A 144,179-nucleotide genomic window follows, 5' to 3' on the forward strand; every position below is an offset into this window, starting at 1 on the left:
AGCCAGTGTGGGTAACTTAGACCCTCACCAACTTAGAAAGACCTGTCTCTAATAATAATAATAATAATAATAATAATAATAATAATAATAATAAAAGAAAAAAGAAAGAGATTGGGGATGTAGCTCAGGGTTAAAGCACACCTGGGTTCAATCTCTAGTACCCCCCAAAACAAGCAAACAAACCCAAATATAATTCACAGAGAGTGGTATCAAAACCACCACAGAAACATTCCAGTCAAGAGGTCAGGAATACTCCCAGGAATGTCACTGAGCTGAATTTTGAAAGGCTAGAAAAAAGAATGTCAAATAAAGAAGAGCAACTTCTAAACGGGTTTGCCTAACACCCCCATTTCCACCCCTTCTTAGGGTTCCCACATCAACTCTAGTTAAACTCAACTGTAGCTTAGCACATTTTACACAATTACCTTTTTATCTGTCTTTTGCCTGTCACGCGTGCAAGCTCTCTGAGGACAGGGACCTCGCCTGGACATCTTTGTCTCCTGAGCAGCCAGGAGACCCTCAAGTTTATTGATAGGACCTGTGCAATTAACTTTTCCCCTGAAATTAGATGTTTTATTCCAATAAAATGACCACTTTTAATTTAAAATACCAGGTGCCCTGCAGAAATGCATGTTTATATGGGGCTAAGATATGTTGAACATGCAGCTTGTGATGTGAAACATACTTTTGTGGCTGAATCAGCAGGATCACTGGAGCCAAAGTAAACCCTTAAATGTATACACCGCAGAGGATGAATGCGTTCCAATTATCTGGAAAGTTAATATGGCATTTTAAATGAAAATGACAGTAAATCCTGCTCTTGTTCTCATTTGAATACTTCGTGCTTCTCTATTCCGCTCACACAGAGGCTGCTTAGCCTCCCTGGTCCAGTAGGAAATGCTCAGTGGTGGCTGTCAGGTGGATGCTGTTTGATGGGATAGACAATAGAGGGAAATCAAGTTGGCACAAGAGAGGCTGAACATATTTAAGAAATGCACAAAATCACCAATTTATGATAATTAATGTATTCTCGAAAATCTTCCCAGGAACATTCTTTTTTATCCTATCAAATTCTCTCCCCATTGTTATTGAAATGTTATTCTTTCTTGCCCTAAAGTTACTGTCTTCAGGATCTGAGCCAGCTGCTCCCTAAGGCCTGAACAGCTCTCTAGGAATGATTGAAGCTCCAGAGACCAGTTTAAGAAAAGAGGCATTCTTCCTGGAAGACATTAGGGTGCTTCCTGGAGATGTGGAGGGATATTGGATTATTTGCAAAAATTCATTTTCTGTAACTCCCAAATCTTCCCCCAGGGACGAGGCCATAGTCTCCTTTAACAGGAAATCTCTCTGGATTAACTCAGACTCCTTGACTTTCTGGAGCCTCTTCCCTCACAGGCAAGCTCTGGGCTCCTTTTGCATTGCTTGATCCATCTCTCAGGGCCTCTCCATGTCTACTCCAGCCGTGCAGTTTCCATATAGCTAGGCAGACTCCTTTCTTCAGGTGGTATCAAAATTCCCCACTCAAAGATGATAGTAAATGTTATTTTACTCACTGTCTGAAATAGACAGGATTCATTCAGTCATTGATCCAACTGACATTTGATGAATGCCCAGAATATGCCAAACACTATCTGCTAGGAACAGGTACTGCAGCAAGTCAAGGAGCAGACAGGCTTCTTATCTTCAAGGACTTTACAGTGTAATGAGAAAGAGGGGGGGGGGGAAGGAGGGAGAGAGAGCACAAATAGATAAAGATATAAGAACAAGCTGTGATTAGTGCTGTGTGGTAGTTTTGTGGCAGAAGTAAGAACAGGAAAGAAAGGGGCCAGGGACCCAAGGTCTTGAAGTCTAAGATATGAAGGATTGGAAGGAAGGCTTATGAAGATGATGGGGAGGGTGAGAGGACGAAAAATTTCAGGCATTGGGAAAGCAGTATGCAGATTTGGAGGAGGTAAATAGCCTGGCAGATTTTTAAGAAGAAAAGACTATTGTAGCGAGAGTGGTATGAGTTGCTGGGAACTGTGGCACACGACTGTCATCCCAGCAGCTTGGGAGGCTGAGGCAGGAGGATCTTGAGCTCAGAGCCAGCCTCAGCAGCTAAGCAAGACCCTGTCTTTAAATAAGATATAAAAAGGGCTGGGGATATAGCTCAGTGGCTAAGCACCCCTGGGTTCAATCCCTGGTACTGGGGGAGAGGGAGAGAGAGAGAGAGAGAGATATGAAATGACTTGGGGGGGTAGGCATGGAGTCCGTTTTAAATTCAGTGAGATGGCTGGGGGTGTGGCTCTGTGCTAGAGCTTATACTCAGTATACATGAGGCCCCAGGTTCAATTCCTGGGACACACAAATACAAAATCAAATGAAAAGCCATTGAAAGCTATTAAGCAGGAAGTGACATTGATTAAATTAATGTAATAGCAGGCTGCCCATGAGAATGGATAAAATTAAAAAGACAGACAAACATCATGGGTTGGGTAGGATTGAGACCAAATGTAGTGTTCATACTTCTTAGTGAGAGCAAAAACTGGTGCAACTACTTGAAAAACTGGCAACATCTACTACAGGATGCATACTAACTAGGCAGGACCCAGCAGTTCCACTCCCTAGTCTATTCTTAACAAAAATGCATTCATATGCTCACCAAAAGGAGAGTGTTCATGGCAGCATTATTTGTGATAGGTGTAAAGTGGAAACTACTCAAATATCCATCAACGATAGAATGGATAAATAAATTGGGATGAAATCATATAATGAAATGCTTCCCAGAAAGGAGAATAAACAGTCTCCTACTCTAAGCAGCAATGTGGATGAATTTCATTAACAAGTGTTGAGTGAAAGGAGCCAGATACAGAAGTGTAACCACAAGAGGAGTCTATTTATATAAGTTATAAAACAAAGCAAAACCAAACTTTCTGTGTTGGAAGTTAGGGGAGTGAGTACCTGCTGGGAGCCATTAGCCAAGTAGGTATGACAATTTCCTTGCCAGCGTACCCCATGTTGCTGACATGTTGCAGTGACATTGAATGTAAGTGACCTTGCTCAAGGACCAAGGCAGATTAGGGTGTTCCCGGTTTTAAGATAATCGTGTTTAGGGCGTTCCCAGTTTAGGTTCCAGGTTTAAGGTTTAAGATTATTCCTGCTGGGAATAGGGCGTATCCTGCTGCCTGAGTTCCCCTTGAGTTCTCATGGGATTCAGACAGTATATTTTGGAGATAGAAGCCCAGTGGAGGTGGATTTGGGCAGAGAACGTGGATTTGGGAAGAGAACGTGGATTTCCCCAGAACGTGATTGTAGATGGCTGGTGTGAGTTCGGGAATAAAGAGTTGCTGTTTGAATCTACAAGCTGTGTGGTGGCTCGTGATTGTGTGCCCAGCCAGACTGCGGCAAGTACCTTTGGAAGAGGGGATCATGTAGAAGTGAGGTGAGAAGCTTCTGGAATACTGGTTACCTTCCACATATGGAGCTGGGTGCTGGTCACTTGAGTGTGTCCTTTCATGTAAAATCATTTGAGTCATATACTACGGTTTGTGTTCTTTATATATGTGTATTATATTTTGATAACATAATTTGCATTAAAGAGCTTATATTTTAAAAAAGAGCGTCCCGACTGCTGTGTGCAGAGTGGGTTAACAGGCAGTGGTAGATACAAAAAAGTCATTGGAAGTAAGTAAGAGGAGTCTCTTGGGAACAGGTAGATGGTATGGAGTGGGAGGGAGGAGGGGACAGATTTGAAATACTCTTAGAAGGTAAAATTAATAAAAGTCGTTAAAGGCCTGAAGGGAGGAACAAGAACAAAGAAAACATTTAGCTTTAGGGTATTAGACAACTGAGTGAATGGTGGTATCCTTACTCCAGAGGTGAAGGACTTGTGGAGAATCAAGTTTGTATGACAATGAATTCCTTGTGACTCAAGGCTTCCCACCATGGGATTGGTGCTGGCTGGTTCCAGGGGAAATGGAGAAAATCAAAAGGACTCAGACAGAAAACCTGTAGCATTGTCAATCCTAACATGAATTCCCAGGATAAAAGGGGGAAATATTCATACTCAGATAGGGTATTTTTATCCCCCAGGATTCCAGAATCTCTCCTTCACTTCCCTGATTTCCTTAGCTCAGATCAAATAACACCACCAAAGCAGTAAGGAGATGCTTGTAGTCTTGTCTTGGTCACGAAGTGGAAAATTCCCATCTCTTATTATTCTGTTCATAGAGTGTTGCAATGGAAGAAAAAAATATTTCCTGGGAAAAAAAAGAAAAGGAAACAAAAATACCAACCAGAGAATATAAAAGGGAATAAAAAGCAAAAGAATGTGTTGAATAAAAATTATGGGAGGCCATTGTTTTGAACTAAATTCTTGAAAAGACCAGGTTAAATAGTTCTTGAAACACTGGCCAGAGCAATTAGACAGATGAGAGAAATTAAAGGGATACACATAGGAAAAGAAGAACTTAAATTAGCACTATTTGCTGATGAAATGATTCTATACCTAGAAGACCCAAAAAGCTCCACCAGAAAACTTCTAGAACTAGTAAATGAATCAGTAAAGTAGCAGGTTATAAAATCAACACCCATAAATCAAAGGCATTGCTGTATAGAAGCGACAAATCTTCTGAGAAGGAAATGAGGAAAACTATCCCAATTACAATAATCTCAAAACAAACAAACCAAAAACCAAAAAAAAAAAAAAAAAAAAAAACCAAACAAACAAACTTGGCAATCAACTTAACAAAAGAGGTAAAAGATGTATACAATGAAAACTATAGAACCCTAAAGAAAGAAATCAAAGAATTCCTTAGAAGATGGAAAGATCTATCTACCTTGCTCCTGGATAGGCAGAATTAATATTATCAAAATAACCATACTACCAAAAGCACTATACAGATTTAATGGAATTCCAATCAAAATTCAAATGGCATTCCTCATAGAAATAAAAAGAGCAATCATGAAATTCATCTGGAAAAATAAGAGACCCAGAATAGCTAAAGTAATCCTTAACAGGAAGAGTGAAGCAGGTAGCATCTCTATACCAGACCTTAAACTATACTACAGAGCAATAGTAACAAAAACAGCATGCTATTGGCACCAAAACAGACTGGTAGACCAATGGTACAGAATAGAGGACACAGAGACTAATCCACAAAATTACAATTATCTTATATTAGACAAAGGCACCAAGAACATGCCTTGGAGAAAAGATAGCCTCTTCAACAAATGGTGCTGGGAAAACTGGGAATCCATATGCAATAAAATGAAATTTAACCCCTGTCTCTCACCATAAAACAAAACTCAACTCAAAGTGGATCAAGGACCTAGGAATTAAACCAGAGACTTTGCATCTAATAGAAGAAAAAGTAGGCCCTAATCTTCATCATGTGAGATTAGGCCCCAACTTCCTTAATAAGACTCCTATAGCACAAGAGTTAAAACCAGGAATCAATAAATGGGATGGATTCAAACTAAAAAGTTTCTTCTCAGCAAAAGAAACAATCTGTGAGGTGAACAGAGAGCCTACATTTTGGGAACAAATTTTTAACCCCACATAGAGCACTAATCTCTAGGGTATATAAAGAACTCAAAGAGCTAAGCACCAAAAATAAATAAATAAATAAATAGCCAATCAATTAATGGGCCAAGGACCTGAACAGACACTTCTTTGAAGTGATATACAATCAATCAACAAATATATGAAAAAATGTTCATCATCTCTAGCTATTAGAGAAATGCAAATCAAAACCACTCTAAGATTTCATCTTATTCCAGTCAGAATGGCAGCTATTATGAAGACAAACAACAATAAGTGTTGGTGAGGATGTGGGGAAAAAGGCACATTCATACATTGCTGGTGGGACTGCAAATTGGTACAGCCAATATGGAAAGCAGTATGGAGATTCCTTGGAAAGCTGGGAATGTAACCACGATTTGACCCAGCTGCCCACTCCTCAGTCTATACTCAAAGGATTTAAACACAGCATACTTCAGGGACACAGCCACATCAATGTTTATAGCAGCACAATTCACAATAGCTAAACTGTGGAACCAACCTAGATGCCCTTCAGATGCATGGATTTAAAAAATGTGGCATTTATACACAATGGAATATTACTCAGCAATAAAAAAGAATAAAATCATGGCATTTGCAGGTAAATGGATGGAGTTGGAGAAGATAATGCTAAGTGAAGTTAGCCAATCCCCAAAAACAAAATGCTGAATATTTTCTTTGATATAAAGTGACTGATTCATAGTGGGCTAGAGGGGGAAGCATGGGAGGAAGAGATGAACTCTAGATAGGGCAGAGGGGTGGGAGAGGAAGGGAGGAGGCAGGGGATTAGCAATGATGGTAGAATGTGATGGACATCATTATTCAAAGTACATGTATCTAATGTATGAAATATGATATGTCAAGAGCTTTGTAATGTTTTGAACAACCAATAAAAAAAGTATTTTTCATGCATAGAAAAAAAAACAAAGTACATGTATAAAGACACAAATTGGTATGAACATACTTTATATACAACCAGAGATATGAAAATTTGTGCTCTATATGTGTAATAAGAATTGTAATGCCAAGAAAAAAAAAAAAAAAAAAGGACCCGGTTAAAAAATCCAAAATGGACTCATTCACATTCAAGTTCCAATTCACCAAGGTGAAACCCAGCTGTTTAGGTGATCTTCTGAGAAATCAAGATGAGAGAGATAACAGTTGAATTTCCCAAACAACTCAGTTTCAATTGGGATCCCTATAATCTTTACACAAAACAATTAACCTGAAATAATCTGAGGATAACTTATCAGTTTTTTCTGATAGTTCCCCCCACTACACACACACATCCCCCTTACAAGGACATCACCCTTAATTTGACATCACCAACCTGCTTTTTGTCTTTCTCTTTCTTCAAGCCCTTCTGTCTACAAAACCACTTCCTTTGCTTGGATCATCAGGACACTCAGCATTCTGACTCTGTTTTACAGAGTGAAGTGTCATTGCCTCATTCTGTCATCAAAAAATAAAGCCAGTTAAGATGGTTGAATTAAATTGCAGTGATTTCTTTTTTTTTTTTTGTCCACTGACAAGTGTTTTCTGAACTGTCTACATTCTGATTTAAAGAATAGGTTGTCAAGGTTTGGGTGTGGAGCCTCAGAGTGCAGGACAATCCTGGAGATGGTGTCCGGGACCCTCCATGGTAGCCTTTGTAGGCTGTGGCAAGGATCTTGGAACTCTAACAGTAGTCCACTTTGTGCTTTGAAAATAACCCTTATTGCCCAGCCACTGAAATTAATTTTAATCTCTCCTGTACTCTAATCTCAGGGGAAACTATCTTGCTTCCCCATTTTAGGCAGATTTATCTGTCCTTGAGTACACACCCACCATAGAAACAAAAGAAATCCATACTTTGGGGATGGAACTGAAGATCTCAGAAATGACTATCTCCCAAGTTAATAAGCAAATTACAACTCAAACAGAGAACCTGTGGAATGTAGCCTTTGAGTCACCCCTATAAAAGCCCCTTGTTCCTGCTGATGGGCAGAATCACAGCCTTTGGGACAGGAGTCCCATGTTTCTCCTTTGCTAGCAAAGCAATAGAACTTCTTTTTCCTGTTTCTCAAAACTATGTCTTCATTATTGGATTGGCATCAGGGACAAGGACTGAGCTTTTGGCACTAGAACTACCTGTGGGGTACATCTCTAGCCCTCAATACACCTTTGGAAGTGAGTGGCATTTATGCATTTGAAACACAATACTGGGGGGGGGGCGTGAATCATAGGAGTAAGAAAACTCAGCTTGCCCAGCCTAGGGGAGAAAAAGCACGTGTCAATTCTAAGCACTCTGATTAGCAACTCTGTCCCCATCAGCCAAGAACACCTTGCCGACTGTGGGGCAGCCATTGCCCCAGGCCAGAAAGGTCCTGTTCCTTCCCTACCTGAGTATGCACAGTAGCTTTGGCAAGTCAGAGACCTTTCCCACTATGTTGCTGCCCTGGCTGTCAGTGGCTGGGAGGAGCATCAGATAAACTAGCACCTTCAGAAATGCTTCAGAAGGAGCACAATGGTATCAGACCTGAGGGGTCATATAAAATGGAATAGAAACACTGAGCTAAAGGAGATGACTCAGTGCTACTGCACTCCCATTGGTCTGGATCAGAAAGTATGAGGACAATTAAAATATTTATTTTTCATACAACCTTCCAGCAAATATGTTGACCTGTTTGGCATTTAACCTCTGGATGGTGTGTGTGATGGTATGTGTGACCCAGGGAAAACTATGTGTCACCCAGCTATGGAACGAAGCTTGTACTGGTCGAGGAGAGAGCTGTGCATTTTATTTTATTTATTTATTTTTTTGAGGAGCTGGAGATCTAACCTAGTGCTGGGAGCCATTAGCCAAGTAGGTATGACAGACAGGGGGGCCCAATGCTCCGGGGCCCACAACCACAAATATACGGGGCAGTGGAAGATCCCAGCAACACCATCAGGGTAGTGCCCAGGACACATTGTCCATTAAATCCCTCATCAGACAAACCCGAGGGAGCGCAGGGTTGGACATCTGTGCCTCTGCCAGAGCAGTATTAACTCCAGAGATGGGAGTTCAAATCATTCCCACAGGAGTAAAAGGACCTCTTCCCCAAGGAACAGTAGGCTTATTACTGGGACGTAGTTCATCTACATTAAAAGGACTTATGATAAGTCCTGGGGTAATTGATCCCGATTATGTAGGTGAAATAAAAATTATAGCTAGTTCTCCAAGAGGTATATCAGTAATTTCACCTGGAGATAGAATAGCACAGTTGTTAATAATACCCAGCCTACATAATAAATTTCCTAGTCATAGTGTAGAAAGAGGTTCCAGGGGATTAGGCTCCACAGGTGTAGATTGGGCTATGTTGTCTTTAAATTTACATTCTCGCCCAATGCTAAAACTAAATATTCAAGGTCATGAGTTTAATGGGCTACTGGACACAGGAGCTGACCTTAGCATCATATCTCGTCAAGAATGGCCAAAACATTGGCCATTACAACAAGCCACTCAAACGCTTCGAGGCCTAGGAGTGGCGACTAATCCCCATAGAAGTTCTATGATATTAGATTGGAAGGATCCTGAAGGATGTGAAGGAACTATACAGCCATATGTATTGGATCATCTTCCTATAAATTTATGGGGACGAGATGTCCTAGATCAATTAGGTTTGACGTTAACAAATAATATCAATCCTAATGTGCCCACTACTAGAGCTAGACAAGGCTTTAGGAAAGAAAAAAGATTAGGAAAACAAGGGCAAGGTATAGCAGCACCAGTACAAATAGATCAAGGAACAGATAGACATGGGTTGGATTTTCAGAAAGGGCCACTGAGACAATCAAAATTACTTGGAAATCAGAAAGACCGGTGTGGGTTCCTCAGTGGCCCCTGACTAAAGAAAAGACACAAGTAGCCCATGATCTGGTCAAACAACAATTAGCGGAAGGACATATACAACCTTCCGTATCTCCCCATAATACTCCCATTTTTGTCATCAAAAAGAAATCTGGTAAATGGAGATTGTTGCAAGATTTAAGAGCCATTAATAATGAGATGGTTATTATGGGACCTGCTCAATCAGGGATTCCTCAATTGTCTGCTTTGCCAAAAACCTGGCATGTTTTAGCTATAGATATTAAAGATTGTTTTTTTTCAATTCCAATTCATCCCGAGGATAGTCCACGTTTTGCATTTACTATCCCTGCATTAAATCATGAAGGTCCTGATCAGAGATATGAATGGAAAGTACTCCCTCAAGGGATGGCTAACAGTCCAACTATGTGTCAAATATATGTTAACAAAGCAATCCAGCCACTTAGAAATCAAAATCCTGAACTACAAATATTTCACTATATGGATGATGTATTATTGGCACATAAAGATAAAAACATATTGCTGGAATGTTATGCCACACTTACAAACTTATTAAAAAATTATAATCTAGAGATAGCAATAGATAAAGTACAATTAAATTTTCCAATTAATTATTTAGGAGTTCTACTATCCTCAACCATGGTCCGTCCACCAAAAATTCAAATACGAGTAGATCAACTCAAATCACTTAACGACTTTCAAAAGTTATTGGGAGACATAAATTGGATAAGGCCTTATCTAGGTATACCAACAGGAGAGTTGGGACCTTTATTTGATATTCTAAAAGGTCCATCAGATCCAAATTCACCCCGCATGTTAACTCCTAAAGCAAGAAAGGCATTAAAAATTATTGAAACATATATGGAAAATATACATTTGGATAGAATTGATATAAGTTTGCCTTTATTATTTATTGTACTACCAACAAAAAATATTCCTACAGGAGTATTTTGGCAAGAAGGTCCATTATTGTGGATACATTTATCTTATTCTCCTAACACTATTCTTACTAGGTATCCTGAGGCTGTAGGACAATTAATACTCAAAGGAATAAAAGCAGCGAAGGGAGTGTTTGGAATTTCTCCCAATAAAATTATTACTCCATATACTATGGATCAAATTGATGAGTTAGCTAATGAGTTAAATACTTGGGCAATAATCATGTGTAAATCTAATGTTTCATTTGATAATCATTTACCATCTAATCCTTTGTTGTCTTTTTGGTCTAAGCATCCTGTAGTTTTTCCTAAAATGACAAGAAAAACACCTATCATGAATGCTCCAAATATATTCACTGATGGGTCAAATAATGGTACAGCAGCAGTAGTTACCCCTGATCAAACTTTTACATTTTTAGTACCCAAACAATCAGCTCAAAAGGTAGAGCTTAATGCAGTATTACAAGCTTTTTTGATGTTTAAAGATTCTGTATTTAATTTATTTTCTGATAGTCAGTATGTAGTTAATGCTATAGTATCTCTTGAAGATGCTGGTAGGATTTCCCCTTCTTCTACTGTTTTCTCTTTGTTTTCCACTATACAAAGTCTAATCTGGGACAGAAAAGATCCATTCTTTATAGGACATATTAGGGCACATACAGGATTGCCTGGAGCCCTTAGTTTAGGCAATGATTTAGCAGATAAAACTACACATGACATACATATTTTCTCTACATTTGAAGAAGCTACAAATTTTCATAAAAGGTTTCATGTTAATGCTAATACTTTACAAAAGCGTTTTAAAATAACTAAGGAACAAGCCAGACATATAATAAAACAATGTCAAAATTGTGTGACATTTTTACCACAAGTTAATCTTGGAGTCAATCCTAGAGGACTGATACCTAACCATATTTGGCAGATGGATGTCACACACTTGCCAGAATTTGGAAAATTAAAATATTTACACGTTACAGTTGATACTTCTTCTGGATTTTTGATGGGCTCCCTTCATGCCGGAGAAAAAACTAAAGATGTTATAGCTCATTGCTTACAAAATTTTGCCACTGTGGGTGTTCCTAAACAGTTAAAAACCGATAATGGTCCTGGCTATACCTCTACGTCTTTTAAACAATTTTGCTCATCATTTGGTATTACTCATATAACAGGAATCCCATACAATCCACAGGGACAAGGCATAGTTGAAAGAGCTCATCAAACTATTAAAACATACTTATTAAAGCAAAAAGAGGGAATTGGAAGGGGGTATATATCCCCCAAAGATAAACTTAAAATAACGCTTTTTACTCTAAACTTTTTAAATTTGGATTCATCAGGACTTAGTGCTGCGGAAAGGCATATGTATCCAAAAAATGTACATAAGCCTAAAGTACTTTGGAAAGATATTCTAACAGGACAATGGAAAGGTCCTGACCCAGTGATTGTCTGGAGTCGGGGGTCTGTTTGTGTTTTTCCACAGGGAGAACAGCAGCCGATTTGGATTCCAGAGAGATTAACTAAAACAGTTTCTACAGATCGAAAAGAAGATGATTTGACTCAAGTCCATAACAGCTGATATCCAGAACTCCAGCTTGGCCATTCTTACATCTGCGACAGTGATTAACCAGGATGCTTTTTTCAATAGCTATTTAATTATTGCATTTTTCCACATCATAAGGTTCTATTTTTATTTTTTGAGCTCATACAAACCTAGGTTAATGTTTTTCTGATCAGTTTTATTTTTTGACTGTGGAGTTTTTAAACATTGCAATGGAGATTTCACCCAGGTAAAGCTACAAGGCCTTTACTATTTTCTTATGTGTTGTACGTTTGTGTACACTCTTGTGTTTTGTGTTGTATGTCTGTATGTGCGTATGTCCATATTTCTTATATGAGGAGCGCTCATGAGAAAATGGATCCGAATTATTATTATTTTTTTTATTCACGTGATTTAAATGGTTTAATTTAAATTAGGTAAACAGCTGTTAAGGATTGTTTTTAAAGGTGGTTAACAGATCTGTTTGTTTACTAGTTTAAATTAGGTAAAAGGCTGTTAAGGATTGTTTTTAAAGTAGGTTAACAGATCTGTTTGTTTACTTTCACCTTTCCTTTTCATTATATTTAATAATTCTTTTCAGGATAATGTCTCTTTAGCATCATTGCCAGAATTCCTATCTCCATCCCAGTGCCAGTGAAGAACTCAACAAGTAATGCTCAAAGAGTCAACTTACTTTGGGAGGAAACGGATTTTGGGAGGAAATGGACATATTGATAGATTCCTCTGCTTTGAACTGCTTGCAGAACTTGCCTGGACTATGTAACTATCGCTTGGTGCAGCGAATTGTGGTAATGCTGGCATATCTTTGCTGATGGTGTCACCAGTGATGCAATTTTTCCCAAGGAGCCGTCAATTGGCTTGGTGTCGTGGCATTTCTGTATCCTCCTCCCTTCTGCTAGTGATGGTCTAAAATTTGGGGGCCAATGGCTTATGCTGGACCGGTAGTCAGTGACGGGTATGATCCAATTGCAGTGGTATCAACCTAAGACAGGAGGCTGACGCCTAAAGGTCAGTTTTCCGATGACGGGTAAGAACCATATGTTGAATTGGACAACCTACCAGGCACGGTCCATAAGCCACATTAACCTCACTCCCCCACTGGCACCAAGGCCAAATTTGGGGGCCAACAGAGGTGAGGCAAAGAACCTCACCCCCCCACTGGTGCATAGACCTATCCACAAGTATGGCTGTATGCTGGACCGGTAGTCAGTGACGGGTATGATTCAATTGCAGTGGTATCAACCTAAGACAGGAGGCTGACGCCTAAAGGTCAGTTTTTCCCATGACGGGTAAGAACCATATGTTGACTTGGACAACCTACCAGGCACGGTCCTTAAGCCGCATTGCTTGTTGTTTAATTAATCAGAAGGGGGGAGATGCTGGGAGCCATTAGCCAAGTAGGTATGACAATTTCCTTGCCAGCGTACCCCATGTTGCTGACATGTTGCAGTGACATTGAATGTAAGTGACCTTGCTCAAGGACCAAGGCAGATTAGGGTGTTCCTGGTTTTAAGATAATCGTGTTTAGGGCGTTCCCAGTTTAGGTTCCAGGTTTAAGGTTTAAGATTATTCCTGCTGGGAATAGGGCGTATCCTGCTGCCTGAGTTCCCCTTGAGTTCTCACGGGATTCAGACAATATATTTTTGGAGATAGAAGCCCAGTGGAGGTGGATTTGGGCAGAGAACGTGGATTTCCCCAGAACGTGATTGTAGACGGCTGGTGTGAGTTTGGGAATAAAGAGTTGCTGTTTGAATCTACAAGCTGTGTGGTGGCTCGTGATTGTGTGCCCAGCCAGACTGCGGCAACCTAGGACCTCAAGCATGCCAGGAGAGTACCCTAGCACTAGCCACAACCCCAGCCCCAGACATTTTAGCCAGAGTTCTCGGTGACACTCTGCAGGAAGACCCAGTACTAGGCAGAATCCATCAGACAAGCCCTTCCTTTGTCCTCCAGATGGGGTGGGGTGGGCAAATCTAGAGTCTCCAATTCCACTTTCTCATGTTTTATTGGTGGCTTTAAGGAAAGCAAAGGGGAGCCAAGCAGATAAGATAACCACTCTCTGAAGTGTGAGCCTGTAGTTTAAAATTGTCTTTTATTTGGAAATACATTCACTCTCATTTGAATGCTAGAGCAAAACTTAAGCACAAGCACGTAGCAACAGACCACTCATTTATTCCATAAGCAGAATAAAGATATGATGTCGAATTTCTATTGTCAATAGATTAATTTTGTATGCTAGGTATTAGGTTCAATGAAATAAATTTTTGATATTAAATTATTTTTTTCTCCCTTTCAGTACTGGGGATTGAATGCAAGGGCATGTACCCTCTGAGCTACATCCCCTAAGACGGGGTCTCCTCTAGTTGCAGAAGCTGGCCTCGAATTGGTGATCCTCCTGCGCGAGCCCCTCAAATCACTGGGATTACAGGTATGCATCACTGCGCCTCACTTCATTGTTGTTGTTTTTTTAATCTAGAGAAATAGAAGCTATGTCTCATAGAATCGTCAGATCTAATTTGAATTGTACCATTGAAAAAGTTAGGTGATCCATAGGAATCAAGGACAGTGTATTTCAGGTATTTCTTACTTTGCATGTGTGTGATAATCTGATGTGTTTCTATCTCAAGGAGTATTGAAGCATATCTTAAGTATACTTTCAGGCTTTTTTTTTGTTTCAAATGAAAATATGGCATTCCACATTTATTTAGGAGATGATGGGTTAGTGTTAGAGGATTAAATGCAAAGTTCAAAGTCATCACAGTTATGGCTAAATTTGACCAGTATAAAAATAGGCATTACATCTGAATTATCAGCATCTTTCTTTAATTTATATGTATGTGTCTGTCAGGCCCTACTGGCATTTGTAACAACATGAATTAACCAGAAAGACTATGTATCTTTTAGTTGGAAAAATCACTTAGGTTCAATCAATCTTTATGTTCCCAAGTGGACAAAAAGGGGCTAACCCACAATAATATTAATATCAGGTTTTTTCCATGGTTTCATAGAAAATTATATGATTAGAAATATTTCCTATAATCCTTGTCCATTTTGGAATGCTATTTCCATGGGAGAACTGCTGAAAGTTAAATCTTTTCACAATTGTGGGACAGTCTGACAATATTGTTTTAGTGGTAATAAAAGTAAAATTTACTATGCCATTTTTTTACCAGCAGCTCAGATTCCTCCCCCCCCCCCCCCCCCGCAGTGGTGCTGGGGATCAAACCCAGGGGCACTATACCATCAAGCTACATACCCAGCTTGAGATTTAATTAACTAATTTATTATTATTATTACCATTACTATTTTGATATTGGGGATTGAACCCAGGGATACTCTACCACTGAGCCACATCCACATCCCCCACCCCTTTTTTTTGAGACAGGGTCTGGTTAGGTTGCTCCAGGCTGGTCCTGAACTTGCTATCCTCCTGCCTCAACCTCTGAGTCGCTGGGATGCACCACCACACCAGAAGCTACTGAGCATTTTATTTTGAATTGAACTGAAGTTCAAGTTCAGGGATATATTTCTGCAGTTCCTGGGGGCCCGTTGGATTTCACATTGGCCAGTCCCAGCCAGGATGGAGTGAGTACACGTCTCTCTCCCCACTTCCACCTCCGTGCCTTTGTGTATACTGATCCCTCTTCAAGGAACATACCTCTGGCTTTCCATCCTTAGTTACTTATTTACTCTTCAAGGCTTGGCTCAGACAGACGCCACCCCCAGGAAGCCATAAAGCTCCCTGACTCCGTGCTTCCACAGCTCTGCATTTGTTCCTTTCCATTTGAAACCACCCGGGTACCTAGCACAGAGCAGGCAGCGGGAGGGATGGAAACCGGTCGTGGTCAGTTGGAATTGCATCACTCCCTCCCCCCTCCCCCAGCACTTATCTGCAAACCTTTGTGCCCTGAGGATGACTCCAAACAGGGTTGGACCATCAAGGGTAACCTCTGGCTTGTTGAAGGCTAGACTGCAACTCCGCCAGATTCCAGAGGTGACTGGGGAGGCTTGGGGTAGGCGAGGCCCTGATCTAGTTCCTCTCCACAATATTTGGGAACACTTGGCTGAATTTTCCCGCACCAACTGTGGACGCACCCAGGGTGGATTTCGATTCTGAGCTGGCCTCTTGCGCCCTCTAGTGGTGTAAAATTACAGCCCGGTAGCGCTAGAACTCGGGTCCTGTGTTTTCTTTCCGTCCCCGCCCCCACCCCCAAGGAGGACAGGCACTAACCTTTCAGACATCTAGTGAGCAGTGAAGTCAACGCATAAGTACATTTATGGAGCAATAAAATAACTAACAGGATACACACACAACAAGAATCTTAGACCATCTTGTTGGATCATTAAAGGGCCTTAGGTATCTTATTTTGTTGTGCAAACCCAGATAGCCTGTAAGTAATCAGTGGATAATTGAAAATACACCTTAATGAAAGACAATCACTTTGTCTTTGTGAGCCTGTGAAACATTAGCTCATGGAGCTGGACGACAGCACGAAGTCCTCTTATCTCCCCAAGATAACTCCACCCCCTGGATGACAGATTTGGAGATGTCATCAGTTTGGAGTCTTGGTTATGTTCAGATTTTGAGATAGCCAATCCTAGGGGAACAGGTTATCTCTCTGAACAAGGACAGTTCCTTAGTCAAATGCATTCAATTGTTGTGTGCTTCAATGTCACCATTACAATTCTTTCAGGACACTAAAAACAGTCCTTTCCAAGAGACAGAGACTGCTAACTTTGTACCCATCCAAACAAACACTTTTCTTTATATATATATATATATATATATATATATATATATATTTAAAGAGGGATTGAACTTAACCACTGAGCCACATTCTCAGCTCTTTTTATTTTTTATTTTGAGACAGTCTCACCAGTTGCTTAGGGCCTCACTAAGTTGCTGAGGCTGGCTTTGAACTTGCCATCCTCCTGCCTCAACCTCCTGAGTTGCTGGGATTACAGGTATGTGCCACCACCCAGCATACACTTCTTATACTTTTTGAATGATTTAAAAATAGTATCTGAATGTAACTTCTTTCCTTGGAATTGCAAGAAGCTTTAAACACCTCCTTCTTAGGGAAATTTTTTTCTGGGGGGACAGGACCAGCCTGGGCTTCTCATGATGGCCACAGTACCAGGTGTCCATGGAGTACTAGTCATGTCTGCCATTTAATCAGGACCTGGATTGTTTTCTGTCTGTCTCCCCCACCAGAAGCTAAGCCCCACGTAGGAGTTGTCTGTTTGTTCATGAGAGAATCCGAGTCTAGCACAATTCCTGGCACAGGAGGTATTGAATAAATATTTGTCAATTTCTACAGTTCAGTGGGGAAAAATACTGAGGAGAAAGGCCAGAGGGGAAAGGTGATTTCAGTTCTTGTTAGGTCTGTGAGGGAATCCACACTCAAATTAGGAGCAACAAAAATATACAAGTCAAGATCAGGGACAGCTGGATAGCAGGCCGAGATTGGCACCTAGAGGGTCAATTCACCGCCATAGCCACCTTAGCCCAGGGAGAGGAGAGAAACCCAGAGTTCTCCCATTCGAGCAGAAGCCATCATCTCCTGGCCTTGTGCAGGAGTGATGTTGGCTGAACCTCCAAAGGATGCTTTCCTGGCGGGATTGTTTTAGTACCTTACAACACGGGGCAAATTTCCCTTTCTGATAGTGTATTTTTAAAGCACTAACCATTGATGTTGCAAATACCTTGAGGCTCTGGAGGCTGCAAAGAGGGAAGGTCTGTGGGAATAGAATTAAAAGCCAGGGTAAGAATAGAATGAAGAATGAAACCATGAGACCAGGAGAAAAGAGGGGGCCGAGAAAACTGTGGGACATCTTATTCCCTTCAGCTTTCTTTTAGTGTCCCTGACTCTCCAAAGACAATTAAGTTGAACCAGCAGCATGTACAAGTTCAATGTTGTAAAAGACACACAGGGACTTCAAATCCCACAGGGAAATTGTAAATGAGCTCATCAGCAGGAAGACATCCAGCTTTGGTTGGCTTAACCGGGATGTCACACAGCTGTGTGTGTCTTCAGCCTTTCCGCCCTGTTTCTGAGTGAGGGTGGTTGTATTTGTAGTTAGAATGAGTAAAACCCTTTTTGACTTGATCGCTTAGGCTAGTTTGGCTACAAGTAACGGAAAAAATTCAAAATAAGTGACTTAATAAGAGAGAATTTTAATTTCACTGCATTTTCAAGGAGAGAGAGGCAATTAGTGTTTGTTGGGGCCTCCAGGGTCAGAGACCTTCTACTTTGTTGCACCCTACTGCCTGGTTTACATTTTCCAGGTGGCCTCACAGTCTATGACAGCTGCTGAAGCTACATACATCTACTTTCTGCCCAGCAAAAACACCGGTCCAGGAAGAATATGTCGTTTACTTTCTTTCTTTTTTTTCCCTTCAGTACTAGGGATTGTGCCCAGGGTTCTACCACTAAACTATATCCCCAGCCCTTTTTATTTTTTATTTTGAGACAGGGTCTCAGTGAGATGCCAAGGCTGGCCTGGAACTTTGGATCATTGAGATTATAGGTGTGCATCACCCAGGTCCCACTGTGTCCTTTCCTCTTTGGGTACTTATTGGGCAGTTTCACCTACCACTACTAGTACTTCTTCTTTTCCTCCTCCTCCTCCTCCTTCTTCTTCCTCCCCTCCCTCCTCCTCCTCCTTCTTCCTCCCCTCCCCCCTCCTCTCCTCCTCCTCCTCCTTCTTTTTCTTTTGATACTAGGGATTGAACCCAGGGACCCTTAACCACTGAGCCACACCCCTCTTTTAAATATTTTATTTAGAGACAGGATCTCACTGAGTTGCTTAGGTCCTTGATAAGTTGCTGAGGCTGGCTTTGAACTTGCCATCCTCCTGTTTCAGCCTCCTGAGATGCTGGGATTACAGGCATGTTGCACCATGCTCAGTTTACTGGATGCACCACTTCTGCTTACTGGATATTGACCAGGACTCTTCTTCAAGACCACCTCTACCTGCAATAGAGATTGTTAAAGGAAGGTTTTGTCCCAAGAAAGTGGGGGGCGGAGGGGAGAAGTCAGTGACTCTATTACTGAGAAGGAAAGAATAATTTCTAGAGAAATATATACATCCTTTGTCTCTGGAATCATACATCTATTTTTTCCTTCCTGAGAGAGAGTCCTGCCTCAGTCTCTCCAGTGCTTGCTGGGGTTGAAAGTGGGAGAATAGAAAACTAGTATTGAATCTCATTAGGACAGAGTTCTGGCTTTAGTTCCACTTTGAGTCTTTGGGTGATCTAAAATCAAAATTGATATAAAGTGTATTTAAGCATCAAAATAAGGGGGAAGTCTAGTTTTGTCAGTCATATAATAACTAAAGTTCTTAGATTTTCATAGAATTTTTATTATCACTCATAAATACAAAACTATAACATAAGTCTGGCTACAATTATAATGTAAATTTTAGTTGATAAGTGCTCTTTATATTCAAATAACCCTCACTGTATATTCAGAGAAGTCCACTGATATTCAGGAGATAAAGATTTCTGGCTGATCTTTCTCAGTTATCTTCTGTGCCTACTGGAAAATGCTAGAGTTATCCAAAAGTCTGTCCTGATTTTTCTTCTCATTTTAATCCTTTTCCTGAAAATTTTCAGTGTATCGTGTGTAAGAGTAGCCTCATCATTTTCCTCTCTAAATCTGTTCCTGGTTGTCCACCAATTTAAGCAAAAGTCACCAGCTATGGCTTAAGCCAGGGACCATACTATTGCTCACAGCTCACATTCCATTCAACCAGTGACTGTTGTGCCTTCTACTCCCCTCTGTATGATCACTTTTCAGTCTCTCCAAAACCTGGCCACCACCCAGGAGCCCAGGAAACTTTTCCTTGGCTAGGTGGCAGCAGTAGCCTCCCTGCCTCCTGGGATCATCCAGATGCATCTTGCCTGAAATTCAACTTTGCTCCTGTCCTGAGCCTCCCTAAATCAATTCTGGTTCTTCCATAGAATTACACACAGACTCTTAGCATGGCCTGAAGACCTCCTCCATCTGGCCTTCTAGCTCATGCTCCTTCCCATCTAGGGCTATTAAGAACACCAGTCATTCTAAACCTCTTTTACTTTGGCTGACCTCATGTTCTCTCTCACCTCTAAGCCCATGCACATGAGATTCCTTCTCAACGGGATCCTTAGGTTCTCAGAGAGGATGTCTTTTTCTTCTAAGAAGCCCTCTCCTATCGCTCTAATGGGCTTCCTCTTCTCCTCTGTGCTCAGACACCACTCTCTATATTTAACACTGCTATGGTATTACAGTGCAACTCCATGTTTGATTGCTTGAATAACCCTAAGAAGGCAGAGCTGTATCCTTGGTCCAGAACCTTGGGTATCATAGGCTCAGTACATATCTATTGTATCGAATTATGGTATGTACGTTTGAATAAAAGCCACATTATTTATTTTGGATATTATTTAATTCCTAAGACAACCACATGGATTATGTATGATTATCCCCATTTAATGGAGAGTAAAGGAAGAGCCCAAGGTTCCATTGGTTTTCCACTTTACAATATCTCCTCATGGAAGGTGTTTTTCCTTCCTTCCTTCCTTCCTTCCTTCCTTCCTTCCTCTCCTCCTCCTCCTCCTCCTCCTCCTCCTCCTCCTCCTCCTCTTCCTTCTTCTTTAATTCACAGGGCTCTGTTGTACTACTGGGACTTGCAGAGGACAAGGCCTTTCTTCAGTCAGACTGGTCTAAACAGAGCCAGCCCTCCTTCCCCTCCTTCCCCTCCCAAGCCACAGCTGTGTGCTGGAAAGCTGGATGGCTGAGGCCCCTAATAAAGAGCAGACCTCCCAACCTCCTTACTCCCTCCCCCACCCCTCACACGGTTTTTCAAATTAAAAGTAACTAAAACGTAAGGCCTCGAGGGGAGAGGAAAGTTAGGAGGACAACAACATCCCTACATAACACAAAGCCAGGCTCTCTCTCAAGGTAAAAGGGTAACAAAAAGCCAGATCCACGGACGACCGGTCCTGCCACATCTGTCCCAGCTCTGAGGAAGGTATGGCCCACCTTGGCCGGGCTGGACCATTCAGCCAGCTCTGGTTCTCAGGATCATTAAACAGGCTGTGTGTTAGGAATCATCCGCAGGGAGCTGCTTTCTGCTACTCTCTGGAGAGTTCCAGAAAACACGGAGGTGACCATGCATCTTGGACTGAGCCAGCGACCACGGAAGAGGTGGGTCAGGGGTCCTAGAGAGAGGGTCATTGCCAACCAATTTACACAGGCCTGTTGGACCCTTCAGGAGAACTCTTTTTCCAAGTCTTGGACCGCTTTCAATCTTTGCGTGCAAAGAGGCTCCTGGGGCTAGCTTCCGAGCCTCCGCAGGGGGCAGACCCGAGGCAGGCGCTGAGTCCTCTTCCCTTTCAGGGACCCCACATCTGTGCGCTGCATCCACGACCTCAGCCGAGCCTTCCCGGCGAAGGACCCTTAGCTGGCCCCAGGGAGGCAGCGCTTCCACACGCAGATCAGAGTTAAAGGGGGTGGGAGATAAGGGCAGTCAGTGTCGTTTTCTTTTGCAAACCACCAAAGGCCCTCATTTTCAATTCAAGAGGCCAGAAACACCCTGGCCCCAGCCCATCGACTGCATTTGAAAAGAAATTCGCAAGTTTTGTTTAAATGTGATTTTCACAACTAAAGGCTCTGGTTCCAATTACATCCTTAAGTCTTAAGCAAAAGAACCTTTTGCTTCAGGTCTGAGGAAAGTAGTGTTGGGGTGGGGGTGGAGCTGGGGAGCAGAGGAGAAGCCACAAGAAGCCAACTCGGAGGAAACGCCCACGAAAGGCAGAGGGGTGGCGCCGCGAGCTGCAGCCACTCTTAGCCTGGAACTGGGTCGAAGGAGCTGGGGACACAGGGCAGGGTAGGCAAGCCTGCCCCCCCCAAACAGTAACCATTTTGATCTGGTTGTAAAAGGTTTGAGGGACTCTCTTTTCGAAGGTTAGCTCATCACTGCACCTCTTTATACACTTGCACCCAATTTCTGGTTCCTAGAGGCGCAAAGACAGGGCCACAATCACCGCGCTTCGCATCCCTTTCCTCAAACTTCCCGGCCCAGATCAGTTCGAAAGTTGGGCCTCCTTCCCCTGCGGTCTCAGCCATCTGGACTCCCGATTTTCAGAGAAAACCTTCACTCTTAACCCCTGGGGTGGGAGTGGACACAAAAACCAAAACATAAGAGAAAATCACCATCCGGGTGCGCGTTGGGATCTTTGTACACAACCTACGCTGGCGAAGGCCAGGACTTTGGGATCCCAGAGCTAAATGGTCCCCGCAGGATCTCCCGGGCAGACACCCAGGAAGGAGAGAAAGGACTCCGCTGCCAGCCTTGGCCAGGCCAGTGCGTCTTGCCTACTGCGCCTCGGAGACCACCCAGGACCCCGGGCGTCGAGGGAGCAATCTGGAAGTATCTTAGAACAACACGGGAAGAACGCGGCTGGGCTCGCCCCACCTCCCCCCGACGCCCCGGCCTGACTGACGGGAGCAGACCCGACCTCTCCAGGAGCCCCGCGGACCGTGGAGGGCGGAAAACACGATTCAAACCCGCCTATGAGCAGTGGGAGGGGCGGGGGCTGCAGGGGCAGGACTGGGTTTAAGAAACCACCCGCCTCAGTTCGAGGGCCTCCTGCCCGGAGGTTGCTCCTGACCACTGGGTTTATTTTGCTTTGGCAGGGGAGGCAGATGTTGACCTCTCTTCATTTTGCTCTATCCAGCCTCGCCGAAATCTGGCCCCCCCCCCCCCCCCCCCCCCGCAACCATTTGCTTCCCTGCGCCACCCCCTACCGGGTCGCTGTCCCAGGAGTCAGCTCCCCAGGCCTTTAAACCTTTGAGAATGTCACACATGGAAACCTTTAGCAAATGTTTGTTAATGATCATAACAAAGGCATCATTCAAATTAGGCAGGTAATTACTACCAGAAGGACAACTGGGTCCTCGCTTGCTCATCCATTTCTCTCTGCTTTAAACTCCGGAGGAGTTTCTGCTCAGAACACCTCCGCCTAGCTCGCATTTTGGGCCCCTCTAAAGGGCTCTAAAATGAACTGTGAAGTGACCATTTGCGGGGAACGCTGGGCCCCTGCGTGCTAGATAGAGCCCGCGGTGGCCTGAACAAGCTGGCAGTAACTGCGTCGCAAAGGGGGCCCTCCTTGGCAGGCTCCCTACCTCGCCTCTTTCCCTTTTGGGTTCCAGGTATAAAAACTCAGACCTCAACTTATAGTTAATAATAGCACGAATGCCGGTACCGGCTTCCCCCTTTACCTTCGCACTCTGATTTTTTGGAGGGGTCCTTAGTCCCCGTTCGTTATCTACAAACATTACGGTATCCTGCTAGCATTCCGAACAAGGGGCTGTTCATACATTTGCCTTCAATGATTTCCTGAAGGAACATGTGGAAGTAATAGCGAGCAGTGCAGTCACTCGAGCTGAAGATGCACGAGAAGGGCGTGCAGAAGAGCCCGGGGGAATGAAGCCCCCAGCTCCGCCCTAGGAATTTTTTTCCCCAGAGTTTGACACCCCACGATCCAGTCCCAGTTGAGTACAGCTCCGCGCTATTAGGAGCTTCTCTCTATGACCCTCCTCTACCCGCTATCGTGGGTTCACCCTCCTGGTGAGGCAGAGGTGTTGGCTATTCGACGTGCCAGTCTCAACCAGGTCGCTCTGCCCATTGAAGGGTGTGTGTGGTGGATGGTGGGGTGGGAGAGGAGGATAAAGGATGACTCCCCCCATCTCTCCCATGCAAGATAATTCAAAATTCGAGCGCGGAAGGCTAATGGGCTCCCCTCCCCCGCCCTTTCTGGGCTGTCCCACTCCGCGCAAGTCTGGTTCTTGGAGCATCAGCGCCCCCTTTCCCTCGCAATCAGGATTGTGCTTTTCCAATACTGTCTCTTCTGGTCTGGGGCACCGGGTTTGAGGCTCAACCTTAGCGTACGACCCATTCGGTGGGAGGGAATTGAGGGAGAGTCAAAATGCACCCTTCTCCGGGATGCGGAGGTGGCAGGCTTGTTTTAGACGGTCCTCCAGACACCCAAGCCTGAGGTCTTTTGTATTGCGAGATAGAAGCTAGGGCAACCTCTCCCAGATAATCCCCATAACAAAGGCACAACAAGATAAGCGGCTCCTAGGGCATAAAGGTCGTTCTGTGCCAGAATGTTCCCAATTTACGCAGACTCTCGGTTATTTGTACTCTATCTCCGACTCCATTTAGTCTTTCAAAAACCAGTCATCATCTTATTGGACTCAAACGTTTGCCTAATCCCATTAAAGGATTAACAACTACATGGTTCCCGCCCCCCCCCCCCCCCCCCCCGCACCCCCAGTACCCCAAGGATCCTAGTTCAAAACGACGCAACCGCTTAGAGATTTCGCTCCAGGGCCCTATTTCTGGTTAGGCCAGGAGTTGCTACAGAGGGACATTTCTCAAGTCCAGATTATATTCTTTCTGGGCATTAACTGCAATTTTACGTGATCCTTTTCTTCTTCTCAAAAAGAATACACAGCTATAGCATCGTAGAAAAATATCCCCCAAATTGGGAGGCAAACTCTGGAAATGATGGTTTGTTTGTAGTTCCACGAAACCCCTTTCCCGGCAGAGCGTCAACACCTCCCCTTTCAACCACCCCCACCCCATCTGGTCTGCTCCCCGCCCGCCCCCCTCTCAGCCTCCCCCTAGCCAGTTGTTGTTGAAGTCTGGGGGTTGGGACCGGACCCCCTGATTGCGTAAGAGCAAAGGCCAAGGCGCAATCTGGAGACTGGGAGATTCAGAATGCAGGGAGTTCTAGGGTAACTTTTATTTTGAAGAGGCCAAGGAAGGGGGGGGGGTTCATTTCCTGACAGCTATTTACTTAGAGCAAATGATTAGTTTTAGAAGGATGGACTATAACATTGAATCAATTACAAAACGCGGTTTTTGAGCCCATTACAGTTGGAACTAGAAGGAGAGAAACAGAGGAGGGGACTGCAGGAGAGACTTGGAGGCCGTGGACATACTTTTTACTCCATGTATAGGATTTCCATTTCGGATTGACATAGGAGGAGAAGGTAAGAGAAAGGAAAAAATGATTTTTGTTTTTAAATGATCAGACTCTGGCTCTGGAAGAAGCGAAGTTAACTTCAAACTTGGGGCGAGGAGAAAAAAGAAGAAAAAATGTGGAGCTGAATTTCAGTTATGTATCCAGAGAGTAATTTATTCTGAATAAACTTCAGGGGGTTGGAGGGTGTAACCATAGAGTTAGGAAGTCTGAAATTAAACAACAACAACAACAACAACAACAACATTTTCCAGACCTATTTTTAAAAGCAGTGTTTTTCTAACAACCCTATGGCCTCCCAAAGAAACTGTTTAGGCTTACATTTTTGAGGTTTCTTTGGAGGTGGGGTGGTATTCGTGGATACTGGGACAAACACCAAGTAACGCTGGGGGTGGAGGTAGAGGTGTTTGCCCTTTTCTTGGCAGTGGGTCCTGGAAGGCGACAGGTTTTTAATGAGTATTTTCATTCCTCGTTCGCGGTTTGGCGGGATATTGCAGCAGCCGGTGGTGTGGAGCGCGGCTGGAGGACCCGGAGAGGTGGGGAGAGCAGGGCGCCGAGTGGGACGCGGGAAAGGGTTTTGAGGCGGGGGAGGTGTGAAGGGCTTGCCTGGAGGAGGCCGGACCTCGGGTGCCTGCCGGGTGCACATGGCGCCAGCCAACCGCGCGTAATTACTGGACGGCGCTGCGCCTGGTGCGAGCGGGGGCCAGACTCAACACTGCGGTGGAGGCAGGACCAGCAGAGAACCGGCCTGGGCGAGGGTTTGGGGAGCTCCAGAGCGATATGCTGGGTCAGTGAGGTGTGAGAAACAGCCGGCACCAGCCCCGCAGTGCGCTCGGATTGAGTACCTCTGGCGGGGGCGACAGCGGCGGCGCGGGCGAACGGTCTGGAGTAATGACAAACACATTTGGCCTCGAGTGAAAAAGTCGTCGTTGCCTCGCATTCCAGCAACTGGGATTTAAGGAATTTGGAGCTGCACTCCGAGGGGCCCTCATTGTGCACTGTGGTCCCCACCCCCCACTGGTCTCCACTCGCCTCCTTCTCAGTGGAATCGTTTCGGCAAAGCCCAGTGCTCATTTTCTGCTCAGTCCCGGCCGCAAGCAGAAAAGAGTGCAAGCTTCCCCCCAAGTGCTGACCTTCTTGTGAGGAAGTTAGAAACTACTCGAAACGGACAAAGTTGGCTGCTGGTAAGACAGGTGAGAGGCCAACCGTCCTCACCCATCCTGTGGGCACCCCAGCCTGGGATACTGTCTCCCCTTGGTGCTTCTCTCCGTGTTGGGATGCGTGGCACTGGCCGCCCGCGCTCGCCCGGCGCAGCTTCATCCCCACCAATCGCCCTTTCTCTATTTCTTTCCCAGAGGCGGCCTCCCTGCGGGCTTCCGAACGTTCTAAGCGCATCTTTCCTTCAGTTTTTACACCTGAGATTAACTCCTCTGGTCAGCGCCAGGGGAGCGGGCGGCGTCCACTTGGCTTTGAAATTATTGGGGTCAGCGGTCTGTTCGGAAAGGGTGTTGACCAGCCCACTGCTAAAGGGAGAGTGTGGCCCGACCCCAGCGTGCAGCCGGATGGTGTCTGCACGGCTCGGCCAGGTGTACGGAGTGCCAATGCCCTGGCGTCGCGCCTGAGTCAGAAAGGAAGTGCTGGGCACTCTGTCTACTGTAGGTCTCTTTCGAAGTCAGGGCGCCCGTCCCGCACTAGACTCCCCCAGCCCAGGCTACGACCTCGGAATGTGCGGAAACTGCCTGGAGGAACTTGCCATTGAGTCCATCTTCGAGGGTGGGAGGAACACTGGCTGGGAGGGAGCGTGGATGATCCCTATGAAGTCTGGGCCGCCCTGCGCGGGGCTGCACTGCCTGGAAAAGCCCCGGACTGGGCGGTGTGGGAAATAGCTTTTTGGCTCCATGGCTGTATTGCTCAATGTTTTGGACCCACTCGTCTCGCCTCGATCGCTCCCAATCAGAACTAGGAAGCTTTATGGAGTCTGAAGGCAAACGGGGCACGACATCCCTGCGAGGTCCTGGGCCGCAGGAGGAGAGGGAGGGGCGCCCCCGAGCTTGCGGACCTCACCCACAGCCGCGCTGGCTCTGGTTTTTACATAACCCTGCTCTCCCTCGCCGACCTGGACTCTGGCGTTGCACCTCCTCCCCGTCCTCGGCCTCTTCCTTTCTACAGTCCTCTTGAAGAGGAACATTCTCTTGACTCTCAAACAGCCGGGGACCTGTCCTGTCCTACTCTGACGCCCTGGTCAGTCCCTGCTTCGGAGCTCTTGCATAGTCTTGCTTTTGGATTCACCCAAGTACAGCTGGACCTTGCTCTAGAGAGTGAGTGGGCGCCAGAGGAGAGGGAGGCGTCAGGAGTGAGTCGTAGATGGTCCCTTGTGCCCAGCGATCTTGATCCAGTTCTTAAATCGCCAGAGACTTGAAACAGAGCCCAGGCGCCCAGCTCTCGGCCGGGGCTGCTTTCCTCCCGGGGCGCAGACAGGGGAGGGATGCAAGGGGAGGGGCAACGGGCTGGGCTTTGCAGCTGAAAACGCGTCTGGCGCCGAGGCGGGCCCGTTTTGTGCCTCCTGGGGACAGGCCGTGGGCGGCGCGCGTCCTGGGGACGTGGTGGCCAGCGTTTTCCTGTAGACCTCGATGGGTGGGACTCCTTCTGGCTTTCTGGGAGCTGGGACTAGATTACACACTGTTAGTGGAAAAGTGACAATTTTGGCGGAAAGAGCAAAAGAACTGAACAAGTGACCAAAAGGTGCGGCTTTTAGTGTCCCTCGCGTCCAGCACGCGGGGTCTCCCTGCAGCATCAGCCTTGGGGAAGAGGGGCGAAAGGAATGTTGCGGGATCGCGCCCAGCGCGGGATGCAGGGTCAGGGGCAGATTGCTTTTCCCGACTACACTGTAGTCCTGCCGATGCTTGCCTTTTGCTGAAATGGCTCTGCGGTATTTCCTTTTGTTTTAAACTGAACGGCGAACCGGGGATGGGCTGGGAGAGTGGATGGTGGGAGGAGATAAAAGGGAACCTCAGACTAGGGTCGCCTCCTTCCCTTCCTTCTGCTACAGTTCTCCCTCCCCGATGAAAGGGGAGCGAGAGGCGACAGTGGACTAGGGTGTGCTCGGGGGCGGCAGCGGCTAAGGCGAGCGTCGGGCCAGGTGGGTACCGGAGAAGGCCAATTTCTTAAAAGCTGAGGGGGCTCAGGCTTCCCTCGCCTAGGTCTTACCCTCTTACCGCCGCCCGCGGCCGTGTGGCTCTCTGGCCCACAGGAGGCGCTGGTGCACGCTTGTAACCCTAAACCCCTCGGCCCCTCTCCCTCCACCCCGCCCAGCCCCTCTCCCTCTACCCCGCCCGGCCCCCTCTCAGGTCTCAGTCGAAAACAATGCAAACGCCGAGCGTCGTGCCTGGGGTGTGGCGGCATCTTCTGCTCTGTGGCTGGGAGCGCGGCGACTAGGGGAGTGGGACCTCGGAGCGGACCGGCGTCACCACCAATACAGTGGCGACCGAGCCTCCCAGAGCGTGGAGGAGACGGAAGGTGGAGCGCTCCACGCCGCGAAGGTGTGGGTGTGGCGGTGACGGGAGCAAAACGTTGCTGGTGCGGAACCTCGAAGGGAAGATTTGCAAGTTGCGGTCCCGGCTGCGCTGCCTGGGACCTGGAGTCTGAGCTGCGGGCTTCGGAGCGAGCCAGCCGGGTAAGATACGCGGCGCTGCCGCGCCCTCTAGCGGGCTCCCGGGACGCGCCCCGCGTCCGCTAACCCAGGGTCTGCGCCGCAGTCGCGGAACCCAGCTGGAAGCCAGGGCCCCTAGAAATTAGGATCATCAGGGTCACCTTTACCTCTTCTGGGGGCCTTGGATAACTCCCGGCAGGCGCTCCTGGTACCTGGAGGCGCTGGGTGGGCGAAAGGGGGCTAAGGTCCCGGGTTTGGGTTGGATAATTGGAGTGTCAATTATAATTCAGTCTGCGGGGGACCAGAGTCCCGCGCTCTCTTGGGGGACAGTTGCCAGCTTCTGCGTTCCAGCCTGGCACAAGTTGCCCTTACGCGCCAGCGGCCTGTTGCTGTTTGTTTGTTTTACTACCCTGCGTTATTGTGCAACGGAAAGGTCGTTTCCAATCAGCCAGGCTGCGGTCTCTGCCGGGCGGGTTTATGAGGGGTGAAAATGGCAAGGAACAGATTGTGTAGCGCGGCTGGGGACCTGCATCGCCGCCCCCCTCGGCTCGGCCCAGGTGGTCTCCCTGCTCAGACGGGCTGAAACGCGAAGTGGTGAGAGCGTGGGCTCCACAATACCTGAGAGACGGGTCCTGCTGAACTTTTACTGTCTGGCAGAGCAGCGTCCTCCTGGGTGCCGAGGCCAGGTTGCCTGGCGCACCGCTCTTAGCGACTTGGTGGCAGTGCCTGCCTCTAGCCGAATCTCCTGGGGCCCTGAGGGGATTCAGGCATTTTCGACAGCAGTTTTGCTATGTTTGATTTCTATTCAAGGCTTTCAGCAGAGGTCACCACGAAACCTAAAAGTATAGCCTAAGAATGGAAGATTGTAAGTTAAGATTTGGGGAATTTTAGTTCAGAATTCTTTGCAGTGACGTCTGTGTATCAGGGAACCCAGGGATGCACGTCTTTGGACCAACACTGCCATCTACTGGCCATTCTAAAGAACTGCCATGACCCTCGGAGTAAGCTTCAAGGAGATTCCAAGCAAGGAGGAAGAAACGTTTTTTCTCCAGTTAGGAGAATTTAGCTGCAAGAAACGTTGACGGACATTTGTTTTGTGGACATTTATGTAGTTTTCTGCCCTTTTTTCCCCTTGTTCTGGGGATGGAACCCAGGGCCAAAGGCATGCTAGGAAAATGCTCTACCACGGAGCTACACCTCCAGCCCTGGGTCCAGATTGTTAATCATTTTTCATTTACTAATGAGCAAAGGCTTTACCTTCCACTTCTGATGATCAGGGTAGAACTGTGAGGAGGTAGGCGGGCATTTGAGTTCCTGTTACAAGCAAGGAGACCTAGTTTGGGGGATTTGGTGACCTCAAGTTAAATGCTCAATAAGGTTGTCCCATTAAGAGTCACATCAGTTCAGTGTTGATTAGAAGAAACTGTCATTTTGTTCTCCCATGGTTAAATATCTGGTTCATGGAAGCAGAAAGATTTGTGAATTCTGATTGTCCCATAAAATGCTCCCGTGTAAAAATCCTCCAGCTCCCACTCATCATTGGAATGCCTGATGGAGCTCCGGGAAGAGCAAAACAACACAGTTCTGGTGGGGCACAGATCCTGGGAAACATGTCTTCACTGGAAAACACAAGTGGCCACTGAGGTAGACCTGAATTTGGGTTGCCTGGGCTGAAGTTATGAGACTGAGTAGAACTTTGCCGAGAACAAGTAAGATGTGTAATTTTCACAGTTAGAATTAACTTAGGAGAGCCGAAATTAACCCGACCTCGGAAATCTGAATCTTGAGGTCATCAGTGGCTTTGGGGCCGTGAGAGTGTCTCTTGTGGTCTTTAATCATGCCAGGGTGGAGTGAAATTCAATATTCAATGGTCCTGCGGTGGGACGTGTTGTGCTGGTGGTGATGGAGAAGCTAGCTGTGATTTGATGAGAGGAATGACGTGGTGTTTTGGACACAGGGCTCTTGCATTGCTTTCTTCCTCTTCACTCTCTGAGCATGGTTGTCTTCCCTTGAAGTCCATCTTCAATGGCTCTTCACTACTGACTGCAGGGAACGCGGTGGCATACTGTTCAAGAGAAAGGGTGTAGCTGCAATCAGACTCGTTTCTCTCTTTATGGGACTGTTTATATTGATTCATCTCCTAATACTTTTCACAGCTACATCAGGCAGGAAGTGGCAAGCACGTGGGAGTGGACCGCTGGCCTGGGATGAATTCAGAGTTCAGATCCACTTCCCCAGTGATACAGGACAAGGCTGGAAATAGCCACCTCTGATGTTGTTTTCATATAATACATCTTAGGAGTCTGTAGAAAAAGAATCAATCTGAAAACTAACGCCGTTTGTATTCAGCTATTTAAGTGAGTCCTACATAATGTCGAAAGGCCAGCAAGTCAGATATTATTAGTCCCAATTTATAGAAGAAGAGACTGAGGTTTAGAGAGATGCATAAAGAGTCATATTTGGGAACAGAACCTAGTCCAATGTGATTTGCACTGTGTTTTCTAGGAGAAGGAGCAAAAAACCACGTCACCTGCTTGAGAGCAAACGTGGCACAGATCTCCTTCCCCAGCTTGTTTTTCTTCACTTGTAGAAAATGCTTTTTGAGCTGTGAACATGGAGGATTGAGATTGAATCCAACATATCATTGGGTGAGAGAAATAATTAATGATTAAAAAATAATCTGAGGGGCTGGGGTTGTAGCTCAGTGATAGAGCGCTTGCCTAGCATGTGCAAGGCCCTGGGTTTGATTCTCAGCACCGCATAGAAATAAATAAAAATAAAGTTCTGTCAACAACGAAAGAGAAAAATGGTTTGAATGACATCTGCTTTTTCTCCCTGGAAAGTGTCTTTCGCCACTGACTCTTCTGGCACCTCAGAATTTGTAACCTCAGTGACTTGTTTTTGCCCACCTGACTTGAGGATGATGTTCAGGATAGGAGGAACATTTCCTTCCAGAGTAGAAAAGCATCAGGAAGAGCAAGAGTCACTCCCACAGGGCCAATAGGTGAGGGGCACCTCTATCTTTCCTGTCACCTCCCTGTGGGGCGGACACTCTGCAATCATTCACCAGTACGTGGTCCGAGTTACCCATGAGTAATGACATGAAATTTCACAAACACGCCTGGGTTTCTAGTCAGGGAACTGGTGTTATCTGAGACGGGATTTTGAAATCTTAAGCAAACGCGTGTTGATGCTCAGCCTTGGCGTCACTATCGCTCTGCGGGAGGCCCTGTGCTCATTGCTCACTTTGTATGTCAGTCAGTAATCCTCCCTGCAGCAGGTCCCCCCTATCTGGACACACAGAAGGAAATCTGGTGGGGCCTGGCCAGGGTCAAATGCTCCTCGGAGCCTGCTCTGTAAAAGCAGGGAGTCCCTCTCCTAAACTTGCCAATGCTTGAAAGAGACATCGCCAGCAAGCCTGGCTGCAGAGATGCCGGATAGAAATGTGATAAAACCCAAGACATCAAGCTGGCGCTGGAAGCCACTTTGAAGTCTGCTAAGAGGGTTATCAGCGGGAGGCTGATATTTGTATGTACAAACACACAGGCCGTTACTGCTAATTGTGGTAAGTCAGGCGGCCAGCCTGGCTCTGGGGGCCCCTGTGCCTGCTACCGCAGCTGTGGGGAAACCCTGTGTCTCCCAGTACCGCCAAGATCCCCAGAAGCCGTCAGCCAGCTAGCATCCTGTGAACTGACTGCACTTGGGTTCACATCACGGCAATTATTTCTCCCACTGTGGTGAGCAGGGAAAGAAAGGGAGGGGGCCTCCCATTTGCATTAGGAAATAGTGGGCATGTAAGGGGACAGGACACTGACCTTCCCTTGTGAGAGACCTGGAGTGGAGTGGAGAGAGCGGAGCTTTTGCATCTCACAGACCCTGTTACAATCCTGGCGCTGCCACCAGCTGTGGGTCTTTGGGTCATTTGCTAAAAACCTCTCTGGGCCTCAACTGCCACTTCTTGGACTTAGCTGTCACAGAGTTATTCTAACCAAACAAGGAATACACATACAAATTTTGGCTTAGTAAATGAAGATTTCTCATTCTCCTATGTTTTCCTTTCCAACTCTCCCACCTCCAGCATTCCATCTTTCAGCAGTCCTTCTTCTTCTTCCATTTTTCTGATAGAATCCAGTGAAACAGAAATTAAATTTCTGCAACCAGGTCACTGTAAAGCCAAAACACATGACCAGGCACCACCAGGAACTCCATTTAGGCCATTATCGACTGGATCCTCCTCAACTAAAACAACCGAATAACAGCTAGGGCTAAGCAGGACATAGGTTGACCCCCAGCCCCCCAGGCTTGTAAAGACAGCTAACTCAGGAATCCTGTGCACACAGCTTAGTCTCAGAGGTGACAAACCGAATCCCCTTAGCTCGCTCCATTGCATGAGCTGGGGTGCAGCGGGACCCCCACTATGGTTATCTTAAAGCTTTCATTCCTGCTCAGGCCCTAGGAGTGCAAGTTGGGTGCCTAGAGGCCCCAGTACCTGCAGGCCCACTTGCAGCTCCTTTTCATTGACTTCAGCAAAAGGGCTTATCAGTGACTTGACCTGGGAGGTAGAGGAGGGCTAAAGTGAATGGAAGAATAGACGAGAAAGAAAAGACAAAAGAGTCCTCTCAGCGAGCCACAGAATAGACTGGTCAGTGGTTTTACTGCAGGGTGACACGGACTCCTCTGTTTATTTTTCATTTTTTCGGTGGTCCTGGGGATTGAACTCAGAGGTGCTTTACCTTTGAGCCACACCCCACCCCTTTTAATTAATTAATTTATTTAAAAAAAAATTTTTTTTTTTTTTTAGATATTTGACACAAGATATTTTGGACACAATATCTTCATTTTGTTTATTTATTTTCATGTGGTGATGAGTGTGGAACCCAGAGCCTCACATGTGTGAAGCAAGTGCTCTGCCACTGAGCTGCAGCCCCAGCCCAGCCCTTTTTATTTTGAGACAAGGTCTTGCTGAGTTGCTGAGGGTCTCAGACAGTTGCCGAGGCTGGTCCCAAACTTGCGATCCTCCTGCCCCAGCCTCCTGAGTTGCTGGGAATACAGGCATGTGCCATGGTGCCCAGTTTGATTTCTTTTTCTCCCTGAATTTTTGTTTCCCTCCCTTCTTTTCTTTTTGCCCACTGCTTGGCCCGTTTGTGTCTTGTGGATGTTCTGTTTCCATCTCTTTCTCCACTTCTCCACTCCCCAAATTTTGTTGTGGGAAATCAGGTCTCTGCAGTGCTGTTTCCTTAATGTGAAAGGGAATGATTGAACACAGTACTTCAGGCACCGTCCTCGCCCGTTTCCTCATTCAAGCTGTGCCCGGTGTCTCAGGCCTTGCTTGGCCCTCTTGTAAATACTCCTGGTCTTAACCCGAACCCCGGCTGGGCTTGGGATGCTGCTCTGTGCCCCAGCTTAGTCTCCGGCATGAGCTGGGGTGCAGCAGGACAGATGTCTTGTAAGTGACATCAGTGAGTGGGACTTTCTCAAACTGTACATCAGAAAGATACTTTCATATTAAAAGTTGTTCCAGCCCAAGCAACTTTTCTGAAAGTCGTAGAGGATGAGACTTTTGATGAATTGTGACATGGAAGGAGGGACAATCCAGTTGGAGAAAGAACTGCTCTAGTTGAGAAGCTGAGAAAAAAAATCCATTAACATTTATTTCTTTATTTTTGTATTCTTAATTTAAATGGTCTAAAGAACAATTCTCCTGTATTCTCCAAGACAGTAAATTGGGACTTGTTGGAATTCTGAAAGCTACAGGCGATCCAAAAGGTATTTCGGCTTCAGATCCTGTCGTGATCTTGGAGTCCCACCAGGCTATTTGATTCTTTCTTTTTAGACCTCTGACAGTGGATCTTAAATGAGAACTGTTTTTTTTTTTTTTTTTTTTTTACTAAAGTGTTGCAGTTGACATTTTTGATCGTGCAAAGTATAAAGAGAAGTAGGCTCAAGGGTTGTTTCCTGTTAGCTAACACTGTTTCTGTTTGGCTTTTGACTTTTGCAGTTTTCCAGAGCTATGGGGACTTCCCATCAGGCCTTCCTGGTCTTCGGCTGTCTCCTCACAGGTATGCATCCCTGTCCTGGGGAGCCCTGTTTTCTGTGTACTCTGAGCATGTAGTTCACAAGATTGCAAACCGAAATGGAAAATTGTCTAGAATGATCACGGATTATCAGTTTCCTTTGCTGCTTTGAGTTAATTCCATTTCAAAAAGATCTCTAGTGCTGGTTTGAGACTATATATACACACACACCTGGAATTGAAATGTTAGTTATAATAGTCCAATCTTGCCTGCTACCTTCTTCTGGGCTGCTGGGAGAGGGTATCAGAAAAATTCAAGCCTATTCAAAGGAAATAAAGAATAGAAAGTTCTTGCCCAGGCCATCATACCTGTCAAATCAACTTGCCCTAATGAAAAATGCTTAAGATGCTTGGAAGTCTCCAAGTCACCTCTATCCTCTCTAGGAATCTAATTGATAGGTAAGTGTTTAACTCTGGAGGAATACTACTATACTTTCTTTCTCATCGAGAGAATGCCATGTGCCATTTCTTGAAACATTTATCAGATTTCCCTAGTTTTCTCTCAGGTATTTATGCAATGCAGATGCTCCTCTGAATCCATTGCCTTTCCAGCCCAAGGAGTTAAGTTAGCCTTATGTCTTTATGTTTACCCACATGGGCACCATGGAATTGAGCAAGACCAGAGACTTAATAATTCTGAGCTCCACTAAGTGTGCCCCACCTATAGGGTGTTGGTTGGCCCAGTAGCCTGGACAACTGCTGTCCCAAGAAGCCCAGGAACCACAGTGGTGGCATGCTGAAGTTGGATGGGATTATTCCCACATTAGCCTCCAAGGTATATTAGAGGCTATTCATTAAGTTATAATCTCTTCTGTCTGTTTTATAGATGAGGGAAGCTAGACTGAAATTTGAGGTCCTAAGATGAACTTAAGAGTTTGTGCTCTTTGGCTTTATCTGTTGTTTGTGAATGAATCTGCATCATCCTGCTTTGGCTTCTTCAAGTCATTAGAGAGTGACAGCATTAGAGGGCTGGAAGAAGTGGCAGATGCGTCATTCTTGAGCACAGATCTGCTCTGTGCTTCGTTCAGACCATTTCCCTGCCCTTGTTCCCCCCCCCCCCTCCGTTTTATTGTGGTGCTGGGGATCCCGTGCATCCTAGGCAAGAGCTCTATTGCTGAGCTACATCCCCAGACCCCTCACCTTTTTTTTTTAACTAAGGGGAATTTCTTCAGGGAATGTACAAGATAAAGGACCCATATGTGCTTGAGCCCATGCCGTCTTGGGATATTTTATAGTTACACATAAGAGACTGAAATATGGAATTGGGATCAGATGTCCTCCATCCATCTGAGTGTTTGGAGGGGCGAAACTGGGGGCTTTGGTGGGGTTATTGAGGCCCTTGGAACACTTACTGCTCTCAGCAGATGCAGTGGCTGTTATAATGGGGGTCCTTTCATGAGCATCCAGGCTAACGGATTTTTGCGTAGAAATGGTCATTGTTCGTGTGGCTGCTACTGTGGCTCCTCTCAGTTCCCTGAGTGAGACCGTCCTTTCTGGCTGCACCCTATTCAGAGCGTGTTTCCTTTTACAGGGCCGGGCCTAATCCTCTGCCAGCTTTCATTACCCTCCATCCTTCCAAATGAGAATGAAAAGGTTGTGCAGCTGAATGCATCCTTTTCTCTGCGGTGCTTTGGGGAGAGTGAAGTGAGCTGGCAGTACCCCATGTCTGAAGAAGAGAACCCCAATGTGGAAATCATAGATGAAGAGAACAACAGTGGCCTTTTTGTGACAGTGCTGGAAGTGGCCAGTGCCTCGGCGGCCCACACTGGCTTGTACACTTGCTATTACAACCACACTCAGACAGAAGAAAGCGAGATTGAAGGCAGGCACATTTACATCTATGTGCCAGGTGAGTTGGAAGGCTCCCCTGGACGGGCTGCTTGGCCTGTCTCTCAGGATGACTGCTTCGTGTGTGTGTGTGTGTGTGTGGGGGGGGGGGTGGCAATCAAATGCAAGGTCTTTGTAACGGTGCTAAGATTTTTTAAAATGTAAAATTACTAAGTATTTATTAGGGAAAATTTTAAAAATAGAGAACACACAAAATTAAATAAAGATCATTTGTAAAACCATTATCAAGAAATATTCATTTTGAGCCAGGGACAGTGGTGCACGCCTGTAATCCCAGTGGCTCAGGAGGCTGAGGCAGCAGGATCGCAAGTTCAAAACCAGCCTCAGCAAAAGCAAGGCACTAAGCAACTCCGTGAGACCGTGTTGCTAAATAAAATACAAAATCGGGCTGGGGATGTGGCTCAGTGGTCGAGTGCCCCTGGGTTCAATCCCTGGTATCACTCTTCCACCTCCAAAATATTCATTTTTAGAAGGAGTCTTTGCTGTGTTGTTCAGGCTGGTCTTAAACTCCTGGGCTCTAGCGATCCTCCCACCTCAGCCTCCCAAATAGCTGGGACTCTAGGTGCGCGTCATTGTGCCCAGAGGAACATGCAAAATAAAATAAAGATCATCTGTAATGTCATTATCAAGCAATATTCCTTGTTGATACTTCAGAGCTGTACTAAGTTTTGAAAATCATCTTTCATATGGCGTGTCCTTCATTGGCATTGTGCAAAGTCTGAAATAGACTCATTTCTACTCACTTTAAGTGAATTTAGTGAGGGGAAACCCCATGCTAATGACGTTATCCTGTGTCGAGATGGGAGTAAAATGGGATTAAGCAGGTGAGGGTGTTTTGTGGGGAAGGCCTAGGAGAGGAAACAGGAGGGATCCTGCAGAGGCTGGGAGAGTCATCGTACTGCCTGGTCCCTGACTTTGTGGGGTGGTTGGGTTCCAGCCTGCTGTGCTGGCTGAGGAGGTTGTGGGAGACCCCAGCCTATGGACCCCGTTTCATTCATTCATTGGAAGAATTATCACTGGGGAGTGTGGCTGTAGGTTTCCATGGGCTTCTGGGCCAGGCCTTGGACCATGCTGTACCCTGTGGTCAGAGTGAGGGATGTGAGGTGCCTTGGCAGAGAAGCCCCACTACCCAGGCTTACCTGTGAGCCTGCAAACCTTCTGGTCTCCCTTCTGCCTGGCCCTCCCTGAGTGCTCCTTTGTGATTCTCTTGCTGTCCTCGGCCTCTGTGTATATTGCCTTCTGTGGAGGACAACTGTTCAAAGAAGGACCCTACTGCTGTTTAAACACGGTGCACCATGGTAGGGAAGATGAGCATTTTAGTGAAGTCCCGGCTGATGTGTTCTGTGTGAATGTGTGTGTGTGTGTGTGTTTTTTTTGTGTGTGTGTGTGATGCTGGGGATTGAACCCAGGGCCTTGTGCATGTGAGGCAAGTGCCGAGCCATATCCCCAGCCCTGTGTTCTGTGTATTTTAACCTAAAATTAATTGGCAGCTTAGTTTGCTGAAATCCTTGGTAACAAAGATCAAGCATTTGGAACTCTAAACACAAATGTGAGTGATAGGATTTTGGTATTTTGTTGGGCAAATTAAAGAGGGCTACTGTTAAACGTTAAACTGTTTATAATTCTTGCTGTTTTTGTTTTGGGATGGATCAGGTAAGGAAGTTCTTCTTACAAATTGTTTTTGCCTTTCTTTTCCTTTTTTTTTTTTTTGGTACCAGGGACTGAACTCAGGGGCACTCAACCACTGAGCCACATCCCCAGCCCTATTTTGTATTTTATTTAGAGACAGGGTCCAGAGTGGGGAATTGGGGGAGGGTGTTCTCCCTGCTGTAAAGAGGACAGTGGGAACTAGGAACATAGGTTTGTTAAAGGTGGGTGAGTTGCAAAGTGTTGATCCACCTAAAATTGTCCAAAAAGGTTTTTTGTTTTTTTTTCTTCCCACTACAAACCCCATCCAAGTAGTCCCTGCTTTGCTGACCCACAGGGGTCTTTTCCTTGGTGTTGGGGATGGCCAGGGCCCCTTTCTGCAGCTGGTGCTTGAGACTTTTCTTTCTTCTTGCCATGGTTGCTTAACTCATTGCTTCTTGGAAGAGAAGATTTTAGGCCCTGGAATTGTAATTTTTTTTCTTTTCTTAGGTGACGATGGGAATAGAACCCAGGGCCTTGTGGAAGCTAAGCACGTGCTCTGCCACTGGGCTGCATCCCCAGCTAGGAACTTGATTACTTCAGTCATTATTTTTTGATAGATTTCTGTACTGCTCTTCAGTAATACTGGCTGTAGGCATTATGGGTTTCTAAAAGCACTTCCTGATATAAAAATTATGACTATGTTCTCCTGTTTTGAACAGAGTTGAACTGTATTATTTTGTTTTGCATTTAAAAATTTTGACTTGAATTCCTGGCTAGTATTTCTATTTATAATCAACAATTTTTTTTTTAACTAGGATATGGGCAGTTTGATATTATTCAGAGTTTTAAAAAATTACCTTTGGCTGTCAATGACTCATATTGGTGGGGATGCTCTTCTGGATAATAAGAATAATGCCAGGCTGGGGATGTAACTCAGTGGTAGAATGTTTGCTGAGCATGTGTGTTCCTGGGTTCCAGATTTGAAAAAAAAAAAAAAAAGAAAACACCAATGGAATAATTTTTCTGTATATATATGTGAAAAAGTGAAATTAATGCTTAATAGATTCTTCTTTCCTTTCTGAACTACAGACCCGGATGTGGCCTTTGTGCCTCTAGGGATGACAGATTATTTAGTCATCGTGGAAGATGATGATTCTGCCATCATACCCTGCCGTACCACAGACCCAGAGACTCCTGTGGTCTTACGCAACAGCGAGGGACTGGTGCCTGCCTCCTATGACAGCAAACAGGGCTTCAATGGGACCTTCAGTGTGGGACCCTACATCTGTGAGGCCACTGTAAAAGGGAAGAAGTTCCAGACCATACCCTTTAACGTTTATGCTTTGAAAGGTACTTGTACCCTCGTCCTCCTTTAAATAAGAGCAACAGGCAAACTCATCAGATGCTTGTAGAATTTTTAATTTAATCATACTTCCTGGAAACGGAGAACTGGAATTCTGGTTTGGGGATTTAGAACCCCACCTTTACTATACAATGCTGCTGACTGCAGTGGTCATAGTTTTAATTTTAATAAGTTTTAAGCTTAGCATTAAGCTTAATATCACTAAAGGCTTAAGTTTGCTTACCCATAAAAGGTTTATGTTTTGTAGGCTGACTTTAAAATACTGTAAGGAATTCTTTTTGTGTATAAGCTTCTTACTATTTGATTCATGTTCTTGACGACAGAGACCCTAAAAACAAACACACACCCTGGGGGGCTTGGATGCCTGGATTAATTTTAGTAATTTAAGAATTAAGTGATTTTAGTTATGAGAAAAGGCTCTATTGTAGACTGTAGACTTCATAGTCCCTTTGATGTGAGTGGTTAGTGTGAATGGGAAGGTCTAAAGCAGATGGGGGTTGGGATGGGTAGATGTTTCTGGAGCATTCACCCTACATGTAGGCAAGGGTATGCCATCAGACTCTTGTTCCTTAACAAGAGTTTTGTGCCAGACACATACTGGGTTCTGGAAAGGAGCTAAAAACAACTGAGGAGCAGAGTGGAAGAGAAATTATGGGACAGAAGTAAAGTGCCTATACCCAAGTAATGGCACCAGCCCAGGGGTCTGTCAATAGATGCAGGGATAAAGAAAATGTGGTCTAGATATACTGTGGGGGTTCTATGCAGCCACAAAGAAGAACAAAGTCATGTCATTGAGAAAAATAAGTGGAAGTGGAGACCAGGATTTTGAATGACATAGTCAGACTCAGGAAAAAAAAAAAGCATACTTTTTCTCCCATATGTGGAATCTGGAAGGAAAAATGGGGGATGGGGGGAGAGACTGCATTAAACTAGAAGGGAAACTATCCAGGTAGAGAAAGGGGATTGAGGGGAGGGAGGCAAAAAGGGGTAGGGGAGATATTGGGGAGTGACAACAAATTATGTTTTTATGTATGCACAAATACGCCACAACGAAGTGTACCAGTGCTGATAATTAATATGCACCAATTGAAAAAAATTTTAAAGGTATATAGAACAGCGTTGGTCAGTAAGGATTGGTGGATTAAATGAATGAATATATCAGTAAGAGTGATTGAAAAAATGTTCAACTGTAACTAACCCAAATGTGGTGTTCTGTTCAATTGTAATTTATTTTTAATATTGTTATTATTTTGCATTTCTGTAGTATTATAACTATATGCCAAATGGTGTACACTGACTCAAAATGAAGGTTTCTGAGATTTTCCAATCTTTTCTTGATTAAACTTTTGCAAATTATTTTCAGGGTTTTCTTAAACAAACAAACCTAAATTTTGTAAGACCCTAACTGTATTATGAATGTTTAAGTCTTTGTATTTGTTGATTTTTATAGCAACATCAGAACTGGATCTAGAAATGGAGGCTCTGAAAACTGTGTATAAGTCAGGAGAAACGATCGTGGTTACCTGCGCTGTTTTTAACAATGAGGTGGTCGACCTGCAGTGGACTTACCCTGGAGAAGTGGTAGGTACCCTCAAGAGGCATGAAGATTCTGCACTGAGCCCTCTTCTTCATAAGTCAGAAAGAAATAGGAAAGTTCAATGGCTACAAGAAAACAGCCAAATAATTAGAAAAGCAAACAACCCCCCTGTTTTTTTTTGTATCAGGGATTGAACCCAAGGGTGCTTAACCACTGAGCCACATCCCAGCCCTTTTTTATATTTTATTAGAAACAGGGCCTTGCTATGTTAGTTGCTTAGGGTCTTGATAAGTTGCTGAGGCTGGCTTTGAACTCACCTTCCTCCTGCCTCAGCCTTCCTGAGCTGCTGGGATTATGGGTGTGCACCACTGTGCCTGGCCCTCTGTATTTTCACATTCATTAATTACTGAGAAAGCCATTCATTCTCATTGTCTTGGCTCTCATGCTTTGGATTTGAGGCATCTGATAGGATTGGTTACCTGCTCCCTTTCTTACTTCTTTTTTTCTTAAAAGACGTTTTAGTTATAATTTCCCAATTTTTTCTTTTTCTTTTTTTTATTGGTGCATTCTCCCTTTTCTGCTGGTTGGTACCCAGGACACTGGCCCTTCCTGTTCTGCCTCCTATCTGCCTGGCCCACCTTCAGTGAACTCTATAATCATTCAACAAAGATTTAGTGATGGTCATGAAATCCTAAGCACTGGGCTTATGATGACAGAAAGATGGTGGAAAGTGGAGGGACTAGCTTTTTGTTTTTGTTTTTAGACTTTATATATTAGAGTACCTGTAGGTTCACAGCATGATTGAGACATTCCTAATGTAACCCCTGTGCATTTTTATAGGCTCACTTGTTATCAATATCCCTCACAAAGTAGGCATCTGTTACAACTGATGAACTGATATTAAGAGCAAGCATTGGTTTTTTGGTTTTTTGGGTTTTTTTTGATACCAGGGATTGAACTCAGGGGCACTCAACCACTGAGCCACATCCCCAGCCCTATTTTGCATTTTATTTAGAGACAGGGTCTCACAGCACTTCACTATGGCTGAGGCTGGCTTTGAACTAGAGATCCTCCTGCCTCAGCCTCCCGAGCCACTGGGATTACAGGCATGCAACACCGCTTGGGCTAGGAGCAAGCATTTTAAAAGTCAGTTTTCTTCCCTTCTGTAGAAAGGCAAAGGAGTCACGATGCTGGAGGAAATCAAAGTCCCATCCATCAAATTGGTGTACACATTGACAGTCCCTGAGGCCACGGTGAAAGACAGTGGAGATTATGAATGTGCTGCCCGCCAGGCCACCAAGGAGGTCAAAGAAATGAAGAAAGTCACCATTTCTGTCCATGGTACATTCCGCTTTCTAAAATGTCAGTCGTCCATGCTGCTTGGGATCCATATGCGGTTATCATTATTTATCAGAAACTCTTCCCTGTACAGAGAAAGGGTTTGTTGAAATCAAACCCACCTTTGGCCAGTTGGAAGCTGTCAACCTGCATGAAGTCAGACATTTTGTGGTGGACGTGCAGGCCTACCCTCCTCCCAGGATATCTTGGCTGAAGGACAACCTGACTCTGATTGAAAATCTCACTGAGATCACCACTGATGTGGAAAAGATTCAGGAAATAAGGTACAGAACACCCTCCCCAACTGTGCTTTTATAACATGTGTATCCCTAGACAGACTGAGGCCATCGCGTGTCTCATGGCCCAAACCAAAAAGCCATCTGGTACAAATGGCAGTGGGAGTTAAGATACAAAATCACCTCCCTTTAATTATAACATTCCAATATGGTAACAGCATATTTTTGAATATTTAGTGATAAAACGAGAAGAAAGAACTAAAGTAACTTGTCTGCCCCAATGTCAGACAAATTACTGGATCCAGCTAGGGGTGGAGGAAAGATGTTGAAATTGGAAGCACTTGGAGTAAATGTTTTCCTTGATTTTTGTCATATCATAAGTAGCTGTGTGGGACGGTTCCACTTGTGAGGCAATTATCACATAAGTTACGAAACAAGCCTCAGGGGCTTGATCAGGGGGCACATTTGCCTCTCTCAAAGCCTCCACAGGAATTAAAAGTACAGCCTGGTTGAATCTGGTCAGGAGAGAGACATGTGGTACAACATGGAGATCTCTGCCTTTGAGGAGAGTGGTAGATTGCTCACCCGTTGGCCTCAGTTTCCCCATCTATAATATAGGATTAATCATGCTTTATGTTTTTTAATGCAAAGAATTGGATCAGATGCTATCTGGAGGTCTCTTGAAATTTTAAGTTATGATTTGAATCCACAAGTCAGAAGGTGCCTCTTGAAGGGCCAGCCAATTCAGCCAGATGTCCTTGTTGGAAATTCCCGTGAGACAAAAGTCCGTTCTTTGTTTGAAGCCTGCAGAAAAAGAGAAAACAGAACCTTTCTCATCAGTTTAGTTAACTCCAGGGTTTGCTTTTTACTTTGCAACCTGAGTTCCATATGTAATTGATAAGCCACATCTGAGAAAATGGAACGTTTCTCCTTACAGTTCTGTGGGATCAAACCCAGGGCCTTGTGCATGCTAAGCACATGGGCTGTATCCCTCACAGAAAATGGAATTTTATGACCTCTATAGAGCAGTGATGGAAGTAGAAGTGGAATAATGAATCTGGAAGGTTTTTTTTTTTGATGATATGAAAAGAAGGTGCACAATGAGGTGGGCAGCTTCCCACAAGGAACTTTCTAGGAGTCTGTTGAGGCCAAAGAGAAATAGGGTCCGATCTACAGGCTGTAATCATCAGCAGCGACAAGTGAGTCCTGCCAACTAAGTGGTTCTGGAAAGCTGCCTTATACAGTGATTCAAAAATCTTTCAGCATAAATTGTATTTTCCAGTTTATATTGTGGGCCAGGAAGCACAAGAATGAATATGGTGAATGGTATGTGTGGCTTCATGGAGCTTAAAACCACAGGACCCACTCCACTGGGTCAGCTTCCTTTGCTGAACATACGTAGGCAATGAAGGACAGAGAATCACTTGGCCATCAGCAGCTGGTGTGCCTAAGGGGGCTCTCAGGAAATCCAGTGCTGAAGCAAATCCAATAGGGTGCAGCCCAGGGAAACTCAGCCCAGGCTGCTCTTACACAGGTCCTGTTGCTCCAGCTTTTGCCCAGTGCTTCGGAGCCCAGGAAGTACTTTCCACATAGAATCTCGTTTAACAAGTCCTCAGAATGATTGCTGTGGGCACAATTACCAAATTTTGTACACAAGGAAATTGAGGCATGGAGAATTTCAATAATACCAAGGTCTTCTCACCTTTATAAAATAGCATAATATGCTAAAGTTACAGGAACCATGAAGAAGAGCTTCTAATTTTTGCATATTGTGATGTTTTATAAAGGACAGTTAAATGGGAAAATATTTTTACACACTCACACATAGAAACACACACACACACACACAGAGAGAGAGCCAAATATCATGTGTAATATGCATAGGAAATCTTTTGGGGAAATGTTCATTTATTAAAGTATGAAGAAGTATATTTTTCTAACTTGTTTTCTTTTGGTAATGGAATCCCACACTTTATAAACAAATCAAATGAAGAGGGTGCATTGTATAAAACTTCTTCTTATTTCTGTCTCTGTCTGCTCAGTTACCTCCTCCTCTCTACTGGGAAACACTATTTAAGTATTGGGGACTGAACCCAAGGATGCTCTACCACTGAGCTATATCCCGAGATTATTTTCTTCTTCTGTTTTTGTAAGACAGAGTCTTGCTAAATTGCTGAGGCTGGCCTTAAACTTGTCCTCCTGCCTCAGTTTCCTGATGTGCTGGGATTACAGGCAGAAGTCACCATACCCAACTAAGGAAACACTGTGATTGGTTTCCTTAGGTTCTTATGAAACTTTCCAGTTTCTTGAATCAATACAAGCAGTTAACTTGTATGTATTCCTCTTCATATCACACTTGGAGGGTATCTTCATTTTTTCCTCAAATGTGGTTGCTTTTTTGGCTGAACTGTCTAAATGAATGTATTTAGGGGAAGAAAACAGGTAAAAATCAAGGAGTTTTCTTTTCCTCTCTTTCCTTCCTCCCTCTCCTTTATTCTCCTCTCTTCCCTTCTCTCCTCCTCCTCCTCCTTTCCCCCCTCCCCTCTCTCTCTTGCTTTCTTTTTGAAAAGCAGGTAGTTTATTCTCATTCAAAAGGGAGACCTTACCAGAACTAGTAGCTCTTGGAGATGGCCTTTGCTTACCTCAAAATGTCTGGTTTTCTGTTGTTGAGAATTGTGTCTGTTATTCAAATCTTTGATGTTTGGAAACTGAGTTGAGAATTCCAGGAAAGAGATGATAACAGATAAGAAAAAAAATGTGTTTTACTTTTTGACAAAAATAAAATGAAACTTGGAAGACTGTCATTCTTTAAATAGTTGGAGTTTATTTATATTGCTTATTGTTTATATAGTTTATTTATATTGCTTATTGAAACAAAGTTTTTTTTTTTTTTTTTTTTCAGGTATCGAAGCAAATTAAAGCTGATCCGTGCTAAGGAAGAAGATAGTGGCCATTATACTATAATAGTTCAAAATGAAGATGATGTGAAGAGCTATACTTTTGAACTATTGACTCAAGGTATGTACAAGCAGTATAAAGGTAATGCTAGCTTGGTGAATGGCGCTCCCAAAGACAGCTTGGCAGAAGGAGAAGAAACCCTTTAGGGAAGAAGTAGGGCCCGGAGATGTCACATGTCAGGGATAGCTTTGTTGTACTTATGAATGTAGATACTAGTACTATAGAAATAATCTGTGGTCCGAATAAAGTCAGCATACTAATCCCAAAATTGGAAATGCTCCCAAATCTGAAAACTTTCTCAGTATTGACATGATGCCACAGTGGAAAATCCCACACCTGACCTCTTGTGACAGTCACAACAGGTCACAGTCAAAACACAAGCACACACAAATAGTGTATAAATTTACTTCAGGCTGTGTGAAGAAAGTTTTCATGAAACATAAATAAATTTCATCTTTAGACCTGGGTCCCATCCCCAAGATTTTTCATTATGTATATACAGCTATTCCAAAATCTGAAAAAAATCTGAAATCTGAAACACTTCTAGACCTAAGCATTTCCGACAGGATCACTTGACCTATAATTCTGAGGCATGCTGGGTTACTCTGGAGCACTCTGGGAATTCCTAGGCTCTGACAGCTTTCTTAGCATCTGTTTCTCTATATGATGCTTTAGTTCTGAGATGGGTACAGTGATGCTTTTTGGTCCAGATGACCTGCAGGTGCTCTGGAGGGGTCTGCGTAGCTCCCCTGTAGACATGGGACAGTGGTCCTGCTGGAGAGGAGTGGCCGAGTGTGTTACATTCAGGTTCAGTTCCTGTTTACTAAGTCCCTCCATGTGCCAGGTACCATTTGAGGTGGGCTCTTTTGATCCTTACAGTACAAGTCTTAGTCTAACTTGTTAGACCACAGATTCTTTTTTTTTTTTTTAAGAGAGAGAGAGAGAGAATTTTTTTTTAATATTTATTTTTTAGTTTTCGGCGGACACAACATCTTTGTTTGTATGTGGTGCTGAGGATCAAACCTGGGCCGCACGCATGCCAGGCGAGCGCGCTACCGCTTGAGCCACATCCCCAGCCCCCACAGATTCTTTTTTTGAGGGAATGGGTATTGGGCATTGAACTCAAGGGCACTCGACCACTGAGCCTCATTCTCATCCCTATTTTGTATTTTATTTAGAGACAGGGTCTCACTGAGCTGCTTAGCACCTCAATTTTGCTGAGGCTGGCTTTGAACTTGCCATCCTCCTACCTCAACTTCCTGAGCTGCTGGGATTATAGGCGTGTGCCACCGTGTCCGGCTGACCACAGATTTTTTTTTGAAATTTTTTTTTTATCTTTTAGTTATAGGTGGACACAATATCTTTATTTTATTTTTTATGTAGTACTGAGGATGGAACCCAGTGCCTCATTCATGCTGGGCAAGTGTTTTACCTCTGAGCCACAACCCCAGCCCCACAGATTCTTTTTATTTTTTTATAAAAGAACCTTTAATACCTAACAAAATCCTGCAGATGCAGTTGGTTAGATAACTGCTTTTGATTATATTTTCACTGAATCTATTAGTCAAACCCCAAACTCTCAGATAATTTGAAGAGCCCCTTGCCTTTCAAGCCAAATGACTACAGGCACTTTCTAGTCTTCACTCCAGATTTTACACACCACAGGCACAAACCCCAAGACAATAAAACTGAAACGCTTCACCCAGCGGGGCTGTCACACTGGAGTGTTACTCTTGCAAGTGGATTCAGCCCCTCTAGCGTGGTTCCAGTGCAAGGTGGTTGACTTCTGAAGTCACCTGCCGCTTTGGATTCCCCACGAGTTCTGGCTGTTTGCATCTGACTTCTTTCCGTTTCTTGCAGTTCCATCCTCTATCCTGGATTTGGTCGACGACCATCATGGCTCCAGCGGAGGACAGACTGTGAGGTGCACGGCTGAGGGCACACCTCTTCCCGACATTGAGTGGATGATTTGCAAGGATATTAAAAAGTATGGAAACTGGACGTTCCTTATTCCTTGGTGATCATATTATTTCTCTGGCTGGCGCTTTTTGCACTAGTGGTTCTTATTTGACATAAGGCTCATGTTAGGATTTTGAACATGGTTCCCAGATTCCTGGTGTGTGTGTGTGTGTGTGTCGTGTGCATGTTTCATGAAGAGCTGTAAGAAGAAGGTCCGTGGCTTTCATCAGATCCTCTCTGAGTCTCTAATGTGAAAAAATAGTGAATTTTAAGAACCACTCTCCTATGAGGATCTTTACTGCTCTGGCCCATATTTTTACTTCATATTTATTTTCTGGCAAACTTTTTTTTAAATTGGTGAATTATAATTATCTATAATAGCAGACATCACTATGATACATTCATATCTGCACATAGCATAATTTGGTCTTATTCATATCCCTGTATCTTCTTTTTCCCTTCCTTCCTCCCTACCCCTAATTCCCATCCTCTACTCTACTGGTCTCCCTTCTATTTTCATGAGATTCTTTCCCAATTTTATCTTTAGTTTTCATAAAGAGAGAAAACACAAGACCCTTGACTTTCTGGGGTATCTGGGTTATATCCCTTAGCATGATGTTTTCTAGTTCCCTCTATTTTCCTGCAAATGATATAATTTCATTCTTTCTTATTGCTGAATAAAACCTCATCATGTATCCACACAATATTTTCTTTATCCATTCACCTGCTGATGGCTACCCGGACTGGTTCCATAACTTGGCTATTATGAATTCTGCTTCTATAAACATGAATATGCATGTATTGCTATAAGGCTGACTTTAATCTTTTAGGATAAATACAGAAGAGTGGGATAGTTGGGTCATATGGTGATTCCATTCCTAGCCTTTTGAAGAAACTCCATACTGATTTCCATAAAGGTTCTAGTAATTCATAATCTCACCAACATGTATAAATGTCCCTTTCCCTCTACATCCTTGCCAGCATGTGTTATTATTTGTGTTCTTGATATTTGGCAAACTTTGGGTGGCTAGACTGGTGTGTGTGCATAATGAAAATGGCACCCATGTGATTGCTCACTCTCTCACTCACCTCCTGCTGTTGGGTGAGAGTTAACTCACCATTTCCTCATTCGTCTCTCATTTCTCTGCCTTCTTAGGTGGGCACGTGGACACTCCCTGGGCACTGGTTGTGTTCTGAGGCCTTGATTGCTTTTTTCTAAAGACTGAGACTCCTAGTCCTCCCTTTAGAACTTAAGGATGATTGCATGCTGACTGGGGCTGGAATCTGGGTCTTATAACTCAATTTGAAGGATGAGTTATAACCCTTGTGACACCTTCAGAGTTGTTTTCAGTGTGGATGTTGAGAAGGACAGATTCCAGGCCTTTTGGAAGGGGTGGGATATTGGCATCATTAAAGATGCTTGATGTTGAACTGCTCAGTTCATTCGTAGGGTCAAGTTTTGGGATCAGTAGTTACATTTTATAGAATTTGTTTGTCTCTGCCTCCTTCACAGTAAACTCTCAGTTATTCTCATGCAGGTTATTTCCTTTTGAGTATGAAAGTGAGTTTTACTGTTAAAATGCACAAAAAACAAGAAAGTTATCCCATAGGCACCTGCAAATGTAGACAAGGTCAGCAACATAACAAATTCACCAACCCACTCTTCTCCCTGACTGCCAATAACCAGCCCTATATTTATGTGCTTTTTCTCTGTAGATGTAATAATGAAACCTCATGGACAGTCTTAGCCAACAATGTCTCAAATATCATCACAGAGATCTACCCTCGAGGCAAGAGTACCGTGGAGGGCCGAGTGACATTTGCCAAAGTAGAAGAGACCATTGCAGTTCGATGCCTGGCTAAGAATCTCCTTGGTTCTGGGAACCGAGAGCTGAAGCTGGTGGCTCCCAGTGAGTTGCTCAACAGTCAGGGGAACTCCTGCTCATCAGCTGGGCCTCATCTTTCTCGGGCAGCATGTGCAATCCCACATAGGGTGGTATCAGAATTCAGGTCCCCAGGCAGAAATTCAGCTTTGAATGCAGCTGAATCCAGCCCTTTCTTTCTTCAAATTCATATACCAAGCTGCATCTTGCAAAGGACACTGGACATTTTGCTTGTCTAATAGTATAGCTACTCAGTCTCTGAGTAGCTGAACATCTGAACATTTGCATGTGAGATGGAGAATGAGGAAGAAGAATCTTCTATCTCATTGCTTCTTACGGTAGTTGAGACAGGTTGAATTCTTAAAACAAACAAAAAACCATGAAGTCACAAGCAATAGAAACAAATGCCACTTTTCAAAGTAAACTTTATTAAAAAAGCTTATGAAATACAGACTTTTGTACATGAAGTAGCACTCAATCTCATTTTTCAGTCTTTATTGTTCCCTTTTGGATTCTGTCTGAAAGGTTATGCTAAGAGCATCTTTGGAGAAAGTGCTGAGTTCCCCTGATTGAATTTTGGTGTAGTTTCATGGGTGAAAATGTTTGAGAGATGGTATTGCCCATCCCTAAAATGTGCCAGGCAGCATTCTTCCCTACTGGCAGTGAGATATTCCTGGCCAGGTATAACCAACACCTTCCTGCCCCCGGCCTATCTTCAAGGAAATTCTCCATCCTGTCTCTTTCTGATCCTCCAGCCCTGCGTTCTGAGCTTACGGTGGCAGCTGCAGTCCTGGTGCTGTTGGTGATTGTGATCATCTCACTTATTGTCCTGGTTGTCATTTGGAAACAGGTAGGTATTTTCCCAAAGCACTAAAATCTTTGAAGCCTGTGAGAACAACAGCTTAGTTCAATGCCTGGCACAGTGAAGGAGCTCAGTGATTACAGGTGGATGGATGTGGTTAGATCCTACTGCAGCTTGCTGCTGCTGCAGTGGGTGCTCTGGTGCCTTGGGATCTTGGTAATTCACCAGTTACCTGTCCTGGTCTTTTATAGAAACCAAGGTATGAAATTCGCTGGAGGGTCATTGAATCAATCAGCCCCGATGGACATGAATATATTTATGTGGACCCGATGCAGCTACCTTATGACTCGAGATGGGAATTTCCAAGAGATGGACTAGTGCTTGGTAAGTCCCTCTGACTGTGACCTCCCAAGACACTATTCTCACTTTTATGTAACATGACTGTTTAAATCCCTTTAAGGGACCTGAGCTTTGCTTAGTAAGAACTATGCAATATAAATTCACTTGCAGAAATATATTTCCATCTTGAAAATGAGTTAATTGAGGCTGGGGAGGTAGCTCAGTGGTAGAGCCCTGGCCTAGCATGCATGAAGACCTGGGTTCAATCCCTGGCACTGCCGGGGTAGGCATGGGGGAGAAGAAGAAACTGTATCATTGCAATGAATTTTAAAAATCTAATACCATAACAAATTATGGTTAAAGAAAATTTTACAAAGGGAGAAAGGAATATAAGGAGGCCTAGCAAAGATACCCACCAACATGGCTTTGCTTTGGAAATGATACCAATCGAAAATGAAGTGAATTTCTACAACTCAAAAACAGTAAATGAGAAATGAATGCGGACAGTCACAAAGTAGGTTTTTATCCAGTACATTCTGAGGGTGCATAAGAAGCTCATATATATATATATATATATATATATATATATATATATATATAATATTAAAATATGGGTACATCTTAAAGGAAAACATATAACAATACCCAAGCCAACTTGTCACATTTCAAATATTTCAATCTTGGGCTCAGATCAAATACATGAAGTCCAAGGGAGTTTTATTTTTTTATTTTTTAAAATCACATTCTGAATGAATGAAAACAGGACAAAGGCAAAGTTAGAGCTAGAGGTTGTGTCACAGTGAATAATATAACTAAATACAGGTTTTAATTATCTACCTGTCTCATTCCAAAATATGGCAGAGTTTAGGTCTTAGAGAGTTACTTAAACTGAAATCAAACGAGGTATCCTCCCGGCTCCCAATTTCAAATGCTTTTCCTTAAGCTTTCTTTATTATATTTTCACCACTGTTTCCCCAAAAAGGATGAGGAGCTTAGGGAAATTAAAAAGTAATAAAATTCGGGGGAAAGGGTAAAATCCCTGCTATGCCAAGGGGCACTGCTTTGTCTCCCTGTTCCTGGGCCCTGTCAAGTTAATGGTGAAGCAGTACCTTTCCAGTAATTGCCAGCCATGCAGCCCTGCGGATAGGGGCAGGGTGGGCTCTCCTGGTGTCTTTCATGAGCAGAATCTACCCTGGCTGGGCTGTCCACAGTCAGGCTGATTATCTGGAAGCCTCTCCCTGGACTGTGAGCTCTTCAAGGATGGGGACAATAGTCTCAGTTTCTCTTTGTCTCTCCTGACATGAGGCAATGACTGGGCTCAGGGCATGCTGAGCCTCTGTGGCCTTGCTGGCAATGGGCCGCAGTGGGCCCAGCTCAGTTTTTACTTGTCTACTCCTTGGAATCGGTGGTATTTTGAATACTCAAGTATTTCCAGTGGTTAAGGATTTATTGATGCAAAGGATGCCTCTGTTTGTGTGTGTAAAACAGAAGGGTGTTGAGCCAGGGGGTATGAGCAGGAGCCAGGAGGCAAAAGCAAAGGAGCCCAGGGCTTGGCCAGCACCCAGCTGCTAGCCAGAGAGTTCACACCAGGGAGGGCTGCATCCTCCTCTCTCCCGTCTGTGTTTTCCTTTCCGCTGCAAATGTTATTTGACAAAAGCAATTACTCTAATTTCCTCCCCTGTGGGCTCCATTCTTTTTTTGACAGGATGACTTGGAGGAGTAATTAGGCTTACTCAATATGGGAAAGCACCCACCCAGCTGTTCACCCCGCAGAGGAGCCCGGTGTGTTGATGGTTCTTCTTGTCCACAGGTCGCATCTTGGGATCTGGTGCATTTGGGAAAGTGGTTGAAGGAACAGCCTATGGATTAAGCCGGTCCCAGCCTGTTATGAAAGTAGCCGTGAAGATGCTCAAACGTAAGTGTTCGGAGGATTTGAATACGAAGATATTAAGTGAACTGATCAAAATCGGGTCGCAAATTGAAATACAGGCAGCGAGTAGCCAGTTTAGGACTAGATTCTGGTTCTTTGACTGTAGATTTTATGTGCGTTTAGAAGTTTGTCAGTTAATTCTATTTTGGTTGTTCTTGTCACTTGTATGTTGGAAAACGAGGAGTTGTTTCTAGTGACTTCTTTATATCCTAAAGACTAGGGACTGTCACCAGAGTCCAGACCCCATGGGCCCTCTGCTTCTCTTTTATACACTTGGTAAATGTAATAATGTTGAATCACAGGAGCAGCCACATTCTTGGGGTTTTCTGGAAATGAGAGCTAGGTAGTTGAGTTGAACTGACTCATGATTTATTTCTTCAACAGCCACTGCCAGGTCCAGTGAAAAACAAGCTCTCATGTCTGAGCTGAAGATAATGACTCACCTGGGGCCCCATTTAAACATTGTCAACTTGCTGGGAGCCTGTACTAAGTCAGGTAGGCTCACCGACCTTCCTGGGAGTGAGGGTGTGCTCTGAACACCTGTGGTTGTGAAAAGCCGTCAGACCAGACTCAAATCCCCCCTCACACCCCAGCCACACCAGTGAATATAAATCTTTTCTTTGGAGTCCTCTCGCTCCACTGAGCTGATGGGAGTCACTGTTTTTGAGCGATATCTCCTGGTGGTCCAAACATGGCAATTCATGGCTTCTCTGTCCTTGGGTTTTCATTCTGGTTTTGGTCCCCACAGGCCCCATCTACATCATCACTGAGTACTGTTTCTATGGGGATCTGGTCAACTATTTGCATAAGAATAGGGATAGCTTCCTGAGCCGCCACCCAGAGAAGCCAAAGAAAGAGCTGGACATCTTTGGATTGAACCCTGCTGATGAGAGCACACGCAGGTGAGTGTACAGAGACATGGCTGTGTCATTGTCCTATAAGCCTCACAAATGGAGAGAACCCATGTCCTGACAGAATCCATGTCTGCAGGGTCAGGGCCCAAAGTAGCAAGACTTGGAGACAAGCTAGCCTGCCCAGTGGTCCCCGACAGTGCCAATGGATACCCTATGTCTGTAGGCACTTTGGACTGGAATATCATGCAGGAAGGCCTTGCTGATAGGAGTTAAGGGGAGTGAGAGTTGGAATCCTTCTGGAAGCCATTCTCCTGTTTATGTGTGATCCACTCTGGATGTATGAAATGCAGCACAGGCCATGGACGCCTGAGTTTATATACCTTGTGAGAATCTGTCTGAGGATTTCCAAGCTCCAGCTGGTGGTCCTTGCTGAACCTGGGCCTATAGATCAAGCCAGTGATGGTGGTCCCCACTTCAGAAATCTGCCAAGTGACTGTAAAGATCTCAGAGGTTATGAAGATCTGTAAGATCAGAAAGTGCAATGAGTTGGCTTTGTACACAGAGCCACAAATCCCATGTTCATGGTTTATAGATTGAAAAACAGAGAAAGAGTAATGATGGCCTTAATGTCATGATTTTTTTTTTCAAATTTTAAGTATAATAGACTTACAACATTTTATAAGTCTTTGGGGGACATAGCCCCCTGTTGTAGATGTCATTTCAGGGTGTCTGTGTTTTCATTGAAGATGTGTAGAGGAGTGGCACTGAAAACAAATAAATAAGTGAAAAGATAGTAAGAACCCTGTCAGCCAGAGTTAGCAGAACCTGACTAATCCCCCAATCTTTCCCATTGCAAATGGTGGTCATTCTTCAGCTTATGAAAAGTGCCTCCTTCATGCCAGAAGGAGTCATTTTCCTTTCATGCCACTGGAACCTTCCTCCCATCCCCATGCCTGGGTCTGAGGTGCCCTGTGTGTTTGTGGGATTGTTGGAGTCATCTTCTCAGGCCCTTCTCCCTGCCTGGACCGCCCCATGTGAAGGGTACTCTTTGGTTTTGTTTTTGCTCTGCCTCCCTCAGTACCGGGCACATGGTAGGGACCCACATCGTCATCTGCTGAAGCATCTGAGTGACCACTCCAGAAGGGCACCGGGGTGAGATGTCTTTTCTGTTTTACAGTTATGTGATTCTATCTTTTGAGAACAATGGTGATTACATGGACATGAAGCAAGCCGACACCACACAGTACGTCCCCATGCTGGAAAGGAAAGAGGTCTCCAAGTATTCGGACATCCAGAGATCACTGTACGATCGCCCGGCCTCGTATAAGAAGAAATCTATGTTAGGTAAAAGCATCTTTATCACTCTGCTTTAATATGATACTTAAAATACTCAGAGGTGGGTGAACAGGAATGATAAGTAGACCTGTCAGGCCACGCGGTCCCTGAATGCGGGTCTGCTCAGCTGGGTCTGTGACAGGTTATTATAGGTTGTGGCCTGTGAATTAAAAAGGACAGACTTCTTGTAATGAATTTCCCAAACTTCAAATGCGATTGCTTTATAGAGTCATTTATTCTGACATGATAACCTTTCTTTTTTGTTCTTAACATGTCTTATTAATTGGAAAAAAGCTGTTTTCAATAGATTTATGTATTTTTGCAGTACTGGGGATCAAACCCAGAGCCTCATTTATGCTAGCCAGTTACTGTACTTCTGAGCTACAGCTCCAATCTCTCCCCCACCTTTTTTTTTTTTTTTTAATGAAAACAGTGAGAATTGATTGTTTTGTTTTGTTTTGGTGATGATTGAACCCAGGGCCTTGTGTATGCTCAACAGATGCTTCACCCTTGAATTATATTGCTACCTTTGATAATTGATTTTTTTTTCAGTGCCCTTACTTGACAAACTGCAAGTTAGGAAGCTTTTGTTCTTTCTTCCTAGTGGCTTTTTCTTAAGTTTTATAAGAGTTATATCTATGAGTTCAATAACCATTAATTTTAGCTTTCCTAACATCCAATTTGAGATAAAAACTGGAGAGTAGACAATTGGAGTTGTATTTTTCTGACAAGTGTTTCTATTGACTGTTGTCTGAAGGCAGATCTGTTTTCAAAACAGAGGTGTAAATGGAGGATTGGATGGATTTATTAACCCCAGGGTGCCCAGCTGATGCTATACCAGATGGACCACCTCCTATCTGCTCGGGGGTGGCCCCTCTGGGGCTCTGGTCTAAATCACAGATTTGAAGTAGGGTAGGTGTAGATAGGTCTGACCTTGGCTTTTCCTGTGATGTTGTTGTCTTTGAGGCCTGAGCCCTCCCATTGGTTGATGCAAAAGTGTTGAGCTGCCATGAAATTGTTTGGAAAATCACTAATGTGCTCGGAATATTTTCAGGGTTCTTAAGCAAAAGGTACAATCCATTAAAAATAGAATGTGCTTGTTTTGCAAAGTTCAGTACACAATGATATTTTCCATTTCTGCAGTTCTCGGTTCCATCCACTTCACGTTGCCAAATGGGTGAACTTCCAAGCACTTTACAAAGATTAGCCAATGAGGGTTATCGGAACCAGTGCTTCCTCTCCTCTCCCATATTTTTAAAAATAGTTTACATCGCTTCCCAGGCTGAGCTGGTAGACTTGGCACCACACATTGGGGGACCTGAGTCACGCTGAGGCCCAGGCCCTGTTGGCAAGCACATTACAATTTTCTGGCTTTCCTGTAGCTGGCTAGAAAAATGTGAATGGCTGAAGCTATTCTTCGCTTGCCTGAAAATCCTCAGAAGGACTGAGAACTACTTGCCTAGATGGCCTTCTTCCTCGAAAACTCTGGGATCCTTCCAGATGGGATGAACTGGGGAAAGTTACAAACAAAGGGAAGTCAATGCAAAGTCATTGGCACTGGTTTTTTCCCATATTTTTTTTTATTAGTGCATTATGGTTGTACATATTGATAGGATTATTTTATATATCCGTACATGCATACAATATAACAATATAATTTGGCCAATATTAGACTAAGAGAGAACATTCAGCCTTTGGTTTTGGGGGATTGGCTTTTTTCACTTAGCAATACCCTTTAGATCCATCCGTTTACTGCCAAATGTCAGAAAGTCATTCTTATTTATGGCCAAGTAATACACCATTGTGTGTGTATGTATATATATTGCATTTTCTTTATCTATTTATCTGTTGAAGGGCCCCTAGATTGGTTCCATAGCTTAGCTATTGTGAATTGAGCTGCAATAAACATTGATGTGACTGTGTCACTATAGTATGCTAATTTTAAATCCTTTGAATATATACCAAGGAGTGGGATAACTGGGTCAAATGGTGGTTCCATTCCACATTTTCTGAGGAATCTCCATACTGCTTTCCAGAGTGGTTACACCAATTTATAGTTCCACCAACAATGTTATGAGTGTACCTTTTTCCCAACATCCTCATCAACATTTATTGTTACTTGTATTTTTGATAATTGCCATTCTGGCTAGAGTGAGATGAAATCTCATTAGTTTTGCATTAAAACTAATGCAAATTAGTTTTAATTTGCATTTCTCTAATTGCTAGAGATATTGAACATTTTTTTCATATATTTGTTGACCATTCATATTTCTTCTTCTTTTGAGAAGTGTCTGTTTAGTTCCTTTGCCCATTTATTGATTGGATTATTAGGGTTTTTTTTGATGTTAAGTTTTTTGAGTTATTTGTATATCCTGGAGATTAATGTTCTATCTGAGGTAAAGGTGGCAAAGATTTTCTCTCATTCTGTGGGCTGTCTATTCACATTCTTGATTATTTCCTTTGCTCTCCAGAAACTTTTTAGTTTGATGCCATCCGATTTGTAGATTTTTGATTTTATTTCTTGCTCTTTAGGAGTCTTGTTAAGGAAGTCAGTTCCTGAGCTGACATGTTGGAGTGTTGGGCTTACATTTTCTTCTAGTAGGTGCAGGGTTTCTGATCTAATTCCTAGGTCTTTGGTCCACTTTAAGTTGATTATTGTGCAGGGTGAGAGATAGGTGTTAAATTTTATTCTACTACATATGGATTTCAGTTTTCCTGGTACCATTTGCTGAAGAGGCTATCTTTTCTCCAATGTATGTTTTTGGTGCCTTTATCTAGTATGAGATAACTGTATTTACATGGATTTGTCTCTGTGTCTTCTATTCCATTGGTCTTCTTGCCTTTTTGGTACCAATACCATGCTGTTTTTGTTACTAAAGCTCTGTAGGATAATTTAAAGTTTGGTATTGTGATGCCTCCTGCTTCACTTTTCTCACTAAGGATTGCTTTGGCCCTTCTGGGCCTCTTATTTTTCAAAATGAGTTTCACAACTGCTTTTTTCTATTCCTATGAAGAACGTCATTGGAATTTTAATGGGAATTGCATTGAACCTGTACTGTCAGCTCCACTCCCAGGGTGGAGTCACTGCAGGGTTCCTGTGAAAGGAGTTCCTGTAGGTGGAGTTCCTGAAGGTGGGGCTTAGGTCTAGGCAGGCCCCAGGGGCTTTGCTGAGTGACAACTGGTTGGGAGATATTAAAATTGGTGCACTTCTGGGGCCTGGTAGCTGCCCATCAACCTGGGAGACTGCACCTAGGAGACTCCCCAGGGTTCCACTCATGAGGGGGAGGAGCCAATCTTTTGCCCTTTTAGCTGCCTGTGGATCCTGCCTTTCCTGGCTTCCCGGGCTCACTCCCCAGCACAGTCACACCCACTGGTTCAAATTCCTGCCCTGCTCTGAGCTGCCAGACTGAAAAGTGGGGGGGGGGGGCAGCCAGGCTCTCCCCAGGCTCCCTGACCATACACTCTGTACCTGCTTTCCTCTTGATTTGTTAGGCACAGTTTAGGTGATGCGGCAGGTGTCTGCTGGACCAAGAACTAGACCCAGCTCAGATTTCCTGGATCCTGGTTCCCATAGTTGCTTCAGAATGGCTCCTGCCTCAGCTCTCCATGGACAATTGGGAAACATGATGCGTCTTTCATGAACCAGTGTACTGTGCAGGCAGCCTCTGGACCAGCCAGAGAATGTTTTTGATCTCAGATTTCTCTGCACTAAGCCATGCCTGAAATGTGGCTCCCTCAAGTTGCCCTTCCTGCTTTCCCCAGGGTCACCCCTGGCCATGGGCTTTCTCTTTATTTTATTGTATCCAACCTTCTGAGTCCCCAACCGTCTCTGAGTGTCCAGTATTCAATTCCAGTGAAATAACTCTTCCATCCACTTCACTGAGAAGCCATATATCCACTACCTTGGTCTCAGCCATGGAGTGGCTTAGAAAGTAGCCTCCTGTACTCCCCACCTTCCCTGGTCTCTATTGACCCTGGTCTTTAAGCTTTTTTTCTTGTCTGATTGGTAGTTGATTTAATTGATGAGTTATAAGCCAAAGACTAGGAAGGTAGTTTGAAAAATAATATTTATTTTTTTTAGTTTTCGGCGGACACAACATCTTTGTTTGTATGTGGTGCTGAGGATCGAACCCAGGCAGCATGCATGCCAGGCGAGCGCGCTACCGCTTGAGCCACATCCTCAGCCCCTAGTTTGAAAAATAAAATAAAGCAATTCTTAGAAACCATTTTTTTTCTTGTTGTCCTCATGTATATTTGTCACAGAAAATTTCAGTGTGTATGTGTGAGTTTAAAGATGGCTGGTGTGATTACTAACTAAGGTTGGAAAAAAGAAATCTGGGAGGTAAACAAAATCGATATGTGCTGGGCATGGTGATACAGGCCGTCATTCCAAATACTCCCGAGGTTGAGGCTGGGGAATTGCAAGTTTGAGGCCAGCCTCAGGAACTTGGTCCTATCTCAAAATAAAAAATGAAAAGGGGTGGGGAATGTAGCTCAGTGGTAGACTACTTGCCTACCATGTGTGAGTCCCTCGGTTTGCTTTCCAGTACTACATAAAAACAAAAAACAAAAACCAACAACAATACAAAACTACATGTGAGAACCCATTAGGGAGAAGAGTTTTGATTGGTCCTCATGGCCCTGTGTTCTTACATACTCATATATAAATCACGTATGTCTTTCTGCGTGCGTTTAGGTCGACTCTCTCTTTAACTGAAAAGCTTGGGACCAAAGGTGTTTTGAATTTTGGATTTTTTTTTCAGGTTTTGGAACTTTGCATATATGTAATGAAAGATCTTGGGGATGGGACTCTAGTCTAAACACAAACTCATTTATGTTTCATCTGTACCTCTACCCAGAGCTTGAGGGTAACTGTATACAATCTCTTCAGTGTACTTGCATTTCAACTGTGACCTATTACATGGGGTCAAGTGTGGAATTTTCTACTTGTGCCATGTCAGTACTTAATAACTTTTGGATTTTGGAGCATTTGGGATTTTAAATTTGGGGGATAGGAATGAATGCTCAGCTTGTACAAATTTATTTTTAAAGAAAGAACCTTTTCATTTTTTATTTATTTGCACTGCTGGGGATTGAATCCAGCATCTCATGCATGTGAGGCAAGTGTTTTTGCCCTGAGCTTTGCTCTCATCCTCCTTTGCACACTTAGATACCCACCTGGGAGGTCTAGAAACTGCATAAGAAAATAGCTTTGGATGTGTTCTTTGGACAAGCCTCTGCAGTCTGACAAGCAGCCCAGCCTCATGGTAGTCCTAGTGGTGGGTGAGCTCTCATGCTGTCCTGCTCTCCTTCCTGTTCTGCAGACTCAGAAGTCAAAAACCTCCTTTCAGATGACAACTCAGAAGGCCTTACTTTGTTGGATTTGTTGAGCTTCACCTATCAAGTTGCCCGAGGAATGGAGTTTTTGGCTTCCAAAAATGTAGGTTCAAGGAACGGTGATGTCTTTAGACCTGGCTGCAGATTTCAGAGGGAGGGGAGGGGGGAAGCAGACGGCAGGAAAGAGACCTGGGAGAGGCCGGTGACAGTAGCTGCTTCTCCTTTACCCCTCTCCTCCTCTCCCCCTAGGGAGGGCCTGGGTCCTAGCAATATTGGCTGTCTGTTTTTCTCCAGAGTTTTCTGTGTCTTAAAGGGGTTTGGTTAAGGGCAAGCCCACCATGCCAGGACAGACTTCCCTAGGTGCACGTCCTCAGCTTCAAGTGCCACCATGGAGCAGCCAGTCTGGCATGAGTGCTGCTGTTTAACCACCGATGGATTGACCCTGAATGTTTCTTCTCTTTCTACCCAGTGTGTCCACCGGGACCTGGCTGCTCGCAATGTCCTCCTAGCACAAGGGAAGATTGTGAAGATCTGTGACTTTGGCCTGGCCAGGGACATCATGCACGATTCGAACTACGTGTCGAAAGGCAGTGTATGTATCCCCTGTCCTCACTTGGCCTGCTCCCCTCCTTCCCTTTCTTCTCTGAAGTCAGCTGCTGCTTCTTGCCACTGGGAGCCTATATCTTTTAATAAGGAGATTCATGAATGGGCTCCGGGGGTTCAATAAAGCTCAGGCCTGAGCATGAGTACCTGCACCACCTTGTAGGAGGGCTGGGATTTGGGCAAGTTCCTTGCCCATTCTATGCCTTAGTTTCTGTCTGTGGAATGGAGGCAGTAGTAGTGCCTTCTCCTGAGCTGCTGTAGGGGGTTAAATTGGGAAATTCATGTAAAGAGCTTAAGGCAGTGCCTGGAATATGGACACAAACAGGAAGTGTTAGCCGTTGATCAGCAAACTGCGTGCATGCAGATACAGGCAAGGCTTTGCAGAGACACTGTTTCAGCTTTTATCAGATTTTCAAAAGGTGCACCTGTGACCCCCAAAATATTAAGATCATTTGAGTTAATATGTCTTAGAGGTACAGTTTCTTTAAAAGTCATTGAATCGTCTGCTCAAACTGTTCTCTCCATCCCTTTCACCTGAAAGCAGATGAAGCAGCTTAGAACACACCTGCTACCCACAGGTGTAACTCCACATCACCCCACTGCACTGGCTGTGAGACCGCTCACAGGGGTTGCCTCATCCACCTAGAGGACTCTGTCCTGTGTCTCTGCTCTGTGTGCCGCAGGTACTCATGTGACCATGACCTGTAGCTGTGGCTTTTCCTAGGCACCTTGAACACTCTTCTAAACTTTGGTATTGGTAGAGCCAAGCTCTCACCTGTTCATGTGAGGTTGTAAGTCTCTGGAAGGATGCTAATATGGTTACTTTATGTATCTACCTCAGTTTAATATTTTCCCTGATGTTTGAACCTAGATTCACAACAGAAGCTATAAAATACATCTCAGTGTGTGATTCTTTGAAAATGACTACACATTTCTTAATGTTCAAAAGCTATAATCAGCTCACAGATGGCTGGATCTTAGTTTTATTCCTAGGAATCCCTGCCAGGAGGGGGCAGGTCTGTTCAGGGCTCACATTTTATGGGCAACAATTCAGGATTAAATGTTTTGGGACATGATTCCTTGGGAAGAGGTGGGAAGCAACATTGACCATTAGTCACCAAATATGGATTAAGAACCCATGGGGTAGCAGGTCCTGTGAGTGCTGCAGTAAACAGCACACACAAGACCCTGCAAGGCGACATCATTAGTGCAAGTTATTTTCAGCCTGGGAGGACCCCTTTCCACCCCCACCCCTGTAGATCATCAGTGAAGAGACTAGGGGTTAATGTCCTCCCTTCTTCTCTGCAGACCTTCCTTCCTGTGAAGTGGATGGCTCCTGAGAGCATCTTTGACAACCTCTACACCACGCTGAGCGATGTCTGGTCTTATGGGATTCTGCTCTGGGAGATCTTTTCTCTTGGTATGGGCCTGACAGCTCTGCTTGTTTGGATTGTTCTAGAACTGCTCTGGAAGGGAGAGTGTTTGTCCCAGCTCTAGGACTTGATTGCTGCTGGGCTGCATGCTGTGTGAACCCACCATTGGTCCTTACTGGGTTGTGGGCCAGTGCAGACTGAGAGGGAGATCTGGGGGCTGCGCCTGGCCCCTGGATTCTATTCTAGGCTATGTCACAGTGATTTTCTCCTACCATAAGTGTTCCTGATGACACCCATTCCCTGGATGCTTCTTCATGTGGGACTTTGGGTTGAAAGGTTCACCAGGTGTAGGGGAGTGTTTCCTCCTTCTCACCTGATGGTGATGGGAGCTGGGGGAAGGTAGCCTGGGGAGGGAGAGGAGCATGACTCCCTTTCCTGGTCATTTTGGAGGGGAGAAACTTCTTAGGCATTTAGCCAGTCAGTCTCCAGGGACAGAACAACCCAGGTGTCCCGTGCTGCCTGGTGAGGGCCCTACAAGAAGGATAGGTCACTACCCCTGCCCTCCAGATGGTTCACACAAGAAGAGAAGATTCACACACTTAGAAAGCCTGTGGTGCTGACTGAACACTGTAATGAGAGCCCAGAGACAGGAGAAGAGAATCCTGGAATAGTTTTGGAAGGCTTTAGAGGAGGAACTGAACTTGACCTGGCTCTGGCTATAAAAACAGGAAGGGTTTCACGAATGAATGTGTGTGTTCTCCTGGGGGAAGTCAAGTTCTTCTTCTCTTCTGGGTCTCCTTTTTCTACCTTAGTTCTCCCTGTAGAAAGGGGCACTATGGATCTTGTGGCCCAACAGAGAGAGTCTCACACCCCCCCCCTGAAAAGCAGAGAATTATCTACACAAGCCAAACCCCAATTTTGACTTTTGCTTTAATTATTTGAGCTTTTCTAGTCAAAATAATTTTCTTGCCCCTGATGATTCAGAATTTCCCCTTGCTTTTCTGATTTGCTTATGTATGTAGCTCCAATCATCTGAAGCATGGAAAAACATTTTAATACTCTTTCTAAAAATGCAGAATTTTTGCCCAAGGTGCTTGGGCTAGACTGACCTAGAGTCCTTGTTAAGTTTTTTTCTTTTTTGTGTGGTACTCGGTCTGTGAATGCCAGGCAGGCACTCTACCACTGGGCTACATCCCCAGCATCCCTTTGCAGGTCAAAGAGATGATAATACTTAATTTCCTTGGGAGAACCAGGACATTGAGGCACCAGGATCACCGGTGTTCCTCAGTGTGCTCTGTCACCTCAAGCCTTCCAGCAACATTCGGTTCATTTGCCATCCTCTTATCTTCTCTGCCTCTTAGGTGGCACACCCTACCCTGGCATGATGGTGGATTCTACTTTCTACAATAAGATCAAGAGTGGGTACCGGATGGCCAAACCTGACCATGCCACCAGTGAAGTGTGAGCTCCTTCCCCCTCCATGGTCCCACGTTCCTGCCATGTAGTCTTTGGGGTTGGGGGTGCCCACCTACTCTACCCATGCCCACTCCGAGCCCTGTGTCTCTCCAGCTATGAGATCATGGTGCAGTGCTGGAACAGTGAGCCAGAGAAGAGACCCTCCTTCTACCACCTGAGCGAGATAGTGGAGAATCTTCTGCCTGGACAATATAAAAAGGTTTGTCTGGGCCTGTTAGGGTGGTGGAAGACCATGAGTCCTCAGGGAGAGAATGGCTGGCATTTAGGCCAACACCGTTAGCACTGATTGAAAGCAGCATTTTCAAAGGAGGACACAGATTGTGTGATCCTGTGTCTGGGGCTTCATGGAGTGCCTCACGAGCTCCTGGTAGCAATGATGAATGAAAACCTCCCCTTTCTGTGGGGCTCCCCTTTCATCTTATGTCCATGACACCTGTAAGCACTTTGTTCTCCAGATGTTTCAGTATCTGAAACTCCTGTGTAGTTAGAAGTGTCAGGACAACCACGTTCATTAAATTGCTGATTTGAATGCATTTAAATCCATGCACTTAAATCCATGGTAAATTGGCTTTTACCAGCTGACTGGAAGGAGTAACCTGTTATCTGTGGCTCCAGCTGGTTTTCTGTGGCAAAGGAAGCATTGTGCAAAAGAACAAATGTCATTCCGTGGATCCAAGCAGAAGGTGTAAATGAGTGAAACGACTTTCTGCAGAGGCCTTAAAAGGGCAACTCAGGCGAATTTGTAATAAATTCTGTTTCTTTGATTTGCATTAGTCACTGTGTAGACTTTCCATGCTTAATTCTCTTCCACCTCAAGGAGATACAGCATTAGGAGATTGCACTGGAAACTCCCATATGTTGAACTGTGAATTAAATACCTGAGTTGGATTACCTCAGTGCCCACTACAACTTATTCTTTTTTTTTAAAAAAAAGAGGAAATGCCTCTTTTATTTGTTTCTTGTTCTTTTTAGTTATATATGACAGTAGAGAATATTTTGACATATTTATATAAATATGGAGCCTATCTTATTCTAAATAGGATCTCAGTCTTGTAGTTCTACATGATGTGGAGATTCACTGTGATGTCTTCATGTATGAACATAGGAAAGTTATATCAGATTCTTTCCTCTGTCTTTCCACTTCTTATCCTCCCTCTTTCTCTTCATTCCCCTTTGTTTAATCTACTGAACTTCTTCCCATCTTCCCTTGTTGTGGGTTAGCACCTACATATCAGAGAGAACATTGGAACTTTGAGTTTTGGAGATTGGCTTATTTCGCTTAGCACGATAGTCTCCAGATCCAACTTCTCTATAAGAGAGACAGAGTGGATGCAGAAGGAAAATAACCTTAGGTTGGTTAAAGATGCTCTGATTGGGAAGAGATTGAAATTTTTGTTTAAAATAGAGTCTTGTTTTGTTTTATAATGAGGATTGAACCCAGGACCTTGTGCATGAGTGCTCTACCACTGAGCTATAGCCCTAGCCATTTTTATTTTATTTTGATACAGGGCCTTCCTAAGCTACTCAGGCTGGCCTCAAACTTGCAATCCTCCTGCCTCAACCTTCTCAGTAGCTGGAATTATGTCTGTGTGTCATAATGCCCATTGGAAAATAGCATTTTTGATATTGGAGGTTAGAATTCCCTGACATTTAGGGATCAGAAAGATGTTGGGTATTCTGCCCCCAGTAGAAGTCCCCACCCCTTTCTATCGGAACCTGGGAGAGACTGTGTGAGGAAAGCTATGGGAGTGCTGGGTGGGAGTCCTAGCTTCTGACTTTGGGAAGGGGCTCTGGATATCTGAAGATCTAACAGTAGAAGAGTTTCACCATGTCTTCATCTTTGGGGAGCAAGATGCACAATCTCTAGGGCCCTGTGTAGTTTTGAAAACACTTCCCACATAAGTCACATATGTCCCCTGACTCCTGGGGCTGTGTGTGGGCGAGTCATGCTTCCTTGGCAGAGAATCTTTGACCTGAGTCCTCAGGACATAAGATTGTCCTTTGATTATCTAAATCCCATGTATATGAGGTAGTTTGGAAACACATTTAAACTGTAATAAGTTCTGAATGTCTATATTCATTGAGTTTTATTAATGATACTTGACTAAATATGTGAAATTAATGCTCACAGAGTTATGAAAAAATTCACCTGGACTTCCTGAAGAGTGACCATCCCGCTGTGGCACGCATGCGTGTGGACTCGGACAATGCATACATTGGCGTCACCTACAAAAATGAGGAAGACAAGCTGAAGGACTGGGAAGGTGGCCTGGACGAGCAGAGACTGAGCGCAGACAGTGGCTACATAATCCCTCTGCCTGACATCGACCCTGTTCCTGAGGAGGAAGACCTGGGCAAGAGGAACAGACACAGGTAGCTGCCCGCCTTGCCTCCCCCAGCACTCCCAAAGGGGAGAACCCAGGCTACTGATAACAAGGCTCTTCTGGATATCAAACTGTACTGGGTGATCAAGGTACACGATCCCCAGGGTTCTTTTGCAGTTTTGAAAACACCTTCTAGACTATTCTAATCTGTCCCTGCACCTGGGACTGTATGTGACAGAGTCATACTTCCCTGGTGGAGAATCTTTGACTTCAGTCCTTGGGCCATTTGATAACACCAACACAGCAGCTGTGAGGATTAGTAATACATGCCTTTTCTCTATTATCTTAGAAAGTCACTGAGCTGAGGCTGGAGTAGAGAGAGACACGGGGCAAGGTTATTTGGTGCTTCATCAGTGGTTCTTAATCTTGGCTGCAAATTGGAATCACTTGGAGAGGATTTAAAAACTACCAATATTCAAGCCACATCCAGGCTGATTTGTTCTTTCCTTTAAAACTTGTATTATGGAGAATTTCTAACAAATGCACAATTTACATAGTATAGTAGTGTCAGGTGACCATCACTTAACTTTGATGTGTCCAAACTCAGGGCTAGTTTGATTGCATGCACAACCATACCTTCACCTCCTGGGTCCCCTCTGGATATTTGGAAGCAAACCTTGACATCATATCATTTCATCTGTAAACATTGTTGTAGGTTTCTCTAAGAGATAAGTGCTCTATTATTAAAAAAAATGCTACAGTTATTAAAAGTTATTAAAAATAACTACTGTGCCATCTTCTCACCCTAAGAAATGGGCAGTGGTTTAAGAGCAACAGATACCCAGAGTTGCAATTTCCCTGGTCATCTAACAAATGTTATTGTACGTTTGTTTTTTTTCTATTCAAGACCCAAATAAAAGTCACACATTGCATTTGGTGATGTGTCTCTGTCAGTTCTCCTGGCCTCCTTTGTGGCCCCTTGTATATCATTTGTGAGGAACCAGAGTGTTTGCAAGTAGGGCTCCATGTTCAGAATCCTGCCGATCCCATCCCTGTGGTGTCTTTATTTTCTCCTGTATTAGTTGTATTACTGAGTGTTCGTTTTGAGGCTTGACTGGGTCAGATGGATTTTCAGAAGACATGCTTCAGAGATGATGTGTGTCCTTCAGTCAGGAGGTACAACCGTCCTACTGTCTTTTGTGACATGAGCAGTGTTGGTGATCATTACTGAGATTCACCTTGGTGATGCTAATGCTCAGCCAGGTATGAGAACTGCTAGCTCAAGTGGACCAGATGGACAGGGCCACGACCTTGTTCCCAGCTCTCATCGCCTGGCCTTTGGTGGAGTGATAGTGGCTCCTGGTTCAGGGTCCACATTGCTCATGGGTCTTTGCTCCCTTTGTTCAGGACATTGCTTTACCTTCTTCCTTAGTCATTCAGTTAAATACATGCAGTTATTTAGGCAGAAGAGCATAGCAGTGTTTTGGAGGTTTCTGATTATACTTTCTCTAACCAATATAAGTAGAAGGTACAGTCAGCCCTTGTTTATCTGGAGGCTCTGGGTAATTTGGAAAGCACAGTTTTTGTTTTTGGAACTGGAGGTGGGGCCAAATGGCCTGTCTGACTTACCTTTCTAATTATGCTTTGTGTAGGTAGCTTTTATAGTGGACTTATATTCCTTTAGCAAGCAGTGTTCCTTCACTTTTGGGGGCTTGTGCTGGGCAGTGGGTCTAGGGGCCCTCTCTGCCTCAGATTTTTTCTCCATTTGCTTTCATTGTGTTGACGGTTCTGAGTAATATGTCACCTGTAAAAGGGTTCTGCTTCAAAAGAAAGTTAGAAATCACAGAGTAAATGATATCAGAAAGATGCCTAGAAGTTTTCTAGGAAAATACCAGGCTGGGCTGCAGAATTTACATTCTACAAAGAGAACAATTCTAGTTGCTAGGTACTTGTTAGACTTGCTAATTTGAACTTCTACAAGGGCAATGTATTTGGTCTTCTTAGAAACACTCATGATATATCCCAAATATCCTCACCTTGTCAGGAGAGACTCTGGCCCTAAGTGGTGAGATGGGCTGGGTAGGAGGGGACCCAGCTGGGAGGCTTTGGGCTCAGGCAGGCAGGAGTCAACAGAGAATTTATCAGCCTTCTCCTGAGGCTTATTTGTTGGCCTTGGGAGGGGAGTGGGCATGGAAAGACAGGCCTTGTTGTGGAGGGCTCAGAGTATCAGGTTAGAACTCACCGGAACCAGGCCTTGGGCTACAAGATAGGCACAATTGCTCGGGAACCAGTTGAGAGTCCAGTTGTCAGCTGTCACTGTGAAGCCTGAGCTTGGGTGCCAAAACATCTGGCAGGAATGGCTTGTCGCTCCCAGTGGCAGTTACCTGTTTTTGTCCCCACATTCCTGCCTCCGGCCTGTAAGATAGATAAACAGAGGGGTCTGACTTACCTATGAAACTCCCCCCTCCACCTGGCGGGGCGGGGGCAGCAGTTCCTACCATGGTATTTATGGTAGTGTCATCAATGCAAATCTTAGTTAGGTTGGGGTAGTATCCAAGGATTGATTGGGCCTCTAGCTGGGGCCAGGGACCTACAAGCAGCATCCAGCTTCCAGAGAGAGGGGCGTTAGGACTAGGTGATCATCAAGACCAGCCGAATAGACTGGGGTTCAAAATGAGGTGCCAGGACCAGGGTATAAATGGGGAGGCAAAGGCTCAGTTCCAGGGAAAGTCCCAGTCTGGGATCATGAAGGGACAGCACAGCTCAGGGTTCTGGGAGCTCTCCAATCACTGTGTCTAGGCTTCCAATTGGCCAGCCTTGGTTCCCCGCTTGGAAATGGATAGAGAGAGGAGGAACATGGACCAAGGAGTCAGAGTGGGCCAGATAGGACGTGGCTGGAGGGTGAGAGCACGTGTGAGGGTGTGTGAGTGTGGGTGCACACAATGTCCTTATGGATGGCCAAGCTCTCTTTATGGTCTATAAACCATGTGTACAGCAGCCTCCCAATTAGGAGAATAAACTTTGGTCCTGCCCATCAGCAGAGGATGATGAGTTTGGAGCAAAAAGATATACGGCAAAACACAGAGAGCAATGCAAGGCTGAGCAAGGATAAGACTGTAAGGTTCACAGAAGGGAGGACAGACAGGGAACCATGACAGGCTGGTGACTTTACGGAAAAGGATTTTCCCAAAAACTTTGGTGAAAAATGCTTAAATGTACAGAAATGTTGTAAGAATATATCTACCACTTAGAGTTAACAGTTGTTGACATTTTGTCACATTGGCTTTATCTAGCTCTATGTAAGTGATCGATGTTGTGCGTCACCTATTACATACGCATAGCATGTCACATACAGCCATATTCAAACTTTATGTTTCTTGATCCATCATTTGCAACTAGGTGGGAAACACCAAGATACTTCCCTCCCAGGTTACAACACACACACTTCCTAAGAATAAGAGTACTTTTCCACATGATCACAATATTGTGATCAGACATAAGAAAATTAAGAGCTCTTCCCTGATTATCATGTAATGCCCAGACTTTACTCAGATTCAGAATACAAGTTTGAATAATAATTGATAACGTTTATTGAACATTTGTATGCTTCATGATTATGACCTTATTTAATCATCCCAGCAGGTATATTGTTGGGCATTCTTGTCATGCCATTTTATAGGCAAGAAGACAAGTTCAAGTTCAGGATATTAAGTAAGGTGTGTGAAGTCCACCCCAGACCTAAGGCTTTTTTACTCTAGTTACCCTCCCTCTTAGCCCATGTTCTAGTAAGGAAGAGCCTTCACCTGGTCCTTTGAGACTTAGAGGGCACAGGATGCAATGGGAAGGGGGAACAGACATTTCAAGAGAGAGGGGTGAAATCCCCAGAACTCAGTCTGGAAGCTCAGGAAGTCTCGGGGAGAACAAGTGGCTGCTCTGGCTGTGCTTGCAGCTGGTTTCCTTTCCTCCCTCTTCCTTCCTGAGGACTTTTTATCAGCCGTTGCTTATCTTCTCTTCCATTAGCATTGCATAGGGAAAGTAGAAATTATTACAGCTTGTTAGCAACTCAGATGTAAGACCTGGGAGAAGGAAAGCTGAGTAAAGAAGGCCTGTGCACTTTGGTTTTCCATGTGACCCGTGCAGCGAGGGATGATGAGCAGCTGTCTGTCATGGTGGCAGAGTAGCCACACCTGGCAACCTGAGTGTGAGTGCCAAAGAATCTTGCGAGTGTTGCTCATTTGCCTTGGCAGCCACCCTGGAAATAGGGTCACGGCCTAGCTGATGAGTACCCATGCCTCACCTTTCCTTTTCTCCCCCTCTGCCAGCTCACAGACCTCTGAAGAGAGTGCCATTGAGACAGGTTCCAGCAGCTCCACCTTCATCAAGAGAGAGGACGAGACCATTGAGGACATCGACATGATGGACGACATTGGCATAGACTCCTCAGACCTGGTGGAGGACAGCTTCCTGTAACCAGCAGATTTGGGGTGTACCTTCTACTCCAGGAGCCACTTTCGGGTCCCTCTAAGAAAACCACTTTATCACAATGCAACGGTCCAGAGGAGGATTGGGTGATGTGTGAAGTTCCCAGCCAAGGGCCTCAGGGAGCCTTCTACATAGGAATGAATGGGATACTTTGAAATGAACTTTTTCAGCGTTGTCTCTTGCAATGCTTCAGGAGCATCTCAGCGGTGTGTGAAGTTTGGAAATAGGTGGACAAGGGAATAATAAGGCCACAGAAGTCGAGCTTTGTGTTTCAAGGGCATTGGTGAGATTCCCACAGACAGAATTTGTACTGCAACAAAACTCCAGCATTGTATTTATGTAAATAACTCTAACCAAGGATGTGTTTAGATTTGTATTAACTATCTTCTCTGGACTTCTGAAGAGACCACTCAATCCATCCATGTACTTCTCTCTTGAAACCTGGTTATCAGCTGCTGTTGAACTTTTTAATGAAGTGCATGCAAAACCACTCTTGAACCTTAAAAGGTACTGGTACTATCACATTTTACCTTTTTTTTCAATGTTAAAGAGATAAAAGATAACAATTAACCAACCTTGTTTGATAGATTTGGGTCCTTTAGAAGCCCAACAACTCATTTTCGTATTGTAATCAATGTTTATAATAATACTACTGTTATCAGTAATGCTAAATGTGTAATATGTAACATGATTTCCCTACAGAGAAAGCACAATTAAAAAAAAAAAACCCTTACTAGGTAGGTGACAAGTTTGACAGTTTCTGACATTTATATTAAATAACATGTTTCTCTATAAAATATGATAATAGTGTTAGTTGATAAAATTAGTAAGAATAGAGAGCAAAGTATAAGTAGTAATGTCCAGGAAGTCAAAGCTTTTAATTGTGTACTAAATAGGTTCCCTAATCCATGATACTAGAATCAGTTAATGACCCACAAAGTAATGGGATTAGAAATAAGCAAAACCCCTGAATCCTCAGTGTGCTCAATAGAAAGGCATGAGCCTGTGCCAGTGACTTCTTGTGTCATGATCCAGTGGAAATTACAACAGTCAGCAAGAAGAAAGGATTTGCAGAGACTTCTTTCATGGCCTGTGATAACTATGGTGGATCCCCAAATCTACAAACCTTAAGAACCAGAAGGATGCCCTAACATCAGCTTCTTTCATTCATCTCTTTCCCCCAAGAGAGAGTTTAAAACCCTGAGACGATAAAGGTGTTGTTTCATGAAGGCTGTGTGTGCATTAGCCTGACTCTAATTTCCACATATGACTGGCAGCTACAATCACTAGATTCTATGTCTCCATTCCAGAGATTCTGGATTATTTAAGTTTGAGGGAAGCAGGGACCTCTATGTTAATAAACTCCCTGGCTATTCTGATCAGTCACTTTTCAAAAACACTGGCTTAGGTTACAGGAGGTTGCCATGGGAAAAAAAAAATAATTGGAAATTTGGAACTGAGCTAAAAGTCAACCATGCCGGAAGCCTACTATTTAAGTCCTTTTGGCTTTAGGTCACTGACATTTAATGCCATATATCTAGCAATTGCTGCCCTTAATTTAACTTTCCAGTCTTAGTTGAGGCTTGGAAAGCTAAATCTTGGTTTTGGCACATCTTCTAAAAGTTTGAAGACAAAGTAAAGTCACAGCTTCCTATTACACAGTGGAACCGATTTGTCCCCCTCAAGGAAAAGGATGTAAAATACATGACACAATTCTGTTTGCAACATTTCCTGGTCTCTGGATAGATAACCAGGTCAATATTCTGGTGAAAAAGATTAAAAAGTTTTCCTAATATTTTGGGATTAGGTGGGAGGATGGACTGTCACATCCATCCAACTGTCAAATTGGTTAGTGAGGGTTCATCGGCATTCTCCGCAATGTTCTTAATTGCCGACACCAAATGAATGAAACATGGGCTGTGATTACTGCAATCACTGTATGTGCTTCCGGCAGGTGATGCTTTGGAAGATGTAGCAGCAATAACAAGGTACTTGACTACCCACTGGTGTCATCTCAATGCAAGCCCCAACTTTCTTACCCACCTTTTTCATAGGAAGTGTGAAGACTGAGCCAGATTGGCCAATTAAAAACGAAAACCTGACTAGGTTCCGTGGAGCCAATTAGACTTGAAATACATTTTGTGTGTTTCTAGAATCACAGCTCAAGCATTCTGTTTATCACCCACTCTCCCTTGCACAGCCTTATTTTGTTGGTGCTTTGCATTCTGATGTTACTTTGAGTCTTGCATGACATCACCGAGGCTGAACAAAGATTCTCAGACCAGCAGCTTTCAGTCCTTACAAATGCTCCCACCTAGGATGAAATGGGACTCTTTTTTTCCCCCTTGCAGTGTTTTCAGTGTATCTCAGATTTGCTTCCTTTTGAATCTCCTGCAAAGTCCCCCTCGAGAAAAATTGCCAATCCTTCCTTGCTTTCTATTTTTATGATGACAATCAAAGCTGGCCTGCGAAACACAATTTGTGACTTTTTTTTAAATGATCGGTGATATCCTTAAAATGTGGTCTGCCAATCTGTACAAAATGGTCCTATTTTTGTGAAGAGGGACATGAGATAAAATGATGTTATACATCGATATGTATATATGTATTTCTATATAGACTTGGAGAATACTGCCAAAACATTTATGACAAGCTGTATCACTGCCTTTGTTTATATTTTTTTAACTGTGATATTCCCCACAGGCACATTAACTGTTGCACTTTTGAATGTCCAAAATTTATATTTTAGAAATAATAAAGAGAAAAAATACTTACATGTTCCCAAAATGGTGGTGTGGTGAATGTGTGACAAGAACTTGCTAGGGAAGGGCCATCAATACAAAATGTATTTCAAATGCCCCTGTTCATTTTTTTCCTCTTAAAACCTGTAAATGGAGATCTTTATATTTCAATAAATGATATATATGTATATATAAATATAATTTAAAGTTTTGCTGAGGTTCCAGCATTTTTTTGTTTTGTTTTTAGTTTGATCATATATATTAAAGCCATCCTGTTCAGCTTTCTTAGCAACATTACAGTAGGACTCTATGTTTCTAATGGACCCATAGACATCTTAAGATTTAAGATGTTATTTGGGTTATTGAGTTTTCAGACACATCACTTGATGTAAAGACTATCAGCACTTGGCTCATTTTGATCCTGTCTTTTTGTTTGCTTACCTGTCATGTTGGGTGGTATTTTGCTCTCTTACGTAAGGAACAGAAGGCTACGTTTACTCTGTACAACATTCAAACAATGTAGAAGGGTAAGAACTGTAATGTTAAAGCCTCTTTTCCTCCATTGTATCTCTTCCCTGTCCCTCTCTTATTTTCCAGAAGCAAAACCACATCACTGTTTTGTATTCTTTCACTCCTTCGATTTCTTTTCTGTGCATCTGTGTCTATAACCTATCTCTATTTTCATTTCATATTTAGCCTAAATGTGATTGCATTTTATGTAACACTTTGCAATGTGCTTTTTTTCCCTTTTTCTTTTTAAATTGACTATTTATTAAAGCAGTTTGAGGTTCACAGCAGTGAAGTGAGTGAAGATGCAGAGATTCCCCACATGCCCCCCGCCCCCATATATATACAGCTCCCCCATTATCCACATTCCCCATCAGCATGGAACACTCATTATAACTGAGGAACTTGTATTGACACGTCATCAGCTCCACAGAGCTTTTGCCTTTTTATTCTTTATCTTGGAGATCTCTGTGGGAAGTATATATAGGTAGACCTCTCAATTTTTTATCAGCTTCATGGTATCCCATTATGTAAATGTACTTTATTTTATGCAATCACATTCCTGCAAAATAGAGTTCTTTGCTATTAAAATGACTTTATGAACATCCTTGCACACACATCATTGGACACCATAGTAGTGTTTTGTTCAAATAGATTGCTACAAATAAAATGGCTAGGCCCCAAGGTAGGCAGAAATAAATTGATATTGAGCCCACATCTCCCTGTACGATTGCCATGTAAATTCTTGAAGGTCTGCATGAGAATTACTGGCTTTGCAGATTCTCTGCAGTTTCCTAAACCCCCAATCCCCACACCACTGCCATTGCTCAGGAATTGTAGTCTTCAAAACTAGGTTGGAAGAGATGTGCTGGGGAAAGTGCAGGAGTACTTGGGCTTGTGTTCTGACATATGCCAAAGTAAATGACTAAGAATTTTTTTAAATGATACAATTCACCTTAGTTTCAACTCATGGATAATGGAAATTCTGTTGTTAATAATTGGACTATAGCATCCTCTTCCAATATAACTCCTGACTGCCCCAGTATGAATAGCCTTCAGATCTCCTTAGGAATTTGGCCATAGGTTGGGTATCAGCTCATCCTAAGTTCTGGGAAGGAGACAGATCTCTGGGAGCAATAATCTTGCTGATTAAACAAGAGCTCTCTAATGCCGCATCAACATGGAGTGCTCCAAGCTTGGCTAGAGAGATTATTTGATCATCTTTTTTTTTTTTTTTGATGTTTAATTTTACATCTTAATATAGTACTGACATCTCTACCTACTTTATCTAGTCATGATAAAATAAAAATGACTTTTATTATTGGAGGGTTTTATAACTTTTCAAAGATCTTTCACATTTATTTTTTTCTACTCTTACAATTGACTTTTCCTCTTATTCCTACAATGACAGGGAGACATTTTATAGGTGAGGAAACCAGGGTACCATAAGACAAATAAGTTCTCTAAAAATGATATAGCTGGGCAATGGTAGCCCTAGGATTAGAAATTCCAAACACACTAATTCCTCTGTCATTTACACTACAACACACCATGAGAAAAGCAAGCGACATGGGGAAATATCAGCGCTCAGAAGTAGTTTGTTGTACTTCAATATTTTCAAAGACAAATGATAGATGAGTTGCCTGTGAACCTATCCTACATGTCTGTGATCAGAACAATTTCTTTTCAGGCTATAACACAAGAGCTAATAATGGGTGTTATGACTCTAATAGGGTTGTGTTTCATGAAATGCAGCTCAGGAAAATGGCCTAGAATATCAGAATCCATCATAGACTAGACAATTTTGTCTGGGGTAAGTGTGATAGAAATGCTTCGTTATCTCTCTCTCCAAATACATGTAAGAATTAAATCCAATTGCATTGTTTTAGCAGAATTAATATACTGTGTTTCCAACAGACACAAATTTTCACCCCCACAATTAAGCTATATGGGAAAATACATATGTGGCCTTAATTAGTAGATTAACACATTCTGTTTCACCTGGCGACGTAAATAGCACCCGTGTCCTGAAGAATAATGAATGTAATCTTCAAAATGTATTCATACACTGGTAATGTTTCCATCACCCACATTTTAGTTTACATATAAAGCGATGGAGACATCAAGGACACATGGTCTCACATGGTAGGGGAACATATTTGCTCCCTGTTTCTGGTTTATAGGCTAATTGGAATTTTAAAAAGATTTGCCACATTATCCTGGCAGATGGTATTTTGCTTTATCATTATTCATGGGTATTAATGACTTCCCTCTGGAGCATGTGTATCCTGTCTATTTTGAATTTCATTACATTTCATGCTGACTGCTCCAAACAGAATCAGATCCAGTATTTTCTGTGCAGTACTTGAGCTGCAGACCCTTTGGTTGGTCAAAGCTTTAGACTTGACTGGGAATTAAGTCACTTTTTGAAATGAAGGAAACCTTTTTTTGTCTCTGTTCTGTGTATTCCTTCACACTTCTAATTTTGTTCAGCTTGCTCTCCCGCAGGGCTGCGGGTAGGATCAGGTGGATGCAAAGACATTTCCAGAGAGAATGCATCTTTCATTAGCCTGAGATGATTAGGCATCCTTTCTTTCTTCCTGGAAAGACTTGGGTTTGGTTTCCTATTCAGAAAATGCATGAGAACATGATGCAATGATCCAGAGGCAGAAAGTCATTTTTTAATTAATTCCTTCCACAAATATTTATTATAGAACAGATTTCTCTTTGTTGGGTTATTCTGTAAAATGCTTAAACCTGAATGAGGCAGCCGGCTGAGTTCACTCCATCCAATTCATTACCTGAGGAGACCATTCATCGCAGAGAAGGGCACTGCAGAGCAGAGCATTATGGGAGGTAGAGGCCGTGGTCCTTCCTCAGAGTCACAGAAGGCCAAGCGGGTAGATTCAGAGTGCAGCTTGCTGAAGCCTTGGAGATAAAACGGAAGCTTTACCGCAGTAGAGGACAAGAAACGGCCAGAGCATTTAAGTGTGAGGAGCCGCGGCGTCTTGCAATCCGCGTCCTTGCTGGATTTCAGGCACTTACATGGTTACTTCCACATACATCCTCCAAACTTTTATCCCTACAACTCTATAGAGCTAAGCACTGTTTTAGGTCCTCGAATTTGGCAATTATCGCAATGGGCAAGACTCCTGCATACATGGAAATAGTGCCTCTATAGAGCAGAGGCAGAGCTGTTTGAGGCTCAGAATAGTAAAGACAAAGTCCCCCTCTGGGGTAGAGCTTGGTCAGGTTTGCTAACAGCTCATTAGAGAAGACTGGAAATTTCTAGTACAGTTGTCCCTCGATATCATGAGGAATTAGCTCCAGCGCCCCCTGCAGATGCCCAAATCCACAGACGTAGATGTTCAATCCCTTATATAAAAAGGCATAGTTTTTGCAGATAACCTATGCACATCCTTCTGCATACTTTGTCATCCCCGAATTAGTTACAATACCTAATATGATGATGGCAAAGAGTTAAGTGTAAAGAGTTGTCATACTGCATTATTTAAGAAATAATAACAAGAAAAATAAAGCCTATGTATGTACAGTACAGATGCAGCTGTCGCAGGCCTATACAATAGATTTTGCCCAAATAGGACAGGGGCAAGACATGCTCCAACCACAAGCGGTGGAAGGGCTGAGGCTCTGTAACATCCCGCCGCTGCAGCAGGGCGCGCATGCGCACCACTTCTTTTGTGTAGATTGAGAGTTCTGGATTTATGGCAAATTCAAGTTTCACTTTTTGTATTTTTTTTTTTTTAATTTGCTTATTTTTTTTCCTAGTACTGGAGACTGAACTGAGGGGCACTTTACCACTGAGCCACTCCCATCCTCTTTATTTTGATACAAGGTCTTGCTAAATTGCCCTGCCTGGCCTGGAATTTGCGATCCTCCTGCTTCCACTTTCAAGTAGTTGGATTACAGTCCTGGGGGTACACGACTGGTTGAATCTGTGGATGCAGAGTCCACTGATTCAGATGGCCGGCTGTTTTGATGCTTTTACTGCAATTACATATCCTTTGATAATTTACTTAAAAGTGGTTCATGTTTTGATGCTACTTAAGTTGTGTTTTTTTCAATTTGTATTTGTTGGTCATTTATGGAAATCCAATTGACCTTATAGTTTGCCACCTTGAACATTCCTTAGGACATTTTTACATAGATAATAATGTTATCTGTAAGTAAAGAGTTTTACTTCTTCCTTCTCAATGTGGCTGCCTTTCATTTCTTCGACTTCCCTATTGCACTGGCTAGGAACTCCATCACAAAGCTGGATAGAAATAGCAGAAGCCACAGTCTTGCCGGGTTCCTGATATTATGGAGAAATTATTCAGTTTTTCACCATTAAAAATAACGTGGAGCTTGGCATGGTGGTGCCTGTCTGTAATCCTGGTTAGTTGGGAGGCTGAGGCAGGAGGATCACAGGTTCAAAGCCAGCCTCAGCAATTTAGCAAGGCCCTAAGCAACTCAGCAAGACCCTGTCTGTCTCTAAAAAAGAAAAAAGGAAAAAAAAAAAAAAAAAGAAGAAGAAGAAAAGAAAAAAAGTGTAGGTTTTTCATAGATATACTTTATCAGATTAAGGAATTTTCCTTCTTGGTTTGGTGAGAATTTTTATCTGAAGTAGGTGTATTTTGTGAAAAGACTTCTTCTTCTTCTTCTTTTAAAATCTACCTCGATATTGCCATATGGTTTTTCTTTTTTTTATTCATTAGTATGGTGAATTATATTGACTGATTTCCAAGTACCCAAATAATACTGCATTCTTGAGTTAAAATTTGTGGAGTTATGATTTATTATCCTTTTTATACATTGCTGGATGTGATTTGCTAATGTTTTGTAAAGTAGGAGTTTTAAATCTGTGTTCATGATTGATAATGCCTTATAGTTTTCCATTCTGGTCATGTCTTTGCCTTCGTTTGGCATCCATCTAACAGTGGCATCAGAGAATGGGTTGGATGTGTTGCCTCCTCTTCTCTTTTCTGGAAAGATTTGTGTAGAATTGATATGATTATGTTTTTTCTTAAATGTTTGATATAACTTGCTACTGAACCTATCCAGGCTTTCCAGTTTCTTTGATGGAAGATTATAAATTACTAACTCAGTTTTCTCAATAGATACAAGGCTATTCAGATATTTTTTCATTCTTGAATAAGATTGGGTGGTTTGTGGTTTTGAAGGAATTTGTGATATAAGTTATTGAATTTATGGCATGAAGTTGTTGACTTTGTTCTTCATTATTCTTTAATATTGGAGGATCGCAGTGTTGTCTTCCCATTCATTCACGGTATTGATCATTGTTGCCAACTCTCCTTTTTATTGATGATTTTGACTGGAGGTTTACCAATCTTATTACAGTTTTGAAGAGTCAGCTTTTGGTCTCATAGTGTGGGTACTTGTTATTTGTCCCATTTTTATTTTATTGATTTCTACTCTTTATTAGTTCTTTGCTTCTGCTTACTGTAGGCGTAGTTCTTATTTTTTTTCCCTAGGTTCTTAAGGTAGAGGCTTAGATAATTTATTTAAGACTGTAATTCTTTTGAAGACAAGAATTTAATGCTATAAATTTCTTTCTGGTCATTATCTTAGCTGCATCCTACAAATTTTGACTAAGTGCAGAGAAAAGAACCTTTCATTAGCAAGGGGAACTGAAGGGTGTATGTGAAATGAGTTTTAAAGGTTTTTTTTTTTTTTTTTCTGAAGAAGGTAGGAGTAGTCTAAGCCAAAAGAAAGACAGGCTGGAATGTTTTAGTTGATCTTCCCCTTATAAAATGTGCTCATGAATCTTTGATGATTGTACTCTACAGATAGAACATCTCTTTGAAATGCAGGGACAGAGCCTGCCAGGCCCATAAACCAAAATTGATGGAAAGGCTGAAAAGTTGTCTGGCTCTTTGAAGTTGACCTGTTAGCTGATGCCATTTCAGATGAGAATGATATTGGTCCAATGCAGAGTGAAAAGAAGGGCAGTCATATGTGAAATTTGGGGGTATTGATCAGAATGAAGACAAAATGAGGCTCATATGGAATGATAGGACATGGTCTGCTTAGATATGGGTACAGAGCCATTAGAAATCTTATCAGAGTGACATTACTGGGGATGCTCCAGCCTTTCTACAGCCATGAGATCCTTATCTCTGAATAATTTCTCATCCTCTGCAGCAGATATCATAATCTACGTGAGAGCAGATTGGCTCACTTTTCCTTTCGAAATATAATTTTATTGCTTTTTTTCTAATATAAATGTAGAAAATAAAATTTCCCTTCCAGCTAGAATTTGATTCCGGCCAATACTATGTAAGTATACTTTTGGAGAAGGACTTCCCTAGTGCATTAAAAAGGCCAAAACTTGAGAAGAAGTTTTTCTTTTTCAATTTGCCCTCCCCATATTTTCTTGCCTGGGACTTAGTAACACTGCCTGGAGTTGCAGCAGCCATCTTTTGAAATGTAGTTGAAAACCACACAGTGAAAATAGCAGTCCAGGAAACAGAGGACGGGCTCCTTGGTGACATTCTTGCACAGTTGCATTAGCTCCTGACCTAATTACCTCCAGATTCCTTTTTTTTTTTTGTATGAGAAAAGTACATATATAAGTGACTGTCTTGGTGTTGTCCATTATTTGGAACAAATACATTCATAAGCAATGCAACATACTAAAAAGTTAGTTGGGCATGCCTGTCATTGTAATCTTTAATATATTTTCCTCATGGGGCCTACAACATCTTTTGGTTTTCCTGTTGATTCACTGGTTACTTTTTCTCGGGCTTTTAGCTGAACCTTTGTTTTTAGAGTGCCCCTCCCCCCTTCATCTAATCATGGCTTCAAGTCCCTTATTGATGCTGGTAACTCCTAAATGTGTGTTTCCAACCTGGGCCTCTTCCTGAACTACGGATTCACATGTCCAGCTGTCTACTCAGCATCTTCATGGATATCACATAGTAGGCCTCTTTTCCCTCCCACATAGTCAGCCTCTTAATTTCAAAATTTAATTCTTCCTTCGCTTGGATTTGACCCGTCCTCTCTTTCCACCACGATGACCACGCTTACCTTCCCATCATCCATGACTCAAATTGGAGTCCTCCCTGACCTTCTCTTTCTTGTCCTGCATCTTAGCTGTCAAGACTCTGGTTCCACCTTACCCACGTATCTGAAATGTGATCAGAACCCGACTAGACCCCTCCACCTCCAATGCCACCACCAGTCCCTTTCCTGGGGTCACTGCCCCGGCCTCCTTCAGGGCCTGACTGCTTTGCTCTTTCCCCTTCCACAACAGAGTGATCTGAAGCCAGGGTCACTCCTCTGCCCAGTACCCTGCAGTGGTCTCCTTTTTGCTCAAAGTAAAACACAGTCTTGAAATTAGTGTCAAGGCCCTGCACGATCTGCCTTCTGTCACCTTCCTGATGTCCTCTCCTGCTCTCTCTTCTCTCTTCCTTCCAACCTCCCTGGCCTCATTGCCATTTCCATGAAGGACACACCCCTGCAGTGACCTTTAGCTGGCTATGCCTTTGCCTGTAATGCTGTTTTTCTAGTGATGTTTGGGTAACTCCCTGGCTGCCTTCTTGGTTCTGCTCAAATCCACCCTTTCCAAGAGGCCAACCATGACTGTCCTACTTAACACTGCCTGGGCACCATCCTGCCACCCACCCCATATGCCCCTTCCACTTCCTATCCCCACTCACCTTGATGCCTCTTTCCAGCCTTCTAACACATGGGGTTGTTTATCCAGGAGCTCTTGGTCTCCTCTGCTGGAAGGTGAGCTGCACAATGATACAATGTTTTGCTCACTGAAATATCCCTGTGCCTCCTTCCATGCCTGGCCCAGAGTAAGTGCTTAGGAAATATTTGTTGCTGGATTGAATGAATCACTCATCCACAGAGGAAGGAGTGACGGGGGAGGTTCAGGGCTGCACACTAACTGAGAAAGCAAGCCTCAAGTCTCTGGCAACTCACCAAGCCAACCGGTGTTGACCCAAAAGCTCCTGCCCACGTGGATCCACTCAAATGCCTAATGCCTGATGGCTGCACTCCTCTCAAGTGACAAAACACGACTATCATCATGACAGTGAATGGATGGGGCATTTTAGACAAGGTTGCATCTGAAAATCGCTCCTTATGTTGAAATAGAGCTTCTTTTGAGCCCAGAAACATCGAGCACTCTGTGGAATGCACTCATTTGCCATCAGACTTAGAAGGAGAATGCCATTGCTTGTTGCAAACAAAACTCAGAGGTTTTTCCTTTTTTAATAGTTTTGTTTTTCTTCTTAATTTGTTAGTTTTCTATGGCCATTTTTGACATTGATTTTTTCCTCAACATTTTTTAATGAAAAAATTTCAAACATCAGGAAAAATTGAAAACACTGTACAGAGAACCCCCATTTACCCACCAACCAGGTTCTATAATTGACAACAGAAACCCAGAGTTTTGTTGGCAACTCGTCCAGTGCAGAGGGATTGAGAAGAGGGAAGTCAGAGGTGGTGGAATTTCTGGTCCCAAGCACTACGGGAATGGAGTGCTTGGGTGGTCTTGGGTGGTGGCTGTTTTTGTAAGGCATGCACATTTGCAGAACTTGGGGTGATTTTTTTCAGAAAAAAAATGGACTTCTACCTCTCTGAGATTGAGAATTTGCTCCACTTCTGGTCTGAATAAGCAAACACTGTTTAGCCTCCGTTCCTCTTCAGATTCGGGAGTTTCGATGGGAGCTACTTGGCAAAGGACCCGGTGCCTCCATAGAGGCTCGCTTCAGTGTGGAGCCCACACTCAATGGTCTGTATTTAGATTGTGCAACAGCTGAGGAGGAGCCACTTCATGGAGCTGTGCTGAGTGACGGCTTTAGAAATTGTCTATCCCCCCAAGCTGTGCAGAGGGAAGGGGACCCGGGACACTGGCAGAGCTGGAAGTTGGAGTGGTCCTTAAATCTTGGACCCCAGGCACCTCCTTTGCTTCACCCTCACTGTGGTTCTGCTGTAATCTGCTCTGATTCTGAACCCTGTGGAGCTGGCATTAAAAGCTCCAGGATATCTGGCATTTCCACAAGCTGAGCTTGAGGCCACTGTGTTGTCCTCTGCTCTGATAAGCCTGTCCTTGTTCTCATCTTGAAACTGCCAGGGGTTCTCTGTGCAAAGTTTTACACACACACACACACACAGACACACACACACATTCTTTATTTCTCTTTTTAAATAGTGATAAGTATAGAGTTTAATACCATTTGGTGGCTGGAAAAGGCCATTTTCCTTCTGTTTCCCTTTTTTTTTTTTCCATTCATGGATGGCCTTCCTTTACAAAACATCATTTTTTTTTTTTTTTAATCAAGGCATTGTATTTAGAACAACAGGAATTAAAAGTCTGATGAGAAGTTTCTGTAAACTAAAAATTGGGTTTAAACAAAAACTTAATAGTCAGGTCCTGGTTTTGCCAGGTCTGTAGAACTCTTGTGCCTGGGAGGGGGGTTCTGATGACTTCAGGGTATCAGTTTCTTAAAGCTGAAACCTCTTGCAGTCAAGGGGTGGAGCCTCTGAGGTCCCGGGCTGCAGATGGTGTCCAGTACCACAAGGGGCTGCTAGAGAGCAGCAGAAAGGAAACTACTTCAATGTGTCCTCTTTTGGCCTCCTCCCCTTCTCCTTAATCTTGGTGGAAGTAGGTATTTTCCTCCTTTGGGGGCGATATTTACTCATCTTTTCATATGATATTTCTTTATGACAATCGCTCAGTCTCTCTGGTCTTTGGAGGGACTCCTAAGATGCTTTTCCATCACCCCCCATGAGAAATGAGGAAGCCATTTAAGTTGATGTGGTCTTCAGAGGAGAGGAAGAAGGAGGAGGGCCCTTCCATCCACAGGGACCCAGCTGGCCCACCAATCGTCTTTGATCAAGGACAGATGAACAGATTCCAAAAAGTGCTGCTGCTTGCAGGATGAGCTGGCCCTACCACAGGGTGGCTTCGGGGGAGGAAATCAGGCTGACTCTCGGCCTCGTTTACTTACTCCTTGGGCAGGCAAACTGGACAGACTTCTAGAAGAATTATCAGACTAAAGGAAGCTGAGTATAAGGAGATAGAGAGATAGATAGGTGGATGGATAGATAGATAGATACAAAGAAAGACTGTATGTATGAACTCTGTACCAAATGGGGATGTACCCCATGCAGCCAAGAGACCTACTCTTTCTAAATTTTCTGAAATGTTTTAAACTTTGCAATTATTCCATTAGAGCTGTTAGATCTTAATCACAATGAACACTATTTTTTTTATTTTTTTTTTCAGTACATTCCCTTGAGATTCAATGATTCTTAATTGCTGATAGAATCCCAAGGGAGGCATTTGGAAGATCTCTTTGGCTTGTTGCAGTGTGGGTCCAAGATACTGAAAGAAGTGTAGAGGTGTTCCCTTAGGGTGCAAGAAAGAGCATTTTGTTCCTTCATACATTAGTCTAACCTGCTTTCTTCTTTCCTGTACATTACTACATGGTCTCTTTCTTGTATTTACTGTCTTGTTGGATTATCATTTAATGATCTATCAGATATGTTGATGCATAAATTATTAAATTCAAACATCAGTGGTTTTATAATGTAGAGGCTTATATTTTATTTGACAACACTGAAATTTGGAAGTCACCAGAGACCCAGAAACAGTCTTTCTGTCTATTCCCCATCCTTAGTATACAGCTTCTATCCTTATGTATGTTACTTATAGTCCAAGATGGCCACAGAAGACCCAGCCATCAGGCCCAAGTTCTAGGGAGGAATTCAAAAAAGGTAAAAGAGCAAAAGGGTGTATGTCTCCTTCCTCCCTTAGGAGGACTTTTTAGAAGTTTCATTCAAAAGCTTCCATTTATATCTCATTAGCTATCACTACCAAAAAATGCTGGGCACACCGAGATCCTTGACAGGATGGGAGTCTGGTATTGAGGAAACATGGAGAATGGACATAGGATAGGCAACTGGCAGCCTCTGCCACATAAGAAATCCAATTCTCCGATGCCCATGAGAATACAGAGGACATAAACAGAGGAATTAGCACTCAGAGAGCTGCACTGTCTTTCTGCCCTCAGTATGCCTGTCTATCCACTGGCCGTTCGGTGGAATCCCTAAGCCTCTCTTACCTTGAACTCCCCTGGAGTCATTTGCCAACGAATACTCTCTATTTTCTGCGCTACCCTCTCTTATGGTGTCCAGACTCACATAACCAATTATCCACTAGGGCTCCTTGTAGGATCCTCAAATTTAGGAAGTCTTAAAGGAGCCTTCCTTCAGTGTGCAGGCACCAGCTGCTGCAGCCCCAGGCCTGGATGTCATTCCGACCTCTTCTCCTGGCTCCTCACACCCTCCAAGTTCTGCTCCCTAAGCCTCTGCCAGGCTCTCTCCTCCCCCTCCTCTCCATTTCCACAGCCATCACCAGGAACAAGCCCACTTCACCTCTCACCTTGGGCCACAATTCCTGAGAGGTCTGGGCTCCTGCAATCCCCCCTCACTCTCATCCATTCTCTACACAACAGCCAGAGAAACTATTAATTTTTATTTTATTTTACAAAATAAGGCTACATATGTCACCTCACAGCTGAATATGAATCAGTGGCGTCTTGCTGTCTCCAGGAGAAGGTTCAACTCTGTAAGGAGTAGGCAGCCCTTGGTGAGCTGGCCCCTGCCCTGGTCACTTTTTCCCACTCTCCCTTTCTCGCTGGCTAGTCACATGATTTTCTTGCTGGCCTAGTCACATGATTTTCCTATCTCAGGCCTTGGCACACAGTTCTCTCTCTGCCTGGAATGTCTTTCCTCCAATGCCACCTCTTTGTTTAGTGAATCACCATTATTTTTTTTTAATATTAGATCCACACACCCCCAGACCATGCCATATGTTAGTAAACTCAGAGCTCACTGTCCTTGTCCTTTGAAGTGTTCATCAGTCTTCTAATTACTTGCTCAATGGTAGGTTCCTTGAAGCCAGGCTTTCTTTGTCTTCCCCTATACCCCAGTGCCTGGCACAGAACTTAGCACCTATTCACTCCGTGAATACAATCCTTCATTCCTTTACCCATTAATTCAAAAATATCTGCTGACACTCTTGTCTTCCTCTGTGGTTCAGTGGTCAGTGGAGAAAGACTTAGGAAGATAATTACCCAAATAGTTACTTCTTTAGGGTTTTAATCAGGGATGCAAACAGAAAGCTGGAGCATTAGAAATGGTGTAAATGGGACATAGGAGGGACAAGGAGAAGGAGCGGGAAGGGGAAGGATGAAAGGGGAGCTTTCCATCCAAGAAGCAAATGGGAAGATTTCTTCATCTCCATTCCCTCCCATAGCCTTACGCTGGACCATCAAATTACATAAGCCCAGTGTGAGACAAGCTCAGTAAAAGTATTTTTTAACCAATTACATATCATTAGTGCTGCTTCCTTGGAGCTTGGGATTTCAGAACAATCATCCAGGAACTGTTGACCACTAGTTTCTCTGCTTGGCCCTCCACTATTTTTTTTCTCAGACTGTCAGAACCTGCATGGAGCAGGTTCCATACACTAGCTACACAGGCACCTGTTAATTCTCCACTAGGCTCCTGAGGCAGGCCGATGTGGGTAAGTGAGATGGTGGCTCAGTGAGTGCACAGCCTGTTGTGGCCCCAGGATGCTGAACAAGAGGGGCTTGGAGATGGGAAGGGAGTTAGAGGGGGTCCCAGGCACCCCTCTTTTCCTCCCTCCCTCCCTTCCTCCCTCTTTCCCTCCCTTCCTCCCTCTCTTGCTTCCTTCCTTAGTGCTGAGTATGAAACCCAGGCTCCGAACCTTGCATATGCTTTACCACTGAGTCACACCCCTAGTCTCCTAGGACAGCCATCTTAGAGCTTTCTTTGCCAAGATAAATAAAAAGAGCAGTTTTCTTTTCTTTCTTTTTCTTTTTCTTTTTTGTACACAGAATTGAATCCAGGGATGCTTAACCACTGAGCAACATCCGTAACCCTTTTAATATTTTATTTTTAGACAGGTTCTCGCTAAGTTGCTTAGGGCCTCACTAAGTTGCTGAGGTTGGCTTTGTACTTGAGATCCTTCTGCCTCAGCCTCCCAAACTTCTGGGATTACAGGCATGTGTCGCTATGCCCGGCAGAAACAGCAGTTTTCTAAAAATGCTTTTATTCAGTACACACACACACACACACACACACTTATAATGAAAGAATAAGAACACCAAGAGCTTAAGGGCAGCCTGATGAAGATTAGCGGTGTTTCGCCACCAATTCTGCCTCCTGTGGTCATCCTGTGACATCAGACATTGCTTCCAAGCAACTGACACCCTCAAGATATAGTGAGCATTTATTGACAGCCAAGCACTAATGTGTCCCAGAGAGTCGGATGGGGAATAAGGGTGAAGTTCCTGGCTGGGGGCTGAGGGCAGAGACTCCATTCTGAGCCCTCATCTTTGGACTCTGGGGTTTCTCATGGGCCAACCTGCCCTCCACCTGCCTTACCCACATGGCGGATAGAGTTTGTGTAGAGGAGTCAGATTTTTCACATGAAATCTGTGCGCTTGGGGCCTGGGAGAGCCCACGCAGATACAGGTGCTTTACCTGCGCAGGTGAGCCATCCCTGCGCCGAATGACCTTGGGAGAATTCTTCGCTGCTTGTCCAAGGCTGCAGGTTGGCCACCAGGGGGAAGCATCGCACCAGGATAGCGCTCGGCGGACCTGCTCTTTGTCCGGCTCTCCTATTGTCAACTGGAGGGGAAGGCAGGTGAGGGCCACCGCAGGCAGCTATTGTTCAGCCAGCAGAGGTGACCATGCCGCCTGCGGTCTGCAACACGGCCAGGCAGCCAGTGGACACTGGTGAACAGTCACTGCCAGTCAGTGAACATTCAGGATGGAATTTATGAATGAAGGCAAATAAAGCACTGAGAAAGAGCACCCTTTGCGGCAAGGTGTTGGATTCCAAAGGTTCCTGGAGTGTTGAAAAGTGGGAATCAGAAAATCCGCTTCAAGTGCTGGCCTTGAGATGCGGCCACTGGTCCTGTGCTCCTGGCTTTTAGCCTCATCTTTCCCACAGCGCACTACGGCTTTCTGTCCAGATCATAGTGCTGTCCTGAGGCTGCAGCCAGAAGCATGGCCCAAGGTGCCTTAGAAAGGATGACCCAGGAAGGCAGAAGTACCAGCACCACTGCTCCGGTGAGCAGGGGAGAGTCGCTCTAAGCTGCCCAGGACTCTGGTTCACTTGACCTAGGAGTGAAGGGTTGATCACGCCTTGTTGTCCTTTTGCACCGCACCCCGCACCCCGGTGGAGGACTCCAAACCCTTCCTGCCTCTCCAGGTGGCTGGACTTGTCAACTTTGTAGACAGTGCGGGCTCCCACTCTGGGGACCACTAGAACCTTCGATCTCAGAGTCTAGGAGCCAAAGGCCATTCCTGGGTGATAGCCAACAAGACACAGGACTTCAGTCCTATGGACACACGGAAAGGAATTCTGCTAACCCTGGAAAGAGCATAAAAGTGGATCTTTCAGCCAGGTGCAGTGGCACACGCCTGTAATTCCAGCAGTTCTGGAGGCTGAGGCAGGAGGATCTTGAGTTTAAAGTCAGCCTCAGCAAAAGCCAGGCGCTGAGCAATTCAGTGAGGCCCTGTCTCTAAATAAAGTACAAAATAGGACTGGGGGTGTGGTTCAGTGGTGGAGTGCCCCTGAGTTCAATCCTCCATACTGACCCCTCCAAAAAAAAAAATGGACCTTTCAGTAATTGATTTTCCTTTTCCTTAACTTTAACTTCAGGCCAGGTCAGCTGACTTCCTGCTCTGCAGTACCTCTCCCAGCCTGGATGCTTGGGGGTCATCTGATCTTTATGGGGAGACCTTGGGCAACAGAAAGTGATTCCTTGGGCTGATTTACTGTGCACCTTTATAGCAATGCCCATGCCTGTGCTTGCCCTGTTAGGATTGGATTTTCCAGAGTGTTCCCAGAACGCAGGGGAACCAAGCACCACCCCAGATGTTCTCAGCCTTCCTCTTGCCTTGCTGGGTGCTTATGGTGAGTGTGTTAGGCAGAATGCCTCAGGATTTCCAACCCTGGTGAACTCACACCTTCTCCTAATATTCAGGCAAACATAAATCTGGGTGCTATGGTGAGGGCTTTGCAGATGTGATTAAAGTTACATATCAGTCGACCTTAAGAGAGAGAGAGAGAATATCCAGGTGGGCCAGACTCAGTCACATGAGCCCTCTAAATGAATGTCTGGAGGTCAGGGACAGAGAAGGCAGAAAGATTCCAAGTGCGAGAGCCAGGAAGATATGGGGACCTCAGTCCTTCTACTGCAAGGAGAGTAACTCTGCTCAACTGGAACAAGTTTGAAAGGGAATCTTTCCTCGTTGATCCTCCAGGTAGAAATAAAGCTGGCAGACAGCCTGATTCTGCCTCCAGAGACCCTGGACTGAGGACCTGGCGGAAACATGCTGGACTCCAGACCCAGGGAAACCGTGAGTACATTTATGTAGCAATAAATCACTAAGTTTGTGATAATTTATTACACAATTCATACATCATATAATTCACTCATTTAAATGTGTATCCCATATCCTGACTGACACTCTGTAGGGGTGTAGAAAACAGATACACTGTGTCTTCTTTGGGTGAGGGTCCCTATTGGAGAGGAAGCAGCCTGACCCCCCTCCTTTCTTCTCAACTCTTTTCTCTCTACTGTCTTTCCAATCAGAAGGGCAGGCTCTTCTTTCCCCTCCACCCCAGACTTATGGCCTTCCTACCAGGTGGGAAGGACTATTTTCCCTACACTTCTGAGGAAATCTGTGATTTGAGACCTGCTCTGAATGTCCTGGAATGATACAGAATTGAAGACAACTAAGGATTTATATTATGGCTTGTGGTCCCTCAAATATTATCCCCGTCATATGCTACAAAGATGCAAAATGTGATATGTGATCACATTATGAACTGGCGCTCTGGACAAGAAGAAAAACAATTTTTACTTCCTAATCATTTTCTGACGAGGTTTTCAACCCTACTCAGAGTGACCTTTTTCTTTTTTTTGTCTTCCAAATTAATTTCTTCCACAAGTATAGTTTCAGTTCCATGGTATTGTAAGTGCTACTGTGATTTGAAATACTTATGGGCAACACAGATTTAACATTATCAAATCATCTTTGTGGAATTTGTTTTCTTTACTAGAGGATAGTCAGCGATGTGTTATGGCCTATTAGAAGGCACAGAATCAAAGCAGTGTTTTATCCTGGGGGGTAAATTTTCTTTGAAGACTGGAAGAACAAACTATGTGCTTTTGATTTATAATCTAAAATTTATTTGTAATATTTAAAGATTTAGTGATTAGTTTTTGAAGAGAACGAAACATATGCTGGATTTCCAAGACAAAAACCATTTGGTTTCAGAAAATTCATGGGCTTGTTTTTAGTCTTGTCAAGACGAGGTACCTAGAGGCTGGGGCTGTGGCTCAGTTGGTAGAGTGCTTGCCTAGCACATGTGAGGCACTGGGTTTGATCCTCAACACCACATAAAAATAAACAAATAAAATAAAGGTATTCTGTCCATCTACAACTACAAATTTTTTTTTAAAAAAGAAGAGGTACTGAGCTGGACGAGGTGGCACATGCCTATAATCCCAATGGCTCGGGAGGCTGAGGCAGGAGGATCATGAGTTCAAAGCCAGCCTCAGCAAAAGCAAGGCACTAAGCAACTCAATGGGACCCTGTCTCTAAATAAAATACGAAGGAGGGCTGGGGATGTGGCTCAGTGGCTGAGTGCTCCTGAGTTCAATCCTTGGTACCCCCACCACCAACAAAAATAAAAGAAGAGGTGCTGCCTAGGAGATAGTAGGAAGAAAAAATTGATGGTGCTGAGATCTACTCTTTTTGAGGCGGGGGAATCCTGGACATACATTTATTTATTTATTTATTTATTTAAATTTAGAGACTGGGTCTCACAAGTTGCTGAGGGTCTTGATAAGTTGCTGAGCTGCCCTTGAACTTGCAATCTTTCTGCCTCAGCCTTGCCAGGATTACAGGCATATGCCACCATTCCTGGCAGGATCTACTCCAAAGGAACCTTGAGGACCCAGGGCTGGTTGGCTTAAAGTCAGAGAATCATGGAAGGTAAACTAGAAAACTTTAGTTAGCCAATTTTGAGATATGTAAATGGTACTGCACCATTTTGGAGGATTGTTTTGTACATATTTCTAAATATTCAAGCACAGGTATATTCCCTCGAGGAGGAACATTTTTGGGATGCAAAGAGAAATAAGGAGTTGGAGTTGAGGTTTTGATGGCCCGATTAGACTCTCAGCACCCATTTCAGCAGTCATAGTTGGAAATGCCACTCACTGAATTTCAAGAGCTAGAGAGAGCTTGAGAGAAAAAAATACCATATTTTTTCTGTACTCCCAAAGCTTTTCTTTAAATATTGAATATGAGAGTTTGGAGGATGAAGCAGAAAGATTTTTTCACTATAAACCCAAGTGTTGGAAGAATGTAGGATACGACAGATTCCATTTCATTCCACCAAGGTAGGCAAATTCACTTTCTGAATTCGTAGGAGGAGCTTGGAGCCCTCCAAGGCTGAGGGCCCTAGGAGAAGGTGGGCTATAGACATTCCCCTGGAAGATCTGGGGTTGAGAGGATGGAAAAATTTGTACCCCACATCCTGACTGAAACTCTGTGGGGAGGGGGCTAGCCAAACATCCTGTGCCTGTACAACAGAAGGATTCAGTTCAACCTTTAAATTCCGTGAGATCTTTCAGATGGGAAACTCTATAACTTCAGTTTCTTCTGATGGGGAAGATTCTTCTGTTTGCCATTCTGGGGTCACAGGAACTACAGAGAGGCGTGAGGTAGGGATCGGGATTCTTGTGCCCATGACTCCTTTCTCTACTCTGAACCCAGAGAGGTGTTGTCAGCTTCATATGATGACCTCTGTGGACTGAAAAACTCTGAGAACTGAAAAACCAGAGCCATTTTCCTCTTTGTGCTTAGTGAGTTGGTACAACAAGCACAACAGTGACCAATGGGAGAAAATCCTGATGAGGAGGCCCATAAGGATGGCTGATCAACTCTTTATTTTATTTTAGTTTTTTAAATTAATTTTAAAAATTTATATATGACAGCAGAATGCATTACAATCTTATTACACATATAGAGCGCAATTTTTCATATCTCTGGTTGTATACACAGCATGTTCACACCAATTTGTGTCTTCATACATGTACTTTGGATAATGATGTTCATCACATTCCACCATCATTTCTAACCCCATGCCCCCTCCCTTCCCCTTCCACCCCCTCTGCCCTATCTAGAGTTCGTCAGTTCCTCCCATGCTCCCACTCCGTATCCCACTATGAATCAGCCTCCTGATATCAAAGAAAACATTTGGCATTTGGTTTTTTGGGATTAGCTAATTTCACTTAGCATTATCTTCTCTAACTCCATTCATTTACTTGCAAATGCCATGATTTTATTCTCTTTTATTGCTGAGTGATATTCCATTGTGTATATATGCCACATTTTTTTTAATCCATCATCTATTGAAGGGCATCTAGGTTGGTTCCACAGTTTAGCTATTGTGAACTGTGCTGCTATAAACATTGATGTGGCCGTGCCCTTGTAGTATGCTGTTTTTAATTTCCTCCGGTGTAGACCAGGGAGAGGGATAACTGGGTCAAATGGTGGTTCCATTCCCAATTTTCTAAGAAATCTCCATACTGCTTTCCATATTGGCTGCACCAATTTGTAGTCCCACCAGCAATGTATGAGTGTACCTTTTCCCCCACATCCTCACCAACACTTCTTGTTGTTTGTCCTCATAGTGGCTGCCATTCTGACTGGAGTGAGATGAAATCTTAGTCAACTCTTTATTTTAAAAAAAGAAGTTTTTTGAGAAAAAAATTTTTATTCTAAAAAAAAGAAGTTTTCTGAGAAACAACTCATAGATTATAAAGTCCACTTGTTTAAATTATATAATTCTGTGTCAGTTAGTACATTCTCAGATGTGCAACCATCACTACAGTCAACTTTAAATATTTTCATGACCCCCAGAGAAAGCCCTGTATGCTTGAGTCCTTCCCTCAGGACCCAGCTTCCCAAACCCTAGATAAACATGAAGCTACTTTCTGTCTTTTTTTACTGTTAGGGACATTTGGTATCTGTGGAATCATTTAATGTGTGACTGTTTGGGATTGACTTTTTTTATTTAATGTTTCAGGTTTTACCCATGCTGTAGCATATATCCAAATGTCATCTTTTTTATAACCCAATAACATTCCATTGCATGCATCTGGTACCTTTTGCTTATCATTTGCCAGAAGATGGACGTTTGGATTGTTTTCTCCTGAACTTCATTCTGTAAGTTCTGAGGTGTTTATGGTCCTACTACCAGGCACCCAATAGTGAGACCTGTTTCCCTTTCCTGGAATCATAAATAGACTAAGAAATTCTGATCTTTCTAGAATTTAGACAAATCAACTATTAAAGTGTTGAGTGGCACTTGAGGTGCTGCAAACAAGACAGGCCAGTGGCTTAGAGAGGGCTTGGTGGTAGTTTGTCTAGATAGCAATCCAGGATAATGCTTCAGAGAGGTCTAGGTTCTCACGTCCCGAATGATCAGGAGACCTGACTCTCATTTACCCAATTTATCAGAAACTCCAAGCCATCTGATAAACCAAGGAAGCTGACTGATGAATTTACAATATCAACAAATAGTCCTGGACTGAGGAGTTGGCTGGTTTATATGTGATCTCCCTGTAGGAAAGTCTACGTGAGAAGTCAGGTTGGCATGAGTAGGTTGCCTTGTGAGGATGGTTGCAGGCACAGGGGACTGGATGACCTGAAATAATTGACTTTTAGACCATAGGATCTGGATATATCTTCTGTGTATATTTGATAATCATTCTCTGATCAAGGCACCTGTTTCTCAATAATGCTGGAAAAACACTGACCTACTTCTGCTATTTCAATATCTCCTTCTTATCATTCCAAGTTGGGCATTGGCTTTTTATGTACACAGAGATTTTTGTTTGTTTTATTTTGAGATGGGGGTCTCACTATATTGTCTAGGCTGCTCTAAAACTCCTGGCTTTGAGAGACCCTCTTGTTTCAGTCTGCTGAGTAGCTGGGACATGTCACTGTGCCTGGCTTTACACTGAAATTTTATAATTATTTAGAACAGAAATATCCAAACTTCTTTTATTATTTTTAAATGTTAATGTTACATATATAATTTGCAAATTATATGCATTGGCTACTATCAACCTGTACATTAAAATGAAGATTTATTTCTATAAGTTAAAAAGCATATTAAAATATGATTTTCCTATATCTCAAATTGTCTTGGTCTCCCTATTTGAAGAATACTTTTTAAAAGAATGTTGTTTTTTTATTTTTTATTTTTGCATTAAATCCACCTCATCTTCATGATTACATTTCAATCATCTTATCTTTTGGTTGGATTTATTCTCGTTGGTATTAGCCTCATAAACCTATCTTTTAAGGTAGATTATTTAGGTAGGAGAGGAAGGGAAACCTCATTAGTTCTATATGGATTCCATTAGTTTCAGTTTAACTAAGGTCACGTTTTCTGTTTAATTCCCAAGATTCAGGGAACAGTCTGTGGCAGCCTCCAGGGGCTGACTAATTCAAATCCTGCAGGGAGCTGATGTTTGGCCCTGGGGCTTCTCTGAGAAGAGAAGTGGTGAGAGGTGAGCACGAATGGGGGTCACTCCTAACAGAAATGTGCGTTAATGGCACCATGATGGTAAAATTGGAGATCATAAAAGAACTTGAACAAGAGTCATTGAGAACTGGCAAGAGTCACTGAGAGCCCAGGATCATGAGTGACCAGCCTCCTGAAAGTAGTGCAGGACTCTTCCTTGCTAACCACACCCAGTGATGTATTGATTGCACTGTGGGGACTCAGAGGAACTGAAGTGACGGTGGGTCCCCCAGAGCACAGAACAGGCTGGTTCCTGAAAATTCTTTGGTCACAAATGGTAGATGCTATAATTGAGAGAGAAACACTATTAGATTAGAACGTGGGTATCTTAGAACACTTGTGGCTAAAAAATAAAGGGTGGGTTGGCTTCCAGGTGAGAAAAAAAAAATCCTGCTTCCTGAGAGACCAGCATTGCTAGAAGAGAGACTTCTTTCCTTGAACTAGTGGTTCTTAATGTTCAAAATCACCACCAGAGATTCTGATTCCACTTGTCTGAGATGAGGCTTGGCCATTGGGATCTAAAACCAAACCAAACCAGACAAATAGTTCCAGATGATTCCAATGTGCAGCCAAAGCTGGGAGCCACTGGACTAGAGATGGAAGAATGGGAGACCCAAGGAAGTTGTGGGAGGAAGCTTAGGGGAATGAGGGGTGATCTGAAAAGGCCTAAGTAACCCCAGAAGGCTGATGGCAGGGCCTCTCCTGACCATAGGCACTGGTTTCCCACAGACACTGTGAAGAGGGAATTCGGAAGGAAAAGGAATCAGGACAAGTGGGAGAATCTGGTGGATGGTTTTTGGAGGTGCTTGAGAATATTCTAGAACATTCTGCAGAGGGAGTGTCTTCAGCACTGGTTCCTCCAGGTGTCCTTCTCTCTGTGCCCATGGAAGCCTGGGGAATGTGGGCGAGCTGCCTTGTGCCCCTGCATTTTGCCCTGGCTCTTAGCAAATGCTCTCAGATCTGAAGGCAAAACCCTGTGTGTTTTTCTTTAACCCTCATGTTTCCATCTCATCTGGCCATGGAATTATTTTTTTCTGCTTAGCACATTAACATCTTGCCTCTTTCTCATGACACACTTTTGGGAAACTGCCCCAGAAACCATAATCAGTGGCTTCATTCACAAAGGACAAAGAAGACAGCTGCATCCTACACACATGAAACAGTGCGAGAACCCCGGTTAGACCCTGGCCCCTCACTGTAATTGTGCCCTTTTCCCACCCCCGTCGCTGCCCCCCTTCCCGTTACCATGGCAGTGCCCCCAGGAGAGTAAGGACCAGGCCTTCTATTTCTTTCCTGCATCCCGCCTCCCCACTCCCCTTTGTGTCTAGAAGAGAGCTGAACACACAGTAGGCGATGCTGTGGAACGTTGATTGATTGAGAGTTTGAGGGGGTTTGAGGGGGTTTCACTCGGGCCATCTGCAGGTGGGCTGGGCGGAGGAGAGGGCCTCCTACTGTTTGCTTCTGTGTTTCTGGGTGGAGGAGTCAGGCGAGAGGGTGGGAGAGAGCAGGTCTGGAAGCTCACACAGCTTTGGCTTTTTTTTTTTTTTCTTCAATATGCTATGACCACAGATATTTCACAAATGAAGAATGGCGAAGGGCACATTGGAAAAAGAAAACATTTTGATTTCTTGGCATGTTCAGTTCAAGGGTATTTTTTTTTCTCTTTGTAAAATGGTTATGCAGCTTGCAATGACGTTGTTTTTTTCAATAAATAATGTTCTTTGAAGCTGGAAAAGAAAAGGACCTCCTACTCTCACCACTGTCTCTAAATACTGAATACTGTTTCAAAGGCCCAAATCAAGTGTCAGGGCCTGCTATGGGACCCAACAGAATATTCAAAATATAGGAGGCTGATAGGGCAGAGGATTTGAAATGCAGGTCTCCGTCCCAGAACACCTGGCCTCCTAGCTGCCATGCCCCATGAGTGAGGGGTGTCATATCTACCGGAGAGAGGCCAATCTGCATATCCATTAGTGAAGCCTGGGGACCTATATAGTTTCTAAATTGATAACCCATATTTTTAAAAATTCTATTTATTGCCATGAAGTCAAGAGCAGCCTTCCTGGAGAGGAGGGTGTTAAAAAAAAAGGACAGACATTCCATTCAGTGTCTGAGTGCATGAAAGACCCGGCTATTTGCAATCCCTCCAGGCTGCCCAGCCCAGGCTCGGGGCACCCTGAATGGAAGGCCTGTGGGCATCTGCATGATGCAACCCACGGCGGGGTGGCTGCACACTGCCGGTTCTGTCTTCTGGGCAGCTGGAGAGGCTTCCCAGGGCCTGAAAGCACAGATTCTTAAGGTGTGAGTGCTGATGTAGGATTATCATTTAAATCAGCTGGTTCTTACTTTCTTAAGTGTGGAAAAAGGAGGAGGATTAGAAGTGTGTGTGTGTGAGCATGAGTGTGAGGGGCTGATGTTTGTGGAGTGTCAGCCGCTTGCTGAGAACTCGATATGTATCTTGAGATAGAAATGGCTATCTATTTATAGCCACCTAGTATCTATCCTTAGAGTTCTGTTCGGGCACTCCCCGACTTACAATGGGATGATGTCCCTGTAAAGCCATCATAAGTTGAAAAATCCACCCCTGAGCATCACTGCTCAGCCTCTGCTACCTTCAAGGTGCTGAGAACTCTTACATTAGTCCACCATTGAGGGAGATCACCTAACACAAAGCCTAATTTTATAACAAAGTGTTGAAGAGCTCGTGCAATTTGAGTCCTGCACTGAAAGAAAAGCAGAACTATGAGTACGCTTGGGCAGCATTGCAAAGTCAAAAGACTGGATGTCGAACTATTGCAAGTAGGAGATGAAATATCAGTTTTATATATTCCAGCTTTACACCCATTTCAGAGAAATATCTGAATATGTATCAATATATCTGTTTCTATACAGGTCACTTTATTCTATTTTTACGACACTATTTTAATACTAAGAAGGAAGAGAGACGGAGACTGAAAGCGGATAAATAAAGCTTACCTGGGGTCCCACAGGGGCTTGGGCCTGCCCTCAGCTCAGGTCTTACTTCTTACCTAATGGTTTTTACCACATTAACCTTTAAATCACTAAAGGACCGTGGATCAGACAGGAAAGAGGCTGCAAAATGTGAGCCAAGGGATAGTGCTGTGAGTCCATCCCTGTCCCCACCTGAAATGCTCAGCCCCAAATCCTGCTTTTCTACCACATACTCCCACACTGTTTTTATTTATGTATTTATTTTTGGTACTGGGGATTGAACCCAGGGGTTCTTAACTACTGAGACACATCCCCAGCCCTTTTAAATATTTATTTAGAGACAGGGTCTTGCTGAGTTGTTTAGGGCCTCACTAAGTTGCTGAGGCTGGCTTTGAACTCACCTTCCTCCTGTCTCAGCCTCCAGAGCTGCTGGGATTACAGGCGTGCACCACCGTGCCCAGCCTTTCCATCAGCCACGTGACCAGCACGTTAGCTTCATAATAGAGGTTCAAAAGCATAAATATTAACTAGTGAGTTTTAAAATTAAAGAGAGATGACTCTCGTTACCTTATTTGCCCAGCTCAGAGACGGCTCCTCCTAGCTCCTGCCTCCAGCCACCTAATGCCATGGCGAGGTTAACATGAGAGGCCAGCAGAGACAGGGAACATGCCAGGGAGTGAGTTTTTATTGGGGAACAAAAAATTCAAGGGAAAATTCCATCCAATGAAGGTCGAGAGGGGCAGCTTTCCAAGGTCAGGGTCAGTGATTGGTCTTCAGGTCAGTGGTCAGGCACACCCCCACACGGACAAGCCCTTGCACCTGGGACAGGGTAGGGAAGGCTCTGACAAAGCTGTGTCTGAGCGCCTCTCACCCAGCCAGGGAGGTAACTCAAATCACATGCGAGAATGGCTCCCCACATTCCCACTCTTCTGTGTGCCTAAGTCTTAGGCAGTCAGCTCCCTCCACCATTGGACCCCTCTCCCATCAGGTTTCCTGTCTTCCTTTCCCTCACAGTTGAGCTTGGATCTCCATCTTTATACCTCTTCTCTTGCAAATATGCCCCCCTTCTTTGGATATCCCTCTATCCTTCCTGTCTCACAATTCTGCCTTCTCTGTACTTGCTCCCCAACTGTTGAGACTTAGGAGAAACATCTCATAGATTAGTATCATTTCAAATATGTTCATTTTAATAACGTTAAATAGCCTCAAAGCTGCCCAGTAATAATATTGTGTTTTTCTAATCAGCTTAGTCTCCCTGGATCGGCCAACCCCTGATCTCCCCGTTTCTCCAGCTGACTCTCACTCGGGAGTGACATCTTTGCTTCATAGTTCTGGGAGAAAACAGACACCCTACAGGAGGGTGTCTTCCCATTACCCAAGTCACAGGCCTCCCTGCATGGCGACCCAGCCACTCCCCTTCCCTTTCCTGTCTTGATGGACCAAGGGCTGCCCCTCTCACACTACCCATTTCTTGCTCTGCTTTGAATCCACCACCACATCTTTTCAGGGCCCTTTTCCCATGGACCACGCCTTTCTTTCTTTCTACCAGGATATTTTTCCTATATTAATTTATTTCCTTGTTTCCCCCAACCAAATAAAACTATCTCTGTGAATTCCCACGTTTCTGTTTTGGTATTGCCTTTTCTCTCACTTTTGGTCCCTGGCAATCTTCTTGAGTCTTCTACTCTTGTTGTATCTGCTTTCCATCCTTTGGAATTTAGGTATTCAACCCACTATCCATGAGCACAATGGTATTTGCATTAATTGGGGTTCTTCAAAGAGACAGAACCAATAGAAGGAGGGAGGGAGGGAGGGTGGAAAGAGAGAGGGAGGGAGGGAGGGAGCGACATGATGATGGACTGGCTCACATGCTTATGGAGGCTGAGAAGTCCCACCATCTGCTGTCTGCAAGCTGGAGGCTCTAAAAAGTCAGGATGTAGTTCACACCAGAAGGAGGGCCTGAGAACCATGGGTTTATGATGTAAATTTTAGTCCAAGACCACAGACCTGAGAACCAGGAGAGAGGGCATTTGAAGACAGGAGAAGAATATCCCAGCTCAAACACTGAGAGCAAATTTGCCTTTCTTCCACTCTTGTCCCATGCAGGCGCTCGTTGGATGGATGATGCCCACCTACGTTGGTGATCTTCTTTATTCAGTCACCAATTCAAATTCTATGCATTCTCTTCTGGAAACACTCCCACAGACACACCCAGAAAAAATACTGAAGCAGCTATCTGGACATCCCTTAGCCCAGTAAACTTGACACATACAATCATCCCTCACAGCTTTGTAAAAGGCACATTGTGAATTATCCAGTGAACATTTTTCAGTCCTCATTTTACTTGACTCAGAATTTCTTGACCACAGTTGCCTCTTTGTTATAATATTTCTTCCACCTTTTAGGTGGATCCTTCTCAGTCTGTCTTTCTTTTTGCTTTGTTTTTTTTAAAATTTATTTATTTATTATTTGTTCTACTTAGTTGTACATTACAGCAGAATGAATTTCAATTCATCATACACAAATGGAGCGCAACATTTACATTCTCTGGCTGTACACGGTGTAGAGACGCACCATTCGAGCAATCATACATATGTCTAGGGTAATGATGTCCATCTCATTCCACCACATTTCCTACCCTCATAACCTCTCCCCACCCTCCCCTTTGCCCAATCCAAAGTTCCTTCATTCTTCTCATGCACCCTTCCACCATGATAGATCAGCATCCACTAATCAGAGAAAATATTCAACCTTTAGTTTTTTGGTATTGCCAGGAACCAAAAGTGAGAGAAAAGGCAGTACCATAATAGAAACGTGGGAATTCACAAAGATATCTTCTCCAACTCCATCCATTTACCTGAAAATGCCATAATTTTATTCTCTTTTAATGCTGAGTAATATTCCACTTTGTATATATACCACAGTTTCTTTATCCATTCATCTATTGATGGGCATCTAGGTTGCTTCCACAGTTTAGCTATTGTGAACTGAGTTGCTATAAACATTGGTGTGGCTATGTCACTATAGCATGCTGATTTTAAGTCCTTTGTTTTCTTCCTTTTTGGAGTTTCCTTATGTAACAATTCTGGACTCCTCTTTCTCTACAACTTCTTCCTAGATTTTTTTTTTTTTAAATACATCTCCAAGATTCTACATACTATCTATTTAGTGTGATAATGTCAGGTTAGTCACTGCTTAAAATCTTCTAGGGATTTTTCCACTGGATTTAGAATCAACTCTAAAGTTATTTCCATACTTTGCAAGCAGAGGAATGATATTTAAAATATTTGCCAGCCATACAGCAGAAGCACCAAGCAATTAGAGGTAATATTAGTTTCAGTGCTGGAGTGAAGGCAGGAGGCCCCTTCTGGTGGCAGATGTTACCTCCTTAATCGCAGGGAGTCCAGGGGCTTCTGAGAGAAGTCCCAGAGTAGTAGCGGGCAAGGGAGTATCTTCTATCTGTGGTCAGAATTTATTCAAGAAATCAGAAACCATTCTAGGTATTTCAAATGTAGGGAATTTAATACAGAGAATTGTTACATAGATGCCTAGATAGTAAATTCAGGAAGCAGCTGCCAATCCTGGGACTGGGACAATAAAAGAATGAGGTGGGGTACCAGAGCCCAGCGACTCAGAGAAGGAGAGACTTCTGCCTGCTGGTGCTGACACCTGTTGTGGACCGAGGTTGGGCCAGTGTCAGATGTGACAAAAGAAGCCCAAGGCTGGAGCTGCAGCAGCCCATGGTAGGAGGAGGAACAGGAACTGGTGTTTTCACAGTCTGGACATCCAGACAAGCACCTACCGGCTGACAGGTAGGCCTGCCTCGAGGTCCCCCCGGCCTCCTCCTCCAGCCTCTCTGCTCACTACCCTGCTCTTGATCACTGTGCTGCCGTCACACTGGCTTCTTTTCACGTCTGGTTGGGCTGAGGGTTTCTCGCTTCCAATCCATCACTCACATTTCACCCTCTGTCCTCTGGTTGTCAGTTGCTGTGTTACTGACCACAGTGGTTTAAAACAGTAGCAATCACTTATTTTGTTCTGGCAGCTATAATTTGCAGGGGTTGAGGGAAGTCTCGCCTTGCTCCCTTGGCTATCACCTGCCGGTGACTTGACTGAGGATTCATGCATCCCCTTAGGATAGTTCCCTTCCAGACGGGCAATTTGCTGCCAGCTCAGCCGGGGCTGGGGACAGGGGCCGAAGCTCTTCTCCAGGGTAGCCTTGCCACGTGGCTGGGTTCCAAGAGCAAGCTCCTAACACACAGAAGGCTAATTAGAAGCCATGTGGTCTTTTTTGACCTACCTCCAAAGTGGCCCAGCATCCTTTCCAGTGTGCCCTCTTGGTCAAGGCAGTCACAAAGACCTGTGCAAGGACCAGGGGAGGGGACGTGGGCTCCACCCCTGAGAGGAGTGGCAGGTTCTGGAGGTGCATTGGGGACGATGTGCAGTTTAGTTTTATAAAATAGAATCTGCCACCATTTGTCATACTCTTCTTTTGGTTAGTCATTCTTTGGGGTCTGTTTTAAATTTCACACATCTCCCCCCAAGACTAGGGCTGCAGATAAACACAGTCAGACCACTCCCTCTCCTCCTTTGTAACTCTGATCATAATTTTATATTATGCAGCGATTTCTGTGGCAGTTTTACTTACTGACTCTTGTTTCCTGTCTGCCTCTGCCATAGATGAGATTATCTGGAGTGCAGGACTGCCTGTCTCATGCTCCGCAGATCTGCAGTGGTATCCTCAGCACCTGGCACATAGCAAGTGCTAAATAAACTCTCACTGAATGGGTTAATCTATTGAATGCTAAGTAACCCCCCCCCCCTCCCCATGTGAATTCAAGTGGTATTTGGTCAGGAGTTCATTTTGAACTCTTATGCTGAAAATGTAAAGGCATGGTAACCCAAACCTCAGTTATGACTCTGTAAATGGTTAAAAACTTCCTGGCTTTGATTTCCCCATGCTAGTAGATGTTCAACACAGAAAACCACAGAATTATATGGGCATTTTCCCAAAAGAGGCTCTTTTAAACCAGAGACCTAATGTTGTCACTTTTAGTTCAAGAGGATTCCTCTTTCTGATTTTTTTTTTAAGTTGTTTGCTGTTTCAGTCTGTTTTCTGTTGCCATAACTGAATACCACCAACTGGATTTAATTTATAAAGAAAAGACATTTATTTGTTACATTCTGGAAGCTGGAAGTCTAAGGTGAAGGGCCGCATCCATTGTGAGCCTTCTTGCTGGTGGTGACTCTGTCCCAAGACAGCACAGGACATCACAGTAAGCGTGCTGGAGAGAGCTGGCTTTCATAATAAAGCGAGTTTGAGTTTCTCGAATCCCATAACCCACTAATCTGTGGAAGGATTAACCCCTTCATGAGCATAGAGCTAATCACCTCCCAAAGGTCTCCCTCTCAAATGCTGCATACCTAGGACTCCAGACTGTTCCCAGCACATGAACTTTGTGTTTCAAGTCATTTACATACCACATTCAAGCCATAGCACCCACCTTCAGTCAGACGTTGGACATTAAGTTAAATTAAAAAATATTAGTAATTCAATGAAACTCAGAATCCTAAGACAGCAGAGAACCAGCTGCTGTAGTTCAGAAGATTATGAGTCGGAGGAACTTGTGGATGGAGAAGGGGAATCTAGTGGGAGGTTGATGGTAGACTAATGTTGCTTAAGGACGAGCTTCCTGCCGGGCATTTTACATTAAACCTCACCACAGTCCTGTGGAGTGGGGAGTGTCAATCTCTGTGTGAAAGGCACGAAGACAAGGGCTCAAGTGGTTCCATATCTTGTTGTCCAGGGCAGCTCACAGTGGAAGTGTTAAGACTCTGTCTTTAGCTCACAGAGGTTCCTGTCAATGCAGGTTAGTCATATTCAGCTGTGATTTTGTAAAGGATGCCTCTCTCTCTAATCTCGGTCATGGACAGGGGGCATATCTGAGCCTCTGACGGGAGAGTTATCTCCTGGACTGAGAAACATGAGTTTCCTCGTCCGCCTGCCTCAGGTCACATTCCACGATTTGCTGCCTGTCTGCCACCTTCCTCTTCCTCAGTGATGCATACAGGGCGATCCCCGCCTTTTTAGAGGAGACCACGGACTGGGGAGTGGAGATGCCCAAAGGACAAATGCTATCTGAATAGGTACATGAAATATGAAGTTTCCTTTTTACACAAAAACAATATAAAAACTCTCCTTTCCCTAAGGTAACTGGAAGGAAGCATCAAAGCAAACAAATTAAGTCTGTAATCTGAAAGGCTGGGAGCCTTGAATTGTGATGATTTCTAAGAGAATGGCTTGTTAGCTCAAAATAATGAATAATTAACAGAATTTCAGTTTCCTCCTTCATGAGTTCAGACCAGCACTGTCCAACAGAACTATAATAAGAGCCACAGATGTGAGGCATATATGTAATGTTAAATTTTCCAGTGGCCCCATTAAAAAATAAAAAGAAACAGGTGTTATTAATTTTAATAACATATTAAAATATCATTTTAACATGTGATAGTTATAATAAATTATTAATAAGATATTTTATATTGCTGTTTTTTAAAAATCAAGTCTTGGAAATTTGGCATGAATCATACAGCCCATCTCAGTTTGAACTGGCTACATTTCAAGTGCTCCGTAGCTCCAAGTGCTGATTTGCTACATACTGGCCAGCAGGCCCGGCAGCTAAAATAAACCTAACTAGTTTCTATAAGGGTGAAAAAGAAATGGAAGCCAAGTATTTGACAGTGTGCATTGGTTAAATAAATAATGGCCCATCTATTATAATGGAATCTTATTTAGTCATTAAAGATAATGTTTTAAGGGATTCTTAATTGATATAAAATGACACTGAGGACAAATGCTAATGAAAAAAGCAGGTCATCTTATAGTATTTTTGCTATTTTCCTAAATCATGTATGTATGTGTGTATTAAGCAGACCCCTGCCTCTCCCTGTTCATTCTCTAGTTCCTTATCTACTTCATTCTACTTCACCACATAAATCATTCAATTGTATGATAAGTTCGCCCATTTATTTGTTTAGTTTCTGTCCACCCCCAGAAGACAAAAAGTTTGGCTGGGTGTAAAACATTATTCTGGGTCCTGAGTATAAAGTACTGAACCAAAATTTAAAATATGTCCTTGCCTGCCTGAGGCTTCATTTTTATTGTGGGAAGATTGAAGATAAACAAATGAGGGAGCAAATCTGCCATATCATATATATCCCACTCTTCCATATTTTATCATCTCATCTATCACTTAATGCAAAAAGCAATGCTGCAAAACAGAAGAGGCCAGGTACGGAGCAGTGGGGGAAGATCCTTGTAAGCAGGATCCTGAGGGAAGATGGCCCTGCTCATGTTGAAACAGAACAGGAGCAAGTCAAGCAGGTGTCTAGGGAAGAGGATTTGAGGCAGAGGGAAGAGTGAGTATAAGAACGTTTATTGGAATGAACATTTTGAGGGACTGGGGTTGTGTGTGGCTCAGCGGTAGAACGCTCACCTAGCACGTGTGAGGCCCTGGGTTCGATCCTCAGCAACACATATAAATAACATAAACATGTTGTGGCTAACTACAACTAAAAAATAACTAAATAAAAAGAAATGAACATTTTGAGAGGACCAAGTACTAGGATGCTGGAATCAAGAGTTTAGCGTGACTGTTTTAAGCTGCCTATAGGGTGGTAGAGAAGGTGATATGCGTAAACAGGCAATACAGAGCATACTGTGAATATCATCAGCTCTGCCTGTTAGATGTCCTTGTGGAGATATGTGATTCTGAAGTTCAGAAGACAGATGAGGGATGAAGATGAAATTTGGGGGTTATTAACACACAGGTGATAGTTTAAGGCCCAGGGGGCTACTGAGATCATGGGAGAGTGGGTGTCGAGACAGATAAGTAGAGAACCAGTATTAGGGTTGGGAAGAAGAAGAGTGTGTTCATCACCTTTCCATCTCTGAGGCACATTACTTGAGAAAAATCAATTTAAAAAGAAGAAAGATTTATGTTAGTGCATGGCTTCAGAAGTTTCGGTCCATGGTTGGTTGGCTCATTGTTTTGGGCTGGTTTGGTGGTGAGGCAGAGCATCATGGCAGGGGGCATGGTGGAGCTAAGCTGCTCACCTATTGGCAGCTAAGAAGCAGGGAAAGAGAGGAGGGGGTCAAGGTCCTGGTGTCCCCTTCAAGGCCATGCCCCAGTAACCTAACTCCCTTACACTAAGTCTCACTTCCTAAAGGTTGTGCCACCCCCCATCCCCCCACTAAGCTCCATCTGCTGGGAACCAAACTTTGAATACATGAAACTTTGAGAGACATTTAACTGTAGCAAAAAGCTTGCAAAGAGAGGCGACTCCTGGCAATGAAAGGGAGAACGTGTTTCAGGGAGACGGTGAATGATAGTGTCAAATGCTGATGCCGCGTGGTTAAGAAGTGCACCGAGGACTGACCAATGGACTTGGAAGTGTGGAGGTCATGGACCTGGACAGCTTTAGCGGAGCAGCATAGGTGTCAGCCTGCTTAGAATGTGGTCAAGACACAATGGGAGCCAGAGAGTCTGGAAGACTCTTGGAAATTTTGAAGAGTCTTGGAAACTCAGGATTCTGAGTTTCCAGTCTAGAGGGTCTTGGAAGGCAGTGTGCTATGAAGGGGACAGAGAGATGGGGCTGGAGTGGGAAAGGAACCCCAGGGCCACACAAGTTTGTTCCTTTTTTGTTTCTTTGTTCTGGATGGGAGAAATGACACTCTGTGTACCTCCTGATGGAAATGACCTGGCATGGAGGAACCAGGAAGAGGAGCTAACAGCCACTCAAATCTTGGGGTCCATGAAAGGAAATGGGATGGGGGTGGAGGTGGAAGGAATAGTGGGAACACAGTCCGTTTATCCCTTGTACCAGAAGGAAAGACAGAGGACGTGGGCAGAGGCGGGGCTGGTGGACTTGGTGGGGGAAGGTATGGTTATTCTCTTTCACTGCTTTCTTTTGCTAAGTAAAACACAAAACAAGATCATTATAGCCCTAAAGAGCTACTCCAAGGTGTTAAAATGAGTTCTGATACACAGAATCATGGACGTTTTAAATGATCTTCTTTTTGCCTTTGTGTTTTTGCTTTTTAACAAGTGTGTCACATTGTCCTTTTTTTTCCCTCCCGTAATTATAGGCAGCATCTGAGAGCGCCCTGCTTTTCTACTGCTCATAAAGGTGATCTTAACCAGTCCTGCCTCTTACCAGTCATATGTCCTTGAAATGGTTACTTACATCTCTTTGTGCATTTTTTTTTAATTCATAAAATGAGGATGATAATGTCAGTGCTATTCAACTCACTGGGATAGAAGAATCTTAAATGAGGAAATGTATGCAAAAATAATTCGAAAAGAATCAGCATGGCGTGGATATAAAATGTTCTTATTGTGGTTATTTCTGGTTTTGGTAGGGAAGTACGAGGCAGGCACAGGATCTAAGAATAGGCTGGAATCATCAATTCACCCCTCACAAGCTACCAAATAGTCTTGAGAGCAAAAAACTACTTTTCTGATTCAGATAGATTTGCATCCTTTTATGAAGCTTGTGATCAAGATGGAAAGCTTTGTGCTCAACCCTAGAAAACAAAATATGAAACATGTTTCCTTTGCTCTTACATTAAGTTAAAATGTTTCCTACTGGGCCAGCCGGTTGTCTTTCTGGCTTGGGATACATTAATTGTGAACATTTAACCCACAGTTTTGCATTTGTATTCAAAACCATCCAAAGCATATATAGCCATGATTATTCTTTTGTTATTTTTTCAAATTACTGTGATTGCATTGTTAGATATGCTTCAGCACATGGGCCCTGCTGGCTTGTCATCATTAGACACATTTAGAGAAATCTACTAAATAAAAAAATCACAAGATGAAGATAAAACCACTTATTTAAGGCACTTTGTATGAATTAAGTAATGATAGTGGAGTCACATAACTCTTCCTCAAGTATTTCTGAGCTGCTTTTGTGTTTCATAGTATTTGAATATTTCATTGTCAGCCCTGAGGATTATAAAATGGAAAGACAATGCCGAGCTTTGCTGTCGCAGGATGTGTACACTATTGAAGATAAATGCTCATTAATCTTTCTTTCAACTTATTTACATTCTTCCCCTGTTTATTGTAAGACAGTATAACCCCAGCATCAAAGAACATTTTGAAAAAAATGGGAAAACCACAACCATCTCATCATCCGAATGTAGCTGTTTCGCTTTTATGTATTCCTGGCCCGTCCGGGTCCTTTCATGCACATAGCTTTACATGGTTACAATTATAGCATGCCTACAATCCTGAGTATGGATTTTTTACCGTTGTATTGAGAAGAAAGTGTGTTTTTTTTTTAAACTGAAGAATAATGGCCCAAGTTATATTTCTACCTTTTGTCAAAACTTGATTATTTCAGAAAAAGCTTGAGATCAGAAGAAGTTGTTAAAACGTTGAGGCAATTGCAATGCTCTCCCTGCTCTATGCTCCTCCAGAACCAGAGAAATAATTGATCACCTTGGGTACCTCCCACAGAGCTGCAGGATTTCACACCAAGGGGGCTCCAAACTCAGAATCATCTTCCACAGTTACTGAGAATGCAGGAAGTTTTCTTCCAGAGGGAAAAGCTCTTGGAGGAGTGGACCACAAACAAGATCTGAGGTATCAGTGGCTGAATCTTCTAAAATGGTACTTTATTAAAATTTTGAGTATATTTTGACTTCTAACTTGATGAAAATCCTGTGATTTATACGGTCTCTGAATAATTGCAACAGTAAAATGCATTTTATGATTGGTGTTGCTCATTTGACATAACATCAGGTTTCAAGTTTGTGGTAAGTTGATTGCAAAGGTGGCCCCGATTTTTCACCCTTCCTTGTAAGCCACACCTTTGGCAACATGACTTTACAGCTGTTATGGTTTAGATGTGTGGTGTCCCCCAAAAGCTCATGTGTGAGATAGTGCAAGAAGGTTCAGAGGAGAAATGATCAGATTATAACAGTCTTAACCCCATGAGTGATTTAATCCCCTGATGGGGATCAACTGAGTGGTAACTTGAAGTGGTTAGGGTGTGGTTGGAGGAGATGGGAATGGGGGTGTAGCTTTGAGGTATATATTTGTATCTAGCAGGTAGAGACCTCTCTCTCTGCTTCCTGATCATCAATGTGAGCTGCTTCCCTCTGCCCCACACTCTTCTGCCATGATGTCCTGACTGACCTTGAGCCCCGGGAATGGAGTCAGCCTTCTATGGACTAAGACCTCTGAAACTGAGCCCTTAACTAAATTCTTCCTCCTCTATGATTGTTCTGGTTCGGTCCTTTTTAGTCATAGCAGTGAAAAAGCTGACTAAAACAATAGCTCTTCCCCATCCATGGAATATGGGTTGGTCTGTGTTATGTTTGGGCTGATGGAATGCCATAGACGTTATCAGGCTCTCAGTTCTGAGTTTGGAACTCCAAAGACAATGCACACATGTGTTCTCACTCATGGAACACCACCCAGCCTCCACGTGAACTAGCTTGGGCTAATGGGCTGGAAGATGAGAGAGTGTAATAATTAGGGACAGGTCAATCCAATTGAGGCCCAACCACCAGCTGACCACAGAAGCACAGATAAATCCAGTGGACATTATCTGAGCCCATCACAGTTAAGCAGAAGCATCCATCTGAGAAATCGTACTTACATGGTTGCTCTTTTAAGCCACAGAGTTATGGAGTGTTTTGTTTTGCATAGCATTATTTTGGCAATGCATTATGAGTAAGAGGTTCTATCACCTTTTACACAACTCTAACTTTTTCCTCCTTAGGCTTCTCTTGTAACAGTAAGTTGCCATATTGGGGAGGGCATAAAGGGCACATGTGTCTCCCCCGCATTGCCATTGCCTATCTTCTATGAAAGGCCTAAGATTTGTAGAGAGTGCAGAGTGATTGACAAGGACTTCTAATCCCCACTAAATTCTTGAGCTCAGACAACCCACCTTAGAGCTTTCACACTACCTTCTTCAGCCAGGTGAGTGGGGGGTAGGACTGCCTTTCTTCTCTCTCTCTCTCTCTCTCTCTCATTCTCTCCAATCTGTCAAACCTATAATCTCTTTTCAAGTGAGCAGGAAACTGGGAAAGATAAATGAAATTCGAGTGGTATTGTTGCAGGAGAAATGGTACAGCTGCAAGGTAACATATAATGAACACCAGATTCAGGCCAGGACCCTGATAAGAGAAGCACCCAATTCATAAGGAACTCATAAACCCACCCGAAATGTGAGAGGCTCAGTCTTACATGGGGGAGATGCTGTTTTCGTTGCTACTTATTTTGACTCTGATTTTAAGTCATCTTTATCTCACATGTAGTATAGTATGAGTGTAGCAGATTCCTCATATAAACTATGTGGTTTGTATGAGGCTTAGATGTCTCAGAGGTCAAGCAAATCTCCAGGCTGGGCAATAACTCTGCTCTTGGTCCTGATATTTGAGTTCTTGACTTCTTATTAATGTGTTCTGAGGAGGAAGCTTTCTAAGTTATTCCAGGAAGAAGGAGAATGGACTTAATTTGCTCTTTCCCTATTTTTAAACATACATTCTCTACATTGCATTGCAAATGAAAACACATGCACAATTAGTTTTATAAATTTACCAAACACAGGAAAGCAAAAGGGACACATACACTCCCTATCTCTTGCCCTGTGTTGCTCTGCACCGTCTGGGAACTCTGCCAGCAAGAAGGCCATTAGATAAAACCCCTGGATCGCACACCTCCAGAATCACCCCACAACAGTTTTTTTTTTTCCTGGGACTCAATTATGAAACATAGGTTGGTGTGTGTTGGATTGGCTAATGTGGCCAGACCTGTAAAAAAAAAAAACAGCACAGCTCAATTTGTTGTTTTAATGGCTACAGGGTTTAAAATGGTCAAGATGCTCACTTGTGATTATTTTAAAAAATTGGCACTGATTTGCTGTTCTTTGTGGGGGCAGCAGGAATCTCTGAGTTCTTTTGTTTTTGAAGATTTATTTAAGAACTGAAAGCTAAAGCAAACTAATAACAACAGGGTTCTTGATCACCTGAATAATCAAGATGCAAACATTACCTCCAGGACCTAGCTTATGATTTGATTATTGATAAGGCAATGCCAACTGTGCTAACATTTGGAAGGTACAAAAAAGAAAAACCTAGCTATAACTGGTAGCTACTGCTTGACTAGGCAGAAATAGAAAGCAAACTTTGAATAACAGAAAACACACAAAAAAGAAAAAATTGAAGGAAGAAAATTAGTTGCTGGTAGTCCTATCACTCAAAGATAACCACTATGAAAAGTTTGGAGTATTCATTTCCAGTGTTTAAATGTTTTTCTATGCCTCATTAGAAATGTGAATGAATAAACACATGGAAGGCACCCATATAAAACCTAAATAAAGCTAAGAGCAAAGTCAGAAACTTGCGTGGAGTTGGAAGACAAATATCTGGCTCTCCATCCACTCCCTCCCCGCAAAGCAAGGGTGATCAAGACAGGGGTCATGCAAAGTGAGGTGGTGGACAGGCAGGCTCAACACAGGCTCAACAGTGGCACTACCTGTCACTGCAGCCAGAGCGAACGTTAATCTGGAGTTATACTAAGTGCCGAGCAATATTTTAATCACTTAAATTTTTTTTTAGTTGTAAATGGAAACAATAATTTTATTTATGTATTTGTTATTTTTATGTGGTGCAGAGATCGAACCCAGTACCTCACACATGCTAAGTAAGCACTCTACTACTGAGCTACGACTCCAACCCTTAATTGCTTTTTATATGTTAACTCATTTTATCATTGCAACAACCCTTCAAGTAAGGGTTACTAGAATTCTCATTTTACTTATAAGGAAATGAGCCACAGAGCTGATCAGGAACTGCTCAAGCATGGATCTGAATGCAAATTCAAGCAGTTTGCTTGTGGTGTCCTTGCCTTTGAAGATTATGGCTTTTTATTTTCTTTACTATGTTTATTAATCGGACTCTGCAGCACACTTCTTCAGGCACCTTGGTCATGTAGAAGGAGCCCATTTGGCACAGCTGGGGAGGATTTCATCTCACCACGGCAAGCATTTATTGCCTTGAAACGCTCTCCTTTACAACTGCAAGCCGAGTGTCATCCATCACAATTCATTTGTGTTATCGCCTATCAGTAGCTTTTCAGCGTTCCACTTTTCTTTCCGAACAAAATAAATTATATTCAAATGGCAGCCATGGAGGAAACTTTCCCCTCCTTCCTCATCAACAAAGCTGGTGGCTGAGCGCAGAAGCCCCGGGGAAGCAGCATCTGCCAGCACCCGAGGATCCCCGCCCCTGCGAGCCAAGATGGAATGAACAGGCTCTCGGGAGTTTGCGTCTCGACATTTGTTCAAGTCTGGCACATGCACACATCATTAGCAACTATATCTGGGAGGAGAGATCATGGAGGTGAGGGGGAGAGTGGATCTGATTAAAGGGCTGTTCAAGAGTGGAAATGCAGGCATTTAGGTAGAAGAGTCATCGTTAAAATGAGTGAGAACAGAGCAAATAGCCAGGTATGTCGGGGAGGAGTTGGCAGGCAATTTGGACAATATGTCTCTGCAACTTCTGAAACAGATCCATTTCATGCCATGGATTCTTCAGAATGGCTGCTTTTATCCCACTTAGCTCCAAGGGCTATGTTGCCTCCACTAAAATGAAGCTTCCACAGGAAAAAGATTTTACTATCTTGTTCAGAGCTGTGCTCTTGGCTCCAAGTAGACACAATTAAATACTCATGGGATAAGTTAACATATACTTGCCCCAGCTCGCATTGACCTGAGCTATGCAAATCAAGTCTGAGAAGCTCAATAGGAATCAGAAGCAACACACGTGCATCATCCAACTAAAGCTGACTGTAGTTCAAGTACACAGGCTCAGTGGCGAACTATTAGCAGAAAACCTCTTTGCACCCACTGTGACCCTGTGCGTGGGGAGGGTCCAGGAGCAACAGGATCACAGCAAGCAGGGGACCTTTACCGAGGGCTTGCTACTGGCAGACATGGGTTCTAAGCTGGTGACTCACATCAGTGAGCCTGCTTCTCTCAACACCCCCCATGGAGCAGGGGGGTACCAGCGTGATCTCCCCACCTGACATACCAGACAACTGGAACCAAGTCGATTCGTAATCTGCCCAGAGTCCCCAAGCTGGCAAATGGTGGAGCTGAGATTCCAGCTGCAGTCCTCTGCTATTCTCTGTGGTTCTGATTCTCTAGGAATTTATCCTTATCTGAGGGCACTAAAGGGAGGCAAGAATTGGAGAACAATTATGTCTTAAATTCCAGCCCTAACACCAAAAGGGAGAAGTGTAGACTCTAGTAGACTGTAGTTTGGAAAGACTTTGTGGAAGGAGGCAGTCTTGAATTATATTACTAGCTCCCATCTACTCATCACTTATCCTCCTGTATACTTAACCAACAAACACTTATTGAGCTCCAACTATGTTCCTGGACCTGACCTGAGCACTGAAGTGGTGGAGATATATATTGATACACACATACACAATATATATATTGCTTCAATAGTCATATTTCAGCAGTTTTAGCGTCTTTGCCCTAGGAAGGTAGAAATTAAACCATGCCTTACACTCACCCCGGGGTCTTCCATAGCAGGGAGATTTGAGCACTGTCTATCAAAACAGAATGCTATATCTCTGATATAGCAATCCCGCAGGAATTTCCCCACTGCCAAATGACCTGTGTACAAGGTGATCCGCTGCAGCCCTGTTTTTAACAGCCAAAGATTAGAAACAGCTCACATGTCCATCAAAAGGGAACTGCTTAAATAAAACATGGTGATATACCCGACGAGATGACTAAGCTGCTGTCAAAAGGACAAAGAAGCCAAGAGCAGCTAACTTAAAGGCACCCAGTGAACAAGCCAAGAGCAGAGTGCAGTGGGCCACCATCTGTGTGGAGGAGGGGCAGATAGAAACATCTTTGGTTGAGATTCTGCAAAATACCTCCAGAAGGAGACACCATGTATTACAGAATTTGTAGCTTTCAGTGGAAGGAGTAGGTAGGTAGTAGTTGAATGGCAAGAGGGGCAGGAGAGATTTTCTCTGAATGCTCTTTTGTATGTTTTCAATCTTGGATTTTGTGAATGTATTATTCTCCAAAAAGAAAAAAATTAGGGAAGGAAACAAAAACACCACCTTATGTGTCAGACCCAAGTGTTAGTGGAATATCTATGAAGCTGGGGTTTTCATTTAATCCCCTCAATTGCCCAGGGCAGCCAGAAGGGAATGCTGGTCAATTTGGAACCTACAACCGCCTGATTTGCCCCAGAGGTGCTGTGACATTTGGTTTCAAAAATGTCCTTGGTTGAGCCAGATCCCCTTTAAGGTCCTCTTCCTTGCCAGTGACCTTCTCCTCTGACCGCGTGTTTCCAGTTTGGAAGAAGGTGGTCTGGTGGGTCTCACTGCCAGGGTGACATTTGTGCCCAGCTTGAGGTGGCTGAGGGAATGAGCCCCCAGAGCATTGGAGGAAGGAATTCCAGAAAGAGGGAATCTGAGGCAGAAGTGAGACCTGCCGGTGGCAGCTGTGGCTAGAATGGAGTTGACTTAGAAGGCACAGAAGCAGAGACACAGCAAAGGGGAATCTGCAGTTGGCGTGGGAGGGTGAGGGACAGATGGAGGAGCACCTTGCAGCCCTCTCCTGGGAACTTCCACAGCCAGACCCTGTGCTGCCAGTCTGATCTCTTGTCCCAGTTCGCTAGGAGGACCTCTGTCTTCTTCTGGAGACCCAGTCCTGCATCAGATCTGGGAAGGCTGTTCCAGATTCATTCCCTGTCATGGTAGCCAGCCCAGTGACCTGCTCTCTCCCAGCTGAATCACGCTGGGTGTCCTCAGAGGCCTTCCCTGACCTCCTGAAGTAGAAGAGCCTCCTCCCTGTCCACCCCCAAGACCTTCACCTGCTTAGCTTCTTTGCTGTGTGTTTTGCTGACTGTCTGACTCCTTCCACTTGAACACAGCTGCAGGAGAAGAAGGGCTTGATCTTGATCCGAGCCTGCAGGCCCTTGTGCTCCTCATGCTTCTCTTAGGGAGTGAGCCTCGATCCAGAGTTGGGTTCCTTCAAATCAATCCCGGCCCACGGGAGGTCCAGGCTCTGACCATGGTGGGAATAAGAGTCCTGGGAACTGGGCTGAGACTGCGTCATGTAGAGAGGCACAGGGGTGGGGACTCGAGGAACATCAAGTCCTTACCCTGGCCCCATCCTGAAGCAGAGGTATACAGAGATAAGAAGGTGTTCATCAAGATGTCACAGGAGCCGGGTGCCATGGCACACACCTGCAATCCCAGCCGCTCGAGAGGTTGAGGCAGGAGGATCACAAGTTCAAAGTCAGCCTCAGGAAAAGCAACGTGCTGAGCAAGTGAGACCCTGTCTCTAAATAAAAAGTAGGGCTGCCCCTGAATTCAACAACTACTCCCAATAACTACCCCCCCCCAAAAAAAAAAGATTTCACAGGAAAAGATACAAAGTCCTCTCATGTGCTCAGATATTTTTTCTTCTTTGGTGTTATCATAGCTGTAAAATGAATGTAAAGGATCACAATTGTTGTAAGGTAGCCATCTACTTTTATTCATATTGATTCTTCATTTTTGAGAAACATCTTGATAATAGTAGATAGAATGGGGTTCAAATTCTGGCTCTTATACATTCTGATTTGGGGGAAATCAAGCCTTTCTGGTCCCATTTCTTCATCTAAGATGGAGTAGGGGAAGTGTGAATAGTAGACATTTCCCTCCAGCCCTGGCAGCATGTAGTTTGGAGTAGAATCTGATACATAGTAAGTGCTCAGTTAATAGTTAGCTTTTCTGCCTTCCTCAACCCTCCTCTCAATCTCCCACCCTGAAAGTTTTTTCGTGCACTTAGTGGTTCAAGAGATTAATCCTTATCTGTAACTGCGCGGACTATGAAAAATGATACGTATGATCTCTGAATTCATCAAAGATTTATTATGCCTTTCTTTATTTTTTTTTCTGTTCTTTTTTCATAGTTTTTATTGGTGCATTATAGTTGAACAAAATGATGGGATTTTTTTGTTACACATTCATAATATAACAATATAATTTGTCCAATATCATTCTCTAGTATTTCCCCTTTCCTTCCGCACCTCCCTCCCCTCTTCCCGCCCTAGTCCCTTTCCTCTACTCATCTCCCTTTGGTTTTCATGAAATCCTCCCCCTACCTTTCTTTACCTTTTTTTCTCTCTAATATGAGAGAAAACATACGACCTTTGACCTTCTGATTTTGGTGTACACCACATTCTCTTTATCTCTTCATCATTTGATGGACACGTAGACTGGTTTCATAGTTTTGCTGTTGTGAACTGTGCTGCTTTAAACATGGGTATGCATGCTGATTATGCCTTTTGATGTTCAATGTCCTTGTCACTGGTCTAATATCTGTAAGAACTGTTCAATTAAAATTTTTCTGATGTTGAAATACACTATATTTCAGGCAGCATTTTCACAAATGCACTAGTGTGTCAGAGCATAGACTCAGCTGCTATAACAAAATACCCCCAAATACCGCAACACAGATCTGATCAGTTAACTTTTCCCCTACTGCTGTGTGAATCGTGTGGGGAATGGTGCTGGCAATGGAGGGGCTATTCTTTGGGTAAATTCTCATGTTTGTTGGTCCTGCTCTGCTAACAGAGGATTGGCCTGTGTTTTGTCTTGTGGTCACTGCAGCACCTGGTCCATAGCAGATGCCTTCTGAACTTCTAGGAATGAGTGTTCTCCTGGGGTCCTCAGGACGCCTCTGTAGGGTGAGCAGGACAGGTGATATCCCCATGGACTAGGCCTATTGACTGAGGCTGGGGAGGTTGAGGGACAGGCCTGTGAGCCACAGGGATAAGAAGCAAAGCAGCAAAGAGCAGACAGTGGTTTCCAGATTTCCAGGCCCAGCATTTCTCAATCTTCCCGCCCCCTGCTCAGCCTGATAGAAACCTCACTCTGAATCCAGAGCACGGACTTGGATGCCTTTGAAAGGCCAGCGTAAATGCCCATTACTCTCAGAGGAACTGACCCAGGGGTACTTAACTCCTGAGCCACATCCCCAGCCCTCTTTATTTTTGAGACAAGGTCTCACTAAGTTGCTGAGGTTGGCTTTGAACTTGCCATTCTCCTCCTCAGACTTCTGAGCTGCTAGAATTACAGCCCATGCCTGGCTCTGAAGTCTTGTCTTTAAGAAAAAAATTCAGAACTTGAGACAATTGTTCTTTTCCTTGGTTCTTTCCGGTAAACATGGAGATGTGTCTGTTAAAACATGCTGTTCCTTCTTTTGAAAATACAAATGTGTCTTCCTCTCCTTTATCTTTCCTTCAGAGATTTGGTTACAGGTCTATTTTATCATTTGATTTTTCTTGCAAATGAGCAGAAAAACCACCTCAGAATCCTCGAGGCCTGCCTGGTCCTCTGTTCCTGAAATTCAAGTCTCTTTTCCACAGTTAGATTGAGGTCAATTCTAAACTTGTCTGGAGACAACCTCCTGTTCTGTTCTCCACTGACACCAAGATTTACCCCCCACTTTTTTCTCCTCAAACCTGATCTTCTTGTTTTTCAATCCACTGACTTGATAAACGGCACAATTTATAAATAAAAAAATCCCCAAAGTTATCTCCCCTTCCTACCAGGCAGGTAGGTTATAGAATGGCCCCTCACGATCCTCATTTCCTGGAGTTCATATTCTTATATAATCTCCTTCCTCAAATGTGGGCAGGGCCTATGATTTGCTTCTAACCAATAAAATATGGCAAAGGTGATGGGTGACGCTGCTGTGCTTAAGGTAGGCACATTTGTAACTTGTCTCTTGACAGAAGGTCTCTTTCACTGACATTGATCAAGCAAGCTGCATGTTTGCCAGGAACTTAGGATGGTCTCTGACTAACAGCCCCCAAGGAACTGAGGCCCCAGCTAACTGAATTCTGCCAACAACCATGTGAGCTTAGAAGTAGGTCCTGTCCCTGGAACCTTCAGATGGGACCACAGCCCTGGCTGACAACCTGATTGCAGACTTATGAGAGACCTGAAGCCCAGGACCCACTAAGCCATGCCTGGCTTCCTACCCCACAGAAAATGCAAGATAAGAAGTGTGGTGTGTGTGTGTGTGTGTGTGTGTGTGTGTGCGCTCACGTGTTTGGTACTGGGGATCGAACACAGGAGTACTTAATTACTGAGCCACATCTTCAGTCCTTTTTATTTTTCATTTTGAGACAGGGTCTTGCTAAGTTGCTGAGGCTGGCTTTGAACTTGTGATCCTCCTGCCTCACCTCCTGAGCCTCTGGAATTACAGGTGTGCACCACTATGCTTGGCTCTTGCGTGTTGTTTTTTAAAGCACAATTTGTCACACAGCAATAGATAACACATACACTTCACCACATCTCATTTGTCACCAAGTTCCGTTGCTCCAACTATCAGAGAGCTCTTAAGTCTCTATATTTGTCCAAGCTTCCTTCTGCCTGTCCTTTGTGGGGGTCCTCACCAACCCTCATTTGGACTAAACCATTGCCTCCTGATCAGTGGGGGCCCCAGCAGGAGAGGGGTGTAAGTGGAGACACTTAAAGGGTGTAAGTGGAGACAGGTTCAAAAACTTGGGTCTGTTCAAAGCAGACCCTGAGACAAATGACCCTGGTGTGCAGGTCGTTTATTTGGGAAGTGATCCCTGGAAGGAAAAGTGAGAGACTAGAGAGAGTGACAGCAGAAAGAGAGCAAAACCAGTGAAAGCCCATTGGTGAGTGAGTTATTGCTGAGACCAGTGGGCTCAGTCCTGCTGAGGCCTCTCTGAAACCTGAGAGTCTCCAGTCGCCCACCAGCACACAGAAAGGACGAAGAATCCACCTGTTCAAATTTGTTCCCAGGGAACTTACTTGACCCACACTTCTGGGTTGTTTCTGGCATCAGAGTATGCTCCGGGAAGTGAGAAGCCCCAGGTGAGAAGCAGAGAGTGGCAGGTGGGGGGGTAGGAAGCTGTCAGTGGGCTCAAGGCAGCTGATTCCCAGCTGTATGTAGATGCAGGTGGACCAGGTGGCTCAGTATGTGATGAGGGTGGGCCAGCAACGCATCTGGTACCTCCAGCCACCTGGATTGGGAGAAACATGAAATCATTGTCTTTCATCTGTAAATATCTGTTCCTAGGAGCTATTTCTTTGAAGCAGGGTTGGCACCTATTTGGGAAGATACAAGAAGAGTCAGTATTTGTAGCCATTAGTTTTAGTAATTATTCATGACACCTATGCACTCACTCTAAAGAGTCTGTTTTCAGGCAGTGAATTCATGGGTCATGATTCCTTTAGAAAATAGCTGTGACAGCATCCAGCCCTCACTCCCGTTGTGAAGAGCTTGCTGCACGTGGGTTGTGTTCACCTGATCCTGAGCCAATGTGAACGAGGATTGTGGTGTCAGGAGTTCACCCTGTACCCACCTGACAAGATAGCTGGGTGCTCAGAGGGCTGGGGAGGGTTGGGAGGGAACCCTTCTTCCAGTTCCACACGCTGCAGCCTATCCCCATTTCTGCCCTTGTAGAGTGTTTGGCTTATCCTCTTGTCTAGCTTTCACTCCACCCTCACTTCCTATGTTTCATCCAAGTTTGTCTGGAACTCAAGGCCACCCCAGATCTCTCGTCAGTTGGAACTATCTCATCTTCTTCCAGTCCTTTCCCCAGGGCTGACCCAGCTTTCTGATCCTTTTCTGAGCTATGTTAGATTTTGCTGTGGTTTGAATGTCCTCACCAAAACTCATGTTGAAATTTAATTTGCCTTTGAGATGAGAAGAGGGTAGAAACTTAATGCACCTTGGAAGAGAGATCTTTGGGAGTAATTAAGTTTAAATGAGGCCACTAATACAAAGAGACTATGGCTTTATGAGAAAAGGACAAGAGACCCGAACCAGGAAGAGAGACCTGTGCAAGGAAGACTACCAGCAAGAAAGACCTCCTCAGATGCAATCTCTCGACCTTGAACCTCTCAGCCATCAAAACTCTGAGCCAAAGAAAGATTTATTCTTTATGGATTTCTTCGTTTGTGGTATTTACTTATACCAACAGAAAATGCACTGAGTTAGGTGGGAAACATTTAAATTTTTGCCAAGAAGTCCATTCCACGCCCCCTGCTTTAGCTCAGATCCTGGGAGTTCTAGGGCTACATCAACCTGAGTTCATTATGCATTTGGCCAAGAAGCTGGGCTGCCTGACCGTCCCTGCCAAAGGTTTGTTTTTTGCTGTCTCAGCTATTTTTCTCCAATTCTGCTTGAGCAGATCTTAGAATTCCCATCATACTCTGTGACCAAGACAGAATCTGGAGTATAACAAGATCTGGCATTAAGCTGCTGAGATAAATGAGAAAGACTGAAGGGGTAGAAATAATGAGGTCCATAAGATTCAGTCATTCATAAAAATATTCCCAAAATATTTAGCAACAGCGTTCCAGAATCACAGTAGGAATTTCATAGACACAGGATGGGTACAGAAGTATGTCCCCCAGGGGCTCTGGAAACCAGGTGGGTGAGAGTGGGGATATATCAGCCCTAATTCATCTCCCAATCAACTGGGAGAGATTGCCCTCATGGCTCAGGAAAAGTGTGTTGCATTTAGTGCATCAGCTACATAACCCTGGGATTGGTAGTAGTGTTGAGGAAATTTCTTGCTCTGGTCTTGAGTTTCCATGAAGCAGGTAGTCCTGACCCCTTGCTGTCCCCCATGCTCTCCTTCTCCACTGCTTCTTATCTGGCTGCTCACAGGAGGGATGCATTCAGCTCTGCTCTAAGTTTTATGAGGCCAGCCTTCTGGAGGCAGTTCTGTGATGACCCAGTGTTCTGTGAGTCTGGGTGGGCAGTTTAACTTTGAGCTGCAGGAATAGGAAGCCTAAATCCTAAGTCATGTTCTTCAGGATTGACTATTCTATCATAAAGGATATTTTTATCTCCACTTTCCAGATAGTCTATCAGTCAGCTTTCCATCACTGTGAAAAATCAATAAAGGACAAAGTTTACTTTGGGTCACAGTCCACGGTGTGTTGACTCTGCTATTTCTGGGCCTGGATGGGGAGTGCATGGTGGAAAAAAGCTACTCACCTCATGGTAGCTGAGAAGCAAAGAGAGAGAGAAGGGGCTATGATTTCAATGTCCTATCAAGGGCATGCCCCAGTGACCTAACCTCCTTCCATTAGACCACATCTCCTAAATGTTCCAGAGACTCACAACTAAGGTGGACATTCAAGGTCCAACCCATAACAGACCCATGTCTATCCATTAGTTCTCAGATTTAGTGGGAAACAGGGATACTGGTTATTGGGCCTCCTCAAAACTTACCACACAGTTGCAATGCCATAAGGTTTGTGAGAGATTGAGAGATGAATCTTTAGAATGGGCTTGGAACTTAGAGTTAAAAAATGCGGGCCTTAGACATTTGACCTAGTATTTCCATTTTAAGGATATAAATAAGGATCAGGGAAAAGATAATAACTAGAATGAATATTTATTTCAACTTTGATAGAGAAAAAAATAGAAATCAACCTAGTTACCCATCCACAGGGGATTGGTTAAACAAGGTATGATGCATCTTAATGATGGGATATTGGAGAGTCATTAAAACTGTCTTAGGATTCTATCTATGCACATACAAACATGTGCATAAGTACTAAGTGGAAAAAGAAAGATGCAAAACAGCATATGGAGTGTTAATAATAAAAGCTATCATTTGTCAAGTGCTTATTGTGTGCCAGGTATTGTGCTACATATTTTTCTAATAATGATCCTTATAATGTTCCTGTGAGGCAGGAGGTACATTTCTCATTGTCAAGATGAGAAAGCTGAGGCTTTAGGAAATTAATTCCTTGCCCAAGGTCACATGCCAATGAGAGAGCTGGGGTTCCATCTCTTATTCCCACAATCTGTGTGTTCTGGCTTATAATGGTCACATAATCAAAAATCCAGAGGGCATCTGAAAAGCTATACAATAATGTACATAGGGTAGTTAACTCTGGTGGACAGATTACAGATTTTTATTTTTGGCCTTTTTTTTGGTACATTATAATTTATCTGTTTGTGAACTCTCTCTCTCTCTCCTTCTCTTTTCCTTAATTTATTAAATAAGTGTGTGTTCTACTCCTAGAAATAGAGGAAACAAAACCTTGTCCCATGGGGTTTACACTCTAGTGGTGGGGAGGCAGACCATGTACCAAAAAAAAAAAAAAAGTAAAAGTAAAGTCCATAGCAAATTTGAATGTGATAAGTTAATGGGGAAAATAGAGCAGGGAGGGGAGTATTGGAATGTCAGGGCAGGGGTAATTGCAATGACAGATAGGTAGAGTCGAGTTGGCCTCACTGACAATGTTTGAGCAAAACATTTGGGAGCAATGGAGGAGGCCATGCAGAGAAGAGGGCAGTAGTGTTCTAGCAGAGGGAACAAGATCAGAGGTCTTGGGACAAGAACATACCCAAAGAAGTCAAAGAGCCCAGAGGTCAGAGTGGCTCCCTGTGGAGAGATGGGGAGGCAGGAGGGATGAGACCAAAGAAGAAATAGGAGGGCATTGAGTAAGCACTCAAGCTGATGAGAAGACTTGGATCTTTTTGAACAAGATGAAAAGCAATATGAGTGATTTGGGGCAAAGAAGGGATATGACTAGACTTACTTTAACAGGATAACTCTGGCTGCTGTGTGGGGAATAGCTATCTGGGAGGAGGCAGGAATTGAAGCAGGAAGAACAATTAGGAAGCATCAGAGAAAATCCAGGTGAAAGAGACAGTGGTTTGGACTAGGACTTGGTTTCTCTAACTATCCGTTAGGATAGTTTCTTAGGATGAATAAATCCAAACATTGTGTGTGTGTAAGGGATGTACTGAGCATTGTAGGACTTATAGCAGCAGCCCAGGCCTCTGCCCACTAGATGCCAGTAGCACCCTCTCAATTGACAACTCAGAGTCCCCCAGATGTTGCCACAGGTCCACTGGGAAGCAAAATTGGCAAATGGCGTTAAAAATCTCTAGAATAAGGTGACAATAGTGAAGAGGTAAGAGGTGATCAGATTTAGGTCTTGTTGAGTTTACATGTAGGAAAAGAAAGAGTCAGGAATGATTCCAAGGTTTTTGGCCTGAGCAACCAGAGGAAAGAACTGCCCTTGACTGAGATGAGGAAGACCACTGGTGGCACAAGTCTGAGGCAGGGCAGTTGGGAGTTCATTTGAGAGGTCCAGATCACAGTCAAATAATATGGCTTAGGTAATTTTAGAAAGGGTAAAACAGAGATAAGGGCTAAGGTCATGGGGGAGTATAAATGATGTTCCAATGGTCCTGGGGAAAGAGAGCGTTGTCAAGGGACCTCACAACCTTGGGGTCACAGATACTCTAGGAAGCCATGAATTCTGAGATCTCAGAATCACTGTTAGTCATAATTTATCTCAATGAGGGTCAGTAGTTGGCTTGCAGGTTGGATTCTTTCAATTAGGAGACGTCACCAGGATGTCTCTAGATCCGTTAGAACCAGAGCAGTGTGTTAAGCCAAGCCTTTGATCTCACAGCCTTGAGTCTATTCAATTATTTACTATTGCACATTTGCTTTATTCAGTGTTTGGTTTCGCCCCACCAAAGAGGAAGGCATGATTTGGAGAACTTGGCTCTTGAATGACTTGCATATCTGATTTATCAAACTGAAAAAAACACTCTTTCCATTTGAAAAAAAAAAAAACCCTTGTGTTTTACCTACAATTCTTTGGATACATGTAGCCTGTGCTGAAAAGTATTTTGCTGTAGCACAGCTATAGATAGAAACTTCTCATCTGTCTGAGGATATAAACAACCGCAGGAAGTTTGGAATATGTTGTTAAGGCTGTTCTCTTGGTTTCCTTGTCACAAATTCTCCTGCCATTCCACAGAGGATGTGTTGCTTTCTGTTTGGTGTGTGGCTTCCGCTGTTCCTCTCTTCCTCAACTTTCAGCAGTAGGCTCTTCTGACTTCCCTGTTAAAGAGACTGGAGAAAACAAAATGGCACCTTGCTTTCTAACAGAGTGAGCAGATCCTTCAATGTCTGGGAAGACGGTAAAATCTCACTGTGTCCAACTGGAGGTTGCAGGGGAGATGGGTCAGAAGGGAGAGGGAGGAGAAGCTCTAACTTTAAATTAATGAAAATTCTGAGCTAAAGAATATTGTTTTTACTTTATTCCTTTTAAGTAAACACAGCAATAAGAACAAGGCTAATAAAAAATTCCTTAAGCAGAAATCCTTCTGGAATACACTTCAATAAGTGTGAAATATATATAATGTGCTTGCATTATAGCTAACATGCTTTTTAAAGATTGCCTGAAAGGAGAATTTCCTTTAGAGTTTCTCTATTATTAACTAAATTAGTACATTGAAAAGAAAAAAAAAAACCTCAAACCACAATTTCACAGTCTGTGTTAATGGATTGAAATCAATGAAGTTTTATGCCGGATGCCCCCTTGCTATTATAAGACTTGCTAATTTGCTTAACTGATGTGACCCCTGTGGCAAGGTGATGGTATTTCAAACATAGGTTAGGATTAAGAGTAATAGAAGTAATTAATCATAAGAAGTTTTATGTTTTGTTTTGTTCTGTTCTTTTGGTTGCTTTTTTGAGTTTGTGCTGTAGGTTTGTGAATTCATAAGATTACACTACATTCTTAAATTCAGATTAGCCAAGTATCTCTGTCTTTTTTTTTTTTTTCAATCTGATCTTCTAAAAAATGGGCGAGGTGTATGGCTCTGTGGTAGAGCACTTGCCCACCATGCACAAAGCCCTAGGGTCAATTTAGAAGAAACCAACAAACAAACTCAGATACTTTTTTGAGTTATTCACATACTGAACTGATCTTCTCAAAGAAATATAAGTAGAATTGCCCTAAGGCAATTAAGGATCTAAGATCTGGGGGTCTTCATTTTCTCACTGCATTTTTGGCAAGACTACTGCCAAATACCTCCCTCTTCCATGAATTCCAAACATTTATGGGCACCTAGGAAGTTTCTAGGGTCTGTCCAATAGCACTTTCTGCAAGGATGGAAATGTTCCATGTGGGTTTTGTCCAACATGGTAGACACGGGACTCTTTAGCTATGGAGCACTGGAAATATGACTGGTGCTTATGCACTGAATTTTTTTTTTCCAGTTAATTTTAATTTTAATAGCACATGTGGCTAATAGCTACCATATTGGACAGCTCAGCTTATAGACAGTATAATAAAAAAAAGAGAATTCTGTATAAACCTCAGACAATTGCTTTCCTTTTTCTTCTCTTCTCCATCTCTCCCATCCTTCTGTCCTTGAACATGTACTGTATACCTACTACTTAGGCTCTGATATTGGTACTCAAAATAGTCTCTGCCTTCGAGGAATTTAGCCAAGGTTGGAATGACAGTGATAAGTGGTAGGAAGAAGGAGTGTGTAGTCAGGCCCCTGAGCACACAGGTAATGCTCTCTTCCTTAAATATATCCACAGCACAGGTGCCCATTTTGGCTAAATCATATTTTTCTCTTAGGCTGAATGTTCATTATAATATTTGTCAAAAGTAATCCCAGTGAGGTTTATCAGGAAGTCTAATGAAAAATGAATGATTTGGGGATCCCAGAATTGCAGGGTAAAGAAGCTATGTGGAAAAAGAAATGGGAACAAGAGGAACTGGGGGTTGTCAGCAAGGTGAGGGTTCTTGTTGTACCCAGAATAGGCAGGAAATAAAAGAGAGACCCAATGACATCTTGACCAGCCAGGCAGAAGGAAGCCTGAGTCATGTTGGTGATTGTCCCTGGAACACCCTGTGGGTTCCAACAGTGATTCTCTCTCTCCTTCTCCGTGTGTGTGTGTGTGTGTCCCTGGTCCAGAACTTGCCACGCTCTCCTTGTTCTTTATACTCCAATGGTGTCTGAGTTTGACTTTACTAATGAGTCATCTCTGCAGAGGGTGAACAAACTGTTCTGTCTTGGGCACATATTTAAGGAATGAAGGAATTAAAAGGAATGATCTGGATTCTTGTGACCAAGTTAAAAAAGAGACTTCACGGGCTGGGGATGTGGCTCAAGTGGTAGCGCGCTCGTCTGGCATGCGTGCGGCCCGGGTTCGATCCTCAGCACCACATACCAACAAAGATGTTGTGTCTGCCGATAACTAAAAAAATAAATAAATATTAAAAAATAAAATAAAATAAATACACAATTAAATAAAAAGAGACTTCACAATAATTCAACAGTGGCAATGAAGAGGTGGGGAGTCTGAGACAACAGATGTCCTGTTGGAGGGCTGCTGGCCTCCGGGGTCTAGTCATCATTTATTCACTCAACCATTATCTGTTTAAAAGACCTGACTGTGCCAAGCCGTCATAGGCACTGTGGACTGTGGAAGAAACTGCATGATGTAGTTGGGAGTTGGATGTTAACCAAGTAATCATAAAGACATAAAATAATTGATCTAAATTTCCAATATGCTCTCTGAAGAGGGGTTATAGGGTGCATTATAGAGGTATTTGACTTAACCTGGGGATCATGGGAGGATTCTCAGAGGAGGTGACAAGTCTACTAAATGGTTCCTCTAGTCAGGCTGGGAGAGAGCTTTTTAAGTAGAGGAAACTGTGCACCTTCTTCTTGGCCCCTTTTGCAATGGTCGTAATGCACTGTCTATTTAATTGTGTGTTGACCTTCTGTCTCCCCGTGCAGACTGTTCACCCCAAGAGATCAGGGAATGGATGGGTCCTGGCCACTGTGGCACCTTTAGTGTTGACCTAGCGCCTGGCACACATAGGGTGCTTGGTCAGAACCTATTGGATGTACCATGTGTGGAAGCTCAGAGGTGAGAAGGAATCTGGAGGGCTTGGGAGTCTGGAAGGAGCCTGGTAAGGTGGGTGTGCATGGGGTGAGGGAATAAAAGGTTCAAAATGGGACAGAGAAGTCCTCTTGGGCCACATGAAGGATTTGGAACTGTCCTAAGAACAATGGGAAGCTACTGTAAGGGGTCAAGTAAGAGGTGATGAAAGACTAGGGTATGGTTCAGTGGTAGAGCTCTTACTTATCGGGTAGATGACCGTGGGTTCAATCCCTAGCATGGGGCGTGGGGGGATTTTGAGATAAAAAATTCAGGTTAAAAATATTATTCTGGCAGCTGTCAGAAGAGTAGGTTGAAAGGGAGTAAAAGTGGACATGGGAAGTTCAAATAGGGTGGTTTTAGGGGTTCAGGTGAAAAACAATGGTGTCTTAGACACTAGGGAGATGGAGAAAAGTAGATGGATTCAAGGGTCAACTAAAAAAAAAAAAAGAAAAGAAAAGAAACCTAATTGAAAAAAATGGCCAAAGGATCTAAATAGACATTTCTTCAAAGAAAATATCCAATGGCTGATAAGCACCAAGAAGCTTCTCAAAATCATTAACTAGCAGAAAAATGCAAATCAAAACCACAATGGAATTCCACTTCATAACCAGGAGGATGAGCAGAATCAAAAGGATGGATGATAAAGAGTGTGAGTGATTATGTGGAGACTTAAGAACCCTCAGACACTGCTGGTAAGAATATAAAATGGTGCAGCCACTTTGGAAACTACTCTGGCTGTTCCTCAAAATGTTAAACAAGGAGTGACCCTGTAATTCTGCTCCTAGGTACATGCTCAAGAAAATGAAAACATATGTCCACACAAAAAGTTGTATATAAATGTTCATAGTTACAGTATTCATAATTGTAAAAAAAGGTAAAAATACCCAAATGTCCATCAAATGATGAATGGATGAATAAAATATGGTACAGTAGTCCTGCCTTGTTTGTGGCTTAGCTTTACCAAGGTTTGTTACATGTAGGCTGAAAATATTCAATGGAAAAGTACAGAAATGAACAATTCATAAGTTTTCAATTGTCATTCTCAGTAGTGTGGTGAATCTCAATTGGTTCCACTCCACCCCACTCAGGATGTGAATCATTGCTTTGGTAAAGTGTATCCACACTGTCTACACTGCCTGCTCAGTCTCTGAGCAGCTGTCTCAGTTATCAGATCAGCTGTCACAGTATCACAGTGCTCATGTTCCAATAACTCTTATTTTACTAATTAATGGCCTCAAAGAGCAAGCAATTTTATTACAGTATATTGTTATAATTATTCTGTTATTAGTACTTATTGTTAATTTCTTACTATACCTAATTTGTAAATTAAACCTTATCATTTGTGAAGGCTGGAAAAATGTTCAGGTCTGGAGAGCAAATCAGGGACCCGTTATCTTGGCAGCTGCAGAACCACTGGTTCTTGATGATTATCTCAGAGATCGTCTGATTAAACCTGAGGTCCATACAGGGGAAAAAAAGCATAGAGATTCAGTACAATCTGAAGTTTTAGGCTTGGATTGGGGGTCTTAGAATGTGTCTCCTGTGGAAAAAGGGGACTACTGTATATATACTGTATACACAATAGAATATTATCAAAAAGGAATGAAGTACTTGGGCTGGGGCTGGGGCTCAGTGGCAGAGCACTTGCCTTGCACATGTAGGCCTCTGGGTTCCATCCTCAGCACTACATAAATTAATAAAATAAAGGTATTGTGTCCATTTAAACTAAAAGTTAAAAAAAAAGGAATGAAGTACTGATTCATGCTACAGTGTTGATTAATTTTTAAAGTATGCTAAGTGAAAGAAACCAGGTAAAAAGGCCGCATAAGATGTGATTCCATTTATTTGAAATGTTCAGAATAGGCAAGTCCACAGAAAAGAGATTAGTAAAAAAGTTGGAAAGGAAGGAGAAAATGACAACAGGTGAAGGTCACAGGTGAAGGGCACAGGGCATGGGTTCGGACAGCCCAGAAGAGAAAATTTAAGTCATAAGCCTGAATTCTGTGCAAATTTGCCTCTAGGACCCCAGGGAAGCAGCTCCCCACACCGAGCCTCTAGTTCAGGGCGCAGAAGGTTGGGGTGGTGAGGAAATCCCTTTATTAGATGCGGCACAGTTACTAAAACCACGGCCAGGGAGGAAAACCTCTGTGCTTTCCTGGAAGCACTTAAACTTTAAAGACCCTCTTATCTGCCATGTCATTAGGGGACCAGCATGGTGGCCCTTCGATTAATTTAATAGACTTTTATACAGCATTTATCAACATCCACGTAGCCGTGATACCATACAGAAGTGCCGGCAGGAGATGCGGCAAAGCTTGTAACTAGTGAGAGTGAGATTAGTGGGAAGCAGAATAGAGTTAAAGGCCCCCGATAGTGTTAAATAATAATGGCGTCCCCTTGGGTCTCAATGTCACGGCAGATGAGAGGGTCTTTAAAGTTTAACTGTCCCCGCTGGAGAGGACAGATAGTTTCATCCCCAGGGTGAGCAATCAGAGAAGGGACAAAGCAGTCGTAGGCAGGCTTATGGATTAAAATGTCTTTCTATGAGTGGCAGATGTGATATGTGTATTTTGGTTAATCCTTTTTTATTTTTTATTTTTTTTGTCCTGAGGCCTGGGAATGCTCTCTGATGTTTACATGCTCTGAGAAAGGGGACAGGAGGATTGGAGATCCCAGAGCACAGCAGGGGTAGAGAGCTGGGATTTCAGTTTATGGGGAGATCAGGTCCAGGGGTCCAGAGACATCTGTAAAAGGAGAAGAAAGGCAGGAAAGAGCCAGAAAAAGGTGGGTGAGCTTAATTTAGGATGAAATAGCCAGAAGCAGGAATTAGAAGTAGAAAATCAGAAGTTTCTCAAATGGAGGCTGGCGGGCAACAGGGCGGGGTGGTGGGGGGCTCTTCTGAGCTTTAGGAATGTCGGGCACCCGTGGAGGCTGGAAAACTGTTCAGGCCTGGAGAGCAAAGCAGGGACCCGTTATCGTAGCAGCTGCAGAACCACTGGCTCTTGATAATGATCTCAGAGATCGTCTGGTTAAACCTGAGGTCCATACAGGCCACATGCCCGAGATAACCCATGGCAGGAATCCTGGGCTCAGGACCTAATGCTGATCACTCCCTCCTGGGGAGGGCGAGGCTGTGGTTGTCCCATTCAGTCCAGGCCCAGCTGAATAAGGGACTCTGTTGAGTCATGTGCAAGCCCCCGGTGTGTGCTACAGGCCACCTTCTTAGCCTCGTTGGTGACAAGTGTGGTGTTCTGATCCCCATTTGCTCACCCAGGGTAATTATCTGATCAGGAGAATCATATCCTGAACTCCTTAAAAACCCTAACAGCTGTCACAAGGACCCATCAGCATGGGATATCGCCAAGGATGAACATTTGGAGAGCAGAGCAACAGGTGTGGAGCGAGGTATCTTGTGCTCGTTCATGTTTGGGCAGCTTTAGGCCTTGGGCTCAGGGAGTATGGGCACAAGGAATTTCTGTCAAGATCGGCCATTGCTGCCAGTGGCAACTTTATCTGCTGGGAGTGGCTGGTTTGGTTCTGGCAAGGGCTTTAGTAAATATATATATATATTTTTTTTTTTTCTATCTCAGTATGCAGAGTGCTGCCACTTGACTTTGAACTTAGGCTCTTCTTGGTTGACATAACCACTGGTTTGTAGGTAAAGGCTGAGTCAAAGATAAGATCATCTTAGGCATGAGCAAGCAGGAGTCTGTCTCTTGCCTTTTTTATATTTCTCAGCTGTGTCTGTGGGCAAAGTTTTCCCTGAATTAAAAAAAAAAAGGAAAAAAATTCAAGTTTCATGAATGCTACAGAACACTCATGTTATATTGTTAGTGTCACACCTAGAAGATATTGTGACATATGGTAGCCCAAATTAGGGCATAGGAGGGAACTGAAAATGTTACTTGTAATTCTGGGGTATGTCCATTAGTTCTTAACATGTGATTTCATATTGACTCTGGATTATTGATTATATAAATTATTCCCAGTAAGAATTATTATTAAAAGAGAAGTACCATCTTCTTGAGAGGAGGCAGAGAAACCATAAGATAACACTATTGTCAACTCAAAGTCCAAGAGAATAATTGAAAGGATCAATAAATGGGAATTTGTGTCTCTGGGAATCATATTGCTCTGAAATCCAGGGGGAGCTCAAGGGACATTGAAAATATGCTTCCTTCTTACCACTAGAACAAAAATATAGAAAGAATCCAAAGGAACTATAGGAAAACAGGCTGAGAAGGGGGAAAGAGAAGAGCTTCCCTTAGGAGAAGGATTGATGTCTTTCAGATTAAAAAAAAAAAAAAAGAAAGACAGACAAAGAAAAAAGAAAGTAACCTAGAAGCCTGGGTTAGAGAACCAGGAAATGGGAGGTGCATCTGGGTCCAAAGACTCTTAGGGAGCCAGTTGGGAAATGGTGACAAATTTCAGTTATTAAAAGATGTGACAACATAGATTGGGGGATTATCTAACAAATGAAGAAAACAAGAGAAAATCATTCCACCAGAATGATTTCCCCAGAAGGAGTCAAAAATCCAGGAAAACAGGGAGAAGCAGCCTCTTAGGGCTGATGATAGAGTCCACAGTAAGAGCAATTAGAGAGCATCTTTGAAGACTGAGACAGCTGTCCAAGGTGGTCACATAATATGGGGATAGATTTGAGAAGGGCTGACTAGAAGGATCAACATAAAACACTTCAGTGTTACCTGATGTGCAGCCATAGTTGAGGAAAGGGAGCATACGGGCATCTCCCGGATCCAGATTCATGACTAAGAAACTGGCAGAATTACAACAACCAGGAGAAGGCATGACCTACTAATGGGAGCAGGGCAGGTGGGGGTAGCCGTAAGTCTGATGGGAGAATATCTTCCAGGGGGGGCTCATCTTACTCAGGGAGTGACAATGGACAAGATTTGAACAACGATTATCTTTGTCATCCACTGATTTTATTTCTCTTACTGTGTAAGGACAAATTGGAGAGTAAGTTAGAAGACACCAGTAGGGGCCACGGAAAAGAATGCAAAGGAGGGGACGCTTGAATCCTGTGAATGTGCGAAGCCTTCAGGGGGCAGAGGAAAGGAACAGTTATAGAAGTAGTTTCAACTAGTACTCGCGGAGCTCTTCTGAGAGGGGCCAGGTGAGAGCAGAGGATCTGAACACCATCACGCATTCCTCTGTGGCAGCTGAATGTAGAGCAGAGAGCCATGGGCCTGGAACCCTGGGACCACCAAGTCCTGAGGAAGACTGCAGCCTGAGGAGCACATGGCAAGGGCTAGGGCTTCCTCAGTCCCCCAGGGCACAGCATGGTGAGTTCAGGGATCTGCCAAGGGTGGCTCTCCCTGAAGCAAACATCAAGGGGAGGGGAGATGCTCAAGAATTTGTTTTTTTCTGGCCTCAGCAACTTGGTCGTGAGAGACAATTGAAGCACAATTGTGGCCCACTAATATCTGCCTGCTTACACTGTTCCAAAACAACCCGGGGGCCCACGTCCCTAAGAACCTACACTCAATTCCTAACAGAGTGTTAGAAACAGCACTGAAAGGGAAATGGAAGCTCAGGATAGGCTGGAAGGAAAAGAAAGTTCTCAGGTAAGACCTACTGCAGAAGTTTAGGAGATGACTTGGTGACTACAGTGAATAACATATTATTATATTCTTATAGTCTCGAAAATTGCCAAGAGGACAGTATTTAAGTGTTCTCACTTCAAAAAAAAAAACAAAAAAACTATGTGAGGTAATGCATATGTTCATTGGAAATCAATTTCACCACACCACAATGAAAACATATTTCAAAGTGACATATCGTACATGTTATATGTATACAATTTTTATTTGCCAATAGAATAAAAGAATCCAGTGCCTGAGACCACCGCTGCTGCCTCTTCTAACATGGCCTCACTCAGAATGGAGTCATTTTCCTTCTAGACACGGAAAATAAATTGTGCTATGATTAAACTCTGCACGGAAGAACCTCCCAGTGAATTTCAATTCCAGCTGTGGGCATTTGGCACAAGTCCTGGGAAGACCAATGCTGCGCTTTCTGTTTCTGCTAAGATACCCCCCAAGTCTCTGCTAGAGTCTTTGGCAACATGACACACTAATTTTAGGAACCTAATTTGTCTTGGAATGACTGAGAGTGCTTTTGGTTCCTAAATTTTGAGGATGTGAAGCTAGTGCTATAATAATTATGCGTGTCATATTGGATCTTGGTATTTTCTAAAAAGATGACTTCCATGAGGGACTTTGAGGTCTGAAGAAACTATATTCACCCTATTGAGAGGAAGGATAGGGGATAGCTGCAGGAAGAACCCCAATCCTATCTCTCTCTCTCTCTCTCTCTCTCTTTTTCTTTTAATTGAAAACTCTCTGACTTCAACTTCAGGATTTTGGACTTTAGACTCACAAGGGTGACATGATTTGCTTTAGAAATTTATTTTCTTTGGACTGTAATTTACAAGAGGATTTACCCCTCGGATTTAATTTTTTTTTCCACAAGAATTTGATAATAAAGGAGGATTTTTATTATTAGAATTTTTTATGTTGTCAATAAATCTAATACCAGATCTTTGATGAGCTATCCTGGATTTATTTTGGTACAGAATATAGGAGAGGGAGTGAATTTTCAACCTTGGATTAATGTACTGCTCAGATCCTCGATTCATGTTCTGATTACATCCATTTGTGAACTTTTTGTGACTAAATCTACACTTCCACCTGTAAACCCAGGAGGGTCCCTAGAGGAAGAGTGGCAGTTGGTACGGAGAGAGCCTCATGAAAGTGGATTCAGCTCTGACTGAGGTGAGGTGCTGGTCCTCACTTTAAGCAGCAAGGATTTAAAAATGTTTAAACTACAGAAGATGTATGTTCTCCAACTTATCTATGTTGTGGATAACTATTTTTGTGGATCTTTATGGTCTGGTGACTCAAGTCTCTGCTGTGCCCCAGAAAGCTTCCTGGAGTAGGCAATAGTGCAAGGAGCCTTTACAGGAAATGAGTAAGGATGGCCAATCAAGTACCCTTCCCTTCTCTTGAGACTTTCCATGTTCCCCATGTCATCTGTGAAATGCTTACAAGAGCTGCCATGCTATTTCCTAAACAGATGAGGATATGGCCAATGTTATTGCCTGCACAGAAAAGGAGACTAAGGCACAGAGCAAGAGTTATTTGTCCAAGGTCACAAAGTAAAGGGCTAGATCAGGATTTGAATCCAGGTATTCAGGTCAAGCACTTTGCTTTTCTGCTTCTTGACTGGCCAGGAGTAGATCCTTGTTTTACTGAGCTCTGTGGGAAGGGTTTTGCCTTCTCTGAGATCTGAGTTCTTTAAAAACAATCTATAACTAAATCAGTTAAAACAAAAATGTTCAAAACCAAACTTGAAATCAGTGTTGCATTTATTTTTCCCCACCCACAAAGAACTCTTTAATCTTTCAAAAAAGAAAAAAAAAAGGGTGGGGGGAGGTGGGGAGAACATGTGCATTAGCCTGCCGTAGCTGCCATAACAAAATACCATGCACTAGGTGAGTCAACAACAGACATTAATTTTATCACAGTTTTGATGGCTGGAAGTCCAAAATCATGGTGTCAGCATGGTTGGTCTCTGATGAGGATCACCTCTGATGAGGCTTGCACACAGCAGCTTTATGACTGTATCTTCATATGGTGGAGAAAGAGAGAAAGAGAGTGAGCTTTCTTGTAACTCTTCTTATAAGGATGCTAAACCACAACAGACACTAGTATGGCAATATGTAAATCAATGGATGTGTAACTGATGTGATTCTGCAATCTGTGTATGGGGTGAAGGTGGGAGTTCATAACCCACTTGAATCAAAGTGTGGAATATGATATGTCAAGAAATTTGTAATGTTTTGAACAACCCACAATAAAAAATTAAAAAAAAAAAAAAGGATGCTAAACCCATCATGAGGGTTCCACCTTCATGACCTCATCTAATCCTAGTTATCTCCCAAAGGTTCAATCTCCAAATAGCATCAGATTGAATGTTAGCACTTCAACATATGAATTTGGGGACACAAAAATCTGCGCATAATAATGACTCAGTGCTGGTGGATTCTCTGTGTCCTGGGCTCAGAAAGCTTTGTCTTCCTTAGAGCAATCACTCTGTCCCATAATAGGACAGAACCAGCATATACTGAGGGGCATGACACATGTGACAAAGGGCATCTTTGTAGAATATGAATAGAATGTTCCATCTCCTCTAAAACTGGAGTTGGGATCCAGGGTAGGTAGCATTTATGCAACTTGGGGGAGACATATACCTTCCACAAGTTTTACAAGTGAAGAACAATAATCTGGAATGGGAACCTGGAGGCAAATCTACATCCCTCCTAGATTCCATCTTCTCAGTTTAGTCAAAATTAAAATAACCTAGCCTGAGGGAACATACATTCTGCAAGACAGCCTACACAAGAAATGAATGTTCCCTTTATCAATTTTGCCGAGAGGGAGAATAGAGATTGGCACAAATAGCTGGATTTTGTGACAAAAATTAGAAAATGAGGAAATTTTGTTATTCCAAATGTATTACTTGCAAAATTAAAGGGTAAGAATGAGATCTATTCTACCAGGTTTTCCTGGAAACTAAGAGTTTGGAGATACCACCATAAGAGCTTTGGCCCCACCTGGCCAATGGGTCTCTTCCCCAGACTCTCTGTTCTTGGCCTGAGAAGGTTGGGGTAGCCTTTCTAGTGACTAAAGCTATAGGATGGAAAAATCAGGGTTTGTTGGCTGCCATTTTGTCTGCAAGTTTGCCAGTGATTGGAGTTGAACGGAGAAGAGGGATTAGAGATGGACTGTCAGGAGGGGAGGAATTGTGCTCCCCTTCTCCTAAATTCATATGTTGAAGTTCCAGTCCCCAAGACCTCAGAGTGTGAGTACATTGGAAGACAAGGTCTTTAAAGACATCATCAAAATAAAATCCAATTTAATCCAATATAATTGGTATCATATAACAAGAAGAGATGTAGGACACAGACACAGAGGGAAGACCATGTGAGGACTCAGGGAGGCCATCTACAGCCAAGGAGAGAGACCCTTAGAAGAAACCAGTCCCACTGACACCTTAATCTCAGACTTCTAGCTTTCAGAACTGTGATAAAATAAATATATGTTGTGTAAGCCAGGCAGTTGTACTTTGCTACAGAAGCCCTAGGAAATGAAGAAGAGTCCCTTGCCCAAGTGCTCCTGAAACCCAAGTGTATTTCCTATTCTTGAAGTCCATGAGATAACACATGATCCCGGTGAAAAATTCTTGTTTTATCCCAAGTTATTTTAAGTTGTGTCTTTATCCCGAATAACCAAAGGAATCCTGATTAATACAGTTTTGATAAACAAGAAGGAATCCACTGGCGAGGAAAGGAGGGGAAACTTATTCCAAAAGTACAGAGGCACAGGCACCAAGAATGCCTGCAGAGGCTGAGGGAGCCACAGAAGCCAGGTCACACAGGACCTTTTACGCCATTTGATGGGAACTCTCGGGTGGGAAATACTGAAGTCATTCAAGGAATTATATGAAGTATCAGGTTTGGAGTTTTGAAAAATAACTGACCACAGGGGCATGTGGACTGGGAAGAATTAAGTTAAAATATGTGATATTGTGATTTAAAATAAGATATACTATATATGATCTTCATCCCCATTTCCTGAGATGCAGCTTCTAAAACCCTTAGAATCTCCAGAGCAATAAGAGTGTCTTTCTCGCATGCAGAAAGGGTTGGTAGCTGGTGTTCCCTGGATAGACTCAGGATGAAGGCTGTTTGCCAGCAAGACCAAGGCATGATTTCAGCCTCACCCCTCTTGGAAGGAAGAGAGGAGCTCAAGGACTGAGTTGATCACCAATGGCCAATGATGTCATTAATACATCTATGTAAGGAAGCTCCATGGTGCCACAGTCTGGCTGGGCACACAATCACGAGCCACCACACAGCTTGTAGATTCAAATAGCAACTCTTTATTCCCGAACTCACACCAGCCGTCTACAATCACGTTCTGGGGAAATCCACGTTCTCTGCCCAAATCCACCTCCACTGGGCTTCTATCTCCAAAATATACTGTCTGAATCCCGTGAGAACTCAAGGGGAACTCAGGCAGCAGGATACGCCCTATTCCCAGCAGGAATAATCTTAAACCTTAAACCTGGAACCTAAACCGGGAACTCCCTAATCCGCCTTGGTCCTTGAGCAAGGTCACCTACATTCAATGTCACTGCAACATGGGGTACGCTGGCAAGGAAATTGTCATACCTACTTGGCTAATGGCTCCCAGCACCATGGAAACCTAAAAGCATTGGATTTGGGTGCGTCTGGTTTGCTGAACATACAGAGGCGCCCTGAGGGTGGTACCCAAGATGGTATGAATACTCTATGCCTTTTGTCCTGGGCTTCATCCTATGTTCTGTCTTAGTTTGTTTTCTGGTTCAAAACATCCAAGACTGGGTCATTTATAAAGAAATAGAGGCTTACTTTGACTCCTGGTTCTGGAAACTGCAAAGTCCAAGATCAGGCAGCTGCATATGTTCAGCTTCTGCTGAGGGCCTCATGCTGCTCCTTAGCTTGATGGCAAAGTGGAAAGCAAGAGAGAAAAAGGAGCCAAACTCTGATGACAGCCAACTCAATCCTTTGGGAAAGTTGAGGGCTCTCTGCCTCCATGATATAGGTATCTCCCACTTGGCTCCACCTTCTGATATTATCACATTGAGGGATTAAGTTTCCAACACCCGAATTTTAGGGGACACACTGAAACCAGAACAACATCTTTTCCATCTGATTGTTCATCTGTATCCTTTATAGTATCCTTAATAATAAACCAGTAAATATGAATGTTTTCCTAAGTTCTGTGAGCTTCTCTAGAAAAGTAATCAACTCTGAGACAAGGGTCATGGGTATGCTGACTTACAGCTGGTTGGTCAGAAGTATAGGTGACAATCTATTTCTTGCAATTGGCATGTTAACTACAGGGAAACCTCATGGGCTGAGCCCTCAGACTGTGGGATCTGATGCTACCTTCAGGCAGATAGTCTCAGAATTGAATAGAACTAGAGGACCCCAGCTGGTGTCTTCTCGACAAGTGCTTGGTGTATGGGCCAATACCCTCCCACATCTGGTGTCAAAGCATATTCTGGGTTGTGAAAGAGTAGGAAAAGATGCGGGGAGCGCTGAGACAGGAGGATTGTGAGTTCAAAGTCAGCCTCAGCAACTTGGCAAGGCCCTAAACAATGCAGCAAGACCTTGTCTTAAAATAAAATATAAAAAAGAGATGAGGACATTGCACAGTGTTTAAATGGCCCTGGGTTCAATCCCTGGTATAAAAAAAAAATCTGTTAAAGTAAAGAAGTAGGCTGGAAGGCTTTTCATATGGTCTAGGAGGTTTTTGTTATTTTTAAATAGAACTTGAGCATACTTTTGTGCTTGAAGAGAAAAACATTTGCATAGAGACTGAGGGTATAAAATAAAATGATAAATATGATCATATGTAAATAACTATTGGGGACTTACTAAGTGTTTGGCACTTAGTAAATGAACAAAAGAGACAGAATCTTGAGCCTCTTAGATTCTAGCAGCTCAAGGTCATGGAGGTGAAGGAATGGATGGCCTAAGACAGAGGAAGAGAGATGGGGCTTATACAGGAAGAAGATATTCCAGTTTTCTGAGAAAGAAGAGGTGAGGGGGACACAGATAACTTTGCAGGAAGCTGAATTTCCTTTGCCCTTTTGGATGGGGGTCATCTGTTGCATGGGAGAGGGGTGACTAAGAAAGGCAGAGTTAGGAATTCTTGAGGAAAGAAAGGTAAGAAGCTGACTGAAGAGACACAGGCAATTTTCAGACAGAATCCAGGGTCTGAATGAAACCAAAGAACATAAATTTGCGAAGCCCCAAATCCCTGCAGTTGTTTGATACAGGCTCAGAGAAGTTGCTGCATGCTCCATTATTCCAAGTTCACTCACTGTAGTCACTTTGATGGGACAGTAGTGAGAGACCCAGGAGTGAAGACCCAGAAGCTTGCATTGAGGATGCAGAGGTCTGATCCAGCCCCCAGGAAAAGAGTGTCATGGTCCAGGGTTGCTGGATTATGCAACGGGACACCACTGCCACGTTTATGTTGACTTTGATCTAAGTGACTCCTTAGGTCCCCTAGAAACACTCTAATGCATGTATTGGGGCCACTCAAGATGAATTCCCATGAGGTTATTTTATCCTGTGGAAAATATTTTGAGATATTAGTCTATGAGTTTCCTTTTCTCGTTGTAATGTCCGTTCCCTTTCTTTGTCCTTACTCAGGCAGGCAGCAGACCTTGTGCTCAATGCCTTGGGGACATATGTGACCCAGTAGGAGGACAGTAGCCACCAGGGCTTTCTATCCTGGTGGATTGGCTCATAGAGGTGGAAAATCACTGAATGCATGAGTTTCTAGGGGTTGTCACAACCTGGGTGGCTTAAAACAGCAGAGATGTACACATGTATCATCCCACAATTCTCTGGGTGGGGGACTGAAGCCAAGGTGCGGCAGGGCCATGCTCTCTCTGATGGCTTTGGAGAGTCCTTCCTGCCCCTTTCAGCTTCCGGGGTTTGCCTGCAATCAGTGGTATTTCCTGCCTTATTGATGCCTCAGTCACTCACATGGCCGTTTTCTCTCTGTGTCTTCACGTTGTCTCTTCTCTGTGCATGTCTCTCTCTGTGTCCCTTATCACAGAAAGGTCCACCCTTATGGCCTCATGTTAACTTGATCACCTCTGTGAAGACCCTATTTTTAGTAAAAGTCACATTCTTCAGTCCTAGAGGTCAGGTCTTCTACATATCGTTCTTAGAGGTCATGTTCAAGCCATAACACTGGGCTCCACTTCCTCTCTGTGCTGAGGGCTTCTTGGCATTGCAGATAAGAAACCAATAAGACCCAAGAAAGAAGATGGGGCATCCAGGTTGAGAGACCACAGGACATGTAGGATGGGAGTGGCTGTATCAACAGGGTCACCTTGGGGCCAATCTGCATGGGCTGAGATCTCTTCCCCACTCAGATGCCCTGACACCCTGGAGATTTGAGTCAGTGGTACAAACATGGACTTAGAGGGTGTTTACCTCTCAGAGAAGTGAGGTTTACCATTAAAAGTCAAGAGAGAGAATGAAAGTGCGTCTCTTGTACAGTTATATCCGTGGGCTACATATCCATGGATTCCACCAACTGTGGACCAAAAATATTTTTTAAAAATCGAATTTGTACTGAACATTAGAGTTTTTCTTCTTGTCATTATTTTCTGAACAATACAGCATTTTAGCTCTTTTTTATTTTGGGGGTGCAGGTACCAGGGATTGAACTCAGGGGCACTCGACCACATCCCCAGCCCTATTTTGTAGTTTATTTAGAGACAGGGTCTTACCGAGTTGCTATACGCCTCGCCATTGCTGAGGCTGGCTTTGAACTCTCAATCCTCCTGCCTCAGCCTCACGATCCACTGGCATTATAAGCGTGTGCCCCTGCGCCCAGCTAATTACAGCTCTTTACAAAGCATTTACGTTGTGCTCAGTACTATAAGCAATCTAGAGATGATTTAAGGTACACAGAAGGCTGGGTGTGGGTTACAGGCAACATTAGATCACTTTACATAAGGGATTTGAGCATTCAGATTTGGGTGTCCTCAGAGGGTCCTGGAACCAATCCCTACAAATACTGAGGGACAGTTATATATCTGATCGTGTGACCCAGATTGATGCCATTGCTCCCCTCAGACACTGCCCCTCCCCCCACATCAGAGCTGTCATTACTGCCTGTACCTCTAGGCCCAGGCTCTCCCCAAGCCAGATACTGATCATGTCAGCAGTCACATTTTGCAGAATCCTTTCTCTCTGTCTCTCTCTCTCTCCTACAGTTCTTTTTGTTCAGTACAACCAGTATCAACAGCGATAAATGTCACATTAAAGAAACCTCCTGCATTGTTGAAAGGAGCAAATGGTGACTTATAAATAACTTGCCTAGTCACTTTATCTTTCTTGTATTTGTCTCCTTTCTCTCTCTCTCTCTCTCTTTAAATATCTTTTATTGTCTACATACCATTGACAGAAGCAAAGAGGAAAAATAATACATAAGAAAGAATATAATTTCATAATCATAGAATGCTTTCAGAGATGGAGAACATGCAGTCATTTTCTAGAGTGAAAAGCAATTTTCTCCAAATGTAAGTTGTATCTTACGGTTCACTGTTTTACTGTTTTCACTCTCCCCAGGAAAATAAACCCCAATGTGCCAACCTTGCTTAAGGAGTTAATTTGGGAACCCAGCCACTCAGCTCATCCCCTGTTATTGGTTAACGGAAGGAAGTTTCCTCCTGCAGCTGTCAATATCTGGAGGAACCCCAGGCCCTGGTCTCAACCCTTACACTCTAACTGTGATCTCGAAATGGAAACAAACTTAGGACCTCAGTTTTGCTTATCAGAAAACTTAAAAAAAAATCAGGTGTGCAGCTGGCGGTGGTGGCACACACCTATTATCCCAGTGGCTTGGGAGGCCGAGCCAAGGAGAATTGCGAGTTCAAAGCCAGCCTCAGCAATTTACTGAGGCCCTTAGCAACTTAGTGAGATGCTATCTCTAATATATATATATATATTTAAATTTAAAAAGAGGGGCTGGAGATGTGGCACAGTGGTTAGCATCCTGGAGTCACTTCTCAGTACACCTCCCCCCACCTCCCCCAAAAGAAAAAGTTTCAGGTGTGCGTTCTTTTCTTCAGTGGTTCTTTGTCAGATATTGAGTATGTACTATGTGAAAGCACAGAAATAGGTGCTAGGGATATAGTAGACTTTATATATAGCTCATCTAGGAGTATAGACATAAATATTAAATTGCAACCTAGATAAATGCTAGGAAAGGGAGGTTCCTGGTGTTATATGAATGCATAAAAGGGAACTTTGAGCTAGTTAGGGATTCAGGGAAAACTTCGCCAAGGAAGGACCCTTCAGGTGGTCATATGAAAGACTAACCAGTAGGTGCAGAGTGGCGTGATGAGGTGGGAGGTAGACATGGCCAAAATGTGAGCATATGCAAGCCTTCCATGATCAATGCCTGGCCTTTATCCTGAGCAATTGGGAAGCCTGTTTTAAGTGTGTGAGCGCACAGGTGAGTTCATCCACGTATGTCAACCCCCCCGTAAGAGAACCATGATAATCTCTCTCTCTCTCTCTCTCTCTCTCTCTCTCTTCTTTTTTGGTGGTGCTGGGCTTTAAATGCAAAGCAAGCACTCTACCAACTGAGCTATATCCCTGATAAACAGTATGTCTAAATTCTTTGAGAGTCTAATGGTAAGGACAGTTTTTTTGTTATGAGGTCCTTATGTGTGTCATCGGGTTCATGATCAATCTGCAGAGAACTGAAACTGAAATGCAATCAGCATAGGAACCCTCTGCAAGATTGCTTTTAGAGAAAGATACAGTTTTTAGTAAAATACAGGCAGATAAGTCAATAGCTATGTAGATTAACTAGAGGTATGCACATCAAAATACTATCTTTGAGTTATGGGATTGGTGGGTGATTTTGTTTTTGCTACATTTTTTATTTTTTAAGATTTCTGGAAGTTATTTTTAAAATCTCCCTAAACAGAACTGGGAATAGGTGAGTGGCAGAGTCACATTCAGTCACCAGGAATGTGTGCCCTTTCAATCAGGTAACTGTGAGGGCTGGGCTTCAAAGGAATGGAGGGAGGCAGGTGCTATAGACTTAATTGTGTTCCCCCTCAAAGTCGTATGTCGAAGCCGCAGGTCCCAGTGTTGTTATATTTGGAGAAAAGAAGTAATTAAGACTCAGGTTAATTGATTCACCCCAGTATGGTTGTATTTGGAGTAAAACAGTAATGGAATGAAGTCCTGAGTGTACAGTCCTGATCTGATAGGATTAATGTTCATGTAAGAAGAGGGGAAATACCACCCAGACTCACCGGCTGCACCATGCGTTGGTCTTACCTGCCTGCCTCTGTCCACCGACACCTGCATCCCCTCCCCAACACACTCCAGTTGTTAGAGTTTAGAGATGGTGTCCCCCAAAAGCTCATGTGCGAGACCATGCAAAAAGGTTCGGAGGAGAAATGATTGGGTTACAGCCTTGACCTAATCAGGGGATTAATCCCCGATGGGATCAACTGAGTGGTAAAGGAGGCAGGTGGGGTGTGGCTGGAGGAAGGGGTTCATTGGGGGCATGGCTATGGGGTATATATTTTATCTGGTGAGTGGAGTCCCTCTCCCTACTTCCTTATCATCATGTGAGCTGCTTCCCTCTGCCACACTCTTCTGCCATGTTCTGCCTCACCTTGAGCCCTAAGGAATGCAGCCGGCCTTCTATGGATTAAGACCTCTGAAACCATGAGCCCTCAAAACAAACTCGTCTTCCTCTACAATTGTCCTGGTTGGGTCCTTCAGTCACAACAGTGAAAAAGCTGACTAAAACACCAGTCACCCTCCCTAGCCAGCTCCCATCCACATCTTCTGGTCTCCCACTGGCTTCTCCCCAGGAGTGTTCCATAGAGTGTGGGAATCCTCCAGCCCCATTCCTAGGCCCTGTGGGCATCAGGCAAGCCAGAGAAAGACACCTCCCCTTTGAGACACTCTAGCCACCTGCTGTCAATAATGTGTATCACCATATGGGCCTCCCCTGGACACTCCCTGACGCCAGGCTTTTTGCTTTGGAAGTCCCCTGTATAAAAAGGAGGTGAATGCTGTGATCAAAAGATTCTGAATTAAAATGTGGGCTGGTAGGGGCTGGAGTTGTGGCTCAGTGGTAGAGCACTGGCCTAGCATGTGTGAGGCCCTGGGTTTGATTCCCAGCATCGCATATATAAATAAATGAATAAAATAAAGGTCCATCAACATCTAAAAAAAAAATTGTGGGCTGGTATTTTTATTGTGAGTGGGCCTCTCTGCATGCCACAGATGGTTCTAGTTTCATTCATATTTCATCTGCTTGAGTGTATGTGGTTTGGGGAAAATAAAAACAAAGTGATCTTTGTGTCTCCAGTTTTGCCTTCAATATTTAGAGATTGTATTTCCGCGAGTGCCTCTGAGATGTAAGTAGATAGCATCGGTCCCCGCCAAGGCGCGTTCCAGCTCTCTGCAGAGTGGGGACTGGGGTGGCAGATTCCCATTAGCAAGTTGGCACCTCATCCTCTCTTCTCCCCAGTGGGCCTTGGAGGAAGCTGAATGCTAAGGTATTTCCCCAGAGGAATGTCTCCCGAGCATAGCACTTTTACATTTTGATCAGGCGCGTCACATGTCCCCAGCCATAACCGACCATATCTCTGCGCCAGCCTTGGCGCTGGTAACTGACATCAGATGAGCTCATCACTTCTGGCCATAAATCTTTCAAAAGATTAGAGGGAGGTGCAGAATCGGGCACCAGAGGGGTTAGCAGACATGGGGAGCGACAAAGGCTGCTCAGGTTCCCTGTAAAATTAAGAAACCATCAGAAATGGCCAGAAGTCCCGTGATGGGCCGGGTCCATCTCATTCAGATCTGCTGACAGCGTCTATCAGTCCCTTCCCGTCTCTTAAAGAGATTAAAAAAGGGTTGTTGAATAGAAATAGTCATTTCAAATACCTCCCCCGCCAAATATATCTCCTCTGGAGAAATCAGATCTCTTAGTGTCACTTGGCTGCTTAAAAACCCCGGATGGCTCCCAGAGTCTCAGGGAAAAAGCACCGAGTTCTCAGCAGACAGGTACCTTGCTCCCCTATCTCCTTGTTGTTTCTCACTAACACCTGGATTAGTGAGAATCCAGGGACTCCTCGGCACTCAGGTATTTTAATACCACACATCTTTGCTGATGCTGTTCCTGACTGTTGCAATGCTATTCCACCTGCTCTGGGCCTGGCCTCTGCCAGCTCACCCTTCAAGTCTGACTCCCTCCAGGGCAGACCCCAGCAAGGAAGTTAAGCTTGCCCACCTGTGTTATAAGAATCCCTTTGCTACTGTTTGCTCACGTCTGCTCCTTACTGGGACTGTGTGCTCCATTCTCAACAGAACTATAAGAAAGATGTCCCCACTCTGCAGAGAGCTGGAACGCACCTTGGCGGGGACCGATGCTATCTACTTACATCTCAGAGGCACTCGCGGAAATACAATCTCTAAATATTGAAGGCAAAACTGGAGACACAAAGATCACTTTGGTTTTATTTTCCCTAAACCAATATGTGGGTGTATTCTTTAACTCCCTGGAACCTAGTAGGGGTTCAGGG

The 144,179-nt window shown here is 43.7% G+C and overlaps 1 protein-coding gene across 4 annotated transcripts; it reads left to right on the top strand.

Annotated features, from left to right (window-relative positions):
- The first annotated feature begins 24,754 nt into the window (after positions 1-24,754).
- Pdgfra (platelet derived growth factor receptor alpha) lies at positions 24,755-73,191 on the top strand. Of its 4 annotated transcripts, none has more exons than XM_046460800.2 (23): positions 24,755-24,931; positions 34,569-34,629; positions 36,175-36,492; positions 39,210-39,470; positions 40,934-41,064; positions 42,190-42,361; positions 42,453-42,642; positions 45,497-45,612; positions 47,413-47,539; positions 49,228-49,421; positions 50,150-50,244; positions 50,448-50,580; positions 52,346-52,450; positions 52,850-52,960; positions 53,214-53,367; positions 54,497-54,663; positions 59,979-60,094; positions 60,461-60,583; positions 61,903-62,014; positions 63,329-63,428; positions 63,537-63,642; positions 65,575-65,816; positions 70,090-73,191. In XM_046460800.2, exons 2-23 carry the CDS (start codon positions 34,581-34,583, stop codon positions 70,235-70,237), a joined length of 3,270 nt encoding a protein of 1,089 aa, XP_046316756.1. In that variant the 5' UTR covers positions 24,755-24,931; positions 34,569-34,580; the 3' UTR covers positions 70,238-73,191. The 4 variants fall into 4 exon arrangements, with proteins under 4 accessions (XP_046316756.1, XP_046316921.1, XP_046316693.1 ...); XM_046460965.2 differs by lacking the exon at positions 24,755-24,931 and adding an exon at positions 25,945-26,114; XM_046460737.2 differs by lacking the exon at positions 24,755-24,931 and adding an exon at positions 28,234-28,594.
- Positions 73,192-144,179: the final 70,988 nt, after the last annotated feature.

This window comes from Marmota monax, unplaced genomic scaffold (assembly GCF_021218885.2).
Source record: "Marmota monax isolate L192 unplaced genomic scaffold, Marmota_monax_Labrador192_F-V1.1 WCK01_AAM20220418_F8-fsc00025, whole genome shotgun sequence".
In the NCBI taxonomy this organism is placed as follows: domain Eukaryota; kingdom Metazoa; phylum Chordata; class Mammalia; order Rodentia; family Sciuridae; genus Marmota; species Marmota monax.

Excerpts from the sequence above, each read along its gene's own strand:
- Pdgfra (XM_046460800.2), top strand. The coding sequence starts at position 34,581 with ATGGGGACTTCCCATCAGGCCTTCCTGGTCTTCGGCTGTCTCCTCACA. Across the intron at positions 50,245-50,447 it reads TGGTTGTCATTTGGAAACAG|AAACCAAGGTATGAAATTCG; the intron begins GTAGGTATTTTC and ends GGTCTTTTATAG. Across the intron at positions 60,095-60,460 it reads AGTTTTTGGCTTCCAAAAAT|TGTGTCCACCGGGACCTGGC; the intron begins GTAGGTTCAAGG and ends CTTTCTACCCAG.